Source organism: Poecile atricapillus, chromosome 3 (assembly GCF_030490865.1).
Source record: "Poecile atricapillus isolate bPoeAtr1 chromosome 3, bPoeAtr1.hap1, whole genome shotgun sequence".
Lineage (NCBI taxonomy): Eukaryota > Metazoa > Chordata > Aves > Passeriformes > Paridae > Poecile > Poecile atricapillus.
Genome location: NC_081251.1, coordinates 105818992 through 105959529, shown reverse-complemented (window position 1 = coordinate 105959529; position 140538 = coordinate 105818992). Strand labels below are relative to the sequence as shown.

Here is a 140538-nt window from a genome sequence, read left to right as displayed (position 1 = left end):
AGAAAGTAGCTTTGTTCGTGTTGGGCATCCCCTGATGCAAGTAAGATCCCTTGGTGGTAATGTCATGCCAGCCCTGATCAGTAAATGCCTGGCTATTGATGGCAAGAGGTGATTGCCCCGAATTAGCAGCAGTTGGTGTTTTAAAGATCCTTCTCTGCCCAGCCCCAGTTGGCCCCTGGCACATGTGGAATCAGGGGAATGCGAGGCTCAAGGCTCAGTGCCTGCTCTATTTTTCCTGATCTCCATTTTATTTTTTTTTCTCTCTTTTTCTCACATCTGCCCAGTGCATTTTAAATCACATCTCAGGGCAGCTGCAGCATCCTGCCTTATTGCAGTGGCATGTCTGTGTATTGTCCACACTTGCTCTCTTCACAGCTGAAGAAGCTTTTCAAAATAAAAAATCCCTCACTTGCGAGCACCACGCAGATGAAATATGTTTTCCTTAGTAAAATATTAAATCTCTTCCACGCAGGCACAGCCCATGGAAATGTCTTTAAAACACACAGGGAGGCATGGATGCAATATTTACAATCTTGAGCAAGGCAATTTATAATCTGCCTGAGCTCCCTGATGCTATTTGAGCGGCTTTTTTTTCAGGAGTGTATCAGAACAAATTAATCAACATTTTCCTAACTATATGCATATGGGTTTCTAAAATATTTTGGCTGTAGGTTGCAGCACTGATTGCTCACAGGGCTTATCCAAGCATCTTGCATTTGATCAGCAGGAGAACGCACCAGCCACTCCAGTGAATTTCTAATGCAAACTGACCAGCCCATTTTCCCTTCTGCAATTATTAAAGGTCAGCTCAAAATGAACCAAGGAAGGGGAGGGATCTTGCTGCTTTTTGCTTCGATACTGGGCTCATTTCTCTTCCTTGGACTGGGGGTGGGGGAGAAATGGAAGCAAAGCTCCCTTCTCCCGTTGTGCTCCCATGTCCTCGTTCTGGGCACAGAGCTGGCCAGAGACCTGTCCAGGGGGTCTTGCAAAGGGTCCCTTACACCACTTGCTTTGGCTTTCTGCTCATTTTCCCATCCATGAATCTTCCCCTTAAAGGAAGTGTATTAAAGACACCACCCCACTGCTCTTCCAAGCCCTTCAAAGTCTGTGAACTCAGCTATCACATGCTGAACCATTTCTCATGTGGCAAAACACAGCTCCAGGCACCTGCCAAAAGACTGACCTTCATTATTGCTGTTTAAAAAATTAATTAATTAATTTAAAAAGGTAATAAAAACTGTTTCCCCCAAAAAATTTTATTGCCAGGCTTTGCCAGAGCTTGAGAGATCCCAATGCTGACCCCTTGGGTATTTCCCCTGCAAGCACTGGTGCTGAAACTGCAGGGGCACAGCAGGAACTGGAGCAAGGTGGAGCCTTTTTCTGGTGAGGTGCTTTGGAAAGGCTCTCTCCCATCCCCTGCCACTGCTTGGATGTGCATGGCTTGCAAGGGATTTCCTGCACGTGTTTCCTGCTGAGGCTGAGCAACACTTCTACTGCCTCAATGAGGCAAGTAAATTTTCTTGCACTTTTCTGTGTGACAGCTGCAGCTGGGAGAAATACAGGAGGAGAGGACTGAGGAGAGGAGCAGAAAGCTCCCTGAGGAAGCCAAAAGCATTTCTGTGTGTTGGTGGTCTGAAAATGCTCTAGCCAGCCCCAGCCAAGCACTACTGGGGATGGGCTGAAGTGGTTGAGCATTGGGAAATGACTGCTCACTGCAACCATGTTGCAGGAAAACCAAAACTGTTTTCCACTTTTCAGGATCCATGTTTTAGGAATCTGCTTGCTAAATTTTAAGACATGCTGTCTATCCATGAATACTGGCTTGCTCTAACATCTCACGTGGAGACCCAGAAGCACAGAGCTATGAGGAGGCAGCTCTCTCACAAACATGGTCTGACACCAGAGCAGACCTCAATCATATCACATCAGATCAGGACATCTGCAGGCAGAGAGGGGCTGAGATTGCTCTGGAGCAGGTGACACTGCCTGCACACCCCTCTGGGACCAGGTTTTGCAGAAGTCCTGGTGAATCTGTAAAGCTTTCAGCACAAATCAAACTGCTTTGCAGAGGTTCAGAGCCTGCTGATTGCCCAGGAGAGAATCCACTCCAGCATCTTCCAGCAGGAGCTGCCAAGCCTTTTGTACCAAATACTTGGAGCTGATTTTCTGTTTGCCACCATAAATAAAGACTTGGTGTTTCCTAAGTTTGTCCCAAGTAGCTGAGTTGTGTGTCTGGTAGCCAGAAGGAGCAGCTGACCGAGGAAGCTTTGCAGCACTGCTGACAGGGTTCCTCTCCCCCAGGGTCCTGAGGGATTCTCCCAGCAGAGCTGAGTTTCTCTGGTGGTGCACTGGGGCAGGCTGACCAGCCTAAGTCTAAAACCTCAAAACAGGTTTGCAAAACAGAGTTGCAGCCAAAGCTGAGCCGCTGCTCTGGCCATGCCGTCATTGCAAGAGGTCAGTGCTGCGGCAGAGTCCCTGCTGAGGGAACGGCAACACCCAGCAAACATGAGCCCCCAAGGTGGAGCCTTTCCAGCCATGGCATCAGGGTTCTGGGGGTTTCACAGCTCTGCTTTTGGCCACTTGTAGGGCCTGTTGGGTAGCCCAGCCCTGAGCATTCATCCCCAGAGATGACCCAGTCCCGTGGCAGGAGAGCTGTGGGCAGCTCAGCACTGAGAGGATATTGCTGAGACCAAGTGGAAGCAGATGAAAGTCTCTTGCATGAAAGTGTTTCACAGTGTGGCTTGTGGAGCAGCTGAGAATCGATGTCTGGTCCCTGAAGAAGCCTGGCAGAAAAGTTACAGGTGGGAAGTCCCTGCTCCACAGCCCCTCCTATGCCTGTCATGCTCTTACCATCCAGCTACCAATCCAAATTTGTCAGCATTTCTTGCAGATAAAGCTTCTGGGTGCTCCAGCAAATGATCCTGCAATATTTGAACTAGGCAAGGATGTCCTGCAGACCTCAATGCTTTTTCTGGAAAGTGGAGGGTCAGCAGAGAGCTGCTGACCAAGGTTTGGCAGGTCCCTTCTGCTCTAATGCAGCTGTCCTGTACTTACACGGAAGGGACAGGAGGAATAAATGTGGAGTGGGGTGCAGCCAGCTTGTAGCCTCACAAGAGTGTGGGGAAGGCTTCCTGAAATTGTTACATCCTTGGTTTCATTGCCTTTCCTAGAGCAGACACTGGCATCATTGTCCTTTTTCCCCTCAACTAAAGTGGCACTTCTAAAGGTGCTGCCGAGGGCTGTGACATGCAGTGTCCAGTGCTTGTGCCAAACAGCCCTGTGGGGTGACAAAAGCCAGTCCTCCCTATTCAGTGATGGCAGCAGAGGCTGGAGCTTCTTTTTGCCTGACCACCAGAGTTTCAACACAAGCTTCAGGAGGACCAGGATTTCTCAGGCCACCCTGGGAGCATAAAGATGGGACAGGAGGAGGTCCTGGGCACTTCGCCCATGGTGCTGCTGGCACTCTTGCAGCACACTGGGAACAGCAGGGATGGGTGTCCAGCACCCACTGCACGAGCAGAGTCAACAGAGATATGGCTGTGGGGCTGCTGAGACTCCAGTGAGCCCCTGAGAAGTTTTGGGAGACAGAAGGCTTTGATATACCTTTATAAAGCCAGCTGGGCAGTCACAGCTGTTGTCAGAGCGACTCCAGAAGTGCTGAGTAATGTATCACCATGCTACTACCCCCCAAAACCACCTCCCTGCACTTGGCACTTCCAGGATCCCTGTGCCAGGCACCCAAGCTCCGTGATGGCTGGGAGAACCAAGAGGACGAGCCATTTGGTGAATAATTTATCCATTATTCATTTACTCAATATGCGTATAATGCCACGCACTGAGTGAGCAGGCGCAAAATTAAAAACCAAAATGATGGATGCTGCCTTATCAAGCTCTCTTCATCCCACTCTTGAGACTCATTCAGCTTTAAATATTGATGGCGGACGGCCTGTTGGCAAACAGAGATTGTGTAAATCCATCCATCTCCGCTCGCTGCCACGGTTCGCGGGCAGAGACTTTGTGCAGCTGCAGCCGTGGCCGAGACGTGTGGCCTGTGCTGCCTGGCATGGAGAGGGGGCTCAGAGCCCCTTTCATTACCTCCTGAAGGTGGCAATTAATCTGTGCCTGGGCACTCATCTGCGTGGGAATACAGCACCAGTGAGCTGCAGCGTTTAATAATCGGATCCTTAGAACATCCCTCAAAAGCCTGGGCCACCTCAGCAGGGACTGCAGCACGGCTCTGATCACAGGGCTGCCCTTCCCTCTGTGGGGCTGCTTGAATAGCTGTTGCCTTCAGCTGCTCTTCTTTTACTTCAAAACCTGCCAGGCACGCACTGAGGATTAGTTTAAAAAAAAAAAAAAAATTGAAAAAAAAAAAAATTGAAAAGCAGATCCCTGCTGAGAAGGGTGGTGTGATGCCAGAGGAGATTTGGGAGCCGCTGTGTTGAGGGACTAGTGCAGTGAGGAGCAGCTTCCCAAGTCCAGCTGGAGCTGCATTACTGCCCAGGCCAGACACAGTCTTTGCACAGACCTGCAGGACTCTGAATTTCCCTGGAGGATCCTGCCCCTGCCACCCCCCGGCCTTCCCACACCTTCAGCAGGAGCTGGACTCCCAAAACCAGCCACAAGCCAAGCAGACCAAGAGGGGCTGCCTGCACAAGGATAAATTCAGGGCTGTCCCAGGTGAATCCTGGCACCAGGGATCTGCTTTTTTCCTCTCCCACAGCCTCTTGCGGGGCCCAAGAGCTCCTCACAAGAGTCATTTCTGAGATGACACCAATGAGTGCTCAGCTCAGAAGGCAGCAGGGCCCATCACATCCACAGCAGGAGTGGGGATGCAGACACCTTTCCAGGCTGGAAATTCTCCCTGTGCTGGCAGTGTGAGAGCACGGCAGGGATCTTCTGCCAGCTTAGCCAGGGACAGGGGCTGCACACAAAGGGCTGGGATTCGCCTGCTCCTCAGCAGTCTGGAGGCACCCTTGGGACCCAGGTCGCAGATGGATGGCCTGGGGGAGGTGCCAGCAGAAAGCACGCTGGAAACATCTCCGCTGGCTCTCCTGAGCTGGAGGCATGTGGCGAGGTGCCTCTCTGGGGATGCTGTCCTTGCGTGACTCTGGGGCTGAATTTGCCATGTGCTGCAGTGTGACTCCCATGTGGTGTGCTCCTGCCTGTTCCTGCCTGCTCCTGACTGCTCCTGCCTCCTCCTGCCTGCTCCTGCCTCCTCCTGCCTGTTCCTGCCTGCTCCTGCCTGCTTCTTCCTGCTCCTGCCTGCTCCTTCCTGCTCCTGCCTGCTCCTTCCTGCTCCTGCCTGCTCTGGCAGCACTGTTCCAGCAGCTCAGTGCATCACAGGGCTTCCAGGACAGCGATAAAAAGCAGGTTTTCATGCTGGCGCCATTTCAAGGGACAAAGCAGTGTGACTTTGGGGTAAAGGCCTAGAGGATGTGCAAGCTGAAGAAACAAATGCCATCAACCCCTCTCATCCTTGCTCTCTGGAAGAAGGGAGTGATATTCTTTGCACATTTGAAAAGCCCAAGACAAGTATCTTAAACATGGAGCATGGCCAGTCCAATTACTTCTCTTGGTCTCGTGCCCAGGGTTTATTCCGTGAAACATCTCAGTGACAAATGTTCCCACTGCAAGAAACTTTCTAGTACTTCTTTTTTTTTTCCATTTCTTGACACTGTAAACTTATGCCAGAGGCTGCTTAGAACCAAGGTGTAATTTGGATCCATCCAGACTTTTGTAAAGTGCAGCTGGAAAATATCTCAGGAAGGAGATAATCGCTACAGCCTTGAGAAAGAGCTTTGTGTAAATGAACCCAGAGATTTCTTTTGTGGGAATAAACTTCTCTTGGAGATATGTCCTTTCTCTCCTTTAATCTTTCCACTGGGATTTCCATATCAGCAACCTAAGACCCAACCAGATTTTATTGCTCATTTTCAGTGTGTTTTAAGCACAGATTAATTGCAGATATCCAGCTGTCCTGCTCTAACTAGCCATCTCATACCATTAAACCAAACAACTGCCAACCCATCTGAAAGTATGGATGAATAACGCTTCTAATTGCCTTTCTTCATCTACTGAAAAGAAAAAAGTCCTGGTGGGAATTCAGGTTCAGACCTTTGCCTTGGAAAAAATCAGCGCCTCTCGGTTGAGCACACTTGGCCACCCTGTGCTGGCAGAGAGCTGCTGTGTGTGTTGCTGCTTGAATGCATATTGTTTACATAAATGTTGCAAGAGGATGGGAGAGTGATGGGAGCTGCCATCTCCAGAGGTTAAACTCTGGTCTGCGCTTCCAGGCTGGATCACAGCTTCTAAATGGGAAAGAAACTGGGAGGCAGCAGCGGTGAATTTTGGAGGGGCAAGCAGTGTGTTAGACCCACAGGCATGGAGGGCAGTGCCAGGCCGAGAGGAGCAGGTCACTGCTCCATCCTAGCCCTGAAATGTGTCTCAACATCAGGGTTCTTTATTCAGTGCAGGACTCTGTGCAAATGTGTTGCCAGCTCTGGCTGCTTATCCAAATTAATAGCGCCAAGCAGGAACAAGATGTACTGGCGAGTTTCCCTGGGACCAGGTGGATCCTGGCTGTCCCCAGGAGCCCCAGCATCCCTTAAGCTCCACTTAAGGGTCATGTAGATTGGTCCTGTTGGGAGTTAGGGAGAAGCAGGTTGCAGAGATGTGCACCTTCTCCATTCCCCCATCACCAGCTCTGGGTGGCACAATCCCTCCAGACCATGGCTGTCCCTTTCACGTGGCTCACCCCCATCAATGCCTTCCAGATATTTCCAAGCACTCATGGCATAGCAAGCACCAAAGTCCCTTTTCTTTTTTTCCATCATTCTTGCAGAAATCCAGCACAAACCCCCAGTCTGCAGCCAGTGGCTCAACCACAAAATGCTTCCCTTTGGAAAGCACAGGGACAAATGGACTCTGGGGCCTGGGGAGCACTGTGTGCAGAAAATCAGCATTGCCTGGGACAGAGCAGTCACTTGCAGCTCACAGAGCAGCTGCTGTGTGATGATGTTTCAGACCAGCAGGCTGTTTGTCACTGCCTTCCCTTTTATCTCCCCAGTGAAACCTCAGTGCTGTGCGCACGGTTTTTCCTGATGGAGCTGCTGGAGCTTCACAAAGCCATCCCTCCCCATGCGTCTCTTGAGATCTCAGTAGAAATTCTGGAGTCTTGGCCATCAAAAGGTGCAGACAAAATGGGAATTTCCATTTTGAAGCAGCCTGAAAGCCCCAGGGTTTGCACACAGACAAGGGCTCCCTGGCTCCTGTGCTGGCAGGTACCAAACCATGTTCGGGGATTTTTTACAAGCCATGGATGTACATTTCCTTCTTTGCTTGCTGGAGGGAATGCTGCCTATGATTCTGGTCCCCAGCATTTCACAAAGGCTTAATTCACAGTTCAGTTTGGGGTCAAACAAAGCTTCAGGTTTGTGGGAGACTGCTGGGACCTCTGGTTGGTTATTAAAATATTCCTGGAACAACTACTACCAGAACATCTACTACCCTCACCCTAGCAAAAGATGCTGGGGAATGTGAACAGTATCTTCTATAGCCTGCAGAGGAATGGAAACCTCTTCAAACCAAACTCAGTGAGTGAAATTCAAAGCATGGCATTGAATTTTTTTTTAACAAAATGCTGTCATTATCCTAAATATAAAAATGTTTGATTCCAAACCATTTTTTCATAGTCATATTAGACAAAAGCAGCTTGTTCTAAACATGTCACTTTTGACAAAACCAGCATCTTTGTGGCTGAAAATAAATACTCTGCGAATAAATCTCTATGCCAGTACTAGTGATAAGTCTTTCATTTCATGCTCTAATTGAACATTGGCTTTACAACTTAAAAGCAATCATCCTAAATTGCCTTCTGCTAATATTAATGCTTCAGACAAAGGGTAACAGCCAGATTATAGGTTCGTATATTATTCAGGCAAATCTGGGCTCTTCATACATCACTTTTAAAAAGAAAATTAATTTTTCCATGTGTCAAGAATGAAAATAGTAATAATGGATGATGCACTTACATCACCCTGTATTGCTGAGATTGGCAAGAACACTGCCTCTGAACAAAGTGAGCGTAGATAGCATGCGTGCCTTCATGCCAACCCAAGCAGGCGGCTGGGCAACCTCAAAAGCGCCACTGCCTGTGACTTAAACCTGCACTTCTCCAAGTGACAAACTAGATCTCACGTGCTGCACTGATAAGCAACACCCCCTCCCCCTGTTTAATGCACATAATCTATTTAAATCCCTCACCTGGCAGGTGGCTATGTGAATTGGCAAGGACTCGCCCCCTCAGACCGAGCTGAGAGCAGAGCTGCAGAGGGGGTGTTGTGTCACACAGCAGTGGTGCCATGGGGCTGCTTTTGGGGAGGTTGGTGCACTGCTCCAAGCCACCAGCGGGGTCCGGGCAGTGTCCATGACACCGAGCCTGGACAGATTCCAGCCATGGTAGCAAAAGTTTGGCAACAGACTGCATCTTCCAATGGGAAATAAAGAAAAACTCAAACCTCAGCCGTCACCTGAGGCTGTGGTGTCAGGGCTAGACCTGTCTTTGAAACATCTGGAATGTCCACTGGATGGGAATCACTAATCATTTGCACATTTTCCTCCTGCTTTACCCATTTCCCAGCCCAGCTCCCTCACAGGGTTGGTGGTGGGTTTGCACAGCAGCCCTAGTGCCGCTGTGCCACCCTGCCTGCCCTCTGCTTTTTTGGCTGTGCCATGGGAAACCCGCTCTTTCCCAGGCATATGTTGGGAGTGGGGTATTTTTAGATCTTGGTGCTGGGGCCAGGTGTCTGCAGGGCAGAGGAATCCATGGATCCCTGGGAACCGGCTGTTCCGCTGCTGCTGCTGCCCTCCACTTGTGGGCACAAGCACCACCATCACCTCCTCACTCAGCAGCTTCATCCACTCACACCTTGTTTCCTCTTGCAGGAAAAGTCTTCCCTTTGTCAGCTTTAGAGAGCCCCTTGTAGTCACCCTGCAGTTTGAGATCCTGTCTGCCTTCTCACTCACCCCTGATAAGATGACCCTCTGATCCAGCTTAGCATGTTCAGGGATTCACTGGCACCAAAATTATTGGAGGATGTCTTTTGCATCAGCTGGAGCAAGTCTGTGCTTGTTCTGAGCTTGGATGATGAGGTGGGAACACACCTGGATCCAGCCATGACATCAGCAGTGCCAGATCACCCCTTTGCCCTCCTCAGGTGCTCTGGAACTCATGCAGGAGGTTTGTGACCCTGGTAATGATGATGGGAACTGAAGGTCCCCCAAGCTGGAATGGAGGTAGCAGCTGATGAAGGGAAAGTGCCACATCCAAGCTGCCCTTCCCTTCCCTTCCCTTCCCTTCCCTTCCCTTCCCTTCCCTTCCCTTCCCTTCCCTTCCCTTCCCTTCCCTTCCCTTCCCTTCCCTTCCCTTCCCTTCCCTTCCCTTCCCTTCCCTTCCCTTCCCTTCCCTTCCCTTCCCTTCCCTTCCCTTCCCTTCCCTTCCCTTCCCTTCCCTTCCCTTCCCTTCCCTTCCCTTCCCTTCCCTTCCCTTCCCTTCCCTTCCCTTCCCTTCCCTTCCCTTCCCTTCCCTTCCCTTCCCTTCCCTTCCCTTCCCTTCCCTTCCCTTCCCTTCCCTTCCCTTCCCTTCCCTTCCCTTCCCTTCCCTGAAACATCTGTCCAGTGGATTGATGGCTCCTTGGGCAGAGACAGAGCAGAAGGTTGTGTGACCTGCAGAGGCATCACCCAGTAAAAACAGTACCCCAGTAAGAAACAAATGGCTTTGTCTGGGAGCTGTGGCTGGCCCTGAGGAGCATGGCCCCAAGAGGGGACACATTCCTGCGGGCAGAGGCTGGAATGTCATGAGCAGACTCTTGCAGGAAGAAGCAGTCCTTGTCCTTGTTGGAGCGAAGGGCACTCGCAGCTCTGCTGCTCTTTCCTTGTGGGAGCTGAGGCTCCAAGGAGAGCTGGGAGGGAATGTGTCACAGCACAGGGCTTTCTTCTTGAGATCAAGATGCTGGGACAAACAGAGGGTGAGGAGCAGCTGCAGCCCTGGGGAGTGCACCGTGCCTGGCAAAGGATTTCTCTTGTGCTGACTGAGGAACATCTGATACCAGTGGGGCTGAAGCAGTCACACAAGAAATCCAGAGCTTGTTTAGGCTCAGGAGGCCAAATCCCAACCCGTCATGCTGCCATCCACGTCCCATACACCACCTAAAGATGCCATCAATGCCAGTCTGATGTAGCTCAGCAACTTGCAGCGACATCCAGAGTGTCATGGAGCAGCTGCAGGTTAGAGGTCCCCAGGTGCTCACAAAGCCTGGCTGGTGTCGCGCTGTCACAGAGGTGGGGGACACAGTCACGGAGAGGCTGGCACAGAGGTGATGTGTGCTGCAGCAGACCACAGGGTTGCCCAGCACGTGGCTGGCAGGCTGAGCAGTGCCCTGGGCTGTGAGCAGCACCTCGTGCTGACAGAGAAGCACTTGGGGCTTATCTGCTGGCTGGTGTTTACTCCACAGTTGTCAGTCTCCTGTTCCGAGCGGTGCAGCACGAAAATGCCTCTTGTTAATAGCTTGTTATCAGCACTGGTGCAGCTATGTACAAGCATTATCTCCTTGATCCCATCTGTCTCAGGAAATGTGGCTGAGGGGAGAGCGAGGGTGGAGCTCAGTGGCTGCAGGAGTCCAGGAGAGAGACCTGGGCACCCCACGGCTACATCATGGCCATCTCTAATTCATCCCTGCTCAGTGGAGCACTTGGAAATGTCACTGGGGAGCTGCAGTGGCCATGATTGATCATGCCTCTGCTGCATGCTGACGGAGGAGAGCGACTTCAGCATGAGGAGACCTTGGCTCCTGAGCCTCCCCTTGAAGTGCAGGAATGAATTATGCAAACTAATCCATCCCTTGGCTCCTCCGACAGCTGCTGCCTTCCCAACACCTCCTGCCTTCACATCTTTCTTTAACTCTGAGCAGTTTTAGAGCCATTGAGGCTGCATATTTTTTTAGTCTGTTGTCCATGTGTGTCCCAGGATGCCTGCAGAGATGGGGGCAGCTCATCACCTCTTGTAGGATGGTGTCCCATACACAAAGATAAATTGCTAAACCAGCCTTGACCAGAGCCTCTGGGCTCCCAGGTTCATGAGGAAATCATAAACCATATTAAAATATAACCAGTTTCTTCTGGCAGCCTTCTTTTGGCTCAGCTAATAGATGCATAAGGCTCCTGTGCTGGGGACACACGCACAGGGATGGGTTGTTCGGTTCCCTGCGTGGACTGATGCTGTCTCCAATGGATGGGAAGAGGGGAAAGCGTGGAGAGAGAAGTGGGCTAGCAGAGAAGGGCACCTGCACAGAAGTGTTCAGTCAGGTTTTTGTGTCCATGCCTCGTTGCAGAGGAGATTTGGCCCTCACTTGTCCAAGCAGGTGTCCCCTCCTGCCCATGACTGCTGCTGCACTCATTGCCCTGGCTGCTTGCTGGGATTTTGGTCCCTGAGAGAGCTGGAAGCTGAGGCAGGCAGAGAGGAGGACAGGGAGGAACCAAATGGGGGCAGGATGGACATGTTGAAGAAGGTGGACACAGGGCCCTCACCAAACCCATATCTCAGCCACCTCTTTGCCACATCCTGCTGTGCCTCTCACCTCAGTGTGATATGCCCAAGTCACAGGCTGCCAGCACAGCACAGGAGCCAGGGGAGCTGCCATTTCCCCAGCTGTCCTCCTACCCTGCTGAAAGCCACATTTCATGTAGAAGTGAACTGGCAAATAGCCTGTCTCATTTTGATTCAAAAAGCTCCCAGACTGGAGAGCTGCAGTGAAAGTGGCTGTTTTAATCTGTCACTTGTTGGCAGGTGGGGGAATGGACTGACCTGGAGACAGGGAGGTCATCAGCTTTTGGGGGAATTAAAATAAGAAACCTTTATTTTTTGTTCCAGGTATTGGGGAAAACACAACCTAAACATCTAAAATCTTACAGAGACAGCGCCTCTTGCTGCCTGTAAGGCAGAAGGAGTATTTCCTTTCCCCTGCTCCTTGTCCATGCAGAACAGGGGCAGGCAGAGCTCAGCTTTTCTGCCAATATTGTCAGCCAGATAATGTGATTCAGTTATGGTTGAAAGTGATGCTGAGCTGGGAATGCTCCCACTGATGGCAGCTCAGTGTGGAAACAGTCTAAAAGGACTTTACCCCTCCTGCCCTCCCAGGAGTGCTCGTGCTGGCCCTGCTGTGTGCTCAGAGAGGTTTGGACAGGCATCACCATCACACCTGACTGCTGGAGGTGTAGCATGGGGACACTGAACATCAGATTTATGGTGAATTTTTACAGAATTAAGGTTGTAGGGACAAGATTTGCTTTTCTGCCCGTGGGCACAGGCAGCTCTCAACACACTCCACGCAGTGCAGCGACTGCCAAGGCACCGAGAATACTCTGTGAAATTATCAGGGCACTTGCTTGAGGCAAGACAGCTCTTGAGAAGGCCATGGGGGCAATGCTGTGTCTGCATGGTCACACTGCCCTGCTGCTGGGCAATCAAAGCATTAAATTCCCACAAGCCACTCACATCTGGAATCTCTCAGCAAGAGGATGCTAACAGGTTAACCCTGCTGAAATGGGTTGAGGTTGTCATTCTTCCAACCAGCTCTTGTACAGTTTGCATTTTTGAGATACAGAATTTTAATTTCTGCAATTGCTTTCAGCAGTCTGGAGCAGCAAGTCTTCAGCACATGAGATAATGAAAGCCAAAATTATTAGCTTTTGTGGTTTGCCACTGTTTGCAGAAGAAAATAATAACTAGCTTAAATACCTATTAGTCACCCACAGCTCTGCATGTCTGCATTGTGAGTTTAGAAAGCAGATGCAATTTAGAAGGTCAGGGGATTTGGGGTTTTTTTTAAATTTTCTTTATGAAGAATCTCTTAAAAGTACACTTGTGAAAAATCAGCTTTTAAGTATGGAAAACTTGATATGGCTTGGCAGCTCTCACAGATTAAAAAGCCAGTGCTCAAACCCATTTCCAAAGGGTTGCCAGTAGGAAACAGAAATGATTCCTGCCAGAGTTTAGAGCCCAGCTTAACTCTGAGCTGAGATTCAGGAAACAGATGCAAAATGCTGTGTGTGCTTTTGTGGTTGTTGTCTAAGGCTGGTTTTCTGTCATTGGCCTGGGCAGGGAAGTTAAAATTTTTCCATGTATCTTTTCCCTTCTTAGTATTGTTTCATTTCACTTTACAGATGAAAGCATCTTCCTCTGAGCTAGGGAGCCCCAGAGCTCTTCCCTGTGGCTGTGGGATTTCTGGCCAGTTTCCTCTCAAAAGCTTCAGAGAGAGGGCATGAAATAACCACAGGCAGCTGGGAAGCCTCCTTCCTGGCTTTGCCTAGGAAAAAATCCCAGCAAGATGGGCCATGCATCCATCAGGGAAGCCCTGACCCAAAAGTCTGAACCTGCTGTCCAGGCATAAGGGGGAAGGCACAGGTTGGTGGGGAGGATGAACCCAGAAAAGAGAGAAGATCATTTTTATTTGGCATTGTCTCATTTCACTCGGTTAAGCTGCTTTCCCCACCATTCTGCAAGTGCCTCACAGAGATTTCAAAGTGCTGTTCCCCAGCCCTTGCAGAGGGAAGGCTGGGGGGATGTCTTTTTTAGGTTTGTGCTTGCACTGTAGACAGAAAAACAGGAAAGCAGCATTTGAGAGTGGATTGGAGGTGTCAGCAAGGGCCTGTCCAGGGCTCATGGGTTTCCTTGCGTAGCCCACATCACCAAGGCAGGACTCAGAGGGGCCCAGGCTCAGCCATGGAAGGTGCAGAGGGCTCAGGGAGAGAGCTCCAGCTGCCATGGGCTGAACCAGCCCTGCTGCCTGTGCCTGGGGAGCATCCTCCGTGGATATCCATGCTGGATATCCTTGCAGGGCTCACAGCAGTGTTTGCCACCAGGACTTCTCACTCCTCTGTAGCCACAGAGCAGGGAAAGGCTTCTTCTGGTGCAAACCAGGGCATTCAACCCCTGACATGCTGCAAGCATGCTGCAGTGCCTGCATCAGCCTGGAAATATCCCAGGGAGGTGACAGACCCTGCTCACTCGGCCCTTTCCTGCAGGGAGAGATGGTGCAGGTCTCTCCACTGCTGATAAAATTCCACTCAAGGAGGGAGAAGGGAGCTGAGCAGATATTTCCATTGCAGGAGCTGAAAGCCCCCCTTGCAGCTTTTTCCACTGGTGGGGGGAGCATGGCAGAGAGGGACGAGCATCTCTTCGTGCTCCTTGTCCTCACCAGGAGCACCAGTGCTGCAGGCAGGGCTCAGGGGATGAGCTGTGTTGAAAACTGGGGTGAATCTGATTTCAGATTGCTGATCCAATCTAGCACTCGTCTGGGGAGGAAAAGATGCCCTTGCTACTCAAATCTAGGAAAAGTTGCAACTAATGGGTATTGATCAGAGGAGAAAGCAGATCTGTGGGCACAAATTTATGTGCAAGCTTGAAAGAAGTATGTTCCCTAAAAGAGGAGCAGTGTGAATAATCAGGCTTTGAGACAAATGCTAATCAGCATTGCATCTTGCCTCTGAATCTCCAAACACAGTGTTTAATCTCTGAAATTAAAAAATTCCCTGGCGAGAAGTTAGACAACTTCAAGAGGCTCGTGTTTGAAAAATTCAGCTTGGTGTGTGTTGGCTTCAGGTCTTTCTGATTGTGTGGAGTTCAGACTGTCCAGAAGCTGGCCCAGCCCCTGGGTCTCTGAGCAAAGCAAAAACATCCATTTCTTCCCTGCATTATTGAGAGACCAGCAGAGAAACATGTATTAATCAAAGGCTACCCAGGACAGCTTTCAGTCAGCTCTAAAGGCACAGAGTTCTTCATTGTGAGAGCCATGCCACAAACATTTTCCCATTGGGAAATATTTTATCAAAGATTTAAGCTCAGGTGTTTGTTATGTGGAGAAATATCTCCTGCAAGTGGCATCTTGGTTTTGGTAGTCCATGGGACTCTCTTGCATTGGATAGAGGAGCTTAGCTGTAGGAGAAGAATGCTTTTGCAGGGACTTGAGTTGGACATTTGACAGCTGTAGGTCCAAGCAGTGGATTAATCAATAACTGACATCCACCCCAGCTTTTTGCTGCACTGGTGCTTTCTAGTTTAAAGCAGTCTCAGATGGATTCACCTTTTATTCTGTGCTCTGAGAGCCTGGAAAGTGTGCAAGTCCATGCACCTATACAAAAACCCATGTGAGCACCCTGCCCTTGCTTGGGGGTGGGCTTTGCTTTGACCAAACACCTCTTGAGGTCCCTGCCCACCTGTGAGCCCTTCTACAATTCTGTATTTCTGTCCAGGCTTCAGCAGAGGGTGTCTGTGCTTCCCTGAGTGCTGCGTGTCCATATATGCATATATGTGATGCTCACTACAGCTGAACAAGCTGAATGAAGTCACAAAGAAGCAAGAATAAAAACTGTGCCTTGCTAATAAAAAATGAATTATTTTTAAAAAAAGAAACACCAGCAACAACAATATATAATGCAGAGTTTGTTTGTTCCTCTTAGGAATAAGTGTTCTGGTATTACAGTACTTATTTTGGAAATTTCATGACAGTGATTTCATTCTTTGTAGCCACGTGTGGCTCAGTACATTTTTACCATGGTTGCCAAGTAACAATCACTAAGCATTTGTGTCTAGATCAGTAGAGGCGAGTGGAGGGAATGGATGAAATCTATTTTCAGAGGCATAATCATCGGTGGCTCTTAGTAGGTTAATGGTTAAGTTCACTCAGCAGGGACAGTGCTTTGAAGGCCTTGGGATTTACAAACAGGAAAATAAAAAGCAAAGAGACTAAAGAGGGGTTTGGTTTTTTTATCATTATTATATTCTTTCAGAGCAGAATGGCTTATGAGTGATTAAGAAGGCATTAACTATGTTGGACGTCAAGTCCCGCGTGCAACAGGAGCTCTGTAATCCCCTCCTTGGGGCTGCTCTGCGACCTGCTTCTTTCCTCCCATGTTTACTGTGCCCAAACCTCCAGCAGCACAGACCCCACTCTGGCCTTGTCCTGCTCCTGGGGCAGCTCACAGCTGCTGCAGGTGGAGGAAAGGTTTTCCTCAGTGAAAAAAAAAAATAATAATAACGTTGGAGCAACGGGGGGGAAACAGGGAGGGAATATCTGGCTAGCAGATGGAATATCTGGCTAACAGAATATCTGGCTAACTGTGGCACAGCAGAGGCACTGCTCTCTGCTTGGCCAGCCTGGGCCAGCTCCAGGCATTTCCCCAGGCTCAGCTGTGTATGACAGCACCTTCACTGCGCTGGCAGGACTGATGCTATCACACAACTCCCCTTTTCTCCCAAGAACGAAAAGTCAACCCTGGAAAAAGGGCCAGGTGTTAATTACATTTCATTGTTCTTTCTCTGGAGAGCCAGCATGTGGGATGTACCTGGAGAGAGGGTATGGCTTCTGTAATTCCATTTCCATCAGGTGTGCACTCAGAGGAAATAAGCGAGAGGAGCACCTGGGCACATTTCCAGGAACCCTCAGTGACCGGCCTGGGATTGTCTTGGCAGATGAAGACTCGGGGATGAGCCAAGGAGGCAGCACTCACTGCTGACTCCGGAATAATTCAGCATCCCCTCCTGGGAGAGGGGTCAGGGCTGCCCTGATGAGGGAGGGCAGGAGAAATGCCAGGGAGCAGGGGTGACCTCAGCTCGGGGTGCTCGGTGCTGAACACGCTGGGGAAAGGGAGTACAGAGAGGGGCTCCCCCTCCCCTATCGTTCCTGCCTCCCATGGAATGATACCTGGCAAGTGGCGCTGCTCTGCCATGGACTGCAGGGATAACAAGCCAGGATTTACTCAAGGGGCTGAGCGCTCTGTGAGATAACTGATCCTGCTCACTCAGGGGAAATCATGCCTGGTTCTGTCAAGGTCTGAGACACCCACGGGTGCTGCCTGCTGCCCACAGTGCACCAGCAGCCTCTGCCTGCCCGCTTTTGACGTGGAATGAAGAGCCAAATGGCATGGGAGCGTTTGGCAGGATCAGGCTGTGAGGAAGGACTTGGAAGCACTGCCACACCTGGCACTGGCAGCACATTTCCCTCCGGTTTCACAGGGGCGTGAAAATCCTGCCTGGTGTCCCCAAACTTCCCGCACACAATTCCCACCTGAAAGCCAGGTTGTCAGCAGACAGGAGCCGGGGAGGAAAAGGGATTTGTTAAGTGTTCCTGCAGGTCTTTGCCCTGCAAGCCTGAAGGGGATCCATCTCACACACGTTCTCCCCATGGCAGGAAGGAGTGGCTCCTGTTCAGTTGTGGGATGCAGGATCACTGTTCCACACCGCTGAACAGGCTGGAAACCAAGAAGGGCCAGACCAAAATGTGCCAGAGCAGAACTGCTGGCACTCTCCCACCCAGCCCTCCCCCTGGTGAAACAGCAGTATTTTTAGAGGATTGGTCACATCACGGAGTTCCTGTCTGTTGGCTGGGATTGCGGAGTCCATCTGTGATTAGTAAGTGATGTAAGAGGGGTGGAGCTGGAAACCACCAGGATGAGTGGTGCAACACGAATGGGAGTCCCAGAGTTTGCCTTGGATGTGAGGAAAGCCATCAGAATTCTGTTCCTTGGGCCAGAGGGCCAAGCAGATTTTGTGATGTGCTGGTCTGTTGGACTGCTGTGTGGTTTAATGAGGATATAAGGACAGCTGGATTCAGCACTAGGAGGTTGCTTTCGTGCAAGTGAGAGTTTCAGTCATTTTGAGGATCTTGTGAGTGTGTTCATAGGAATGTTGTGGCCCCTATGTGATTAGAAACATGGAAAGTAAGATTGTAAATGAATCAACTAAATACATAAGCATTTAGCTTATGCAATACCAATATTGCATAAGCTCAATATTAATGCAAATGCAATATAAATATTGCATTCAGCTTATGCAATACCAATAGCACAAGGTACATTAAATGGATCCTAAGACATAGGGAAATGCGTCATTTTTAATAAAAGAGGAATTTTTGTATTTTGGGTCATAAATACTGTATTTGAGAAAATGAGTCTCCAGTGATCTCCCATCCTTCAGCAGCATTTGCCTCCAGGGCAAGAAGGTTTTCAGGATGGGAGGGATAACAGAGCCAGTTCAGCCTTTAGTGTCAGTGAGGGCATTGTCACTTTTACTGCCAAACCCCCCCAGAGCAGGGGGCAGCTGAACCAGAGTTGTGCTCCTCTGTGTGCAGCCCACTGGTGGCCACAGTCCTGAGCAAGATGAGACCAGATGTGTCCATGGGTGAGGTGTGGGCTGTGTGTTACTGCTGCTTGGGGAGTCACAGTGAGCAGCTGCAAAGTGAGGTGCAGAAAAGGCTTAGTGCTCAGATCTGCACAACAGGGCCCCATCTGTTCTGCAGGAAGTACATACTCGTAATAAATGAACATCTTATACCTTCTGACAAAAAAATAATTAAAAATAAAAAACCTCACCAGCCCTGCTGAATTCAAGTGGAAGAAACTTTCTCCTTCTACTTATAAAATTCAGTAGCTAGAGCAGCTCCCAATCCAGCAGGAATTTAAGTTCACATTGAAGAGTTTCAGGGTTGGGTTGAGCATGGTTTTTTTCAAGTAGATTTTGACATCTAGATCCAAACTTAATTGTCCTCTTCTGATGGACTAAGATTTGGGAAAAAAGAGAGGCAGATGACTAGTAATTGCCTATGCTTTTAAAAACCCTGCCTTCCTCTGAGAATCACAAGTGGGGGGAAAAAACACATGGCCTCTTTTTCACATCTTCATCTGACTGCATTTCATGGAGAAGGAGAGATAAGGAGCCCTGCAGGACCTTTGCTTTTTAATCATAGGGCTCAGTGCTGGATTTCACACCTCGCTATCAGAGAGTTTCTGCCTGTGCAGTGCCTTACCTATTTGGGAAGAGGTACACGGCATTCCTGCCTGGTGTGCCAGCACTCAGCCCTGGAGGTGTTGAAAGGCAGCTGGAGCTGGAGCTGTTTGGCCTGGACCCAGCCAGACATTGCTTTTCCAGCATGTTCCAGGCAGATATGGACATCTTGATGAGCCAGCAGCCCTCCCCATGCCACCAGCTGGCTGGGACATTTCACTTGGCACCTGCCAAGGCTGCTTGGTCAAATGCAGGGTGTCCATGCCATTCCTGCCACTTCAGCCACATTGGGTCTCCTGTCTGCTGAGGTGTTCTGGTGCTTGAGCCCAAACAGCTGCTGCTTGCAGAGGTGTGCTTTGTCACTTTTTCAGCAAAAGGAGCCTGAGAGGCAGTGCAGTGGCAGTTTGTTGGATCAGCACAGCACCCGAGGCTCGGAGGAGCCGCCGCCTGCGTGTCCGGGTGGTTTTTCTGGGAAGCATCCCACTGAGCCTGGCAGCATCACTGCTCCAAGGCAGCTCCTGGGGAACCACTCCACCAACGCCTGGAGACACCCACCTGATGGTGTGGATGGGAACACAGCCCAAATTGGGCATGAGGTGGCCAGAGATGGCAGGTCAGCACCATGGGGACATGGGGATGAGGAGCAGAGACAGGAAAGCTCGTGTCAAACCCTGTCTGAGTCAGATCGGGCTGAGAGCGTTCACAGGCAGACGCTGGAGCCCGGCACGTGGTCAGACTGTTTTTGGAAGCTAAAAATAGCAGCAGAGTGGAGTCAGTCCTTGGTTAATCTGGGCTTGTTAAGGCCAGACATCCTGATCCAGTTCAATACTTTCGTTAAAAAGGCTGCATTTGCAGCGCTGCCGGACTGGCCCGTTGCCCACTAGGGTGACACTGGCCACTGGGCACTGGGCCAGCTCAACTGGGTGACTTCAGCATCCTCCTCCAAAGGCTGCGACGAAATGTTGGCCTGACTCATTCTCCTGAGACCTCGGTCACAAGCAGGGCTGGGATTTCTCTGCTGGATGTCTCGGCCCCAGGCTCACGAACATCCACTTCTGTCCCCAGAATTCTGCTGGCAGGCCGGAGCTTTCTAATGTCTAATAGGAGCACTATGCCAAAATGCATTTTTGGACGTGGTTACAAAGTCCAGGCCATCGTGGACGTCCCAAGGAGAAGGAAGGGAGGGAGGCAAGGCAGGAAAACGAGTGTGCATTGGTGATCCACTGTGTTTGGCTTTATAACAGCCTGAATGTTGTTCCCTGGACATTCTGAACTGTCCAGTGATGGAGGAGGTTACTGAGAGCAAATCCATCGGTTCTGGAAGCACTGGGGTGAGTCCTGTGCCTCTTTTCCTAGAAGAAATTATCACTGCAATGGAGAGGGAACCAGAGGAGAGTGTTTGGGCAGAGCAGCGTGTCCTGGTGTCTTCAGGCTGGCTTGGCTTGCCTGGGAAAAGCCCAGGCCATCCAAGTGGCAATTTATGTCATTTCTGATGCTGGGACAGAAGGTCACTGGCTCAAAACCGAGAGAGAGATTATTTTGTTTGCCCACAGTCAGCTGATTAAAACCGTATTTTCTGCACATTTGAGTAGTGATTAGTGATGAAATGCAAATTTCATGCAAATTGGTGCAAATGGCTGGTGTGCACAGCCAGCTCCAGTCAGTCATTTTCCTTTCCTCTGAGCCATTTGGGCACTTTTAATGTTCACATGGAGGATCTGGACAAACCCACTTGTGATCCAAGCATGCAGATGAAGCAAACAGCATGGAGAGAGTGGGAAATCAACTGGCACCTGAATGCGCTCACCAAATTTGGGTGGCACCTAGTCTAGGTGCATCAAAACAAGGATCCTGTGCAAAGATCTTTATTAAAAAAAAAAAAGCTACAAACAGCTCAAACAGGCCTTGCACATCCCTCACTTCCCAGCCTTATTTCTCTTGTTTGCCAGGGCCTTCCTGCAGTTCTGTCAAAAGCAAAAAAAAAAAAAATTCCCAAACCCTTGCCACAAAGAATAATCGCAAATATATATGCACAAAAATATGTGCATATTTTTAGCTTGACTTCTGTTTTCCTTTGGCTTGCAGACCCAGAGCATTGCTTCAGTCTGAAACGCAGTGAGGCCAAGTTCCCTCACTTCCAGGCAGCTTTGTGGGGACAGCAGGGCCAAGAGAAATAAATAAATAATGGCTCAGAGAGTGAAATGTTGTATTTAGTAAGGCTGATGGGTCCTCCTGAAACCCGGTTGTGAAAACTTTAAGAAGTGTCTGTTTCCTGCAGCTATCAACATGCTAGAAAAGGGGAAGCCCTACGGGCTTGTCAAATTTTTCCCAAAGGCTGCAGCTTTCACAGCTGGTCCTGATTTGCCTGGATATTGCTCATTTTTCTAGAGCTCGTAACAACCCTGGAATGGGAATCCTGGCTCCTCTGGCACCCAGTGTATCTCCGTGGTGTGCTGGCGGGTGAAGGGTGCCAGCCCCAAAATTATTCATCCTGATTAGCTCTTGGCTTTCCCTGCAGTTTGAGAAAACGAGGCTGGAATCATGAATAATAGAGTGGCTGGAGGAGGCCTAATAAAGGACAGAATTCATGGAGTGTATGAGTCCCATGGCGTCAGCAAACAGGTTTGTGCTGCTGGTGGCACCGCCTGTCTCCACACACCGTGTCCACAGGGCGTGAGAGGGCTGGAAAGCAAACCCTTACCTGTGCCTGGCTGGTGGACATGGATGGCAGAAGGGAAACGGGGGTGCTCAGGGCTAAAAAAGGCAAAAGCAGCCCAAGCCAGCCAGGAGGCTGCAAGTGCTGGGGCTGAGTGCCCCCAGGCTGTGCCTGTGTGTGCCTGTGCCCATTAAATATACATGGCCCTGCTATTTGTGGGACACAAACAGGGTGTACACCAGGGAGGTGACTGTGTGACTGTGACTGGCTCAGCCTGTTGGCAAACAGAGAAATCGGTGCCTGCACCCAGATCTTCCACAAATCAGACATAAATCTCGCCATCTTCAGCTTCCAAACCAGCCTCCCTCTGATGTTTTTCATGGCACAGCTGCTTCAGGTGGGAAGCAATGGCATTCTCTGCCTCCCTGGAAAAGCTGTGGTGTCCCCCTTGGCCAAGGAGGTGGTGCAGGGTTCTCTGCTGAAGAGCTGGGAATCATTTTTGTTCTCTGCTTTTCTGGCAGGCTCCGCTGCATGGCAGATCCTTGTCCACTTGGAATATACCTTGGGCATTTTTATCTGGGTTTCTGGGAGCTGGGAAACATGTTTTTCTGCCTATTTCTAGGATTTTGACGTGCAGCTGTTTATTTGAGATGTAGAAATGGAAATCTCATCTTCACTAGTCACTCTGGAATTTTCCTCCAAAGATCAGTGAAAGCAATCATTAATATGGGGCATCATTTATAGCTCTGTGCAGAATAATCCTCCAGGCTCTCTGGCAGCTGTGAATTGGAAAACAATAAAGACCATTGGTAGAGGGTTCTATTTTTAAAAAACAAATAAACAAAAACAAAAACAAAAACCCCACCCAAATATGTTCCTTGATACATTGTCTAGCTCTCAGAAAAGGAGACAGCAAATTGAAAATCCCTCTCAGAAAATGCGTGCAGCACCATTCCAAATTCTTAAGGTTTTGGGGTTTGTTTTTTTTCCATGCCCTGACATCTTCCCTGAGTAAAATTAATATAAAATTAGATAAAATTAGAGATAAAATTAGAGACTTTTGAGAAGGTTCCTGTGGGGTTACGGCAGCCGTGAAGAAATGTTCACTTCCAGGGAGGGCTCCAAGGCTGCTGCAGCTGCCCCTGGGCTCTGGTGAGCACATGAGCCCTGAGGCTTGCCCTGGCCCTCCCAGTGCTGCCACACCTGGAGCTCTTCTGGAGCTTCATCCCCTGCTTGCTGCTGAGATCTTCCCCATTCACTTTGGAAGTGAACACGCTGCAGATCACAGCAGGGGGAAAATTGACTGGATGGTGTGGGCTCACAGCCCCTCTCTTCAGCTTTGGTGGGGATCCCCACTCATTTTGCTGCACATGATGGTACCATATGAGTTTTTGGGTGCTCTTGCAGCTGCTGGCCCATCACACTCTGCTTGAGCCCTGCTGAGGTCAGGGTTTCATTTCACCTAAATAACTTTAAAATGTGAACACTGGTGAGAAAATAAAACTTAACTGTGTGTGGCTACTAGAGGATCCCTACCTGAGTGTAGTAAATAAATGTGCTCAGGGTCAGTCTGACATCCTGATATTCAGTGGGAAACTGGATATCATGATGAGATGATGTGGATTATTGGTGTGATGAACGGCAGCAGGGGGGCTGCATTGCAGAGCCTTTGGAAGGGCGCCTCAGCCTGTCTCTGAATGGAGTCTCCAGCTGAGATTTCATTCTCCTTCTTGAAAGCATTAATAGCCCCACAACAGCACTTGTCCATGCTTGAAGGAAAAGCAAATGAGTGTCAGAGAGGAAGAGGGGCAAGACACAAAAGGCAGTTTCTATTTCCTGGCTGCTTGTTTTGGTCAATTTGATTTCCTCTTACTACACTTCACTACGGTTTCCTTGAATCCTGAGAGTGTCTTTAGAACACTTCCTAAAAGCTGCTTTTATAATACTGCAGTTGCCATCTTTCTGGAGCCAAAGGCAACTCTTGCTGGCCTTGCTTTTATCTCTCTCCCCCTCCCCAGCTTTGCGCTGGGAGGACCCACTGGGAAACCATTTTTCCCTTGGCCTCCCTCCTGCCTTCCTTCCATCCCAGGAATTCCCACCAGGCCCACACTAGGGAGAAACTCCTGAGCACGATACTGAGATGCTTTTCCACTTATTCGTGCTTTAAATGCTTCTAAGTCTTCTGGTATTAAATTGCCTTTCCCAGGAGCAGCAGGGTGTTTTTTTGTGGTATCACTCCACCTGCAGCCGGAGAACACAGCACAAGGAGCCAAGCACTTTGGACAGAGTTAAACTCTAGCTTTCCCCAGCAGCCCTGGCTCTCAAAGTCAAGCTCAGGATGGACAGAAAAGGAGAAACATCCCCTACAAATCCCAGGCTGAGTATGAGGGGGAAAGTGTCTGTGTCCCAGCAAGCTTCATCATTTACCTACACAAGCTGGTAAGGAGGGCTACCAAAAATACTGCAGGGAGCCTGCCATCCTTGCAGCAGGGAGGCAAGGTCTGTGATGCAGAGTGCCTGGAGACACTCATAGCTCAGAGGCCAGGAGTAAAGGAGGAGGAGGAGGAGGGGAGGCATGGCTGTGGAATTTCTCAGGCCCCGTGGCTGCCCTTGCCATGGGTACCCAGTCCAGCCAGCTTTCCTCTTGCTGCCAGAGCTCCCAGCTCCCCAGCAGCTCCCAGGCACAGGAAAAGCCCTGCTGAGGGCACAGCCTGTGCAAAAGCAGGTTTGGCACTGGGAAAGAATGGAGCCCTTCCAGAGCAGATTAAATCTTTCAAGACTTTGAGCTGCCAGTTTGAAGAAGCCTACGCATTTTGCAAGTTTTTAGAGTCCTAGGACTTGGTCTAATTTAAGCAAATTGGCACATCCTGAGCACTAGAGAGAGATCCTTCTGCTAAGTTTCGTCCTCTGCAGCAAAGCATAAGGAAGAGAGAATTACTCAATATAGTGTTTGGGAAAAAAATGTTTGCATGGGCAGAGCAGCATTTTTTTTTCCCCCAGAGCTGAGGCGGTGGGGCTTTTCATTACTCTCTCAGCAGTGGCCACTCTACATGGAAAGTTTCATTCTGAATGGCTAAAGTCTGGCAAAGCACCAAGCAGTTGAGACAGACTCTAAAATAGTGGAAAGTCGTGGGCAAGCTTAACAACAGGCACTGCCTTTAACTCACAGCCCTGACTGCATCAGGCATCCGGATGAGCATGTGTAAGATATGAGGATCTGCTGGAGAAACAGCATCTGGGAAGTTTTCCCTTTCCTTGTCTTAACTAAGGAGTGTAGAGGGATGGAAAGCAGCTTATGGGCTCTGGGGTTTGAGTGGGAATTGCCACTTCCATGTAACATCTGCAGCTCCCAGCACAAGAGAAATGTGCAGCTGGACCTGAGGCAGCCCTGGCGTGAGGTGGGGCTGGAGAAAGCCCTGTCTTTGTGTGCAGTCTGGTGGTGCTTGTCTTCTGACCTTTAATGGTGGATCTTGATGATCTTAGATGTCTTTTCCAACCTAAATGATTCTGTGATCCTGTGACTGTCACAGGAACAAATCCAGTACGCTTGTATCCACGGGGCTCTGCATTTAGGATTTCTAAACTATTCTGTGTTTCTGCCAGACCTCTGATCTTACAGACAGACACTGGAGCTACTGAGCTGGCCACAAAGGGTGTAATTTTTAGCCCCACACACAGCTGGATTTAGTTGGCTCCCACAGGGAAATCTCCTCTGAGAACCTGAGCACACAGGTCCTGGCTGAGCCCATCGAGTTCTGTGTCCTGCTGCCACAATTGTCATTAATGGGGCTGGCACGTGGCTCAAACCTCTGTGAGCAGGGCAATACAGGTCTCTGTATTGTCATTTTTAAAAGCTCTTGGCCATTTTCACACAGGTACATGCAGACCAAAATATGGACATTTTCCCCTGGGAAGAGGGGAAGAGCTGCTGGCCAAGGCTGAGCCCATCACAGGCACCCTGCCCAGCAAAGCCATCACAAAGCATTCAAGTTGCTCTTCCACTCTCACATTTCTCTTGGCCACTTGGTTCCTCTTATTTTAGCTTTGTTTGAACAATCTCCTTGGTAACTGGAGACAGAAGCAGGATTTTTTCATGCTCCTCTTCGGATTGGTTTCCTGCCTATCTCGGTACTGGGAGGGATCCTTGGCAAACCTGTGCTTGCTTTTTTGCTCCCACCACAGGCTTTAACCCCATAGATCACTGGGGACTTCAGGATACCTGGTGTCTCTTTCAAAGGGTTTTTGTGCACAGTTTCAGCTGAGAGGGGAGTATTTCACAACTTACTGGCAGTAAACAGGCGGTGTGTCAGTGTGAATTGTGTCTCTTGAGGTTGTCTGTGTGCTCCTGACCTCCAGAGTGTCCAGCAACAGGGAAACCCCACTGGAATGGCCTTTGTCAGGATGCTGCAGCCACCAGAGTGGCAAAACCCTTCAGCAGGGGCAGGGAATGGCTCCTTGCTGTGGCAGCACCCTCCACCCAGGCCCCACAGCCCTGCACACCCTCTAGCACCTGCCTGAGGACATTGGGGTGCTCCAGTCTTTTCAGTGCAGTTTCTGTGGAGTGTCTGTGGCAATTCCTAAAGACCTGGGGGTGTTTGAAAAGACTGGGTGAAAACCCCATCTCAATTGACACCCTTTTCTCATCTGCCCTCTGGAGATGGAAGTCACTGAAAAGGAAGAGGGGGGAAAAAAACAACAAAGCAAACAACTACCAAGCTGTCTGAATGAAGGTTTGCTGGGCTGGAGACAAAGAACCCCACTGCTGGCACTCAACCCTAGCACATGCTTCCCCTTGGCCAGAGCCATCCCCAAAGAATGAAAATAGCAGTGTGAATGCATAAAGCAGCACCTTTAGTGCAGACTTGAGATTTTGGGGTCATCTGTTGATGGTTCAAAGAGTGTCCCTGCTTAAGGCAGCATTGTCCCAGCAGCAGCCCCTCTCTGGGGGTGGCTGAACACTTCATGGGGCATTGTCTGAGCTTGCTGCCCTTATCCCTGGGTAGAAAGGATGCAGGATCTGCATCACCTCCCTCACAGGGCTTGCCTTGTGGCATAATGGCAGCATGGCAAGGCACTGGGGTGTAGCTCTCAGCTTGGGTGATGGATGCCAGAAATGAGCATCCCTGATGTTTCAAGCCTATATAATGACAGCATTTCATGTGCTGGTACCCAGGCACTTCAGGTCTTTTATGCCATCAGGTAACCTCTGATACTGTCCCAGCATGGGGAACTTGCCAAAGGGAGTCTTGGACCAGGGGTGAACTCTGCATCTAGTCACTTAAATTGCTTTTAAAAATTAATTTAAAATTAATTAAAATTAATTAAAATTACTAAAAATGAAATTGCTATTCCATTTGAGCCTCCCTAGAACCCTGACAGAAGATAACTTACAACTCTTTCTGATAAAAGTTCAGTGTGAGTCTACTGTCCAAGTCTTGAAATCACTCCCTCACATCCTTCACTGGGCAGGGGATGATAAATGTAGTGATGGCCAAGTGTTTATTCCTGCCACACCATCAGGAGGTTTTGATCCTGCTGCTGGGTCACCACACCAAGAATTCCAGAGGAGTGTCTGGAAAAGCAGGGCCTGATCCTTGGGGCCAGCCATCAAATAAGAGGAGTCAGACACATGCCTGGCTGAGCATGGAGCTAAAATGACAGTGGGTGCTGCTCTTGAAAGCAGGCCTGCCCATTGTCTATTGATGTTTGCCCTTTGAATTTTTGTAGCATGCCCTCTGCTGTCACTGAGCATTCCTCCTCTTCTCCTTCTTTTCCCATGTACAGCTGCTTTTCCAGCAGCAGAGCTGGCTGTCAGCAGCCCTGACAGAATGGCAGGGCACAATCAAGACTCCTTGTCAAGCGTCTCCCCAAAAAAGAAGGGAAGTTCTCCCTCACCCTGAAACCCAGGCAAGCAGGAATTGAAATGTGCCTTCCCTGGGAGAGAAACACTGCCAGGATTGATACAAAGTCTTGCTGTCCTGGTGGTGCTGGAGCAGTTCATGCACAGCACATGTATTTTGGTCTTCCCTGAATTCTGATTCCTGATGCTGAAGCCATGCTGTTAGACATGAACCTATTCTTTCCAGTGGTCCCCACTGTTTTGTTTAGTCAGGTTTAACTCAGCAAAATGTGTTAAATGATTTACAGAACTGCAGATATGCTCTTTCTTGGCTGGCAGTTGCTTGTTGAAATTCATTTTGTGGAGGCCAAAAGCCATTTAAATAAGAGTGATGTCTTCTGTTTGAGGAGCATTGTCATGGCAACTATCCAGGTGCACACAGGAAAGAGCAACTCCTATTTATTTGAAAGGTGAGAGCAGTTATTGTCATGAGGGGGAACCTGGCTGCAAAGGAAAGCTGAATGTGTGTTTGGGTGCAAGAAGCAGCCGTGTGCCAAGTTTCTGCCCCCTTATTTACCTGCCTGCACTACCCACAGGCCTGACTGCCCAGCCAGGTCAGTCAAGAGAAAATCCCAGAAAGGCAGACTTGGGGGGGAAATGCCAGATTTCGGCTCTTAACTCTGTAGGCTTAGAAGAGAGATTTGCAGGTTTTATACTGAGCAAGGATGTTGGGCTGACTGAGCCTGGGGCAGTCAATCCTTTGCTTGCAGCACAGGCTGGATTTTTTCAGGACTAATGCAGTTTTCAGCTGGCATGGGCAAGGCTGTGCACAGCCAGGGGAGAAGTTATTTCTACCCTGTCAGCTTTCCTAGGCACCTTAAGTAATTGCTGCTGGGGGTGTTTTTGATCAAATTCACATCAAATGTGTTTTCCCTCCTAGTCATCAGTGGTATTGCACTCTTTGTGCAAGCTGTCCTTGGAGCTGCAGATGCTGATCTTGGTGGGTCTCTCCTGTTTGATCCCCCAGGGATCCTGCCTCCAGCAGGCACTCTGGGAACTTTAAGGACTGTGGACCATAATCACTAGACATGCAATGAGATTGGGAAAAAGCAGGAAAACAGTTTTGTCCTGGTGTCACTACATCCAGAGCCATGGAAGAGGAGGCCATAGCTGGGGGCTGTGGAAACATTTAAGCATGACCAAAGACTCGGGGCAGATCAAGAGAGTGCCATTCATCTTGGCCCAGCTGGTCCCTTGCAAGATGTGCCACTGGCAGATGGATGAAGAAGTGCATTAGTCATAGCACAGAATTCACAGTCACATCAGAGCAAACATTGAGGATTCGCCAGAAAAACATTTCTGATCTGACAAATCCTTCTCAATATGGTCTTCCTAGGAGGAGAGTCAAGCAGCATTCAGTCTGGCATGTGAAATCATCTTACCTGGCAATCGTTGCTCCTAAAAAGTATTTTCTGAGACACTGAGCATCAGCTGTGCCTGTCATCTCCCAGCTATTCAAGCAGCAACAGCCCTCAGCCTTCCTGTCTCTGCAGACCACCTCTCATGCCTTGTGTTTCTGCAAGGCCAAAGAAGGGCAGGCTGGATCTTTTTCCAGGATTTTCCTGTTAGTGATGCTCTGGAGCAGGATGGTGTTATGTATTTGAGCCGTATGTTGTCATTTAAACTCAGCACATCCCCAGGCCAGGGGAGCAGTTGGTTTGTGCAGACATGGAAATGACAACACAGCCCTGCGGTCTGATTGATTCAGGAGGCCTTGGGGAAAGAGGTGGAGGGCATACAAGAAACTGAGAGCAGCCAGATGAATTTTGGCTCCAGAGGTGGGGGGAAGGTATAGAGGGGCCATTTCCACTTCCCCCTCCCCTTGTTTGCGGTGTCCAGGCTGGTGTGCTCAATCATTTTTGGGAAGCATTGGACTGTGAAGCCCCATGCAAACCTGGGCTGCTGGACCAGCAAACCAAGCTGCCACATCAGATCAGCTCACATCCATACTTCCCAAAGCATGTGTCATGCTTCGTTTCAGGCAGGTTTTCCTTTTCCCTCCCTGTCATATTTGCAGTGCGCTGCAGGCAAAATTTTCATTAAGTACAGACATTTCATGTCAGCAAGGCTTGGTTTGGCAAAGGATCCTGCATGGGTGACTCATGGGACATCTTACACAGATGGGAACCCATCAGCAGGGACAGAAACCCTGATGAACCCTCTCCTCGGTCAAAGACCACAGTTGAGCAGCTAAAAGCACGTGTGGTACAAGGTCTTTCGCATGATCTGGCCCATTTTTGCCCCTCTTCTGTCCCTCAGGAAAGTTTGTCCCTGCACTGGCTGAGCAGGTGTCACACTGCCCTCACCTGTGTCCCCCACCACACACACCCCCCCTGTGGCTGGGACAAACACCTCCACCCCAGACCTGGGTGTCTCTCTGTACATGAGCCTGCCACCTCCTCACCATAAGGTGCAATTTGGCTGTCAGCTGGTGGAAGAAAAGCCCCATCACCTCCTTCTACTTCCCAGCAACAAACAACCTCCTTCCTCGAGTATCTGTCAGGACTTTGAGCAGGAAAGCTCTACTTGGTGGTTGGTTCCAGCCATGCCCAGAGGTCTGGTCCAGACTCCTCGCTGTGACTGAGGCCCATTTTTGTGGCCCTGCCCTGTGGCTCAGATGGTGCCCAGCTGTGATAATGATGGTGGTGGTGGTGATGATGATGGTGATGATGATGATGATGATTTGGGAGTTTTCTTCTCCCTCCCGGAGCCCCTCTGAGCAGGCAGGCACTGCCCAGTGACCACAGGAGCTGTGCAAGGCTGGGAGCTTCCCAAGCCACGTGCCCACCTCTCATGGCAAGCTCTGACTTCAGCTAATTAAGTGACTGGCTGACAGGCAGACGTATGAGAAATCAATGTGGCAGGGTTCTGTGGCAGTCTGGGAGCGCTGGGACAGGCAGCACCGATGGATGTGGCTTTGCAATGTCACCTCCAGAACGTGTGTCCCTCGTGGCTATTCCCTTGCTGTCATTGATGGCCCTCTGGGTGGGAAGTGCTGGTCTGTTGGGACACCAGGGCTGGCAGCACAAGCCACTCCTGGCTGCCCAGCCTGGATGTTGTAGCTGTGAACCTGCAGCTGAACACCCTCCAAGCTACTCCTGTGCTCTGCTGGGCAATCAGTGGAAGCTGGAAGGGTGACAAGCTGTAGAAGTGCATCATTCCCTCTATTGATTCAGGAGGAAGTGTCTGTGCAGACAGCAGCAACATGCCATGTTCTCATGGGCATGCTTGTTCTGGGCTGCTCCAGCAGCTGGTTGTGTGTTTAGAGGTTATTGTTTTCCTGGCCCACTGGAGACACTATGACTGACTGTGTGCAGAACTTCTTGGCTATTCCAGCTCTGGCATGACTGGTTCTGAAAGAGAGATGAGGAGGTGAGCCCTGGGCTTGTGACATCTCTGCTCATGGAGATCTGGCCCTGCCAAGAAGTGCCCTGGATGATGTCTCCTGTCCTCCAGTGTGTCCTGCCTGAATCTTTCCAGAGCTGGCTGCTCATGTCCTCCAGGCTGCTGTGGTTCTTGCAATGCTGGTTGGTTGTCTGAGCCAGGAGAGAGGTTTCTGCCATTTCATGGATCTAAGCAATGCAGTGTAGATTGAGAATGGCAGGATTTTTGGAAATATACTCAGGATTTCCATATTTCCAGTTTCCACATTTCCAGTTGTGCCATGACTGTGCAGATATTTGGGTTCAAAACTAATTGAAAGGTCTCTGGAGGTCCTCACCAATCATTTCTGATGCCATTTGATCTCTTGAGGGAAAAGGCCAGTGCAGACAGGAGAGCTGAGAGCCCCAGATCCGTATATCTTTGCCCTGTGCTGCACTCATCTCTCTTGTGGGAAAAAAAATACTCATAGAGAAATATTTCACTGTTGATCTCTGTCCTGCTCCTGTCACCCTGTGCCAGACTGTTCTAGCTTGTTACATTTGTACCTGTCCCTGCACACCCATGGGATTGCTCTCAGGGTGCCTGCCCCAGCTGGCATTTTGCTCTAAGCTTTGCTTCTCTTCTCATCCTGTTCTACCATTGCACATTGGTGTAGCAGCTCCACCCTAGAGCATCAGCAGCCAAGAGGACTTTTCCATGGGCTGTTGTAACTAAGGGTCATGTGTGGGAATGCTGTGTAAAAGACCTCTTCAGTTTGAATGAAACAGTGTGGTTTGAAGTGAAAAGTAAGTCTTGGTGGAGAGCATTGGACTTGGAGCAAGGGCAGAGCTTTGCATGATGCGTTCACAAAGTCACCATCCCTCTCCTGTTGCTGCTGGGTGTCTGCAAGAGGAGAAGAGCTGGAGCTGAAATTCTGCAAGACATGTTTAGTCTTTGATTTCCATGACACAGAAATGAGATGAAATTCATTCCCTCAGCAATTGCTTTGACCTCAGACTCAGGGAAGTGCAATTTCTGGTACAGAAGTGTGGATGGTTGGAGGGATCATGGATGCCCTCAGTCTTCATTCCAGAGCAGATCTCCTTAGCTCAGGTGAGATGGACCCAACACCAGTGCAAGGAAAACCCAGCAGCATCAGCCCTGGTTTGCTCCTAACTTTCCCCACGGTATCACTGGAGGAAGGAACAGGGAGGTGTGGCAAGACTGGTGGTTTATACCAACACAGGGCCTCTATCCCCATGATTCTTCAGAAATTGTTCTTTCCCACCTGCAGCATGACTGAGGGTGAAAAGAGGAAAAAAATAATCCAGGTATTCCAAGGGCCGTGATGTTGTGTGCTCATGGGATCTTGAGTGGTTGGGTTAAATACCCAGCTCCTGTGGACATTAAGTTATGGCAAAAACACCACTGTCAGCCCCAAATCAAAGCTGATTCTTGGCCTCTGTCTAGAAGGAAATACTTGGAAATATCTTGGAAATACCCTCTATATTGACCCCAGATTCCCATGAGGTGAAGAAAATGTGTAATGGTTTAGAGGTTGGTTGATCTTCTGCTTTAATGCTTTGGTTTTCCCCCTGTTTTGTGGATTTGGGACTCCTGGATCCTGACCCTGCAGTGAGGCAGTGTGAGGGGTTTCAGGGTGCTAATAAGCGTCCCTTTGGTTTTCTCTCATGCACTGTCACAGCTTGTTCGGAAGGAGCTCCTGAGCCACAGGAGAGACAGAGGTCTTAAATGCAAATTTCAGATGGTGCTTGTGCTGTGGGGACTTTGGTGTCCCCATCCCGCTGTGTCCAGCTGGGAAAGCCCGGGGGCAGGGAGCTCAGATGCTGCAGGCAGTGCTGTGTGAGCCTCAGGCAGCTCGTCCTGGCTCTGCCCACGCTGCTCCTCATTCCCACCACCTCCTGCAATGCAAGGAAAGCCCGTGGGGGCCCGATGCTGCACACATCCTCACAGCCACAGCACATCTCTGCCTGGAGAGGAGTGAGAAGCAGGGACCGCATCAAAGGGTCCAGCAGGAGCAGGGACAGGACATCAGTGCCTGTCCTAGGTTGCTGCAGACAGCAGTCCTTGCTCTAAGGCAGGATAAATGGTGCCTGGCTCTCCTCCTTTGCACTGACCAAGCCCTGCCAGGTGTGTGCAGGACCCTGGGAAGGGGCTCTGTAGCAGGCAGAAGGCTGTGATGGAGATCAGGCACGCTCCAGGAATAGCCTGTGTTATTTCCACATCCTTGCTGTTTCTCAAACACCATCAGGAGGTAATCCTTTCCTCCAGGATTGCAGTCTCATCCCAGGGACAAATTTGCCTCAGCAATTTTTGCTGATTGGAAATTCACCCAGAGAGCAGACTTGCCATTTGTTCTGCCTACCCATTTTCCCAGCAGCCTTGTGCAGCAGAAGCAGCAGCAGAAGCAGCGCACAAGTCTGCCCAGCACAGGGCACTTGCTCACTTGGAAAACTGCATAACACCACCACCTCCTGGCAGTGGCACTTAAAGCCCCGTTATTCTGCTTGATTCAGTGAAGTCCTCTTGGTGTCGTATCTAAGCATCGGAAATTTATTTTTTTTTTTAAATCGGCACACGGATTTCTTTTTGCGAGGGAGAATTATTCTGTGGGGCTTTGAGGAGTGCCACAAAGGGCAAGCCAGAGTACACCCACAGGAACTTTATGTCTTGATGTCTCTGCTGCCCTCAGAATTTAAGAAGGACCTCTCTTAATTAACTTTCCTGAGGGGATTTTTCCTACGTGAGGCCAGGATGCACTGTACATTTTAATGGGACCTGTCAGGAAAATTATTGATTTTGTTAGTAATGTTTCTGAAATTGTGCCATTCTGGTAATTCTATCAGGATCTCTTTGAAAGCTTAACTGAGAGCATTTTTATATCCTTCATTAGTTTTTTAATACATGATAATTTTCCCTAACTCATCAACGCAAAGCAAGATCAGCTGCCTGCTTGGAAACCATTTTTCCTATGTACAAACCTATTGCAGCAATAATTACAAACTGAACAAATTATTACAGATATTCATTATAAAATACAATTACCCTGAGCTGCATTGTTACACTTTTCACAGCCATCGCTTGCTCTTGAGTAAATGGTTTCATTAAAAGCATGAAGGGCAAACTTAATACACTTTTGACTCACAGCAAACAGCACAAGAAATCACCCTGGCTGTTCCTCCGAGTGCTGGAGGTGTTTACCCTAAATGAGTAGAAAATGTTGACTCTGCTGCCAAATACTTGTCAGCTTAACGGAGGGGCTCTGGGTGGCCAGTGCAGATGTGCAAGGAGAGCAGAAAGCCAGAAATCACGGCAGTGTGGCCTCAATTTCACTCCCCTAGAGCGTGGCTTTTGTCCATGTTTATGGGTTTTCAGTGCTGGGACCTGCCAGGAGCAGCAGAACCTCCTCCATCATCTCTTGGAGCAGCCTTGGGGCTGCTTCAGCTTGTGCTGGGTGCTCGTGGAAAGTGCAGAGGAGCCAGGGGTGGGATGTGAAGCATTTCTTTGAAGGACAGGGCATTCAGGCCTGGGCAGGGAGGGAGCAGTGGGAAAGCTGGTTTGAGTAAAAGCATTCACAGGAGGGCAGTGGGGGGAAAGCAAACCCAGCCAGAAGGCTGGCAGCAAGCACAGGACTACAATCACTGCCTTGGCTTTTCATTTTGTGCTGTAACTCCCTCTTATTTCTTGTCTGGATCAAGATGAGAGCCAGGAGGAGGTCCTGTCCCCACAGCAGTGCCATGACAGTGAGCTGAGCCTCCAGGGAGGAGCAGAGCCCGCTGGATTTCTGTCTCTGCTGTCTTTGCAATGACTTTGCACTGTAGGAAGGACCACAGTAGCACAGGTCCAGCACCCCATGTTTGTACCCCGCGTTTGGTCACCTTCTGGTGAGCAGCTTCCAGCCAGGTGTTTATGTGAGTCCCTGAAAAGAGCTGAAAAACTTCTGTGCTAACATTTCTCCCCTGGAAGAGCAATTTTCACTTTATTGGGTGGCTCAAGGAACAAATCTCTCTCCTGGTAGCCACAGCCTCCTGTGAGGCTTTCATCTTCTGCGGCATGTGCTTGTGGCTGTGCTCTGGGTGGTGACTCTGCCTTTGGACCTGTCCTGATGATGTTCCAGGGGCAAATTCAGCAATCCCTGGGTCATGTTCTCTAATGGGAGAGAACTAAACCTTGAAGGCTTGGGAAAGGATGTGCTGCTTGTAAAGTAAAATTTAAGAAGAATCTCACCATCAGTGAAGCTTTCCACATGCTTGCCCTAACCAGAAAGGCCATTTTTCCTTTGCATTCCCTTAATGGATAAAGTCCTAACTCCAACATCCCTTTCAGGCTTGTAAATTAGAGCCTCCAAAGCCCAAACTGAGCTGCTGATCATGATATTGTTCATGAATCTGCCGAGCCTGGGGAGACAGAGCCTCTTCCATGCCCGAGCTTGAGCAGTGCATCATGCTTCCTGGGGCTTGCTCTGTGCTGGTTCCCAGTGCTTGTGCCCGTGCAATGTGTGCAAGCTGTCAAGGGGCTGTTCCCTACCACAGGTTTTTGGAAAGGGACATGTCTTGCCAAGACACCTCTGGGGGAGGCTGGCCCAGGCTGTCATGCCCAGCCATGGTCTCTGGCCATGCCAGGGAGGATGGCACCTGCAGGCTGCTGGCACTGTGTGGTCCGTGCCCATCCTGAGGCAAGCTTGGCCCTTTGGCTCCTGCCCTTTGCTTTTTACTGTGCTGTCCCTCCAGCCTGGGCCACCAAAACCACTGTTTTCTGTCCACAGCCCCCTCTCCTTGCTCTTTCCACCCTCCTCCTCTACCTTCTTCTCCTTCTCCTGTTCTGCTCCCTGTTTCTCCTCCTCCTTTTTCCCCCCTTACTCTTGAATCTCTATTTCTTCTTCTCTGTTCCAGCAAAACGATATCAATCAAGGTGATAGATGATGAGGAGTATGAGAAAAACAAGACCTTCTACCTAGAGATCGGGGAGCCCCGGCTGGTGGAGATGAGTGAGAAGAAAGGTGGGGGATGTGCTCCGGGGCTGAGCCCAGCCTGTGTGTCCCTGTCTGGCTCACTCATGTCTGGCACCTGCAACACCGAGCTCACATCCCCGGCGCCTATGGAAAAGGGCAGGAGCAAGGCCACTCCCCGTCCCCCCTGAGCACAGCCTCTCCCCAGACCACCTGGGCCAGGTGGTGAGGATGCTCCTGCCCTTCCCCATAGGCCCCAGGGGGATGTGCAGCCCCTTTCCCCCACCCAACCATCTCTGTCACCACAGCACCCGGGCGGACGTGACCTGCATGTGTGTGCGATGCCAATCATGTGTTTGCCTTTGTCTTGTGTTCCCACAGGAAATTCATTACCCTTAGAGTACTTGACCGTGAGGAGTATGAGAAAGAGTGCAGTTTCTTCCTTGTGCTTGGGGATCCGGTGTGGCTACGACGAGGAGTGAAAGGTGTGAGAGTAAAACCAGACCAGCTCTCGAGACGCTGCCGCTTTCTCTGTGTCTCCCTACTCTCACACTCCTTTCTCCTCGCACTTTGGCTCCTGGCCGTTTTGCCCTCCCTCCTTTGAAGCTTGGCCGCTGCACCTTTTTTGCTCTGTTTCCTTTCCTCTTTGGTTTGGAGAGGACTCCACCCCACTCAGGGAGCGAGGATGCTCCTGGGACTACCCCGGGCAGGGGACGGGGAGCGTCACCAGCCCCCAGAGACATTTTGGGAGTGCTGCCCTGCTGCTGCACCTTCATTTAATCAAAGAGAACGTCCAGCCTCGACAAGTGAAAAGGGCAATGCTGCATCATTTTTATCCGAAGATAAAACTGCTTTCACTTGAAATAAAATGCATGGCCAGAGCAGTAATTTTAGCCTTTTTATACTGGCACTAGGATCTGAAAATAGACAAAAATCACGGCCCGAGTAGATAATACCATGAGATGCAATCAGTTTAGGTAAATCAGGTTATGCTCAAATGAAGTTTCATGGCTCTGCATTGGATAATAGCTTCTCACAGGAACAATAAAAACAATTTCCTCTTTCATCACATTTCTAAACCAAATGCCAAACTTCCCAAAAAGACAGAGCACACCTATTTTCCCATGCATTTTTTATTTTTTTTCTGCTAGAAAATTAAGTGAGGATTAATGGCAGCGGCTGGTTCTGAGCACTACTGGTGGCTTTAGAGTTATTTAAGAGATGGACCATTATTAAAGCCTTTGCAGAAGACTTGGTCTATCTGCCTTGGAGCTGCTTTCTAGTTTCTGGGACATCAGCTCTCCCTCCAGCAGGCATTAGGCTGTAATATTTATTTGATCAGAGCAGAGAGGGCTCTCAGTGGTCCCCACACTGAGTGGGGACACGCCACATTCCTCTTCAGCTCCGGTGCTGTTGTCCCCTCCATCAGCTTCCCTGCTGGTTTATGTCACTACCTAACAAAAGCTGGGCTTAAAAATCAGACACTGGCATGACTCAGGCACTGCAGGTGGGCTCTGTGTCATTAAATGGTGCTGGTGGCATCTGTGGAGCATGGACAGTGCTGCCAGGATAAAGTTACACATGGATGACTCAACTCAGAAGCTCCATCCCTGCCCACAGGAGCCAGTGTGGGCTCAGCCTTGCAAGTCCAGCAGCAGCAAACATGCTTTCCAGATCCAAGGTTTAAAAATTGTGGTCCCAGCTCTGGAGATCCCAGCTGAATTTTTTATCTAAAAATAAATGGAAAAGGAAAAAAAGAAAATAAATCTCATCTTCCTGGTCACAAAGATAACTAGGGGAACCTGAGAGAAGCTCAGGCTTGCCAGCTCACTAGGTGGAAGGCAAGACAAAATTTTAAGAGACTATTTAAATCAGCTATTTGCTGCTTTGGCCATGCAGTTTTTAATAATATTTTCTTTTAAACTTGTTTCTTTGTACTTGGTCTGGTACAAGAAGCAGCGAGGCAAGAGGAGCAGTGTGCTCAGAGAGACGAGGGCATCTCTGAAATGTCACCCCTGGGCTGTGGTGGGGCCCAAGATCCACCAGGGCACTAAGGGAGAGGCTTTTTCTTTCATTTTGGAGATCTAAAATGTTGAGCAACAAGACCCTTGAGCCAAGCCTTGCCACTGACTTTTCTTCTCTCATTGTCTATGCCAAAAGTGCAGCTGCCTCTGGAGCCATTGCCCCATCAGGCAGCTGGAGGAGGTCAGAGCCAGTAGCTGCTGCACATGGGACATCTTGTGTCGCCCCCGGGGCAGAACTGCCTCTGAGACCAATGGAAGATCTTGCACATACAATTCAAAGGGGAAAAATGAATTTTTTGGAGTGTGTCTTTTAATCCCATATCCACCCCATGTTTGCAATGGTTTTTATTTTAAATCCACAATCCCATGAAACATTTCTGTTTAGTGTCTTTCTCTTAACACTAATGGTATCCTACAGCTTTACAGATCTGAAATCTCTGCCCTGGGATCTGGTGTCTTTCTGTGGATATCCCTTTTGATTTCATTATTCATTTACTTTTCTTCTTCTGTGTTTGTCTCTGTCTCCTTCACAGCCCTGTTGTTGAATGAGCTTGGTAAGCGCGCATTCATTTTTCCTTTCCATGTTTCTGGTTTGCGTATTTTTGGAAGACAATCGATTTCTTTGCTTGATGTTTTTCTTTGCTCACAGCATTCTCTTATAGGGTGGTCAGCACTGTCTAAGTAAGCTCAGGTACCTAATGCCCCATCTTTCCTTAGAGTAGAGCCCCAAAGTCACCAATATTAAGAGGTGGTGCAAGGAGCAGTTTTGGGGGGTGGTGTTGTTACAGCCAGAGTGAACCTGCCAGCACCCTGATATACAAACCTGTGCCACACAAATTAACCCATCACCTCTAAACTGGCGTGGCAGAAACAGCATTTCCTGACTTAGGGATGCTTGTGGCTGGACAGGAAGGTTGGCCAACCCTTTTTGAAGAGACAGTACAAACTTTGCCTCCTGTCTCAGGGAGACTTAAAGCCCAAGCAGCCTTTGAGTTTCCTTGCTGGCCACCTCCAGGACAGGGCAGCTGGGGAGGGAAGCAAAGCCACCCTTGTTCCCCAAAGCACCTGCAGCCCCAGGGCACACTTTACCCCTTCCACAGCTTATATTGGACACCAAGGGGTGGCAGCTTGCAGATGTGGGTTGAAAAGCCTGTGTTCAGGTCTCCCCACACTATCCCTGGGGTGTGTGTCGGGGAGCAGGCCCCATGTCCACAGTGGGGCAGGGAAGGACCATCGTGTTTGTGTTGATGTGCAAATGCTAATCCTCATTTATTCTCTCTCTCTCTCTCTCTCTCCCTTTTTCTCATTTTTGGTTTCATCTAGGCGGCTTCACCATCACAGGTATGGATTTCTACTCTTCCCCTGTCCCCCTGTTCCTTTCTGTTAATGGCCATATGCTCACCCTGCTCTTTCCTCTTGGTTTCCTCTTTGCTTTTGTTCTGTCCTGGAGGGAAACTCTGGAATGGTAAGAAGGCGCCGAGCCGCGGCCTCCCCGCCCCGGCCGGTCCCACTAACACCGTGTGCCCTCACAGAGTGCTCTGCCTGCCACACACGCTTAACCCCACCTCGGGGAGGGTGACCTGTCACCCCCAAAGCGACAACCAACCCCACTCTGTGTCTTGGAGCAGGATGGGCTTCTCCATTTGACGTGGTTGTCCCCTCCCTGCGCACAGGGCTCTCCCCTCCCTCCCTCCCTCCCCGGGCCTGAGCCGGGTGCCCGAGCACTGTGGGGGACGCAGGACCCCACGGCTCCTTCAGATGTGCAGCCCCTTCCCTTCCCACCAGCAAGACCCAGCAGCAGGGCTGGCTCATCTGTCATGAGATGCCAAGCCTCCCTCGTTCAGCTGGACAGCACAGGATGAGAACGTCCTGGGTCCCACACGTTGCAGAGCCGCCCCTCGGGAGCCCTGGAAACATAATTCAGATTTAGAAGGCTCTGGCTCCAAGGTGGATCTCTTTGGCCTGCAGGAGGAAAAGGGCTTTCCCTCAACTCAGTGCCACCTGAGCAGACAAGGGGCAGCCAGCAAGGGAGCAGCACTAACCCCGTGTGACATAAGAATGGAGTTCACTAACTGCACGGGGACAGCTTGTACAGTGCGTGCAGTCCCCCCTGCTGATCTCCTGCTGATCACTTTAATAGGCAAACCTGTCTTCAGGAAGGTCCAGGCTAGAGATCATCCTCTTCCTTGCACCGTGGTCTCCATCCAAGGTACCTGTGGTGTGGCACCATGTCAGCCTCACGTGGACTGACGGGGGTGTTTGCCTACTGACAGATAACTCCAGTCCTTTTTAGCCCTGATGTTTTCTGCCCACCCATCCCTCAGGTGGACTGGAAGGGAGCTCAGTGGGCTCTGCACAAGGGACAGTGACAAAGGGCGTGCTGCCTGCAGTGCCCGTGCCCCAGAGGTTGCACAGATGACAGTGGGGGTGCAGACCTGCTTCACTGATCTCATAGTCCCTCTGCTGCCTCCTCTTTTAGGGTTTGGAGCCAGGCATTGGCCTGTGGATGGCTTCTTACATCTGTGCTATTTCCTCCAGCCCTGCCATCACAGCAGGTGTTGGCTGCCAGCCCCCTCTCCAAGGCAAAGCCCTGCTCAGAAGGAGGCAGAGCCAGGATTCCATATGTGTCTCAGCCCTGAGGCTGCTGGCAGTGCTCTCTTGCTGTAACAGGCTGGTGGAACTGCCCTGACCGTACCTCAGAGCAGACCTGGAGTGCTGGGGAATGGAGCAGCCCCAGTGCTGATCCTTCCCCTTCCCAGCATCCCTGTGGGAGAGGCAGAAATTACCAAGCAATAAGCTATTCCCAGCCCCAGGATGAGCAGGTCTCCTCCTGTGGCTGGATGAGTTCCAGACCTTTTGGTAGCATTTCATGAAACTATCCTGTCTGTTGCTCCATGAACTCTTTCTCCACTGTTCTGTCACTCACGCTCCCACCTGGAGGCCTCCTGACCTCCTCCTCTGACAGGAAGCCAGACCCAGGGTGAGCAGCTGGGCCTGGTTCACCCACGGGCTCTTTGCCTTGCAGAGGAGAATGAAGAAAAGCAGCCACTGACCAGCAAGGAGGAAGAAGAGCGTCGGATCGCAGAGATGGGGCGCCCAGTCCTGGGGGAGCACACCAAACTCGAGATCATCATTGAGGAATCCTATGAGTTCAAGGTACTGTTCACATCCTGCATCCATGTTCTTCTTCCCCCCTGCCTGGGGACCCTCCTTTTGGGTTTGCACAGCACTGGGAGCACAAGTTGATGGTATGACAGTGCATGGAATCACACACAAAAGAGGACCTGGGATCCCAAATGCCGCAGGTTGCTTTAGAAACATGACCCTGTTCTCACAGTGAGTTCTACACGCTGGTCCTACTTACAGGGAGCCTTGAGTGAGCCCCAAGCCTGGCACTCCCAGTGCAAAGGGCTGATAACCCCAAATGCAAGTAATGGTCGTGCAGCTCAGCTGCCGTGCATGCATGTGCCAGGCCAAGAGCTGAAAACTGGTCGTTTCATAATCTTTTCCATTTCTCTGTAGTATGAACATAACAGGCCACCCTTACTGTGGCTCTGAGATGGCTCAAACTCCCATCCATGAGCAGGTTTCCAGAGGACTTTTTTTAGCAGCAGCAAAGGGACTTGCAAGTACTTCCATTTGGGTTTGCTGCTGGGGCTCTTGAGCTTAAAATCTGCTGAGCTTGTTCCATAAACACATCGCCACAAGCACTGGCACTGGTGGGCTTCAGCCCACTCTCCCCAGCCCCTAATTCTCTGCTCTGCATCTCCATCCACAGAACACGGTGGACAAGCTCATTAAGAAGACGAACCTGGCCCTGGTGGTTGGCACCAACAGCTGGAGGGAGCAGTTTATTGAGGCCATTACTGTCAGCGCGGGTGAGTTCGGGCCACAGCTCCAGGTGAATTACGACCGCCCTCGCTCTCGGCTCGGCTTGGCTGTATCAGTAACACAGACTGTAGTGGAGCAGCAGGAGGCAAAACAGGTGGCAGAGTTATTTACAGTGTCTGCATAAATAAGGCAGCTGATTAAACCCTTTTGTGAGGGCACCTTGTCTCATGTGTGGGAAACCTTCTGTGTGAAGTGTGTCTGTAGCACCAGGCAGAGCAACACCTTGGCTGGTAGCAGACGGCAGAAGGGGGGAAAAGTCAGTTCAGTGGGAGAGATCTGGGAGGTGAGCACAGTGTGGAAATTCAGAGTGGCATAAATGATGCTGGTGTGAAGCAATAGTGATCCCCTTCCCTGGTTCTCCCTGTACCTCTGCCGTGAGGACAGCACAGCAGTGAGGGTGCAAACCCTGAAGGCAGTCACTCTCTGTGAGCCAAAATTTGCCCTTGTCACGCCCTGCTTTCTGGAACCCCTGCTGCCCCAGCCAGCTGTGCCTGGAGGATTATGGCTCAGCAGCCCAATAGCTGCAGCAGCACATGGTATCTGTGGTTGAACCAGATCCTGTGTGATCTTATCTTCCCTCCCTTGGAGAACTGCCTTTCCCTCAAATGCCCTGTTGTACCATTCTCACAGGTGCCAGTGCCACGTTTACCAGCATGCCCAGTACAGGATATATTATTGTTCCAATACATCTGGAAGAAGAAAGAAAGAAGGTCTCCTCCAGATGTTGTTTTAACAGCTGGAAACACTATTACTTATTGGCTGGATGTTACAACCTCACAGCCCAGCCTGGGCTGTGTGTGCACACATCAGGGCAAAATCAACCAGCTTAAATTAAATCCCTGGGGAAGGCAATTACCTCTCATCTGGCTAATTGTGCACTGAAATGCATGGGGGAGCGCTCAGCTTCCTACCTCTAACTCTGCTCTACAAGGTAACCTCTGCCCAGCACCAGGTAATTAAAAATGATGGCAGTACCATTTACCCTCTGCCTCTGGGAAACAAGGGCAGGATGCTGTGCAGCAGCTTCCTCCTCGGATTGTGATCCCTCCTCTTGTAGCACAGCTCTTCCCTCCAGGCAAGAGCCTCCCATTATTCTGGATTCAGCATGAACTTATCGTGCAAGACAATCCTTGCTGCAGGTTTTGTAGCTAATATGGCTAAGCTAATCTATGCCAGAACTAATTATGTAATTGCATCCCATGTTAAAGCAAAGACAGTCACTGATTGTTGGATCCCTTTTCTGTGACGCATGTAAAGACTGCAGTTACGTGGAAACCCTGTTGCCCCCCTGTCTTGAATATACAGCCATGATCAGAGCTAACAGATGATTAATAAGTATTTAATAAATAGGATGTATTTTGGTGGACATACTGTCCCTTGCAGTTGTGGATCAGTAGTTTGTCTCTGCACTCTGGTGGTACCCAGGTTTTAGCTCCTCAAGCTTTGTGCCAGTTAAGTTAAAGTGCCTTTAACATTGGAGGATGGGTTTGAGTTTTTCCCCCACAGCTCACCCTGGATAGCAGGTGAAACTCACCTGTCACCACTTCAAAATGTGACATCCCAGCTGAGAAAAGAAGCATCAAACCCCCATTTCCCACCCAATGATCAGCTCAGGGCTGTGTTTGCAGGGGGGTGGAGCAATGTCTGTGGAAGGGCAGTGTAGGTGCAGACAGGGCTGTGCCACATTGTGCTGTGACATTCTGGGCTGTCCAGAGCCTGTCACTCAGCTCCTTTAGTCTGCACCCAAAAGACGTAAAGTTTCTTCCACAGCAAAAGCATTCTGGAGCTTGCTGGCCTATTTCTGAATGCCCCCCTGGGTCACCATCCAATGCCACTCTGTGTTTCAAGTCACCTCCACAAGATCTGGCCAGCTCTTCAGAAGAGAGACACCATGGCTGCCTAGCAAAATGATAGAGCTGGATGAGTGTTACGACAGTGGCATTCATGTTCATTTTTCAGTCTGTTTCATCATCTCCATAAAGATTCAGGTCCATAGCACTCCTGATGCCACCCCAAGCTTGGCAGAGAACTGAAATACCTGAAATGCAGAATTGCAGCATGAGCACAGCATGGTGTATCCTGCCATTAGCAGCCTTTGCACGCTGAGGAAAAACACAGGCCAACACAGGCTTTCCAGGCTGGAAAATTGTTCCTTATCTTCACAACAATGCACAGGAATAAGTATTTATATCTGCCAAAATAATAACGCTGATTAGCTACTGTTTCTGCCATAGTGAGTTTGAAGCTCCTCTTCTTGTCTCTTCCTGTTGCTAAGGAGCTTCTTCCAACAGCCATGCAGGGAGACCTGGTGGTCCACATCCTTGGTGGGGGAAAAAAAGGCATCAAAGACCTGGAAAATCACCTGATAAAAGGCAAGGGATGTCTTTTACACGACTTACAGTGGCCTTGGAATCCCGAACCTTCATGACTTAGAAACTCATCCTTGTTTCTTAAGGGCAGCAGGAAAGCTCCCACTGACTTAGTTGGAAAAGTGTCACCTCCCCTTCAAGTCTGGGAGTGGTTCCAGTGTGAGCAGGAGGAGTTTTTGACTGTGCCACAGCAGTGACCTTGTGCACTGCGACAGGGTGGGGAAGCCCCACATTTGCCATGCAGCCTGCCCGGGGCACAGGCTGGCCAGCAGGCTCTCCAGACAGCTCCTCAGAGCTGCAGGAATCAGCAAGGGGTCTCCAGCCCCAGTGGGCTCCCTGGTGGGGTCAGCCCCACACCGTGGGGACTCCCTGTAGGCTGGATGCCAAGTGGTTTTGCAGAGACAGGTGAGGTGCCAATGCCTGGAGCAGGAAGGGGAGTTCCTGCTGACCTAGGAGAGACCAGACATCAAGGAACAGGCAACCAGAGCTTATAGGGAAGCATGTGAAGGGGCAGGGAAATGCAGCAGGGAAGGACAGCCAGCAGTGATTTGAGCAGGGAGGCTTTAGGGCAGGCAAAAATCCATTACTTGATCCCAGTTTGCAGGAAAGGTAAGGTGAATTGCCAGAGCAGCTCAGCAACCATCACAGCCAGCTGCCTTTCCAGAGAGCTGGAAGCAACTGCGGGCACTTGTGGAAAGCAGCTCAGAGCAGCTCAAAAGGGGCTTCCCTGTGGGAGTCTCCCCAAGGCAGGAGTTGCTCTCGGTGGGTTTGCCTGCCCCAGTCAGCTCCAGCCAGCACAAGGTTGTTTATTTCCCAAATCTTCTGTGGGAAGGCCTCCTGGGCAGGGGCTGAGTCCCAGGAAGCATCTGATGGTTAAACTCAGGCAGAGGTGCTGGCACGAGGCTCTGCATTTTCTGAAGTGCAGGTGGTTTTTTTAAACCATTGCCTTTGGGGTGTCTCTCTGTGCTGTGGAAAGGGGCAAGGAAAGGCCATCGAGCCACACTGATGATTGCTCAAAAAATAAGATATTTGGAAGTCAAGGCCTTCCAGGGCCCAAATCATGAGACACAGCATTCTGGGGACTGTGGTTTGCACGGGAGCTTTGCCCAAGATGAGCAAATCTAATCAGGCACTGCTGGTTTTCTCCAGGGGAAGATGACGATGACGATGAATGTGGGGAGGAGAAGCTCCCCTCCTGCTTTGACTACGTGATGCACTTTCTGACCGTCTTCTGGAAGGTCCTTTTTGCCTTCGTGCCCCCGACAGACTACTGGAATGGCTGGGCTTGCTTCGTTGTCTCCATCCTCATGATCGGCCTCCTGACAGCTTTCATTGGTGACCTGGCATCCCACTTTGGCTGCACCATTGGCCTGAAGGACTCGGTCACTGCCGTCGTGTTTGTCGCCCTGGGGACATCGGTGCCAGGTAAGCAGAACCATTTTTGGGGGTTTGTTGTGAAGGTCCATCTCCACCCAGGCTGGGGGTGGGGTTGGGGTTGGGTCTGGGGTTGGGCTAGGGGAGAGCTGTGCTCTGCAAGATCCCGAGGCACAGGTTTGAGATATATGTGGAAACAGGTTTTCAGTCTCAGATGGGCTGGAAGGATAGAACCAGGATGTGGATTCAGTCCCATGGGAATTATTTCAAGGACCATCCCACTGCAAAGACTGTGAAGTATCTATTTCTGTGGGCAGCCTCCGTGGTATCCACTTTCAGAGTCAAAATTGGTCTTCAGTTAAAATGCTGCCTGCGCTGGCAGTCCTGCACTTTAAAGATCTGCTGCTTTAACCTTGCTCCTGGGTGAATTAAGTGTGAGTCCATGCTCAGGGCACACTTTCCAGCACATGCACCTTTGTGTGAGCCCAGGTTCAGATGGATCAAGGTGAGGTTGCTGAGCTGGGGGAGCTGCTTGAAACACAACTTGTGAAGCTCTGGGGATTCCCATGTCAGCTTGTGTAAGAGCCTGTGCCGCTCACTCACCTTCTGCCACGGGCTCTGCTGGGCAGGAAAAGCCTGATTTCTGGACAAGAGGCTCTGGCCCACCCCAACCATCCCTTGCATCGGTCACACCTTCCCTCACCACCCTCAAACTTCCAGTTATCAGCACCCAGATGCTCAAAGATCCTGAAATTGTCCTAATGCTATCAAAGGCAAAGAGAAGAAGCAGCGGAACCGAAAAAAAGAGCAGATCTGGGACAAGGAACAGAAGAAGGAGCATTTTTTTAGACCTCTGTAAAGGCTTTAGCAGAAGGTTTGCAGGGCTTCTTCACATGTTTGACAGTGAAAATCTTCCCTCCTGCTCCTGGTGACATAAGGTGGCATTTAAGAAGTTCTTTTTTAGAATACATTGGGCTACTTTTGTTTCGGTTGGCTCCCAGGCCGTGCTGCATTAGCCGGGTGCTGGTTGAACTCCTCCACGCCTGCTTTCCAGGAGATGGGCGGGCACCAGAGGAGAGCAAAGAGAAATCAACACTGACAGGGACCTTCCCTGCATTGAAAGCACTGCTTCAGCTTGCAGAAGTGCATGTGGTTGTTTCTACACTCCTCCCTTCTCCCCCAGTGGCAGCTGCATGGATGCATCAGCACTGTCCCATAACTCTTTTATTGCGCCGTGATTGAGGCCTTTTCCTTCCCTTAGCATTTCCATGGCAGCTGTTTTTTTTTAAAATAAAGCAGACTTTTGACTTCTTTGCTGCAAATGGACCCTCTCTCTGTGCTGATATGTGCCCATCCCCTCCCGTTCCATGAAACTGGATCTTTGTGCGAGGCTGCACTTTGCCATCTCACCTTGGAGCCCGCTGGGGAGAAGTGGAAAGGAAATCCTCTAGAATTAAAAAACATGAAATACGACCTCGTTGTTTTCTTTTCCTGAGCTACACTGGGCTGCCTGTACCCAAGGTGATCTAGGAGCACAGATATGTTCAGGACTCATCTTTTCACTGTTAGCTGAGAATGCTCATCTGAACAAACCCACAGGTTAATCCCTCCTGCTCCTCCTTCTCCCTGCAGATCCAGAGTGGGTTTGGATGTAAATCAGCACTTCCCTGTGCTGCGGAGCGCTGTCATGCAGGTCTACCTGACACAAGGTTTTCCATTAAAATGGCCAGCCAAGTTTTATCACTGGTTTTAAAGCTGGCAGAGCACCTGGGCAAGCATGCACCCACCCAGATGGTTTTTCTTCCCAAGGGATGGAGGACGACCTGGTTTACCAAGGTGCCAGGGCCTGCACAAGGCACTGGACTTCTGGGAGGCAAAAGGTGCTGGAGGCTGTACTGGGGTAGCCCTGTATTTCTGACCATTGAGATTTCCCCCCATGCATTTCCAGACCCTGATGGTCCCAGATGGTCCCCTGATTCTTTGGAATTTCCATCAGAAGGGCTGTACCCTATCCCCTTACCCATTATTTTCTTTCCCCAGGTGTTGCCACTGACATTTGCTCCCCAGACACCCTCTTTTCCTGGGTGTTTCCTGAGGGTTTCTCCCCATCTTTCCCTTGCAGACACATTTGCCAGCAAAGTAGCAGCAACGCAGGACCAGTACGCGGACGCCTCCATCGGGAACGTCACCGGGAGCAACGCTGTGAACGTTTTCCTGGGCATTGGGGTGGCCTGGTCCATCGCAGCCATCTACCACGCGGCGCACGGACAAGCCTTCCAAGTCTCCCCCGGCACACTGGCCTTCTCCGTCACCCTCTTCACCATTTTTGCTTTTATCAGTGTGGGAGTGCTGCTCTACCGGCGGAGACCCGAGATCGGAGGTGAGCTGGGCGGGCCGCGGACTTCCAAGCTGCTCACATCCTCACTCTTTATCCTCCTCTGGCTCTTGTACATATTCTTCTCATCTCTGGAAGCCTACTGCCACATAAAGGGCTTCTAAAGGGACAAACAGAGATAGTAAATATGTGTATATCTATATATATCTATATAGAGTGATATATAGGTATAGATATAGATATAAAGCTGTGTATAATGAACAGAGAAAGAATAAAAGAGATTTGCCATGTTCACACACCTGCTGATGGAAAGCGGCTTTGGAGCATCCTTTGAACTAGGCAGGACCCCAAAGCCAGCAGGACCCCTCCCCAGGCAGCAGCCCCAGCCAGGAGCCAGGGGCAGGGCCCTTTCTGCAACTCGACCAACAGGAGCGGCCGATGGCCACCGAGCCCCTTCCCATCGCTGACTCCCACCCGCTGGCCCCCGGGAAGACGGATGTGAAGGCGACCGGGGTGCGTCGGTGTGAGGAAGGCCAGAGTAGCTGGTGAGAAACAGAGCAGTGGGCAAGGGAAGCAGAGGAAAGCAAGGGTTCTGATGTCCCACCGCCATCCAGCTGCCTTCACCACTCGGGAACAGGCCCTCTGGCCCTGTTGGAGAGGAGCAAGAGACCGAACTGAAGACAAGGGGAAACTGGGAGCTTTCTAAGGATAGAACACAAACCGTTTTCGTCATTGATTTGGGGTTGGTTTTTTTGTTTCGTTTTGGCGTGTGTACAACTAGCATTTCCCACCCACATGCCCCTCACCTTTCCCTGTCCATGCTTTGGGGGTGCACAGCCGCAGCCTCGTGTCCAGTGTCCCAAGCCGAGGCTGCGCGGAGCGGCGGGAGCCTTCCTCCCACTCCTCCGCCTCCTCGGGCATGCTGTCGTGGTACTTGTAACATTTGCATGAATGAAATGAAATCTATCTGTATATAGCATCCTATAGCGATAGTCCTTCCAACCATGTGGGTTGAGCATTGCAGATTACAAGCGGTTTTTTTTCCACTGGGTTTTATTTATTTTTAGTTAGTTCGGTTTTGCCATAGGGTTTTTGCTCGTTTGTTTGTTTGTTTCCTCTCAGCGGGGGTGGAAAGGATGGAAAGCTGTCCCCACTTACTGCTCGTGGCATGGGTCCATGAGAAGCAATAACAGCCATGCAGTTGTAGGTTTTCAGGGGAGGAAAAGCCACACCCCAGAGGCTTCAGGCTCTGTCCAGCTGCGTGGATGGGGTCCTCTGATGTGCTGAAGGCCTCCTCTGCCCACAGGAGGTTTTACACAAGGTGTCCCAGGGAGTGGGGCGAGCAGTCTGAGGGGAACAAGCGTGGCTGACTCCCAGCAACTCACATGCTTCTTCTGCCTTCTGAGTCGGTGGCTGCCTCAAAGCCCTTGGCCCCCTGCTACTCCCTGTATCCCCAGAGGTGTAGTGACAGCCCCTGTTTCTGAGTGTTAAGCCATCAGGACCAGTCCCCAAAGCTGGTCCTTTCCCACAGCCATTTGGAGGCAGAATAATCCAACGTAAGGGCTGAAGGGCTGGACAAGATCTCCCACTCCACTGAGGGTAGCCAGGAGGCATCCCCCCAGGAGCAGGTCATGTTTTGCACTCTCCAAATCTGAAATCACTGGACAGGATGAGACAGGGAGGTGTAACTCAGCATCACCCCCCTGATGCCAGGAGTGCAGGCTGGGGTGGAGAGTCGAGCCAGGGAAATGTGGGTGTAGAGCTCCCCAGGACACAGCACAGGGGAGACACTGGGCACTGGTGCTGGGAGATGTCTTCTGACCCGATGCCCTTTGCCAGGCTTCCTGACATTCCAGCCAGGCAAACTCCCAGCCTGCCTGTCCGTGGTGAGCTCTTCCCACTCAGCTGAAAACCACGTCTGATGCTTGTACCATAACCAGCTGGCTGGGGGTATTTGTACTCATCTTGAACTATCTGTGGAAATTTTAATTAACCTGCTGTAAGGTTTTCTCTAGGAATATGAAGTTGTGGGTTTGGTTGTTGTTTTTTTTTTTTCTTCTCGAGCCTTTTTTCACTTTTGATTTGTTTTGGGGTTTTACTTTTTTGTTTCTCATTGTTTTGGGGGAAAAATCAAACACAGGTGCAGGTTGTTCAGGTTTATGATTACCTTTATGTACAATGATTTCATTTTCATCTGTTTGGCTTCATTTTTTTCTTTGTGTGTATTGCCCACCACTATAGGCAGTGAGTCCACTAATTGTGATGATCCTTATCAATGGTACACAATGCACAGAGAAATAAAGTTTGTAATGATTCCTGATGGATCCAGTACTGCTCCTGCATATTCTCTATGGAAAACCCTTCTCTCCCCCTCCAGCTGTTTCCCCTCTGTACCCATCTCTCCTTGACTCATTGGTTTGCCTCCACCGTGTTTCTGCCACTGGCAGGGGCAGCGGTGCCTTGGCACGGCCGCCCCTGCCCCATCTCATGTCCTTCCTCCCTCTCCATCTCCATGGTGCCTCAGGCTCGGTGTGTGCTGCTGTGCAGCCGGGGCTCACAGCCCGCCCCACTCTCAGGGGGATGCAGGAAACCACCCAGAGACAAAGCTGCAGGGCATCCCACCCTCCTGGGGCCAGGGGCTGCTCCAGTGCCGCCTCCCTGGCCAGTGCTGGCTTGCCCTAGGCTTGGGGAGAGCCGTGGGTGTGCCCCCAAGGTACCAAGCAGCTCTTTCTTCTTGTGTCCTCTACAGAACTGCTCCTGCTCTCGCTACAGCTTAACCCCGTGCTGGGTTAAGCCACGAGCTAACTCTGAGGGAGAATGCAAGGGAGGCATTACCAGGGCAGGGTCTGTGGGTGCCAAAGCAGATCTGAGACACCCCACGAGGCTGGGCTGCTCTCAAGGGGTGCCTGCCTGTGCCCCAGTCCCGGTGCCATGGGCTGTTTCAGACCCATGTGCCTCGACACAGCTCAGCCAGCACTGAGGAGGAGAAAAGTCTCCCCATGCCCAGGGATGTTGCTCCTCCTTGTGTTTCATCCAGCATCTGTTGAGCTGTCCCCAGATAAACCCTCCCTGCAATGCCTGGGAGGTCCTGCTCTGACAGCTGGACTCAAACACCAGCCCTGGAGATGGGCCCCAGGCAAGCACTGCCTTCAACACTGCCCAGCAGAGAGCACGGCCGCGATGTCCACGTGCTGTGATGTCCATGTGCTTTTCCCAGGCAGTGGATTGTGAAAGCAAAGCAGCTCTTCTGACCCAGTAATTGCATCTGCTGAAAGGTGATGTTGTTGTTTTCCCCTCATCATTTGCTTCTTCGGAATGAATTGCCTTCGCGGAAGTAATTAACAAGTCAAATGGGGCTTGTGTAGCCACTCAGGTTAGACAGTAAATAACTCTTCTGCTCACAGAGCTTTCCAGAGGGAATGATGGAGCAGTGCTTGCTTAGGACAAGGCCTAAACCACAGGTTAAACACCAGCCCAGTTCTCTGCCAGCTGTGTGCTTTTGGGCATGTCTAACACGGCTGTGCTCACCGTGGCTGTGCCGTGGCTCGTGGAGGGGTCACGGGGAGCAGCGAGGGAAAGCAGTGTTCCTGAGGGTGCCAGGCCTGCTCTTCTGCACAGTCTGCTCCTTAAACCACACTCTCCAAAAGCAGAGGAGAACTGCCCTCCCTGAGAAGACCCCAGCACTGGCTGGCAGGAGGAAGCACATCGCCAGCACAGTCACGCCTTGTCACAGCTCAGCTCCGTGGATCCCGTCTCATGCCAGAACTCTCCCATCTCTTCCTCGTCCAGCCTCCCCACCCACGGGGAGAGCATTGAGAACATCTCTGACAAAGGCCTGGGTTTATGGATGTTGCCAGAAGCAGCATTTAAACCCTTGGCCTCCATCCATCTGCCCCCCCATTTGCTCTCGCCCCCTCTCATCCATCACCCCCCAGCCAAAGGCAAACCTTTCCATGGAGAAGGATGCAGCACATGCCCAAAGGACATTCAGAGACAGACACCCAAATAACTCCACAGGCCACTGCCAAGCACGTGGGGACGAGCAGAAGGAACACACTAGAGACAGCCCTAACCATCTTGGGCAAGCCATACTGCCAGCTCTCCAGGGCTCAGCAGGCGCGGAGGCAAATCCCAGTCACAGCCTGAACACTCGGAAAAGGCTCAAAAAAAGGACAAGAGCCGCAGATCTGCAGTGCCTCATGGCTGAGCCCACCCCACCTGTGCCAGGGCAGCACAGGAATTGCTCAGTCCCAAGGTGTGAACCCCTCATCTCCAGCCAAACAAGGCTCCTGCCCCTGTGTCACCGCGTGCCGGCAGCCTGTGATCGCAAGACTCATTTGTGCATCCTCGTCCCTGCCCCCTGAAAGGACAGAGGGGAGGAGGGAGGCCTTGAGCCCAGCGTGGTCACCAGCCTGGCTGTGAACTCACTGCACTCTTCCTGCTGCGGGCAGGGACCAGGGAACCAGAGCCCCCGTGTTATTGTTACAGCTATTTTTAAATTCTTGGGTAAGAATCGTCGGCATTGGTGGCCACACACATAACTCAGGAGGAAGTTCAACTACATTCCTGGAGGGGCAGAGCTGAGCTTAGCCAGAAAGCGACAGAAAACTTAATGCTGGATGCTGTAATTCCAGGATAAAGCCTTCCATTATTTTCTGTAGGCTTTGGCACCCAAGCCCACCTGGAGAAACGTGTTTTCAGAGCACCAGGAGCCTCTCTGGCCTCTCTGAGCACACAGTGACCAACTCCTGACGCCTATACACGTGCTCAGCACAGCTGTGGAAAAGCCTGTTTATCTTGTAAAAAATTGACTTGCACAAGAAAGAGTCCAGAGGCGTCCGTATTCTTGCAAAAAGCACCCAGGGACAATAAATACAGTGAGATTCCTCACCTTTTAAGGACTTGAGCCTTTTCTGCTGTTGGAACTGGAGGTGCCAAGAACCTCTTGCTAGGCAGCAGCACCCCTCACACAGAGGGAAGGGACACTGCAAGGGAAAGGGGCCTGCCTGGCCAAGTAGGAGCTGTTATCAGCAAAGATAGGCAGGAGCTTGCTGCTACCAGCAGGATTTTCTGCCTGTGGGATGCCCCTGAGAGCATCCAAGGAGTCTCCACAGGGTCTTGCTCTCTCTCTGGAGCATCTCAAGAGGGGCCAGTCCTGCCCCTGAGACCCAGTGCCCCCAGCGTGGTTCACCACCCTCTCCTGCAGGCTCTGCACCCTCCCTTGGCTCCGTCCCCGTTCCCAAAGGGAATGCCAGCTTGGGGCTGCCCTCACTACAAGTGTGCAAGAGGGCACTGGGGCACCCAAAAGCAAACATGTGGAGCACTGCTGGAGCTGGGTGTTCCAGCAGGATGTCCAGCCTCGGAGGGCACGGGGAAGGGACAAGTGCCAAGGGGTCCCACTCAGATCTGGAAACCTTGTTCAAGCACTGCCACAGCATGTCCCCTGCCCTGGCTGCCATGGGCACGGGCATGCACCAACCTCGATTGCTGCACAGACACAGCACAGCCTCCCGCTCCTCTGGCTGCCCACGGGCACCAGCCCCAGACAGTATTTTTATCTCTTTGATTCAAAACAGCCCTTGGCCTGTTGTGTTGCACCAGGAAAGCTTTCTGCCCCTCCCAGTATGCAGCTCCATCCCAGTTCAGGTGGCACTGGGAAGGACCATAGTGACCCACCATTATGACCCCAGCTCCTCCACATTCTGCCTCGAGCCATCTCAAGGTCCCAAAATCACTGTCTGTGCTCTGTGCCCATCCAGCCTGCGGCTTGCTCTGTGCTTGCCTCCCCTGTGAAGCCTCTTCACCTTCCATCTTCTCCCAAGCTCCATGCAGAGGAGCATTCCCTGTCCCTCCCTACTGCCCCACAGCTGAGGGTTTCCTGTGTGGGGTAGATTTCCTTTCTCACTGCACTGAAAGACGACACTTGTTAGCTCAGCCTTACTGTCCGTGCCTCAAGGCAAAGATGAACCACCCCATATCGTGGACCTGAGCCCCTACAAGCCAAGGAGCAGCCAAACTTCCACACAAACCCCAGCACGCTGAGCCCCTCCTGCTCATCACCCAGGCACAGTCACAGCCACTACCCACAGGCAGTTTTTAATGTGCCACTAGCCTTCACTCAGTAGTCTGTGGAAGATTTTTTGCTGAACTCCCACCATTGTCAAGTCCCACAGATGCTCCACACACCCCCCCCAGCCCAAATGTGCCTCTATGTTTTCAAATCAAACTAATTTTCTTTAGCTGGGGGTTCAAGGCTTTCCTGCCTTAGCTTGAAATGGGCAGTTTAAGTTGAGCAACTTTCAATGGCTTGGGATGCTTATCCACACTTAGAGCTCCTAAACCCTTGCAGCACGTGGGAGATTGCCACAGGGTTCTCTGCACCTCCCAACCTCTTTGTTGAGCTGGGATTTATTCTTCCTCCATTGCTTCCAGCTCAGAGGGGTCTCTACAGATGGGAGGATGAGACCTGCATGGAACACAGCCTTGCTCTGCTTTCCTGATGGAAATTGCCGTGTCCATGGCACCGCCATCCCCAGGAGTGTGTGTCCCTCTCTCCCAGCCCACAGCCCCTGGCAGGCTCCTTGCTCACAGAGGTGTGAGATCCTGGCAGATCAGCTGCTTTGCAGAGATACTTAGAAACACTCAGAATTTCTAAGTCTCTGTGAGATTGCTGTGCTGGCATGGGCGAGGTTGGATCCTGGTGGTGCAGACGTGTCCCAGAGCTTATTTGGGAACACGAATGAAAGGTTTTGCGAGATTTGTGAATCCCAGGGATGCAGGGAGGTGCACAAGTGGATTTCTCCTTGTTTCCTGTAATGCTGAGATGCCTCCCTTGCCTTCAGCTCCAGCCCTGTGCCCTGCCCCAGCCTTTCCTTGCAGTAGGAGCTGTGATGAGCTGCCCCTTGGCTGAACTCCCCCTGTTCAAATGAGGACGAACTGATGCCTGTTTGTGTCTTCATTGGCTTGCCCCACGCTGCCTCCTTCATCTTGCGAGCTCTTGAGAAAAATGTGCCCATGCAGGGAGCCTTGCAGGAGCCCTGCTTGTCTTGCTCTTAATCAGGAAACATACACTACTTTCTGCAGCTCAAGAGAGCAAAAGATGGCAATAATACCTCTTACATTACAGGCACTGTGTTAGCAAGGAAGAAAATGTTATTTATTTTTTCCCTGACAATACCTGTCCTACTTCTTTTTTCCATAATGCATTAAGCATTAGGAGGCACAGCTCTGCACACAGTCCAGCTCTCAAGACTACCTGTTGAGGACATTGCTCAGCAATCCAGCAGATTTATTTGTGGATGAAGGGCAGAAGGTGGTGAATTCTCCTACGATTCCTAGCTCCTGCTGGAAGACACACAGCCGTGCTGGCAAAACCCACAAAGTGCAGGGTTGTGTAAAACGCAGCCCTTTGTATCCTGGGTCTCTGTGCCAAGAAGACCTGGCATGAGGTTGTAAAATCCAAATCATGAACCTCCTGAAGACCACTCAGCAGCGATGGGCATCTTTATCCCTCCTGCTGTCTCCAGGCTGTCCAGAGAGGTCTCTGGCACACCTGGTGTTCCCCAAGTGAGAACGTCAGCGCTAATCAAGCGACGAGAGGACACGGAGTAGACAAACCACCTTTGCCCACAGGATATTCCCAGCAAGAGGCAGTCAGACTGCCAGGCAGTCCTTGGGAAGCCTCACCCACCGCAAAGGCAGCAGGTTTCCCATGGCTTCCCGCTGCTCCCCACATCACTGCCGTGAGGGACGGGCTGCTCGCAGCTCAGCATCCTGCAGGCACAGCCAAAGGAGACACCTGCGCTCCCCAGGCTTGCTCACGGGAGCATCAGGCAGAGAGGCCTGCAAAGAGTGGCCATAATATTTCAAAGGAGAGATAAATGAGATGGGAATTAGTTAAAAAAAACAAAACCTACAGTAGCGGTAATTAAGATTCATCACTTATTTTCCACTGTAATGAAGTGGCCCAATTATCTTGATGCTTGAGTGACCACTCCAGTTCTCAAAAGTCATTTCCTCACACTTGAACAACTGCTCCTCCTTCTAGAGTAACCATCTCAGAAAGAAACACATCTTTCCTGGCAGAGATGTAATTCATGTCAGCAGCTCCTCCCAATGTCCCTCTCAGGAGCAGAGGGACACTCTGGCAGGGAGCTGCCTGCACAGCCCATCCCAGGGCTGCTGGACACTCCCCACAGCAAGGCTCCCCTGGAACAGTGGGATGCAGGAGGGAAAGAGCTCAGAGTGGCTCTCTGGGCCTGATAAGTGAGGGGGACAGCTGGTGGCTGGATGCAGCCCATGAGGGGAGGCAGGCAGCAAGCGTGTGTTGAGTCTCCTCACCGGCAGCCCATGCCAGGCTGGTGGCTGGGGACAGCACTGCCAAGGCAAGCTGTCCTCTGGGATTTTGGATGTGCTGCAGAAAGAATGGCTCTCACTTTCCTGCTCTCCTCTGACAGCCACCAGTCTCTGACAGCCACCAGAGTGCCCCTGCTCAGTGGCCCGAGGGGAGCTCCCCGTGACCCCCGGAGCAGCACGGGGCGGGCAGGAGGCTGTGACCACCCTTCCTGACGCACCCAAAGCCACCTGCCACCGTCATCCTGTCACCCATCACCCTGTGTGTGTCCCCCCTCACGACCACAAGGCACTCTAGGGCAGACAGACATCTTGTGCAAACCTTGACAGAGAGAGAGAGAGAGAGAGAGAGAGAGAGAGATCTCTGACAGCCCAACCAGCCCCCTGCTCCCTCCACCAGGGACAGGGCAGGCAGACCCCAGCTGGACAGATCCAAATTATTCCAAAGCTGGGCTGAGAGTTTGCAGGAGAACTGGTTTGCCTGGAGACAGAAACCAGAGCTCGGGTCATAAATTCAACTCCACCTTCCCTCTGCCACAAGCTGGCACTGCCCCGGCTTGTGCCCCAAGCTGAGGGTCACCCCCGGGCTCAGCAGCTGGAGCCCCCCAGTCTCTCTGTCTCTGTCACAGTTCCTCACAAATTCAATGGCACAATGCAGCTACACTATTTGAAAAGCCATAATATTTGTTGGTACGACTCTTTTATTACTGTCGATTTATATATATATTTGTTGATAAAAGAGGTCATCTTGGGAGACACTTCCAGTCTACTGGGAAATAATTGTCTGATGCTGTATATTCTGTACATGCTGTATAAACAAAGCAAAATATGTAAATCTAAATGTTTGGTGGACTCGGTGGCAGGTGCTGCAGGGGGAGATTGGGACCAGGCGAGGCCCTCCTTGGGCCACCACGGCTCAGGCTCGGGGTCCCAGCAGAGTCACCGTCCTGCTGGGCTCTGTGTACGCTCTGGGGCAGGATCTGGGGCGGTGCAGGGGCGAAGCCTGTGGCTCCCTCGGTGCTTTTCCCCGCACGAAGATGAAAGGGGGCGGCTTTGGGAGCTCTCTTGACCTCCCTCCTGGGGCACAGCGCAGGGCCGGGCACGGCCGGATCCATCGGGAACGCTCAGCACGCCTGGGGTCACCCACCTGCTCCCCAGCCCTCCTGCCCGGGAAGGACAGCCCTCAGCCACCACCCAGCACGACATCTCTAAGCCTTAGAGGTCCCAGAGAGACGATTCCCCGTGGGAAGACGGCCGGTGACGGCAGAGACTGGCTCCGAGCATCCGGCTTCTCCAGCTCCTTCCCACGCCGATCCCAGCCGCCCTCCCTGGTGTGTTTTACAGCAGCCACGAGCTGTGACCTTCTAACCCGACACACGCTCTTAGAAAACCTTGTTTCATATTTTCCGTGGTATCAGTCTACAACTTTTGAAATTACTGGACACAGTCGTGGTAGCCTAAAAGTTGTGCTGAGCTCATATATTTTTATATTTGTGGTGTTTTCCTATCAATAGAGAGTAGTGAACCCTATAGCTGAAAGTGAACTATTCAAAATAAATATATGACTGCAGAAAATATTTGTAAAAATAATTTATTTGAAATATTCTGCCAAAGATAGCTCTCTAATGATCTGTAAGATGTTGTTTCTCTCTTTTTGCTCTGAATGTCATTGTGAAAGGACCTTTTTCCCCGTATCTTTTGAATTTTTTTTTTTTTTTTTTTTTTTTTTTGTATCTTTAAGGGCAAAGAAATATTCCAATGTTTTTTTTTACTAGAGCAGTAAATAGAGTAGTAGAGAGGCACAAGACAACTCTGCAAAGGTGATAAACAGGATCTGGTAACAATCACTCTGAAAATCCGGTTTCTCCCGTACTTCTGGCTGACAGATGGGGTTTGAAGCCTGGGACAGCTGTCCAGCAGGAAGAGCTTGGCTGCTTGATGCTGCTGTGGCTGCTGTGTAGCTTACCCAAAGGAGAGAAATCTCCCGAGAATCCCATCCCCAGGCTTGGGGCATTCGGATCCCCTTGCATCCAGTCTTAGCCTCTTCATTATTTATGGCCATGATTTATTTATTAGCCCCTAATAGGCCCTGTGGCACACGGGGAACCCTCACCCAGAGCTTTGTGAGGCTTCAGTCCAATTTCCTCCATGCACCTGCCAGCAGCCCTGAACCAGTGGCACAGGGAATCCTGCTGGCATCCAGGCCTGTCCCTTTCCTCACATGGGGACAGGCCAGGGGACACCCAGCCACCAGGGGACACGATACTTTAGCAAGAGGAGCCATCCCTGCAGGTATCCAGTTAAAACAGGGGGAGGTACATTTTACCATGGAGAAGCTGCCTAGATTAGTCGTTTAGAAATTACTAATTTTTTAATTTTTTTTTTGTAGAGAAAAATCTTCTTTCCCTGCTTCATTTCTCCCTTTTGAAAGAACTTTTCAATAGTAGGGAAAGCCTTCATTATCTTCTGTGATCCCCAGGTCTGCTGCGGTGGAAATAAATCCTCAGCCACGTCTGTTAGGCTCCACCACTTCAAAGAGATTTTTGGCTCAGATTTTTTTTCCCCTCTGAGCAGATTCACGGTTTCTTAAATGTCTTGGTCATAAAGGTCTGAAGGAATTAATTGGTAAAAAAAAAAAGAAATAAAAGCCCCATTCCAGTGAATGTGTTTCCACAAGCAATTCAACTTTTGACTCCCCCGAGGTCAGGCACGTGTGTAAGTGTTTTATTGGGAACGGAGGTGGGAAAAGCAGTTTCCAAGCCATAGGGTGAGATGGGTGTGATGGGAGAGCTGCTGTCCATGGGGCGTGGGTGGCACACTCTGCAGCCAGGGGAACCAGGTGCCAGGGAATCTCTGTTCCTCTGTGCAATGGGCTCTCTGAATCCGGAGCTGCTGCGTCACAGGGAAACGCAAGCGAGCCAGGGAAGACAATGGTGAGAAGAATTGGGTTTCTGATCACTGTGCATTTTGTTAATTAGTGAATTCAAATAGTTTTATTTTTACCAAAAACAGATAATCTTTATTCCAGTAAAGACAACTGTTGACTTGAGATATATATAAATATATATATATATATTATTTGAATGGTTTATATCCTGTTGCTCTAACTACATAAAATGGAAACATGTTGCAAGTTGTGTCATTTCAATATACAAAATAAATGACTTTTCCCTGCATGCTGCCTGGGTATGTTGTGATTTGAATTAAGAGTTATATTTGAATTGCCTTATTCAAGAGGTTGTATGTTACCTAACTGGGGAATGACCTGGCACTGTTCATCACATTACATGTGTACTTGATGCTGTGTTATGTCAAATTCAGATGAGTTGTCTGTCATCTATGTATTTTGTGGGAGATCTTTTATCTTGTTAAACTGTGATATGTAAACCTTCATTGCCTGAAATAGTCACAGTTGTATAAATCAGTGTCTTCAGCTGTTTTCCTAATTTTAACACAATTCCTAACACAAAATATAGATGTTTGTAAATTCTTCATTCATTTGGTCTATTTTTATGTATGAGGCTTTTTTAATCTGGCAAAGCAGTAAGATAAGGCAGTTTCCCCGGAATTTTTCAATCGAGGCTCAGCTACATTTCCATCCCTCGGCAAGAGGCAACAACCAATTTTCAGCAGGGACAATTGGCATTCGGGATGTCTGTTTATTGCTGTTATCTCTCCTGGCTCGGCTGGGCCATTATCCCGGCAGAAGGCGATGATTAATGACGAGCCAGACCGGTGACAGCGCTCCGGGGACCCCAGGCACTTCCCAGCGCCTTCCTCGGGCCCCGCACCTCTGCCGGGCTGGGTGGGAGGGAGGGAGGGGTGGGGGTCCCTGCCGACATCTGGCAGCAGCACTGCGGCCAGGAAACAGCTCGTTTTGGGGAACAGACCGCCAGAAGCCCATCGCCAGCTGGCAGACGACCGGAGCATTTCTGGACATTTCCGCCCCCGTGCCTAAAGCCCCAAGCAAAACCCCAAGGCTGGGATCATTAAAACGCTCTTGCCAGAGTCAGACACGGTCCCTGCTCAGCTCATCACCCCGAGCACAAGCAGCACAGACGGCTCGGGCACACGAACCACGCCGAGGTGTGAGAGCTCCCCCCGCTCTTCCAGGCTGGAGCGCAGCTGCACGGGAAACGCTGCTCGCTTTTTGTGCCTGGTAACCATAAGAAACACATGGCCAGAGGGGAAAAAATCTCCTGGAGCGGGACAAGCTGTGGTCCTGGCTTATTGAATCTATCCAGGGCTTCGAGTGCTAAAACAACTCCCATCCACAAACGTACCCGTCTTTCTTTTTCTTTTTCTTCCTTTAGTTTTGGCATGCTTCGGGTTTGAAGGCTGTCGGAAGGGGAAAATGCACGGGGAAGGGCTGGGGGAGGAGGCTGCCAGAGGCAGCGCGGTGCGGCACCCCGCAAACGACCCCGAGGACTGGGGGAAACAGGCTCGCTAGAGACAAGTGTGCTGTAGAAATTCTAATATCTGCTTCAGCCCCGGGGACTCTCGGTGTGACCACAGCAGTGTCGCCGCCCCAAAGCCACCGCGCCGCCATCCGCGCCCGCGCAACTCTGCGCGGGTAACGCGGGGGGGCGTGGCTTATGGGCACGCCCCCCGCTTTCCCATTGGCTGCGGGAGGGCTCGCCCCTGCCGCCATTGGCTGGTGCGCGGGCGGGTTTCCCGCGCGCGCGGATGGGCGCGATGGCGGCGGAGCGGGGCTTGGAACTGGTGCGGGAGCTGCACCGCGCCGCGGACGGGCACCTCCCGCCCTTCCGGGTGAGCAACACCGGCAACACCGGGGTGGGCCCCGCCGCCGGCCCGCTCCCACTGACTGTGCCCGCTGTTGCAGACGGAGGAGATGCGGCAGGCGCTGGAGGAGATGCGGGCGCTGTACGAGCGGAACCAGGCCGATGTGTGAGTTGGGCGTCCCGCACAGCACGGGCGGTGCTCCCCGGCCCGCAGCTCTCCTCCTACTCCTCTTTCCCCTTCCCCTCATCCCCCAGGTCCGAAGCGAAGTCGGGACGGACGGACCTGATTTTCCTCATCCGGTTCCGGCACTGCTGCCTGCTCCGGAACCAGCGCTGTCTCCTGGCGTACCTGTGAGTGCGGGGAGCGCCGCCCCTGGGCTCTGCCCTGCCGGCACACGGGCCCCAGGGACAGCGTGCTGGGACTCTCGGCCCGGGCAGGTGGCTTTTCCGCAGGCAGCTGTGGAGCTGGTTCTCCTTGTGTTCATTGCTGATATCACCACAAAGAGAAGGCTCTGCTCCCTCCTGCTCTTTAGAAATTTAGATTGCTGCATATGGCTGTTGCCTGGGGATGTGGCCAGCGTTCACCTCAGCAGAGGCGGTGGGTTTGCCCCATTTCTTCCCCTAGGTATGACCGGTTGCTACGGATCCGAGCTCTGAGGTGGGAGTACGGCAGCGTTCTGCCCAACACCATCCAGTTCCACATGTCAGCTGAGGAAGTGAGTCAGCCCCGTTTCAAACTCTTCTCCTCTTTCCACATATTCTGATATGGAATCTCCTGCTGGATTATTTAGTACAATCAATATAGGGTAGTCTTCCCCTCCTATAGGCATGACATTCAACATATCTTAATGTAAATAGTTGTGTGTATTCACTGTCTGTGGGTGCAGCCGTGTTAATGCCCACAGGTGGAGTGGTTCAACCAGTACAAAAAGTCTCTGGCTACCTACATGAGGTCAGTAGGAGGAGAGGAGGGCCTGGACCTCACACAGGACATCAAACCTCCTAAAAGCCTGTATATTGAAGTAAGTGCAAGATTCTGGTTTCTGCCATGAATAAACATTTTCCTGACTATCTCTTTCCAAGCATTTCATCCCCATCCCGAGTCAGTTCATCAAGAAAAACCTTTCAGAGTTGCAAAGCTTTCACAGGTTTCTGTGTTTTACTCTGCCTGCCAGCATTTTACTCCTACTGAGAGCACAAAGTATGTTGAGAAATGGCATTTCTAGTTTGTGGTGGGGTGAGTTACCCAGTAAGAGGTTTCTGCAGCTTTTTGCAGAAACTTAACTAACTACAGCAATCAGAAACCATGTTCCCATGCTAAGGACTGTTACCTGCAGGGGGTGGTTGTGTTTTTTCATTGGACTCTTCCAGAGCTGTGTTTCCACTTGGCAGGTGCGGTGTTTAAGAGACCATGGGGAATTTGAGATCGAAGATGGCACTACCATCCTGTTGAAGAAGAACAGCCAGGTACCCGTGGCAGGGGTGTGGTCTGTTCTCTTCCTTCCCTTTCACTCCCATGACATCCCCCTGCTCATGCTGGCCTTGCAGCATGTCCCAGTCCCTGCACACACAGCTCCTTGCTGTCTGCATGGTCCAGAGTGCAGCTCTGCCTGATCTGGTACCACGAGGCGCTGGATGTGCAGCACAACAAACAGAGCTGGTTGTGGGCAGCAGCAAATCCAGCCAGTTCAAGGAGGGTTTTTCTGTGTTTGTGTGCAGCACTTTTTACCCCGCTGGAAATGCGAGCAGTTGATCAGGCAAGGAATCCTGGAGCATGTCCTGTCCTAAGGGTGCAGGACAGGAGGGACAGCTCTTGCTTGGAGGCCTGCCCACGATGGGGACTGAGCTCTGGTGCGTGCAGGACTTCAGACACCTCAGTATTTCTGCAGTGGCATCCTGCCACTCCTCATAACAGCCTTTGAAGCCTTAAAACCACAGCTCTTCATGAGCAAAGGGTGCATGCTGGTAATGTAGCAATCCAGGATAGCAGGGGGGCACTATCCAAGCCCACAGGTACACCCAAGGTTTGTGAATGCATTTTTGTTTAAGAGTAGTTCTTTGTTCACACAGTGTATGTGGAAGTAAGACACCGACTGGCTGGGCTCTGGAAGCCAGGAAAACTCCATAGTTGCAAAATAAAGAACTCCTTCAGCCTCTATCTCTTGAGTTTTTAAGAATTAATGTGATGTTCATTCAGCACTCTGATCTGCCTCTCCAGCCAAACCCATCCTGACCCTGCAGTGTGATGGTTACTTAAGTATCTCAGTGGAATTGCTCCTCCAAGTGCCAGATAAGGCTGCACAAGGTTCTTTCCAGGATTAGACATGAAACTTAGTCCTCATCAGAGTCCCATAAATGATTCTTGATGTGCTGTGTGAATGATCATTGGAGTCTGGGTCATGGGCCTGGGTTTTTCCCAGTGTGCTTGGTCTGTGCCTCTGTTCCTCTGAAGAATCTTTTATCCCAGAGCACTGGTCTGGCAGGGCCTATGGGCTGTTTGGAGTTGGGGTGGGAAAGGGAGCAGAGGGTTTTAAGGATTCTGGTTAGCACAAAACCAGAACAAGGCTGAAGAGCTGCTTTCTCTGGTTCTGCTAATGGAGCTACTCAGCTCTTGCACTTTGCCTGGGAAAACACTCACAAAAACATTAGCCCTGGGTAAGACTAGAGGTTTGCTTAGCCCCCATCTCAGACTGGAGCCGAAAAAGCAAACAGCTGGGGAAGAAGGCAGGAACAGGATAAATGCCTGGGGCATTACAGCATTGCTCTGTCTTGCCCACTGCAGAGGCAACAATCTGGTTGGTTTTGGATCCTAGGCTCAGGCTTTAGGAGGAGCTGTTGGGAATAAATGTTCAGCAGCAGTTGGGGAAGGTTACTGAAATACAGAGCAGACTGGGGATGGCAGGAGGTGCTGTAACATTACAAACATTACCAACATTTTAATGCCACAATTCAGCTCTCCTGCTTGGAGTGAGCCAGGCACAGGGGCCTGCAAGCCCTTCTGCCCTGGCTTTCAAGATGTAACTGTGGCTCCAACACCAGCCTTCTGCAGAGAGCAAGCACCTGCATCACCAGCAAACACTGCCAAAGAAAATCCTGTGAGATGGCTGCCCTGAGACAAGACATGACAAAACAGCACACTGCCACAGAAAGGCACCAAGGCTGCTGCTTTCAGTTGGAAAATTCAGCTATCCACAGGACAAATTTCCTCAAAAAGGACTCTAGGCTCCCCATTTGCTATTTTCTGCACAGGAAAATCCTGGCAAGACCAGAGAGGACAAGGCTGATTTCCCAACCCATACCTCACATTCTGCACCTGACCAGCCCCAGCCAGGACCACTGCACATGTCCCATCACCCACTCAGAGATGCTGGTGTGATTTTTCCAATAAGCTGCTTCAGTGCTGAGGCTTGTTCCTCCAACAGCTGGTTCTTCTCCTCCATGCTCTTCTGCTTCAGCTCAGCAGCCTGCAGGGCCATTGCAAACCTCCTGTTCTCTCCACGGAGCTCTTCAATCAATAGTTTGTTCCTGGAGATTTGGGCCTAAAGCAGGGACAGGAGGCTTCAGGTTCAGCATCCCATGCAGGGGTACCAGATGGGCAGGGAGACACAACACCAGCCCCTCTTGCACTCACCTGGGCATCTCTGAGCTGAGCTGCCCTCTCTGCCAGCACAGCTTCAGCATTCCTCAGACTCTGTTCCAGCCCCTCTGCCTGCTCCACAGCTGCCTGCAGCAGCTGCTCGTGTTCCTCCTGCAGTGGGAAAGAAAGCCTGTCTTTAGGGTTTCCCAGCACTCTCCTGGCTTCTGGCAACCCTGGACTGTACATTTCCCCAAGGCCCTTTTTCATGGACTCTCACACTCCTTGAGGCAGAGCAAGGGGGACTCATCAGAGGTGCAGATACAAAGAGCAGTGGGACAGATGTCTAGAGCAGTACAACCTTTTCTAGGTCTGCACCCAATCAGTTTTAAGACAAGGCACAGAATTTCCAGCAATGTTTTCTATAAAAGTAAGCCATCGGCCTCCCCTCTCCCAGCTGTGTCCAGGAAAGCTCAGGGAGAGACAAAGTCTCCTGGGATTCAGTCCTTGTGCCTGCTCATTATAATTCTTTAGGTTATAATTTTCCCAGTCTTTGCCCAGAAGACAAACTCACAAAAACTCAAGACCTGGTTGCTCAGTGCCCTAGAGATAAATCCACCTCTTTGAGTGCAGGGTGGTGACTGGAGGATTCATGAAGAATTAAAAGTTGCAGCTGAATTTGAAGGTAGGTGCAATTTCCATGTGGGTTCTTTATATCTAGCATCTTCTACCCAAACCTCTGGTGGCTTCAATCACAGCTGCCTTCCAGGCTGCCAGGCCAGCAGTGTCCCCTTCACAGTACCCTTGACAGAGCTCCTGCAATTCCCTGCTTACCTGGGTCCTGACCAGCTGCCTGCATGTTTGCTCAGCCTGCTGCTGGAGGCTTTCCTGGAGCTGCTGAGTCTTGCACTGTTCCTCTCTCAAGGTGTTTTGCAGCTGCTCAAACTGCTTCTTCGGCACCATGTTGTTTATCTGGGCCTTGGCCTGCTGCAACTGCAGAGCGTGCTGGGCCTGGGCCAGGCTCAGGCTTGCTTTGGCTTCCAAAAGCTGTAACAGAAAGGTTGGCAGCTGGTTACAGCTTTGAGCCAACAACGGGGCAGACCCAGGCTGTGTTTTGGGGGAGAGGAGAGGTTAGATACCTCTCAGCTCTCCCCCCAGCATAGGCACAGCAGAGCTGCAGGACCATGGGAGTGGTGCTCACTGGGCAGCCTGCAAAGCAAGGAATTGAGAGCTGCAGGAGGAGAAACAGAGCCCCTTTGCTGAGAGATGCTCCCCTTGCTCAGTAGTGAGGAGCAGGAGTTGCTGGAGGATTCTCTGGCTGGAAATCCCAGCACCAAGGGCCACGAGAGCAAGAGACAGAGGAGGCTGCTCACCTGGGTTCTTGGATACATCCCAGGCTAGCTGTGATGTACTAAATGTCCTGTACTACATGTCCTCTGCTTCCTGTCTCCAGCAAAGGGCAAACATGGTACTGGGAAGCAGGTCTGGCCCAACTTTGCACTAGGGAATGGCTGGCATGGGTAAGCTGTACTTTGGAAAGCCAGTCCCCAGGGTAGAATGCAGGAGAGGGATATTAACACATTGGAAGATTTCTCACATTGGCTTTCCTCTCTCTGTCCTAGTGATCCAAGTTACTCTGCTCTCACCACCTCATTTCCCATCCCTCAACAAGCCTTGTCTGGCTGCTGCCATCCCAACCCCTTATCCAATTCTACCATTCTTCCAGCTCCTGTCAGCTGAGCCATGGGGAACCACAGCTCCTGACACCCCTGTGTGAGCCACCTCCACTCAGCCTCCACCCCCTCTGCCCAGCCAGCCTGCACAGGACAAGGACAGAGGGAATAGTCCAGGGGCAGCTGCAAGCAAGGACCTGTTCCCATCTGCACCTGAACTGGCTTCAGCCATATCTGAGCAGGAGGGAGAATCCTTTCTCCCCACAAAGAGGAAGAGGACAACTTTTTTCTGACTGGAGAGGGTGTCCAGGCAGGACAATACCAACATCAGAGACCACTCAGCAGCCTGCCACCGAATGAAGGACACTCACCTTTTCCTGTGAGGCCTGGAGCTGCTGTTGGAGCAGCTCCATCTCCATCCAACATGCTGCATGCCTCTGGTGGTGCTCCAGCCTTGCAGCAATCTCTGCTCCTCGAAGCCACTCAGCCTCCAGAAGCCTCTGGCTCTGCAGTTGGGCAGTGCCAGGGCCATCACTGTGACCAGCCTTGTGCTCAGGGGGGTCACAGCCCAGCTGATGCCTCTTGACATTGGGGTGAGAGAGCTCCTCCTTGCCTTTCTCACTCTGGAAAAGGTTGAGGGGGGAAAAAAAAAACAACAAATCATGCACAAGTAGCTTGGAGTGGGAACACATGCAACAAAGACTGACTGGGCCATGTGGGTTTGAGACTGGGAGTGAGAGAAATCTCAGGGAGAAAGAGTGAAAGTAGTCAAAGTCATTAAAGACTTTCCCCTTCTGTAAGACTCTCAGTGGCTTTTGTCACGCAAGTTCTCACTGCTTTACAAGTTATAAGATGAAGCTGGTTCCTCAAAGCAAGACTGGGTTTGAATGCTCAAAACTAACATTTTTGTTCTCCTCTCTGAACATGTGCAGTTTTTGTCTTTCTAAATCCTTGAGCCAAGAGCCTGGCAGTTGGGGTTAGTGGCTTCTTACCAATGCTGTTAACTCTGCTATTTCAGCCAGCTGCTCCACCTTCTCTCTACCCAACTCACTCCTGTTTTTCCTGCTGGGAAGAGGGATAGTATCAGCTTCAAGACAAGAGCAGCAAAGCACAGCCCCACAGAGGAGAGCCCTGTTTTGGGTAGTCCCACATCTGGTTTTGGCCCTCAACAGGAAGCAAAGCCAAGCCAAAACAGATATGGCCCTGAATTGATTCAGGAGTGAGTCAGGTGTCTGCCCCAGCAGGTGACTCAGCCCAGCCCAGGGCAGACAGCCTGGGGACATCTAAAGTCCTACAATGCTGTCAGAGGCCTAAAAATCAAGGGATGAAGAACAATGGGAGGGACATCTTAGCAGATCGGGATCATCCACACCAGAAACCTGTCTCTCCCCAGATTTATGGCTCAGTGGGTGACTCCAGCACCTACCTAAAGCTTCCTAAGGAAGAAATCCATCCCATGTTAACTCTTCAGCAAGCTGTTCTCCAGCAGCCAGCACAGGGAGACAGCAGAGTGAGAAAACCATGCACATGCCCTGTTTACTCTGGCATTCTGAGCTGGCTCCCTGACCTTTTCCAATCCGGTTTCCAAAGAGAGCAAGGACTAAAAACTGAGAAAAAACCTTTCCCCATGACTCAGGCAAAACGTGTGGGGACAATCAAGAGACAACACTAGAAAAGGAGCAGGTCTTCAAGGGAAGGAAAATAAAGGGGAATAAGGACAAAGAGCATCAGACTGAATTTATGTGGCTTCCAGGTGGCTAAAATTATTTTGCAGTCCTGTGGATACAAAGTGATTTGATTCATCAAAACACACCAAGACTTCATTACAGGCTAACAGGTGGTGAGGCCAACCCCTCAACTGCAATAAAGCCAGATCTGGAAAAACCAGCTTGTTTGTGAGACCTCTGTGATTTTACAGTGCTGGACACAACAGCTGTGACCCCAAATCTGAGGGGGCCTCATTATCCTTCCACTTCTCTTGGTACTGCCAGTCTCCCAGGAGGCCATGAACACTGGCACTTGTGGGAATGAAGCTTAGTCCTGTGTTAGACAGTCCTATCCTATAACTGCTGCTAAACACCAGAGCCTTATAGGACCCAAATTACTCAAAGGAAGGTGCAGGATAGCAGACCATCCATCCTGGCAGGGAGGACAGCATTGCAGTTTGTGTGCCTGTGGCACACAGAGGAACTGTGTGAAGAAGTTCTTGCTCTCTTATTGAAGCACAAGGACAATCCATGGGCTATGTGGTGTTTGCTCACCTCAGTGCAGCTGCTTTCCAGGTTTTACATTGGAATTCACATGCTGTGCTTCCTGTGGCATCTCCAAGGTCCATGTACAAAGCAGAGGAGATGAGTCAGCCACAACCACAGGAGCACATCCCAGCTCCCTGACCATGCTCCCACAGTCAATAAATACACAACATAGCTTTTGCATTTATCTACATGTGCTCAGTAATATTTATTAATTTGAAGTATCCTAGTTCATTGCCCATTTCATGTGAGCAGCAGAACAAAGCTGCTGTTAGAACATCCAAGAGAACGTAGCTGCTGTTACAGCATTCAGCAGACACAAGGCATCTTTCTTTGCAGCAGCATGTTAGTTCTTCCAACTACCTTTGCACTCAAACCTGACACTCTTGAGCTCTCGGTTCATTTCCAACTACTGCATGACATCTTTAAGCTGCATCAGCTCCTGTGTCAACTTGTTCCTCTTCAGCTCTGTTTTGACAGCCTGAATGTCAGGTTTCCCCCTATGCTGTTACACCACTGTCTCCCAGAGCTTTTTGCCTTCTCTTCTTGCCCTGCAGGTCAGGTCTGTGTCCTGAGATGTCTGCTCTTTGGAGGCATGTAACTGTGCTGTCTCTGCCTCCTTCCCAAGAACATCCCCTTGTCTATCAAGATTCCATTTCTCCCTGAAATGCTTTCCTTTTGGCTCCAGCTTGTAGATTGACAGGCCATTTGTTACATCTGCACTGCCTGCACTGGTGTGTCCTTCCTTCAGTGTTGAAGCGGCAACAGAAGATTTTGGTCCACCTGCTCATCTGAGTCTTAGGGGATCAGCTCCTTTTCCCCCAGAGGACAGCTCTCCAGACACCTTGTCCCTTTTAACACCAGAGCCCCTATCTTCACTGTCTCTGCATTACTCCCATTTCACCCTGCTGCCTTTTTAATCTTTTTATACCAAACAGCCAGCATTTCACACATCTTGGCTTATTCATTTAACCTTTTCTTACAACTTGAGCTGCCTCTGCTTCCACAGAGACTTGTCTTTTTTCTTCTGTTTCCACTACTGCTTCTCATGGGTGCCCTCCTCTTGTAGGCCTCACCTTGGAGCCTTTATTGCTGGGAAATCACCTCCTCTCACACCAATGTTCCTCCAATAAAGCCTTACAGCTGTCCTCATGCTGGTAGTCATTCCATGACAGCTCTTGGTTATGCTCAACCTCCGCATCTTTCCTAAAGATAAAACAATTTTCCTGACCTGGGTTTGATATCACAGCTTGAAAAGCTCAGCCAGCCTCTGAATGTATATTTGCTGGAGATGCAATACAAAGGGGTTTTTATGTTGCAAAGTCAAGGCAATTTGTTAAACTTCACAGAAAGTTCCCACACCTTTTGCTTTCTCAGACTCACACCCATCACATCTTTTCCAGCACCTCTGAAAGCTCCCCACTGCAGTCAGTCCATCTACCATTCACCAGAGATAAAATAGTTTAAATGTCTTGTATTCCTGTTATTTAGGTTTGTTTCCTTGGTCTACCACAGACTTCAGCCAAATCACTTTCTTTCTCCTTCACCTACCCCATATCTCAGCCCTAAAACAAGGATAATGACCTAGCAAAATCCTCTGCTTGCATATTGCCAAGGGGAACACTGCTCCTGAGGGAGACACAGCAGGGCACAGGCAGGAGGAAGAGAGGATAAACAGTTTTTCAGTGACAACCTCTCTCTTTCACAAGCCAGTCTCTTTTACCTATATGAAGAACTTTAAGACATTTTTTACTGCTTTCAAGATAGCAAGCAGAGTTATTTAGCAAGTAGAGAGGCAGGTTTGCTGAAGGACCAAGAAAGAGGTAATAAGAAAACACTAACAAAGGCCCTTTTATATCTCTCATTATTTTAAGGTACAGTCTTTGGTGAGCACTGCCGCTAACACAACCTTGTAGAACGTTCAGAGAAACTTAGAGTCTTGAAATAAAAGCACTCACTTAAGGGGAGTTTAGATGTTTCACTTCAAACAACTGCAGCCCTGCAATTCTGCCCAGATTTTCTTCCAGATTAAAACAGCTCTCCAGCCCTGTGAAAAATCAACCCAGACTATGCTGGTATGAGCAGGAGACACACCCCTAATCTCATCCTTACCCCAGAAAGAGAACAGTGCCAGACCTCAGGCTCAGTTTGTCCCTGTGCTGCCTGTTTATTTCTTCTCTGTCCTGGTCCAGCTGCTACCCTGCATTTGCAACTGTTTCTTCAAGATCTCCGTTCTGGTCTTCCATCTTGCACATCTCAGCCTTGGAGTTTTCCTCACTGTCCTTCCTTTCCCTCTCAAAGTTTTTCCACATTAACTCTATTTCTTCCTCATTAATAGTTTATCTGTTGGAAGGAGATGGGATTGGGATATTAGCACCACACTCCTGAGAGCTTTCCTCTCCTCCAATAGCTCCAGTTGAGATTGATCCATTGGTCCCACTCAACAGGGGACTCTCTTCAGGCATTCTGGTCCCTGCTGAACTAAGGGCAACAGTCAGTCTCGTGCAGCAGTCTCTAACAAGCAGAAACCAGTGGGTCCCATTTCTTACCAGCAAGCAGCACAGTTCTCCCCATTCTTGTTTGCAAGGAACCCCAGAGAGGAGAAGGGAGAGGCCACTGCTCCTCATATCCCTTCCTCTACTGCAGGGTGGTTCCTTGTCAGGATGTGGTGGTGAGAAGCTGCTGCTCCCCACAACTCCCCTGTGAACAGAAACTCCAGGATCTGATGTGCACAAAGGCAGGCAGAAGAGCTGTAGGCAGTTTTGTGCTCCTTGAACTGTTCTGTCACCAGTGTGGCAATTTAGGATTTTCTCTTGCAGTGCTGCAACACAAAACCCAGCAAGCATCACTGACCTCTCAGTTCAGCAGCAAAAGGAGTAAATGTGGAAACTGAGGCCTCTCCCATGAGCATTCACGGCTGTCTGAAGAGGAGGACAGTGGGCTCACACTTCACCTCAGAGCAAACAGGTTAGAAGTGTGCAGCAAGCCAAGGGTGACAGGGCTCTGATACAGCCCCTACCATCAGGAGACACCTGGCTGCTTCTCCTCTTGGTCCTGTCCCTGCTTTTACTGTGACAGCAATGCTGAGTGATCTCTGGTTCCTCACAAGACCCACACAAACAATTCAGAAGGTGACAGTGATTTTCACAGAGCCTTTGGCCAGCCAGTGAGGCAAAGGCTCCAAACCCTCCTACCAGCTAAGACAGGCTGGAGAAGCACATGAAATAACCCCACGTGAGTGATGAGGTACCATGCTGCTCCCCAGCCTGAGCTCTCTCTCCAGCAACCCTGCTGGAGCAGATGTCTCATCAGTCACACTGTAGCAGTTGTGCTTACCAAGCAGTCAGGACATCTCCCCCCATGCTACTCACCTCGGCTTCCAGCTGCACCTTCAGGTCCTGCAGCTGTTCTTGGAGCTGCTCCACTGGGAGTGACATTTCTGTAAACACAGAAGTAGGAACAAGAAGGCTTGGAGAGGGGTGTGATGGCAGAGAGGAGCCCTGTGAGGGTAGGCCAACAAGACAGGACTGATCAGGATGGCTGCAGCTTCATGCAGTCCATACAACCCCAAAAGATGGACATTCCCCATCTATCTGGCAACTAGTCCCAGGGCTGCATCAGCCCTCTTGGCCAGAAGCTTTTATCTAATACTTAACTTGAATTTTCCAACCCACAGTTTGGGGCTACTTCCTCCTTACTGCATTGTTTCCTCAACATCTTCAGCACTGAAAATCTGCCAGTTCACCCATAACTGCCTAGTTCATAGGTTCCATCACCAGCTCTCAAGTTGGAAAACCCTCCTCTCCTTCATCTCCCTCCTTCTCACCACCCATCTTCTCCTTCTTCCCTCCCATGGCTGCCCAGTACCAGAACTGGCAGCAGTAGTTCAGGCACAACAAGCCTCCCCACACCCCCATGCAAACTTGGATCCAAAGGGAGCTTTGTTCTTGCTGAGGGGACAGGCACTGAGCCCTTCTGCACATTACCTGCTGCTGGCAGCCCTCCCTCAGCCCTGCTCTCCTGCAGCTGGAGGCGCAGCCTTTGCAGCTCCCTTCTCAGCACTCCATTCTGGTCATACAGCACCTGAAACAAACACTGCTCAGGACACAGAACAAAGCTCCTGCAGCACCAAGAGCAGGAACGGCCTCCCCCTGCCCCAGCACAGCTTTCCCAAACAAAGGCAGACATGAGAGAATTTGGAGGAGCCAAAGAAGAAATACAACCCCAGATTTCCAAGACCATCATTGCACACTGTAAAGCACAAAGCAACAGCCCCTGAATGCAAAAGCACACAAAACCAGGGGGTCTGCAGACACCTCAGGGGGCTGGGCCTCCTGAGACCCTCCTGACCTAAATAACCATTGGTAGAATCCAACACAGAGGAAATATCATGATCTCAGCATGAGCCCAGAGGTTTGTGCTTACATCCTCAAGACTCTCTTGTGGGCACATGGACTGGCCAACAAGCACCACTCTATGCACACAAGGCAACCAGCAGGATTCACAGTGAAGCAAGGCCCATGGGCCTCTGGGAGGGAACATTCCCAGGTTGCAGAAGGAATAGAACAAGGTAAGAAGGTGCTGATCCCATGGGAAGCACAGCACGAGGCAGGTCCTGCTGGTCTCCTGGTGCCAGAGACACCACAAGGCCAGCACAGGAGTTTATCCCATCTCCATCAATAAGGAGTCCCAGAGCTGAACACCAAGCAATGAGCCACCACACCAGTGCAAAGAGCCACTTCCATGGACGTGTCTGGAGATGGGCAGCTGCGTGCTTCACTTCACATCCTCCATCCTGTACTGGCAGCAACAGCATACAAGGCCTCCTGCCTTCTGGACTGCCCACTATGAGCAGACATCCAATTACATCCCATATCCTGCCACCCAGAAAACTGATGTGCTGCAAGAGACTATGAACTAGGACACTTCCAATTAACAATTACTGAGCAGATGTAGACAAATGCAAACCCAGTTTGTTTCATCTCCATTCTAAACAGGAAAGAGGAGCTGAGAGCATTCAACAAGGGCAAAGGATAAACCCAACTGGGTGCCTTCACAGGGGCAGGTGAAATCTGAAGGTCAAACCTTCCCACTCATCAGCATTCTCATAGACAGCTCTGGGGCTGCTCAATTGAGGAAAAATTGCAGCACCTAGCATATTCAACCCTCTGGTGCCACCTGGAGCAATGCTGCACTGGATAGTGCTTCAGAATGTTTGCCTTTAATTACAGCTTGGAGAGCTGCTTCCTGATGCATCCACAGGATGGCTTTGCTGAAAGTCTGCATTTCAGCCCTTGCTGAGGGGCTGTGACTGTCACTGTCCCTGCTCAGGGGTGCTCCCCAGCCACAGACAGCATCTGGGAACAAATGGGCAATGTGGCAAGCACAGGACTCAAAGAACAGAGCACCCATCACAAGTTAAAGATATACAAGTTAAAAACAGGAGAAGTGAAACAGAGGTTGTGCTCATGCCCCAGGGAGCCCCAAGCTCTGGGAAGGAGCACAGCACCCTGCAGGAAATACAATACACACAGCACCAATTCTTGGACCACACACACACACCAGATATCTGGACTGGCTTACCTTGACTCTCTAGCAGAGTTCAACAGCAACAAGTTTTTTAGGGTTTTTTTAAAGTGGGAGCAAGGAAAAGGAAGGGAAAAACAAAAAGATAGAAGACTTTAGCTGTTAATATGGTTTCCAAATTAGGAGAACAGCTTTCTCCTTGTGCTCAAGAAGAAATCCAGCAGAGCCCAGGGTGGTCTGACCTTAACAACAGAGGTACATGGCTCCCTAACAAAACAGTCCATGGCTACAGGCAGGAAGGAATTTATGATCCACCCCTACTCTCTCTCCTGCCAAAATCCTAGCAAGGCAAACAACCCATGGAGGGTTTCAGGAGTGAAGGAGACAGGACTGTGAGAAAGTTAGGAGGGACCCCTCTGTCCTGTGATCAGGTCTGCCTACTTCCACTCCCTCAAGCCAAAGTGCCCAACATGTGCAGCAGAGAGCAGCACAGTCACACCAGCAGCGCCACCCGCACGTACCTGGCACTGCCGCTCGTACTCCAGCACAATCTCCGCAAAACGCTCGCTCTGCTTCAGGAACTCTGGGCTGTGAGGCTCCCCCTGCTCCAGCTGCACAAGGAAACACTTCTCATCAAGAAAATCACCTCCAAATGGAGAGTCAAAAGCTCTATTAAATCACAGGGGTCATGGTGCTACACCCATACATTTATCCCTAAGGGGCCCATCACCTAAGGGATGGGTCAGAAAGAGGAGGAAAAACATTTTTCTCCACATGTAAGACACCAAACTACAGGCACGCTTTCCTGGCTAACAAGATCACAGACTCACCTCCTTCCCCAGATTCGTTTTAGGAGTGGAAGATATTAAAACAAAGCCTTTACTTCAATACTAGTGAAAAATAAAACTTTTCTGGAAACCGAACTCTATATAAAGTTTTCCCTTGAAGACTGCAGATTTGTAGAATTCTCTACAACTGGAAACTTTCCTCACGCTTTTTTTTTTTTTCACCTCCCAACTTCCAGGTTGTCATTAATGTGCAGGAGAGCTCACAAAGGGGGAGACCATAGTGACTGATACAAAATATGCAAGATCAATTTTGTTATGAATTCCTGAAAAGTTCTTATTTGACTGCAACAGAGAGAGGTTACCTTATCCTTCACAATGTGGTTGAGTTCTTTTTGCAGCTCCAACACCAGTTCTTCAGAGGCTGCCAGTTTCTCAGCCATCTCTGTGACCTTGTTTTGTAGCTGTGTGTTCTCCTGCAGAGAAAATGGAGATTTCCCTGATGCAGTGGGGCCTGTCATGGCAGGATGGGTTTATCAGCCACAGGTCCTCAGCAGGGAGCTGTAACACAACTGGCATATCAGCACACCAAAAAGAGCACAGCTCCCAGGAGACCCCGGGCATGGCCTGGTTTTGGCCAGGACAGGGTTGATTTTTGCAGTAACCAGGAGGAGATGTGGCTAAGGCCCAGATGTTATTCTGTACCACCTCAGTCATTGCTGGGGACAGAGGGAAGGCACTCTCTCAATTCCAGGGAGAAGGACATGCCTTCCAGAGAAAATGTGGCTGCTCTGCAATGAGCATTTTGCATGTAAATCACCCTCTCATTTGTACACTCTTGTTTATATTGTTGCTGTCACTGGTTGTTTCTTATCTCACTGCTGTTTGCAGTAAATTGCTCTTATCTCAACCCATGGTCTTTGTCTTTTGTGCTTCCAATTCTCTCCAGCCACTAAAAATCAGGGAGAGGGAGTGAGCAAGTGTGATTTGGAGAGTCTTGGTAGGAGAACTAAATTGGGAAGCACCATTCCTAAACTACAACAGGACAGCACATTGCCGATACCACATGGGCTCATCTCTCCAAAGGACAGGAGACCTTTGCACTAATTTTGCACAATAAGAGCTAGACACAGCCCCACAGGACCATCACTACCTTTGCTCCCTACAATTGTGGTTTCCCTCACAGCTAACAAAGGCAGCAAGTCCTGAGCTATCTCCATCTGTACTCCTACACTGAACAGAACTGGGGTAATCCCAGGCATGCAGACACCATCATCTCTGCTTTTGACATGGTCCCTGGCACAATTTTAGCTTTGGTCATTGTGTTTTCAGGTGTTATCAAGGGCCAAACCACTGCCAACAGACAACACAGCAGGTTAGTAATGGCATGGCAAGGTAACAAGCTCTGTGTTCAATGTATATAACAACTGTATGGATGTGGCTGATGATTCTTCTGCATAAAACTCCTTCCCAACAAGAGCAAAATGAACCATCTATATTTGTCACCACCTCTGCTTTGCCACCTCTGAAAGAGCGAAGATGTTTCATCCAAGGCAATTTTACTTACGTTCATCACATGGTTCAATCTCCCTTGCAGGTTGGCCTCTTTGCCCTGGAGGAGCCGTGTATCAGCCTCCAGCTTCGCCTGGTGACTCACTGCTTGCTGCAAAAGCAGCTCTTTTGCCTCTATTTCTGCCTGAAAATTCCTGGGGGAAAAAAGCAGCACAGTTGGGACAGACAGAGAATGATCCTGGATGGCCACAAGGTACAGACACCTCCCTCCCACCATGCACAAAGCAGGAGATGAGAGCTTGGTATGAAGGGTGCTGAGACCATAGGGAGTGGAGAGGGGTCTTCAAGGACTTTCCTGCCACTGACACATTGGCAAAACAAGTGGGAGTTTCAAAAGGGACACCGGGATGTGTAAACACATTTTCTCCACCCCACCAAAAGAACCCCTCCTACCTGAGCTTGCTCTGGGTGTGCTCAAGGGTGATGTACTGCTCATCCAGCTCCCTGCCCAGCTGCAGGCACTGTCTCTCTGCCTTCTCCAAACTGAGCCTCGCCTTGTCCCTCTCCCTGGCGATCTGCCTCACCTGGGTCCTGCAGACACAGCGAGCAGGGCATGAAGAGACCCCTCAGGCAGCCCACAGAAGGTCCCCCCTCACAGGGAGCAGTGCCCTTACCAGAGGCACTGCAGTTTGTATCTGTAGGAGGTGCCAGCTGCATGCTGGAGGCCACTCCTGGGGACCATGAGTGTGCTGTCCAAAGCTGCAGGCAGCCCTGCCAGGCTCACCTCCTCCTCCGTGCTGCTGCTCCACCTCTGCAGAAACAGCACAGATTGAGATCACTTCCTCCCTCTTCTAACAGTTCCAACAGGATTTCTGTTGTTACAACATCTGACCACCCTCCAGCCTTTCAGGGATACCACCCCCATCTCACAGATAAGCCTAGATCACACCCACCCCTGCATTCCACCAGCCTTGGGGTGACCAAACCCATCCTGAACTTGGCTGCAAGCACTTCTCCCACCCCAGGCAGTTGCTCACTTCACCCACCACCACCGATCCAGGCAGAACCAGGGACCCTGAGGATCTCCTCTAAGCTCTTCCAGGGCTCAGGTGGCAATGACAAGTTGAGGCTTGGCAAATCCAGTGCCTTTGCTGATGCTAGAGAAGTGATGAGGGCCTGGGTAGCTTGGCCAGAAGGACAGGCTGCTTCCCCGAGCTTTCCCCTCTGGTGCTGAGGAAAAAAACAGCAAGAATAAGTCAGTGGGGCCAAACTGGCAGACGAAAACTGATGGTTTTCAATACCAAAGAGAAACTTCAGAGATCAAATCAATACTGAAGAACATTTTAGAAACAACCCCAGGCTGCCAGGAGGGAGATGTCCTGAGCTGCCCTCCTGGCAGCTACAAGAGCAGGTTTGCAGGCACAGACCATCCAGTTTGGTCTCCCTGCTGACCCATCAACACCCAGTATCCACAGAAAGAGCAGCACTGAAACTTATATTGCTTGCAGGGTCTTGTGAAAACTGTCAGATGGGGACTGACAGCCAGCAATTTGTTTGACCGAAGAGCAGAACCCAGAAAGCTGATACAGAACTCACAGCATTTGCAGAAGCACCAATTTTGTACCAGGTTTGGAAGAAGCCTGTCTTCAGAGAGCTGTTACCTTAAAGTCTTAGGCCAAAAGAACCTGAAACAATTCTGTTTTCTTTTTTTATTGCTCAAGATCCTGGATTGAGCTGTCCTGGCTGTCAGGGTGAGAAGAGATTCACTTCCACCCTAGCACATTAACGTGGTGTTACTTCAAAAGCAAATGCCTTGCCAGTCCTTGGAACTGACAGCATTAAGAAGAAGTATTTTACATCAGACAAAGAAAACATGGATGAAGCTTGTTCATGCACTAAAAAAAGGACAATCTGTGTCACATGTGAGGTGCAGAGATATCAGCACTTGTGAGGTCAATATTAGAATTGGGGTGATGTTTTTCCTCTGCTAGGATGTGCATCCCTCTCCCTCCCATAAAAAGAGGAGGATCAACAGCCCGTTTTTGCTCTATACTACAATCCCACACCACCTAGGCAGAGATTGCTCCTGCTCAGGCAGTTCCCAAGGGAGCCTTTCAGTCACCATACAGCGGCTGCAGTACAGACCGTATCTAAAAACTGTCTTGCAAGTAAAGAACTGTGCACCCTCAGGTGCCTGACTGATGTCTATGGAATCACCTACTTGTGAAAAGAAGTACCTTGGCCTGAGTTGTTCTCAGTAAATCCTGTTCTTTAGCCTCTTTTTTTCTTTTTTTTGGGTTGGGGGTTGGCACGGAAAAATGTATGGAGAAACCTTTCTAAGTGTGCTGTGCCTGGACTCGTGTCTGGATTCCCTACAGGATCGTTTTAAAACATCAAACGCAAACGAACTGTCCTGTGTAAGGGACTGGCAATGACTTCATTGTTCCTTACCCAAGGTTAGTGGAAATCACCTCACGGAGCTGCAGATCGAGGCCATCAACCAGGATCCTTTTTACAAACCTCATCCCACGGAGCTGAGGAGTCTTGGCTGCTTAAGAGACACTGACATACCGTGGAAAACGGGGTTATGCATCCGCGGGGATGCAGAGCCTGCAGCACCGGCCCGGCCGGCACGGTTCGGTCCCGCTCGGCTCGGTTCGGCCCCGCTCGGCTCGGTTCGGCCCCGCTCGGCTCGGTTCGGGCTCACTCGGCTCAGTTCGGCTCCCCTCGGCTCAGTTCGGCCCCGCCTCCCCCGGCCCTGAGGCTCCGCGCATGCGCAAACCGCGCGCACATCCCTGTCCAGTTCCCTGGATGCATTTCCTGAGGTGAATTGGGGAGAGCAGCGGCAGGAGGCGGAGGGAGCCGATCCGGCCTTTTTACTCAGCTGTTTCTGGAGTGCTGTGCCCAGTTCTGGGCTCCTGAGGGCAAGAAAGACAAGGAGCTCCTGAAGACGGTCCAGCGGAGGGCTGATGGTGGGACTGGAGCACCTCTCTCGAGGAAAGGTTGAGGGGCTGGGCCTGTTTAGCCTGGAGAAGACCGAGGGGATCTCATCAGTACATACAAAATATCCCAAAGGCAGGTGCCAAGAGGACAGGGCCAGGCTCTTTCCAGTGGCGCCCAGCGACAGGACGAGGAGCAATGTCCCTAAATTAACCACAAAGTTCCACCTCAGCACGAGGAACAACTTGGTTGCACTGAGCGCGGCAGGGAACTGGGACGGGCTGCCCAGGGACGGGAGGCCATGGATTCTCGCTCTCCGGAGACATTCCAGACCCAGCTGGGCCGGCTGATCTCCAGAGGGCCCTTCCAAGCCCCGGCCGGCCCGTGGTTCTGCGCGCGCGCCCCGGGGCCTCACCCGCGCAGGCGCGCGCCGCTCCCGCCCGCCCCCCGCGCAGGCGCAGTGGCGGCGCAGGACGCGCGCGGCGGGCGTTGTGCGGCGGCGGCGGCGGCGGCGCGGCCATGGCGGGGTCCGCGGGGTCGGCGGGCGGCTCGGCGCGGAAGCGCCTCATGAAGGAGGAGGACATGACCAAGGTGGAGTTCGAGACGAGCGAGGAGGTGGACGTGACGCCCACCTTCGACACCATGGGCCTGCGGGAGGACCTGCTGCGCGGCATCTACGCCTACGGTGGGCTGCGGGGACGGCGGGGGAAGGGCCGGGGGGAAGGGGCGCGGGCCGGGGGGAGAAGCTGAGGGCAAGGAGCGGCTCGTGGGCCTCGGCACCGCCCGGATGTGCGCCCTGCCGCGCCTGCGCCCTGCGGCCGCCGCCGGCTGGTGGCGGGGCCTGCCCTGACGGTGTCCCTTGGCCCCCGCAGGGTTCGAGAAGCCGTCGGCCATCCAGCAGCGAGCCATCAAGCAGATCATCAAGGGCAGGGACGTGATCGCACAGTGAGTGCGGGCGGGGCGGGAGATGTCGGTCACATTCACTGCCTTGAGGCCGGGAGCGGGATCGGCCACCCGTGGGCCTGGGCAGGGTGTGGGGAATGACCTGAAATTGGTGGGACACCGGGACAGGTTGGCCAGAGTAGCTGTGGATATCCCATCCCTGGAAGTGCTCATGGCCAGGGGGGATGGAGCTGGATGTTTTTCAATTCCCTTCCAATCCAAACTATTCAAACTATTCTGAGTTCAAGCAAAACAGTGAAATCACCCAACTTGTTGTGATCCTAACAGTGGTTAATGACAAAGTTCATTAGGTTTAGTCACTGTAAAAAAAAAACACGTCTTAGAGACAAAGAAGGATATTCATCCCACTGAAAAAATCCTTTCTTGGTCACTAGTGCCAATTACTAACCTTGCAAATTACACTGGCTTATCTGTCATTTACTTGAAACAAAGTGTATGTGTGGGAGATGGCAGAGGGCTAAAATGCTGGTCTTATAAGGAGTAAACGTGCCAGAGCTGGGGATCCTGGAGTGTTCTGCCCCTGATATTTTAGTTCTCAAAGCTGCTTGACAGCAGATCACGCTCTGATCATCGCAAGCCTTTGTTGGCACTGTTGAGTTCTTTGCAAAGGAGGGGTGGGAGAGAGCAGAGGGGAGGAATGTGTTGAAATTGCCTGTGCTTTTTGTCCAGACATCAGAGTATTCACCAAACATCTGTTTCTCAGGTCACAGTCGGGAACAGGGAAGACAGCAACATTCTCCATATCTGTCCTGCAATGCCTGGATATACAGGTAATCTCATAGCAGCAGATGCTAAAAATAATTTTTACTAAATCACTGGTCTTCATCATAAGGGTGAATAAATGAAGCTTTACATTGAAATCTTTTAATTACGGGCAGTGACCCTCAGACAGAATTCTGACTGAGAACATCACCAGACTCTGTAACAATTCCACCGTTAAAAGCCAGTCTTGCAAAGTAAGTTCAGGTGATGTCTTGTAATCTTAAAGTAGTCTTTAACAGCTGACTTCTCTCACCTGTTAGGGCTAAGTTAATCTCTCAGCAAGCAGAATTGTCTTCAGATCGTCTTAGTAACATCATCAGCCTATCTGAACACATTCAGACATGCACAGAACCAAACCTAGATTTTTGACTGACAGCTGTTTGCTCTTGTTCTGCTCAGGGGCATCGTGTCCATCCAATAGGTTTGGGGTATAACTTGGATGTGTAGATGCAGTTGAAGAAAAGGGTGGTTTTCAGTGGGCTGGGTTTGTTACTCATCTGTCACTGTTTGGGGATATAAAAATAAAGGTTGCACGTTCTAAGTGGAAAGGACAGCTTTTGCTTTATTTCTGTAAAGTGCTCATGATACTTTTCGAGCTGACACTTCAAAACTTTGTCTCGGAGTCCTTGAGCAATGCAAGGTGTTTATCTGAACCAAACACACAGAACTGAACTTGAAATCTGGTTCTGTTTTGCAAGAAACATACACACTTTTTTTTCGTTAGCACAAAATTCTGTGGTAAATCCTGCAGCTGTGACATTTCACAGCTTTGATTCTGTCAGATCCATCATCTCTTGCATGCTTGGCTTTCTGGCCTGTGATTAACTTGGAAGTGATTCCGTGTTTTAACCAGGTTCGCGAGACCCAGGCCTTGATCCTGGCACCAACTCGGGAGCTGGCTGTGCAGATTCAGAAGGTAGGAGCATTTCAATCCCTGTCAGGAAAGCACTGGCAAGGCCTGGGACCAGCGCTCGGGTCTTTCTCTAGCAGAGCTCAAAGCATAGCTTCCACTTTTTCTTTCTGTTCCTGCGAGCAATAACAAAGTGTCCTCTGATACCTGGTGGCTTGCTGCTCAGCATTGTGTTCATTACTTTGGCAGTCTGAGGTTTTGCACAGCCCTAACTGAATTTGTAAGGGCAACCCTTCTAAAGCAGTCGTGATCCCTGAGGAACTGAGTTCCCAGTGTTTTAAAGCCTGCTCTTGTGGCGGTTTGGGTAACAGATGTTAAAAATGTCCCTCTAACTGCTCATGCTGATGTCTCTAAAAAACCCTCAGCATCAGACCAGCATCTCCACAAATGCAGCCTGAGGAGAGCTGGGATAATTAATCCATTTCTTTGTATCCACACAGGGGCTTCTCGCCCTGGGAGACTACATGAACGTGCAGTGCCACGCCTGCATCGGGGGCACCAACGTGGGGGAGGATATCCGCAAACTGGATTATGGGCAGCACGTTGTGGCTGGCACTCCAGGCCGGGTGTTTGGTAAGGAAATCGTGGCCTTTATTGTAACACTGGTAGTGTAACATTAAGGTGAAATGTAACAAGGTAACAACTGCCGTTGTGCCTGGAAAAAAATAGAGAGAAATCAACAGTGGTGGTGGTTTCATTTTCTCTGTGTATTTTTTACTTTCCATTGTTGAGGTGACTCTTTATGTGGTGGCTTCAAAAAAATGAGAAAGGATTACAGTCCCTGAATCTTTGAGGGGATAGGAGCCAGGCCTACATGAATGCCACAATTAGGCCACATTTTCTGTGTCCTGGTGGTTGCTCCATCTTTGTTAAATCAGGTGCACTTGCAGCTGGTACCTTCTGGTTTCACTGCATGAAGAGTTTAACATTTACTGTTCGTGGCAGTTTACCACAGGGATAGTGTTGGCCTTCAGGCTCACAGCTTCTGCGTCTCTGAGAAACACACAGCCCTTACACGAGCTCCTGTCACTAGGAGAACCTGAGCTGGTCCCCACGAGTGAAAAAACACAAATGAAAACCTAGAAATTAGGAGCTGCCAAACTGGGCTGATTCTCAAAAAGATTCACCTGGCATTTTGTATTTCTCACATCTGTCCCTCCTCCACCAAAATGCCCTGACAGTGGTAGGAGCAGTTTGGGCTCACTTGTTTTCAGAGCATTCTCATCTCACAAAGGCAAATCTTACAGATATGATTCGTCGCAGAAGTCTAAGAACTCGTGCCATCAAAATGCTGGTTTTGGATGAAGCAGATGAAATGCTCAATAAAGGTAAAACATTTGTCTCCCTTTTTACTTGCTTTCTCCTTGCCTCTTTAAGATTCCAAGGTGTCCCAGCTAGCAGGCCCACTTCTAAAAGTTAGTTTTTAAAAAGGTAGATAATTACAGTTAGCTATAGGCTGTATTGGGTTAAACTACACAACATGCCTTGTCTGATGTTACTGATTCTCACAAAAATGTTCCTCCCACAGTATAGACCCAGTACTGAATTCCAGATCAGACTGTGAAAAGAGGAGGATATTTGGCAGAAGGATGTGCTAACTGTTCTGTGTGGCTTGATTTGCACTGCAGGCTTCAAGGAGCAGATTTATGACGTGTACAGGTACCTGCCTCCAGCCACACAGGTGGTTCTGATCAGCGCCACTTTGCCACATGAAATCTTGGAAATGACCAACAAATTCATGACAGACCCCATCCGCATCCTGGTGAAACGGTGAGTGAGTTTCCTTGGAGAGGACAGGGGCTCTGAGTTGGGCCAGCCCTGGGCAGTTCACAGTATTCCCTGATTTAAATGTCCAGAGAGTCTCTCATGTTCCTTCTCAGCGCTCCTGAGTGTCTGCAGATGTGCTCATGTCCTGTTCTCCAGCAGGGGCTGGAATCTTATCTCCCTGACTTTAGTCTTGTCCAGTTCTGTGTGCTGCTGCTCAGCCTGGCTGTCCCCTCATTCTCCCTGTGGATAACAGTCTCTCCTCATGGAAATCTATTCTTCACACTTAACCAGTTCCTGGGCTCTCCGTGAGGATTTTTTTAGGCTTCCTGTTATGATTTCCTATTACATAGCAGACAAAAAAACCCTGTTAGTTTACATCTGGTGGTGTCACAGGTCCTTGTACACTGGAACTTGGGAAGAGTCTCCCTCTTGCCTGAGCTCTTACACTGCCCCACTTAGTACATTCGAGCTTCTTGAGACTTTCTTCAGTCTCTCTTGTCAAGATGCTGGAATATAAAAATGATGAGAACAGAAACGTTCCCCTTTGGAGCTGTCTGGCTGGAGCCAGTTCCAGTCTCTGCTCAACAGGTCACATTCAGGCCCTTTCTTAAAGCTGAGTTTTCCTCTCAGAACTTTCTAGAACAACTCAGACTCCATCTGGACCCAGCAACCCACAGCACATGGGGCAGAGGGGTGGTCTCTGGTGAGGCACACCCAGCCCTTGTAACTGCTGCTCACCTGCTTGTGGTGTTCTTCCCTACAGTGATGAGTTGACCCTCGAAGGAATCAAGCAGTTTTTCGTGGCTGTGGAGAGGGAAGAGTGGAAGTTTGACACCTTGTGTGATCTCTACGACACGCTGACCATCACCCAGGCTGTCATCTTTTGTAACACCAAGAGAAAGGTACGGGGCCATCAGGGGCATCCTGAGGGTGCCTCAAACAATGCTGGGTTAGTTAAGCGGTCTGATTGCTCCCCCACTTGGAAGTAGTTCAGTAGGACCATGGGTTAAACCTCTGGGAAGTGCCTAACTTAAAACAACGGAGACAAACCTGACAGGAATTGCCTTTTTAGAGAAGTAGGTAAGAATGTGCTCAATCTAATTGCTTATAATTCCTGGAGCAAAACCACAGTTCCTGAATAAATGCTCTTAATTCCTTTCAGTACTTGAGGAGCCCTGTATCATAGAGCTGATGCTTTGTAAGGACTATTTACTTCCCTTAGTCTCAGAATGCTCGTGGAAGTGTCTCCCAGTCTATACCAGCTCATCTTGGCAGACATTCTGGAGCACAACCACTGTGTTTGGCTGTCTGAGCAAAGAGCTGACCCAGGCTGTGTTCACAGGTGGACTGGCTCACAGAGAAGATGAGGGAAGCCAACTTCACAGTTTCATCCATGCATGGAGACATGCCCCAAAAGGAGAGAGAGTCCATCATGAAAGAGTTCAGATCTGGCGCCAGGTAAATGTCCCAGATAGCGTTGCTTACGTCAGTGCTGTCTCAGGCCAGGGAAACCCATAACAACTCTCTCTCAAGGCTTTGTTCAGCTCAGACTAAGGAGAACTCTTATCTCCTGTGGTGTTGGAGGGTTGAGAGATTGCCACTTTCCAAGGAGGGATGCTCATACCCCTGGGTGTAGAATTAGTCTGTTCTGTTTTGCTGAAGACATTGGGAGTTGCCTCTAAATATTTTAAATATTATTAATAAATGTAAATATTGTTAAATATAGTAGATTAAATATTATAAAATATAAATAAAATAATATTTATTTACAATAAAAATTGCCTTTAAAATACATCATGGAAAAAATGTCTGTGCTCCATCCTCAGTATTTTAAACACATGGGAGCATTATTCCTTCTGAAAGGTCCAAGCTGTGTTGATCCTGTCTTGACTGAAGTTGGTGATAGTGCAAGAGACAGCTTTCCATGCAGCAAAAGTGTGTTGTGGGCGGGGAATAGCAGGGGATGCTCTGTGCTGGAGCCTGGGGGTTCCCAGAGAAGTTCTAACTGTGCCCTTCTCTTTGCAGCCGAGTTCTTATTTCCACAGACGTTTGGGCTCGGGGCCTGGATGTGCCTCAGGTGTCGCTGATCATTAACTACGACCTGCCCAACAACAGAGAACTCTACATACACAGGTAGGCTGGGGCTTCCCACAGGGCACTGCCGCTGGGGGAACTCTTCCCGCAGTGGCTCCATTCCCTCTTCCCTCCGCAGAATCGGCCGCTCGGGCAGGTACGGCCGGAAAGGCGTCGCCATCAACTTTGTGAAGAACGACGACATCCGCATCCTGCGGGATATCGAGCAGTACTACTCCACCCAGATCGACGAGATGCCCATGAACGGTGAGTGCTGCCTGACCCACCTTCGGGAAGAGCCCGGCAGCAGCGGTGCTGGGCTGTGGCTCTCTGCACAGCCAGTTCATATGTTAATTCTTTCATTGTCTCTCATTTCAGTTGCTGATCTTATCTGAAGGCCCATGTACCATTTGGTACCCTCCAGAATTCTGTTTTGGACCCACCATCCTTTTATCATATTTTTGGTCATGTGTTCTTGAGTTGCGCTGCACTTGGGAACTTGTGTAAATATTGTCTGTACTCCCACCCACGTTTTTCAATAAAAAAAGGAAGTTTGACCATAATCTGTGCTTAATTACTTAATTAGTAACAGGCAGGGAGTTTTGAGATACTGCCATACTTGGCTAGCATAATGAGACAAAACATTGGACACTCCTGTATCTGGGTTCCTAAAATACAGGGCTTCCTGTTCTCTACCCTTTCATTATTGTTGTGCCACGCCACCTGATGTACTTTTAGTTTCCTTAACTTAACCTTTAAAGATCAGACATCTACAGGAAAAATCTGTGGCCTGGCCCTAGCATGCTGTTGGAAAACTCAGTTATGAGATAGCCAGAAATTTCCTGCTGGTTACGTCTTTCTGGAGCCAGGAATCACCACACTTATTGCTCCACATGAGGATTTCCCACCCCAAGGAACTTGGGCACAGACTTCCTGAACAGAAGGAGTGAGTATCCTGTCTTATCACCTTCTCCACCTCTTTCTGCTGCTGTACCTCATTCCATCTTCGACTCACCTCTGCTCCTGTGTCTCTGGCACGATGCTGTACTTTGCCAGCTGCAGGATCTTCCATGAATCTTTCCTACCTCACTCTGCAGTGTCCCTTTGTGAGGCAGGAGTTGGCCAGAGGTCAGTTACAATCTGCTCTGTGCTTTTCCTGCTGCATTCAGCTTTCTGCATGCTCAGGGAGGCCAGGGGAAGCAAGGCTTGAGCACACCACAGTTTGTACAGAATTGGATCAGCTCTCAGAACTCCTTTCTGAGTAGCAGTGGAGTAGCCCAGGGTAGAGAAAGCTGCTGTCACCTCCTTTAAAGCCCTGTGAAACTCCTCAGTCCCCTGAACCTGATGTTCTTAACACTACACAGACAGAAGTTGGGAAATACTAAGCTTGTTCTACTGGGAATACTAATTGCAAGGGGCTGGCCATGGAGGCACTACAGCCTCGTGCCTCTGTGTGCCTCCAGCAGCAAGGCTGAGGCAACATTCCCACTGGGCACACACATGGAATGTGCTCACACCGTCCATCCAGCTCAGTGTTCAGCACTGGCACAACAGCACCCTCACCCTGCCCCTCCACCTGCTCCCCATGCAGGGCTGTTGGGGGCAGTACACACACAGCCTCTGGATCTCTCCAGGAACGGGGCAAGGAGGCTCAGCTGATCCAGAATCCAGCCTCGGGATCAGCGGTCTGCCCCAGTAACGTTACAGCAGATGGACATGGCCCACCCCTGCACATCCCCACTGTGCCTGCCCCCTGTAGCTGGCCTTGAGACACAAGTCTGCCCTTACCTGGCCCTTGCAGGGTCACACACGAAAATGGAACCCCACAGCCTCCCAATCAGCCCAGACCTTGTCCCTCCAGTTGCCTCATGTAAATGTGTCCAGCCCAGACCTAGGTCTGCTCCCACACCTGGCCCCCAGGCCCCTTACCTGGCCTGCTGGCTAAATCCAGCTCGCTGTTCAAGTGACACAACCTCACTCCAGGCTGCTGCCACTCCAAACATGCAGCCCCTGAGCCCCCAGGTCCCGCTCCAGTCCCTGGCACTTTGGCCTCTGTGCCCACAGAACGGAGTCCCCTCTTCCAGGAAAGGGTGAGATGGGGTTAACAGCCAACACGGCTGAGCAAGGACAGCACCAGCAACCTGCTGCCCTGTGACCACTCCCTTTTATCCCCTAAAACATCAGGTTCCCACACTGGGTTGAAAGTTACCTTGACCCCTCCCTTTCCTTACCTTCCATCCCTCCCACAAGCTCGAGGGCATTTTGCATTCATGGTGCAACTTGGTGGCACAGTGTTCAGGAGCTCTCCCCCCACAAAGCCTGAAGAAGAATCCAGGTAAAGCCTTGCAACTCCTTGTCCACATGCTGGGAAGAGTTGTGCACAGCCTCCAATCTGACTCACACCTTCCTGGGGACCACGAGCAGCAAGGGCAGGCCTGGCCCTGCGAGCCCCCGTGTGACTCATTTGATCAGCAAGAGATTAATCACCAAAGCATTGGCTTGTTTGAATAACAGTATTTAATCTGTACAGGTTGAGAGATCATAAAATGCGACATTCCTACCTCATCTTTAGCATCATTCCCCTGGAGCTGAGCCCTCGCCTGCAGAGGGCAGGTAACCACCACTCCCCAGCAGTTCTTTGCCGTGCAAAAGTCACAGTGCAATTACTTTAGTCCTAGACAGATGATTTCCCTCACTCGAGAGAGGGGAGATGTTAAAGCTCAAATGTTGATGAAAATTGTTACCATTTAGGAATGCAAAAAACCCAGCTATTGCACACAGCCATTTCCAGCTGAAACTACAGCAGTTAATTATTTAGCTGCCTTAACACTCCACACAGTTGATACTGATTTAGCCAAGAATGAAAGTAAAGCCAGTAACAAGATTTCAGAGTGATACAATTGTTGGAGGGCAGAATCTGACAAGCAACTCCACAAGTCAAAAGCGTGCTTAAGAACAGCAGGAGGTTTTCCTATACAGGGAGGGGGTATGAGCTGGACAGAGGTCACCTTCCAGAGACAAGCATGACAGGAACATCGGCTTCAATAGAAAGCTATGAAGTACAATAGAACAAATCTGTTCATATAATTGTGAGGATAAGTATTTGACATAGTTTATGTAGTAGAATACAATACTTGAACATCTTTTAAAAATAAGCACGGATTTCATTTCATATATACACAACTGATTTTAATCATGTACTGAAAATAAATTACAGGAAATAACTTTAAAATGCAACAGAAGACAAGAGTTTCACAACAAACATTCCCATTGATTTTCCCAAGGGGGTGAGAGATTGCAGTGCTCAAGGCAGGTAAATATCACAAATATATCAAAAAACTTCAAATTGTTGATGCATTCACACATTTACATGAGCCACAAACATTCCTTTACAGGAACTGCACTTAGCTACCACAGAACCAGGTTTTGCCATAAACTACAAAACTTTGATACAAAATCGTATTTATATATTTATATTTCATATACATGCCCTATCTGTGATTTCTTAAAAAATAAAAACTAAACACACTGTACAGACAATCCTAACTCATTGCTTGGTAGCTGTAGGCAACATTTTTGGATGGAATTTCTTCCCCAGTAGAATTAATGGCAATATTATATACATGAAGGCTAAACTGCAGAAAAAGACAGCTCAGTTCCGATATGCACCTCCCTCGGGACCAGGTCTGCGAGTTCAAGGCAAGACACCCTCTGTGCTGAGCCACTGCCTCCCTGACACCCCAGTTCTGCGTGAGGAACCAGCACATGCACCTGTGTAACACTGGTAAAAGGCAAGAAAGCAAGAGACGCGTTGTAATGGAGTGGCTGCTCCGATGGCTCCAGCACACACAAACACCCGCTGGAGCTGGCGAGGGTGGTGCCGAGCTGGGGACATTGGGTGAGAGCACAGCTGGTGTGGGCTGATCATGACACTTCCCTGAAGTCAGCTCCTGCAGGGGACAGGTTCCCCCCGTAAGCCAGAGCCTGCACGGACTCACAACGCTGGGGAAGCTCCCCCTCCCTCCCCCGAACACCAGGGGGCACCAGGACTGTGTAAAACTGAGCCACTCCCTCCCACCCCAGCGGGCTCCATGGCACCAGTTTGTCTGAGAAGCTGAGCACTGACAAACTTAACTCTTCCCCGGTGATGGCAGCAATCTGTGAAGCCAATCACACTAAACTACTTCTACAGTTGATTGTAAACTTTGGTTTATTTTTATTTATTTTTTTTTTTATTATTGAGTTCTCATGGTACAGCAAGCATGTCTAGGATGAGAGGGCAGAGTTGAAGAGGAGACGAACTGTCAGTCTGTCTTTAGTCTGGCATGGTGAGCCACCTGCTCGGTCAGGCCTGCTTTGATAGAGTTTTTTACAGACTGCCTCATATGATCCTCCATCAAATTATCACTCATGGGCTTCAACACCTGTGGAATGAGAAATGTGCAAAAGAAACAAGAAAATGAGGTAACCAAGGAAAATAAGATATAAAATCATATAAAGAGATGAGACTTGAAATCATGAAAAAACTTAGAATGATGAAGTCTGACACAAAGTGGCATGAACTGAAAGAGAAATGAATTTTGCTGCTAGAGTAATGAGGTTAAAGCAGTCACATGCTATGGACACAAGTGATACCCCTCCTACACAGCAGTATTTCACTGAATTCAAACCACTTTACAGTTCCTAGAAGATGGATGTGCAATTCCATACCCCATATGCAGCATCAGTCTGGTATGGTTACAGCATTTATGCAGACCGGCCCAGACGGTCCAGCTTATTGTCCTATATGTGTAAGTGTGAACACTTCAGATACAGAAAGAAAGTTAAAAATACTGGCTAGTTTTTCTTCTTGTTATTGTTGGATGAGAGTCGCTGTCGCGGCACTGATGTAAGAGCACGACGAACCGTTCGGCGTCTAAGGACTTCAAAGAGTTTGGAAAACACCTAAAACACGAATTCAGCTGTTAGGAAAAACGGCTCTCACAACACAGCAGAAACTCAATCAAGTTCAGAAAAAAAAAAAAAAAACCCAAAACCTGATTGCCAGTAACTTCTCACCTTCCTGGGATTCCTCTGAAGCAAGGAGGGAAGAGAAAGGCAGAGATTCAGAAAAATCAACAGCAAGAATGAGCATTAAATCAGAGTGACTCAGACAGGATCTGCAGTGCTTTGCATATTACTGGTGATGTGCAGCTCTAACAGCAACACTGCTGAGGTCTTTTGGAGACCACCCTCCTCCAGCCCACAAATGGCAAGCTCCTGCCAGCGTAAGCCAAGTTCTCCCTCTTCCAGGGAAGGGAGCAGCCAAACCAAGCCTTGTATGTTTGGGGTATCCTGCAGCAGCAGCTCCAGCAGTACTGGAGAGCTTCAATTTTAATCAGTAGTGAGTATGCCAACTCAAGATTTAGTTACCAATTTATTTACTGATGCTCATTTCCCTGTTTTTAAAAGAACACTTTTTCTGCTCCAGTTTAACTCAAAGCCTGGGACCCTCAGCAGGTTGCTCAGATAGGTCTGGTGTACCAGTGCCTAGGATGAGCCTTGAACACAGGAATTTTCCAGCTGTGGAAGGAAGCATCTATGCAGAAGGCTCCAGTTAGTTATCTGCTCATGCCTCACAAGACAGACTTTCATGTCACCCCAGATAAGCGCAGTGCATCCTTTATTTCCAGTAACAACAGCAGGAAAGTCTTTCCCTTCTGCTGGAACTAGACAGAGTACTCCAAAACCTACTGGTCAGGAATTCTCTACATGGCCTTACTGGCACAGCTGCGTTAACTGAGTTCAGGCAGCAAAATCTCTATGCAGAAAGTTCTCTCCTCTGATGTCCTTACACTCACATCTTCTCTTTCAGGAATTTGTTGAGTATTCCATGCAAACAGCAGTTGCACCCACTGAAGCTGTCACAGACAGCACAAGTGTCCCTGATGGAAGAAACCTGCTGTGCACCCTCTGCTAACAGCTGCTGAAAGCCATGACCCAGCCAGTTCTCTCCAAGGACCAGCCAATTCCTTGCTTTGAATAAGGAAGAAGAGTTTTGAAGTCCCTCCACTCTTCATTATCAAAGCACTTACTAAGTAACCTTCTGCACCTTAAGTAGCACTTCTTTGATAATATCCTAAGCTTTTTTAACATTCCTTGTGTGCAGCATCTGCTCCTGAAGAGAGCAGTCACACTACTGAGCAGATTTTCCCTTTGGCAGCACTAGCACCCTCTATTAGGTCTAGACCAGCTTTTCCCTCTCAGCACTGAACAGAAATTCTTTGATATGTCTGCTCAAGACAGCAAGGTTTTGCAATAAAAACAGATACCAACCTGTTCCCATATAGCTTCAGCGATCTGATCAATGGCTGTTCCAACTTCTCTGAATTCCCCAGAGTACTTAACGTATGCCCAAGTACAAAACGATATAAGAGCCATCCCCAGCACGAGATTACACAGGGCAGCTATGGAGTTCATGCCAAGGAACCCAGTCAGTCCTGAGATTATGTACATGGCAAACATGACTGCAAATAGAGTGGCGGGGGTACGAGCAGCATAAAAGATGTTTTTGCCGTCGTTGTGCTTCACAAAGTTTGCATAGATCTCATCGATTTCCACTTCGAGTTGCTCCTGGTAGCGCCGGCAGAACTCCTCCCCTCCCATCTTCTTCACGGAGCGGAACTGCCGGATGGCGCTCTCTCGGAAATCCTGGTGCTTCTGCTCCAGGTCCGACGGGGCAATGTAAGGCTTATCTCCCCCACACACCTGTGGGAGCAACCAGACAGTGGGGAATCACACCCTGAGCATCTGCTCAGCCCCTCGCTGCCCTCCTCCCGCTGCCGCTCCCTCGGCTCTGTGAGCCCCAGCACCACCCAGTGAAGCAGCCAAAGGTATTTTGGATCATGGCAGGGCAGGAGCCTCACCTGTCCAACCCCACACAGACCCACAGGACTGAGCTCATACTTCCACTGTGCTCTTCAGGAAAGCCCAGAAGGACAGGACAACAGCCATGTGCGCATCCCCACTTTTTCCCAGAGTGAAATCCTCCACATCCACCAAAACTCCCTGGAAAATGTCTGCCAGTCTCATCCTTCAGAAGTTTTTTCACATCACCCAGAGCATGTTAAGCACCAGAAGCTACTGAGGGATCAAGAGGCCACCACACGAATAACTGCCACTGTTTTCTTATGCTCTGTGACACTGCACCTGTTGTTCCTTACATTTCAGGTCATTAGGGGGACAGTATTTTGATTATGCACACTCAGCAAAGGAGGGCTTTGGTTCATGAGGACAACTCAGAAGCTGCAGCAAGAACTACCTTTACATAATCAAGTTTTAAATCCAAAGAGTTCCCACTTTTGTTCTCAAAAATAGAAGTTTCAGAGCTGTGTCAGATCAAGAACATCATATGAGACATCTGGATAAAAAAACTATTTCATAATTTGTGCCTATCTCTACAGTGATATAAAAATATACAGTACTAGGGAACATTACTATGGAAACAAAGTCTGTTTAAAAGAACATCTGTTTCTGTTTATTCCCTGCTCCAAGTTAGAAACCTTACAGCTAAAGTATCTCAACAACCACTGAAGATTCAAGTTTGGAAGCCAGACTTGGCACTTATTATAAACAACACATTTACTATTTCAAGACATTTTCCAAAATGGAAATAGAGGAGTTCCCTTAAACCAGCAGAACATTCTCCGAACAGCCTGCTAACAAATGGAACTGGCTTGTCTGCCACTAGCAGTAGGCCTTACTTTAATTTCAAAACAAAGAGCAAGCTACTTCAGCAATTAAGACCACAATTAGTCCCAATTAATGGGGAGCTATGTTTGTAGCATGCTCTCACACCTACTGATCTTTCTGGTTGTACAGTTTCACAATAAGCACAGTCTTGCTAAGCTTTATGAGACATGTAATGATTTTCAGCATTTCCTGTGATAAAACCTTGCATACCACTACATTAAAGTATGAAATCCATCCAGCATTCAGCTTAGAATCATGCAAGATCACTATCTTCAAGTGAAGAAGCAAGTGGGAAATTACATAGGTGTCTCAAAGCAATTCTTGTTCCAAGGGGTTTTGTTAATTTTTATAATCACTTCAATCCTGCATTTTACAGCTAATGAATGGCCACAATTCAGAAGCATGAGACTACAGAACTAGAATTCCACCACTGTGCAACCCTAACACAACAAATGTCTGCTCACCTGTTTGTGCATTTCATGTCACAGGATTTTGAGATGTCTGTCAAGAGGGAACTAACAGGTGGGAATCCTGCAAACACATCCATTTTCATACCTCCCAAGCTCAGAGCAGAGTGCAGAAAACACACAAGTCCTGGCCCTGAGTTACCTTCTCCCACTAAAGTGCTCACACACAGAGGACAACACGGAAGCTGAAAGCCTGCAGTTGCATGCAGGTGTTTAGGAAAGGTTGTGCCATCATACCTGCTCCATGCCTTTGCTGTATAAGTCTTTTGCTCCTGCCACAGCAGCAAGATTGTTCGCCTCAGCTGTTGCCTAGAAAACATGGAGCATCCTGTGTCATTCACAGCATTCCCGGGTTTTACGCAGCATTACACTCCAAACATACCTCAAAAACCTCCAGAGTTCCTGATGGCCAGGAAAAGGCCACACAAAAATAAGTGAAGTTTAGCTATATACATTAAAACATTTCTGCCTTTCTTCAGCTTTCTAGCACAGCTGCAAACAAACCTCAGCTCGCTTGTACAGGCTTTTCATCATGAGCAATCTCTTCTGAATGCTCTACTGCTAGTAAGCACATAAGGGCCACTAAACTATGATATTTGAATCCTGGTACTGGGTTACTTCCACTACCTGAGAGGAAAGAAAGAAGCTGGCATTATTTCTGCATTACAGATGTACAGTTTCGCTGTTAATTGTAATTCTCAAGTTTGTTAAGAATTTAAGACTTAATTTCTACCTGTGTCATGTCAGGGACAATTACTGTAGTTAAAGCTGCAAGATGTCATTTTCTGGTTCTCCCAGCCAAACAGCAAGTTACAGGAAACCAATGCTTAGAGAGAAAAGCAGCTAAAAAACCCAACCAACCAGACAGAACGCTGCTCCATTTGGTTGATTTAATTTCATTTGGTTGGTGAAACTGAGGGAAAAGTACCCAACCGTCACAGTTCAGATGGCTTTCAAAGTACACAGATCCTTCAAGAAATACAGCTGGGTCAGGGGGGAGCTTTAGGCCCACAGCAGTCATGATTCTTCAGCTGCAAAGAACTTATATAAAGTACACATCTAATCAGATTATACGAAAGAAAATAAAATACCTGCAGCATAGATTTCGGATGAGGTAGCTCCTCTCCTTGATAGATTTTAATGTAAGCCTAAATGTGAGGAAAAAATTTACAAGGTTTATTTTTCTAAACATTTATTTTAAGAAGAATAAGAAATGAGGGATGACACATAGACAGACCTCAGATTATTTCTTTGTAATAGTGCTGAATACTAAATTATGCAATTCTCTTCATAGAAGTCTGACATTTTTTTCCCCTTCACCTTCCTATGCCTTAGACCGGGGCCCAGCAGGGCAGCAGAGCACCCTGAGGAAACATTAGCACTGTTTCAAGAAGTGACAAGTTTGACAGCAGGTTTCTACTCCCTCAAATGCCTAAGGTCTTTGCTAAACAGGGAATATTCACCCATAACAAAAGAGTGGAGATGGCTATCCCAGCCTTTCTGGCAAGAGGTCTGCCCAAACTTACCCCAGTGCTGGGAGAACCAATATTTCCCCAAATGCCTTGATCTACTGAAGTGTAGGACAAAAAAAACCCAGACCAAGGCACTTAAGGCAGACAGAGCTGAGCAGACAAAACACTTGCAGAAGCTATGCAGGTAGCCTATCCCTCTGTGCCTCACCCCACTTATCTATCCTCAGGTGTCCTTTCTTTCCCCACAGTTTCAGAGGGCTGGAGGAGAACACAGACTTCATTTCTGGCCCATGGCACAGCTGCTGGGGACAGGTAAATGGGGCACAGCAGGCAGCAGCAATTCCAGTGCTTTGGACAAGCTGTGCAAGTTACACCAGCAAGGCCACTCTCAGCCCCCACAGGGGTGGGGTCTATCTTCACACCCCTGCTGCCTTCCTGCCCTGTCTGCAAGCCTTGGGCCTGAAGAATTTTTGCTCCAGGGGAGCACAAGGGGAGAACAAGGTTATCAGGGTCCCCATGTACTCAATAATCTACGTTGCAGAACAACCTACAAAAACATATAGAGTTATACAGGACTCCGTTCCCTTGACACCCGCCTTGCTTCTGTAGCTATTTCCTCCACGTAAAAGCCCTACAGTTTCCAACTCAGGCCTCACAATCTCAGCTTGAGATGCACAGTCCCAAGGGAGCAGTCCTCTTTAGTTACATAAGCATGGCATTTCTACAGCACCCCCCAGCACTGCTCCCCAACTGGATACAGGATGTCAATCAGCTTTCCAGTAGAGGTTTAACACTTGGGTTTTTAGGATGCAGTCCTTTCTAAACTGCTGCATTGTACCTGAGTGGGTCCTCCTAGAGAAAAACTGGAGCAAAAAGCAGCGTGCAACCATGTAAACAGAGAGACTGAACATCTGAGCTCCCGTTCTGATCTTATGCCATCACTTTCTGCATCCCATACCATGTCTTTCCTTTAAAAAAGTTATTTTATTCAACAAGTGAAGTTAAATGAGCTCTGGCCTCAAACTCCTTCGTTGCACAGTTTGTTTCTTAACGTAAGTCTAACTTTCTACCCCAAAAGCAGAAATGCAAAATTCCTGTCTTTAGGAGACTGTGGCATCATTCTTACCAAACCAATTGTCTAAGTCATTCCAATGGAAAAAAAAAAAAAAAAAAAAAAAAAAAGCCACACACACCAGACCAATCCCTGGTGAAGTAGAGATTATGTTATCACATTTCTGCTGGTAGCACCATGATACCAAAAAAGCTCAAGAGTAACAGCTGTGAGTATCATACATAAATATTTCAGAGCATAGTGGTACTATGCATACAAGTGTTTAGAAAGCACCTTCGCTGCATGTTAAAAATCCAGAGGGGAGTGTCTGAAATGTTCATTGCATACCTAGCAGTTTAAGAGCTGTTTCTTTCTGTCTGTAAAAACTACATTAGACCTACTTTAATTAAAAATAAGCAAAACAAACAAAAAAAAAAACAAACCACAAACAAAAAAACCCAACTGGGATTTCAAAGTAGAAAAAAAAAATCTAATAAAGCTTGAGCTATTTCAGCCTATTCACAGGGAGGAAAATAAAAGCCACCAATCCACAAATTTTGCTAACAGTAGCTTGCAAAGAGCTGCACTGTTAGGAAGTAGTGTGCCAGTTCTGGAAAGTCAGAGTAATGAAATGAAAATGTAAGTGAGCTGATCAGTGAGCATCAGCCTAGATATCGTATCTTCTCTGGGAACAACATGGCCTAAAATTAGAATACTGTCTTTTAAGCTATTAACAGAAATAATTAGCATGAGTTTGCTTACCTTGAAGTATTCTACAAGATCTCTACAGGTCACCTTGGATCCACTAATCTCTTTTTCTACCAAGTTTTCAGGGGCAAGCAGTAACGGCACCAAATTCCGCAGTTCATTCTTAAAATCCTCATCTATATCTAGCAAAATTCAATGAATTCCAGGAAAAAAGTGGTTAGTTTTTAATCTTGTATCTTCTAAAGGAACACATAGCCCACAATGCTAAATCCACAGCGTCACAACTCTCAACTGCGTTTTTAAGGTATTTAAATGCTTACATACATAATATAGCTTTAGTAAATTGTACCTACTCTTAATCTACCAATCCTAACTTCAGACTGGGAGAACAAGGTTTCGCTGTCCTTTCAATATTTTAAGTGCATTTCCTCAATTACACCAATGCACAATGACCCCACAGGTGTGTGCCCTCAGCACAGGAGGGGCTGGCATCCCACCACTGCAACTCACTTTTACAGCCTTGGCCATTCTGGTGCATTCCCTCTGTTGGGGGACACGTGAGGAATCCTGACTGCCTCTCATTCTGCACCTATGGCTTTTATTTCTGCCATTTCAAAGCTGACCTGTGGTTCAGCAAGTTCTTAGAGAAAAGCCCTTCCAGAAAGTAAAGTCTTTAATCTTGGGAATTCTGCCCTCTGGAGCCCTTAGTTATCTTTGGAATCTCTATTTAATGACCTTTAAGCATGTCTCAAGTTATCAGATTACAATGAACAGCTAGACACAAAGATATCCTCTACTTTTAAACCACTAAAAAGAGCACACGATGCACATTTCTAAATTCTGCAGCTTCACCTTTTAGCCTTATATTTTCCAGTCAGGCATTTCAATAGCTAACCATTACAGTGCTTAACTGCCATAATGTAAGAAAACAAACTCAGTGATCTAAATCAAGAACACAAAACAAAAAGCTTCCTACCATTCAATCTCCCATCAAAATTTGGATTTGTTGCAACTTTAAGACCAGGGTGGGGCAACAGGAAACACCCAAGATTACTGAAACAGGAGTGAATATGCTTCCTTACATTCTGTAGCTCTTCATGTTGGTTTTGCTTTACCTGAAGGAAAAAAAAAAAGGCAGTAAGAACTGCTACCAGTTTTACAGCACTGTAATCAAGATTAACCATCATCTTAAAAGCAGTAGGAGCAAAAAAGTGTTTAAAGCTTTTATTCCTGAACCTAATAATGTCGATTCTGACTATGAGTGGAAACACCACAAATGTATTTAATTAGCACAAGAGCCAGCTCATGATGCATCATTGCCTTGACAGCAAGGTGTCTCTTAGAAGATCAGGACTACTGCAGATAACTTACCTGCAGTCTTTTCTCTAGGAACTTTTTTCCTCCTTCCAAGCCATATGCATGTTCATAAGGATAACTCCAATCTCTAATTAAGAACATTAATGTCTGTAACAGGAAGAACAGCAGCAGTAAATGGTTTGCATCCTTTCTAAAGTCAAAAATTCTATTACATATGTGATTATTTTAAGTATTTGGCTGCTCTAAAACTAAATATATTACAGATTATATGCACGGATACTATGTAAGTTTTTTGGTATATTTGGCTGCTCTAAACAAAGCAGCCTTGTAGTTCTGTGGTGCAAGTGTCTGCTTGTTTAAAAAACCAACTAAACAAAAAACCCACCACCAAACAGGACCTTTTCTCAGAACCATCTACCACCACATCTCAGAGTAATAAATAGGAAGGCAGCACAAAATTTTTCTCCTTAACACCAGCACATAACTTGACATTTGATTCCTTTTATGCCTTATACCTCAAGCACAAAGCTATACTTGCCCAAAATGTGAACTCCTCCAGCATTTTTCCACTGGCTTTTTGCAAAGCAATGTGGCAAAAGTGAAGGAAAATTAGTCTTGCAAAGAACTGGTTACCTTCAACCCAACTAATTTATCTTCAGAAACTATCTTGAGCTCATTTTCTACACATTCAACTGCTTAAATCCATTTAACACATGGTTACCTGAAACGGCTTTTGGTAAATTTCTTCCATAGCTAGTCTTCCATATTCTGTAAACAACTGAGAGAAAGAGCAGTATAAGGGTGTGCCACATAGAAAACACATCTTTCTGCTGTGAAATATACTATTATGTCACTAAAAAATAAGAGCACTCTATCTTATATCTTACTATAGGTTGAGAATGGCAAACAAACCTCAATAATGAGTTTACCAACCCTCAATAAGATACAGGTAGGAGACATGATTCCCACAGGCTTCACTGTGCCATTCCTGAACTGTCAACACACTACAGTTTTAAGTGGGTGGCTTGTGGGCTATTCTCAGAGAAAAGCTGGCTGCATTTCTCACCAAGCCAGCTTCCAACACTTGCTTCCTAGGCTGAGGAGGTAAGCCTGTCTAACATTTGCCCCCTACTTCCCACAAAAGGTTTATTCCTGGAAATCCCAGGGAACTTGGCTCTAGCCAATATATCAGACATTTAAATACAAGCCAAGTTCAGCAGCTTCTCAGATCTCTGCTTCAGCCAGTGACCTTAACTAATAATTGTTCCTTCCCTCCAGTATAAAGGCAAGTATCAGCTGTCTTCCTCTCATTGCTTTCACCATCTTTAATTCCAGCAGCATTCCTGCTGGCCTGAGCAGGCCAAATCACCCACAGAAACAGGAATTGGGGACTGTGCTGGCTGGTTCAGCAGAGGTCAATCCATGCCAGCCTCCTCACAGATATTGGAGGTCAAGATGATGGAAGCGCACCAGAATTCTCCAGTACCAGGCAATCTGCATTAAACTAACTCCTGGAGCATCTCAGGTAAATTATGGCTCAAAGGATAGTTCCAGTGTTGATCACAAGAGCACCTGAGAACTTAAAAGACTAATTTAATACAGCTTAACTTCCAAGCCCATGTCACCCTGAGCAAAAGCAGCTGTGAAGTGGCCAAGCACTCACAAGAGTCTGGTTTCTTTGACCAAAACTCTTCCTCATTCATTTCCCAGCTAAATGCAAAAGGCAGAGACTAGCAGTATTTCACAATTACATAAATTCCTGTTAAAACAAAAATTTGTAATTTCCTTCCCTCAGACCATGATTCCCTGCTGCTGCCTTAAATGCATGGATGTCCCCTACCCAGTGCTTGTATTTATCATCCTTCCACTCCTTCCCTCAAATTTCACCCTAGAACAGAAATAGATTGTTTGATTCAGATTACACCAAGGCTGTTAATGGACCAAAGTCTCAAGGGAAGCCTGGCTTTCAAATAATTACCTACAGATTTTTTTGTTTGTTTTCAGTGCTTGGTTGTGTGTTTTTTAGGGGGTGGGGGTGTTGGCCCAGTGATACAACAACCCTGTTAATCGAGAACAGCTTCATAAGACTGTTTAGTTAGTGCTCTTCTCCTTCCAGCATTGGCAGCCAGTCAGAAGACACACAGAACAGTTTTAAACTGTGACAAGGTCATGGCCTTAGCATTTGGTAATACACAGGCTATTCTCTAAAGCTACAGGTTTAAAGTTAAGGAGATAAGGTTCTTGTACCATTCACATGAAGCCAGAATTCAGTGGCCTTTGACCACAATGTTCCATTAGAGGATAAATACCCCACATGGTGAAGAGAAGACAACATTCTCCTGCTCTTATTTCTAAGCAGAAATAAAACTCTGCAGAAGTTTCTCAGCTGAAAAACCAGGGACTTGCAATGCAGAGAACAGACTTTAAAAGAATCAGCCAGATTAGAAGCCCAAACAATTTTACCTCTACACTGGCACAGTAGAAGCATCATGGAGTTGATGCGAACACAGTTTTTACAGACTGTACCAGTTTTAGTATCAGGTCAAATTCAGGTTTTCTACAAAGCATCAAACAGCTCCCAAGTCAGTTACATGAACAATAACTTCTAGAACATTGTCAAGCCTATCAGTTCAGAAGCAGTTTAACATAAATTCACCATATCCTACCTGCAAATGTTGAAGGTCATCTTCCTGAATATTCTGAGACAAGTTATATACCTGCAAGAGACAGACAGAGAATTAGTGTTGCATGAAACCATTGTCTTACATTCATATAGTCTCTTTCGTACACTGAATATTTTTGCTTCCTCCAGAAAGTGTAATTACCCAAAAGTCAGCAAGTAGAAAGGTGTCACAGAACACATCTCAAACAGAAGTCACCTCCTTACTCGAAAAAGATCCACCAGGGCTAACTCCAAAGGACAGAAGTAATGTTCTACATACTCCTGCTCCTTTTAGGTTGTGGCATGTCTGAAGTCACTTGTCACCCCTCAAAAACCTGCTTGCTTTTGGCACTTCTAAGGCACAAGCTTAGAAGTAGTTTTGAGCATAGCACAATTGTGAGGAGTTTAACTGACACTTCAACAGACACAGCAATTTTAAGTTTGGCTGATCACAGCATAATGTCACTCCAAACTGTATCTACAGCCTTAAAAAAGATTCTGTAACATCTGTAAAGAAGCAGTTGCTAATTTGACATCTTGGGGGGGAAAGGGATTTCCCAGTTCTGTCAGCAATTTAACTCAGCCTGGCCTTGCATAATCTTGATTCCACCAAGCAACTTGGGTAGTTTGTCTTATTTCCAGTGTAGTACATAAAGTATGGAATTTTAAATCAACACTGGAGGAAGATATGCAGGTGAACTTTCCAAGCGTGGCTCAAGAGATATTCCTTGCCTGTTCAGGATAGGGTTCTGCCATTATTTGCCAGCATGGATATTCTCACCTGGACAGAGCTCGTCATGGTGCTCAGGGCAAAAACCGTTGCACAGTCTTTGATAGTGGATTGGCTATCAAAGGCACCTTGGGTATCCATGAGTAGTACAGCAACCTGCAGAGTTTGAAAGAACAGCAGCAGTTAACCAGACCATGGACACTTTCACACTCCAGGCCACTGGGGTAAGCTCTATTTCAAGCAGAGCAAGTCTCTGTCCATGTACCTGCTGATGAAACCTCAGCCAGCTCCCTGCACACACCCACAGCTGAGTAAGCAGCAGCCAGAGGGCCCTGGCAGCAGCCTCAAGTCCTTGGCCTTGCCTGGCTACCTTCTCCCACAGAAACAGCCCTCCTTGGCCCAGTGGGGATGTTCTGCAGAGTAACTGACAGCTCTCCTTCAATGGAAGAACATCAGCCTCACCTGCAGATCTAGCACAGTTCATTAGAACTAAGAGTAAGATGGTTACTTACACATATATATAAATATATATACCTTAAAATAATTATTTTCAGCAGAAAATAAGATATTGATACTGTCTGCTGGAATGACAAGGAAGTGATACTAATGAGAAAAAATTATCAGTCCAACTCCCATGGTTGGGATCTACTACACTTCCCTTCTCTTTCCCACTGATAAGCAAGAGCAAGTGTGTGATTTGGTACCAAAGCATAAGCAGATTCACACAACATAACTGATTTTTAATCAGAGAAGTGTTTGGTTAGCTGTGAAATTTGTTGAACATCACTAAGCCAACTATTTTTAAAATCCATGTCCCACAGATTGGGCATCAGATGCTTCCTTTGCAAATGCAAAGGGTATGAAATTTAAATAACTTAAAACTGATGGTTCAGAACACAAATAGTTCAAGATCACCACCACTATTGTGGAGTAAATATTTATTAATGACATTAACACTTTGTTTCAGCATAAACACCTCCAAGCAAACTTTGCCATTAAACTGATTTAAGAGTCAAAATAGAATCAAGTTAGTGCTTTTTTTCCCCACTGTTAGACTTCGGCCTTTTTTATAGACTGCCTGTTAAAATTACATGGAAGGACCAGCTTCCCGGCACTGAAGTACTTACAGCCATGCACTACATTTCACTAGAACACAGCTAGAAGCTAGAACATATTCTCACCCTTCAAAGAACAGTGTGTGTTACAAAGCTTTTCACCTCAGCATTTGTCTGTAGATGGTATTTATAGCCATTACAGTTTTGCAACATTCCCAGGATAACCCACCCATCAGCCTGGAAGGGGTAGACTTTGCCAAAACAAAGTACTCTCAGAATGAGACTATTGTTGAATTTTTCTGCTGGGTTGGAGGAATCAATCTCCATCCTTATATTGATATACAGTTTCCAGATACGCTACACAGCTACTCAATGCAAAGGAAAGCAACCAGTGTTCAAACAGCCACCAGCAGTGCCATGACATTAAAAGTGCACACAGAGACCAAAGTCCTATTTAAGTTTTAGAATGACAAGAACAGTTTAGGCTGAAAGGGACTGCTAAAGATCATCTTCCAACCCCTCTGCCAAAGGCAGGGACAACTTCCACTAGACCAGGTTCCTTGAAGCCCCACTGAACCTGAGCAGGAACACCTCCCAGGATGGGGCATCTGCAGCTTCTATTTAAAAAAAAACAAAACAAACCAACCAAAAAAAAAAACCAACCAAAAAAAATAATAAATAAATAAACCCACCAAACAACCAAATCAGAAAGCCTACAACTCCTCCAAGGGAGACCTTGAGCAAACCAAGGACTCACCTTTGTTCCATTAGGTTTATCAATTACAAACACTTCACTCCAAACTTGAATGCCAGTAGTTTCCCGTTCACATCCACCTCTCCATGTAAACCCGGTCAATGGCTCCGTGTTTCCACCTATCCAGCAAGGAGAAGTCTACAAAACAAAAGGAAAAACTTCTGTAAAACCAAGGGGGAGATTTCTATGGGTTTTTTTAACATGCTATCTTTTAGCAGACTTCCACACTGTTATTGCATTTTCCTCAGAGCCAGCTGACAACCCTACACAAAATACTAAAACACAATGCTACTCTGCTGTGTTTCAACATCATCCACAAAGCAACACTGTGGCATTTCAGTGCACAACTTTTCAGTCACTGAAGAGTAAATGTGTACAGTTTTTGAGTCTCAAGCACTCAGAGGTATTGAGAACAGCACAGATTTGTCCATCACTTTCACTCTCACAGCTGAGAAAACTCTGCTAAAACACAACAGCAGATATTTCAACTCAGGAACAGCTATACCTCTGCAAGGGACAAAATGCCTAATCTTAACTTAATCCTCTCCCCTCCTCCTAACTAACAGCTGGCTAAGCATTTGAGTCCCTGCACTAACAGCAGCCACTACAAGATTCCCAATGCCATCTTGCAGAAGCCACAGAGAATAGACAACCACCAGAAGATCTGCAATCTATACTTGCCAGTTACAGAGAAAAAATCAGGTTAAGAGTTTGATATATGTCAATCATACATTAAAGTCACCCATATTAAAGTTGAGAAGCTATCCGAGAGGCAAGTACAGTTGGCAGATAACATTCCTGGCTGATGGAATTGAATGAGGTCTTCAAAGGTCTTCAACACAGAGCAGCAGCTCACCCACAAGAATCCAGCCATTATATGAGCATATCTAACCCAGGAATGTAGTCCATGCACTAGCAAGTAAGGAGGATGAGCAGGCACCCCAAGGAAGTTTCACTTTGATAGGTTTTTCTGTAGCCCCCTCATCAGTTAAGCTGCTGTCTGCCTGCCACTTCTTTCATGTAGGATTTCTGTGTATATAAACCTTTCTTTCACAGGCTAAAACACAGCAAGCTGGCATAGGAGACATTTAATGAATTTGTGTTGAACTACTCAGAGTAGATTACCAGCTAGGAAAGAGTCCACTGAGAAGGTCAAAGTGGAGATTCCTCAATTCACTTCTGGGCTCTACCTTGCTGACTCCACACTGGCAGTTTTCAGATAACAGTTCAAGACATTTCTTCACATTTCAGAACACAGCAGGAATACCCAGGGACTGTACAGAATAAAAAAACTTCAAACAACTAAGTGAAACTGCTTATTTCTAAAGGGGGATGGGAAAAAAGCCTGAACACTTTCCTCATGCCTAGCAACACACAGGCAATCCAGCAGTTCTGCACCAGCATTCTCCCAAATGCTAACAGTGCACCACTCAACTCTGCTACTTGGATCAGCAATAGGTGAGATAAGCTGATAAAAATTCAGAAAAGGAACACAGGTATGCAAGTAAAGAGTCCTACAGCTCTTTACAGGTAAGTTGTTTTGGTTTGGTGGTTTGGGGTTTTTTTTTTTCCCCTTTCATTTGTTTATTTTGATAGCCACATACACCTCTACCAGAGACACTAAGTGAAACATGAACAGCTTTTCCCAGTATTTTTTTTTATCCCAGAAGATTCTTATGCCTCCACAGACCACTCTATAAATGAAAGTTCCAAGACTGCCTTGTGCTGCAGTACACTCCAGGATACAGTTTGGCAATGCTGTATGATATTCCACATGTACATGTATGTCAATGGACTGCAGCTTTTTACTTTTCAAAAAGAATCGGTTAATCAGTATGTTCCATTTTTCTTTTAGGTACAAGAATGCTTTACCCCATTTTGGTCCAGACATTATTCCTATTTGTAACAAATCAGATCAAAACTACACAAACAGCTTGACAAGTCCCTCAATGAACACTAGGTATGACCTCATTTGATTTCACACGTGATCCATATGACAGGAGTTTTTTAACAGACACAATTTCACCTGAAGCTGCTTCATCTTATGGATGATGTACTTAAGCCTGCCTCTGACTGATTCTGCATCACTTTGAAATACTTCTAGCTTGTTACCTACATCTTTCCTTAGCTAAAGCTCCGTGTTCTAAGTCTCCATCCATCAAGTTGGTTTGAAAGATATCCAGGAGATGGGAGGAGGAAAAAAAAAGGCTCTGGCCTGAAATCAAGCTAGAAGTTGCTCTATAATTTTAACTCAGTTACCTAAAAGGTAATTGCCCTAAATTTACTCCACACTAAGGAAAAGCCCAATGCAGCTTTATTTTCCTAGTGCATTAATACACAGCACACCTTGAAGATTAATTCAAAATGAGGAGGTGACACTCCTGTAAAAAAATAAACTTTTACATCTAAACTTGGGTGTTGCTGTACCCAACTCTTACTAACAGGATCCTTGCAGCAGCTTGCTGAGTACACAACTGCTGCTTTCCCATTTCAAATGAGCTACCATAACACTAAGGATCAGTGCTTGAAACGAGATGTCCACCTCCCTGAAGGCACTGATCAACCTCTGCCATGCCCAAATCCTATCTGTGACTTCAGCTGGCACCAGTAAGATTTCTACAATGGCAACTTTTCACATGCCTTCTGGCCCTCAGTTTAAGACAAGAAAATGGGATTCTGAAGGGGGTTTTTGGCAAGCTTTTCATTATGCATGTGGACATATTAACGTCCACATAAAAGGACAATCCAAAAATTGCTTGACTGGGACATGAACTGAATACAGTCACTTTAGTTTTCTGTACAATATTTAGTTCACAGAAAATACAGACTTGCAATTGAGCCTGACTAAAGATGGAGGGCTCAGACTAAGTACTATAAAACTACACCAAGATCTCTCCTCCTGTACTAAATTTGGATAAGCAAAGGGTATCATTTGACTTCACACAACTCAAGAGTGCTCCAAAGAGGAGGCGTTGCATTCATCCTCCATCACCCCCAGTTCCCATCAATCAGTTTGCAGCAGTTCTGATGCTTGTCAAACTCCTTCCCTAAGCCAATTTACGTCACTGAGCTGGCAGAAAAACAATTCAGCAAAGTGCAGTGTCTTCTGATGCATCAGTGAGTTGGATCTGCTCAACTAAGGGTCTGCAAGCACTACAGCTTCAGAATGGAAATGCCTGGCATGAAGCAGCACATGGAGAGCAAGACCTCTCTGTTCTTGGTAAGAAATAGTTGTTAGAGTAGATGGCCAACCTTGCTTTCATCTTCAGTTTAAGAGAAACAAATGCTATTTTGAAGGACATTTATAGAAAAGTGACTGCACAATAAAGGAAACAGAGAGGCCTGATACACAAGATCGAAACAGCATTTTAATCTGTTTTGCTATATTAACATTTGTTTCATTTCACAATCTGAAAATGAAGAGTATTTGTTTAAAATCCAGCCTTTCTGTTTTCAAAACTAACTCACACTACCTCTACCCAGCTCAGCATCTTGTTCAGATTGTTGTACGTAGGAGTTTGTGTTTTTCTTTGTTTGCAGTGATTGGTGGGGGTTTTATTGTTTGGTTAACTTTGAGCCGTATCAAATGAAACTTTTTTCCTCCCTAGGTTAAAAGGGTATCAAGAAGTTAGGAGTTCCAGCTTGCTACTCTGTATTCCTCCCACCCTATCCTCAGGGTCTTTCTTCCACAGCTCTTGGTAAATGAGTGAGAGGAACTCAATAGCAGGCACTACTGGGATTGAGAGAAGGAAGTCTTTATTTGCCGTATTTCCTGTAACTGCAGGGTTCATCTTGACCTTCCCTCAAGCCAGCTAGCACAAATTCGCTGCAAAGAACAGTGACCAAAAAAGGAATCAGTTCTGTGCTTCTAAGAGCTTCAAAAAGCAAAAAAACACTGACCTGTAAATATCCACAATGCAGACTAAAAGAAACACTCCACAACCTGTGACAGGCAGATGTGTATGGTTCACAGAAAAACCTACTCTACCTTCTCCATATAAGCCAAGGGTTCAAAGCGTAATAGTCACAAGACAACACTAGCTGAAAGCTACAAACTAAAAGAAGAAATTAAATTTTGGATCAGGCATCAATCAAGTCAATAACTTAAAAGGATTTTAAGAGTTCCTGGACTGCATTCAGAAATGCATTCCAAGCAGCAAACAGGAAACTTTCTCCTTGCAAAAATGAGCGAGTTCTATAATATGATCTCAGGAGATAAAGTCAAAGCAAGTCACCAGCTGGAAAAGCCCTTCCCCAAAGTTCAACTAGAAGGCCATCACACTGCATCATTCAAACTCTTCTTGTGTCCACTTACAATACCACTTACACCAATAAATTCCCTTGGTAACTCCAAGATAAGGTACTTAAATACCCTTCTTCACAGTGTAGAAGCAGAGTAGCTGACTTCCCCTCCATCAATATATCAGTAAATTTTGACCTGCTATATTTATGCTCAAGTTAACAGACACAAAGAGAAATTACTAAAATACCAAAGTACTTTTCTCCTGCAGGAAAAATCCAAATTACTCACCCTGTTATACATGTATCTAAGCATGAAGTCCAGCAGAAAAGATTTTCCTTTGCGGAAAGCTCCTGCTACAGACACGACTACTATGTTAAGATCTTTAATATGTTCCTGAAGCAAGATTTTTTCCAATGCTGATTCATCTAATTCAAAGTTATGGTCATCTTCATGAGCAAGGACAATCTGTATGGGGCGTGGCTTATCCAGTTCCACCTCGTCATCTGAGTCTGGCAGGGCATCTGAGTCCGGCAGGGCATCGTCCTCTTCTTCTTCATAAAGCTTACCTGCAAAATGACAGGTGAGAACACATTATAGTAAGTCACAGCTTAGGGCAAGAAACACTTTTTTTTATTGTGAAGCCTTGAACTGGGTTTACATTTCCAGCAGCAAGGGTGATGTTCTTGGGAATGTAAAGAGGTCAATGGTAGCTTTTGACAGCTCCCTGTCCATTTCCATCAGCTTTGTGTCTAGCCTGTATTCCAGATCCTCTCTCTTTCAGATATTCTCTATGTATTAAGGAATCACAAAAAAACACCCAACCCTGATTTTCAGCTTCAAAACCCCTTTTAATGGGATCTAAAGTCAAGAGCTTTTTATTTGGCAAAAATTAATAGTTTCAAAAAACCTCCAAAGAGGAGCAAAAAAGGGCATTTTATATCACCACTTTCTTGTACAGTTGTAAGGGTGTCGGGGAAAATGAATGTTTTCTGTCAACAGGTTTGCTTGCCAACAGGTACAAGCAAGATTATGGACTGAGTACAGAAGCACAGGATAACAAACACCAGATGAACAAGCTCTGCTCTAATTCCAACACTGTTTCGAGTCTCAATACACCACAGACCTTAGAACACCTATTCCCTGTTTGCAAGACAATAAACTACTGAACATGTGCATGCCCCTAACACTTCTAGGCTAAGAAAACAAGCAAAACTCCACCATTGAAGAAGTAGTTTCTGGTTTCATATTCTTCCTACAATGCACTACTTAAGCAAGATTTAGTAACAGTATCAACTCTTTGAAAACAGCTAAGAGACTATTTTATACACAACTTAATTAATAGTCTTTCAGGATAAAACAGTAGCTTAAAAAACTAACTCAGATTAAAATTACTAATGAATGACAAGGCCTTCAGAGACACACTATACCAGTACCAATATCCTATTTTCCTGAATTTCTAGAATTCAAGAGTTAATTGGAATAGGCCTCAAAGAAAACCAAACTAACCTACCCAAGGTGAAGTCTCCTCTCTTGTTCAGGCACCACAACACTGAAGTTTGTCCCACAGCAGAAATCAACTCTACCATTCCTGACTCTACTTTTCCCAGCAAGCATCTGGAAAACGTCTTTGTGCTTACAGAATTGCCTCCCACTCCCAATTTACATTTTGCCGTGTCCTATTGGAAGCCCATGTGCACAAACCCAATCAAGGCACCTTCCTACCAGTTACTTATCTGGGATTATCACATATGATTTGCAGTACACTGTCCCTGTAGTCATGTTTCCATTTCCAAGACAAGGCAGCAGCCACCCCCAATCCCTTGATGTCTTGCTCACAGAGACATTTCCTGTGGAAGCAGCCCACAAGTGCTCTCCTGCAGGATGCAACCATGAGGCAACATGGAACACACAGTTTCATTCACTCATGGCAGAGAACCTGCCAATGCTCACTGGACCTGCCAAGTCATTCTTGACAGACTTTGCATGTGAGATACCATTCTCAGCAAAAGACTTATGAACTCCAGATCTGTGGATCTAATGAGACACTGCAGTTATTACCATGAATTTGAAAAGCTGGTAACATGGAGACCCTGAAGTTTCTCCAGCAACTGTCTCCCTAACCAGCTCTGACAATGCTGCATTTAATTGCAAAATGACAGAGGATGTTTCCACTTCCAAGCATCAAACCTTGTGCTGTCCCAAAGCCCAATAGCATTTAATCTTGAAAAAATTTGATTTGAATATATTAAGCTTGCATGGAACTTGGTTTGAACAGGAAGTATACTTGAGCGTTTAAATCCTCAGCAGCTAGAACTAAACTCCAACATTATCCAAGTGGGTGTGCAAAACAGTCCCCAGCATCACCCTAACTCAAAATTATTAACACAGCCGGCCAAAAAATGGATTATACTAGCAGGCCTGACAACTGGAAGGAGTAATTTTTAAAAGCAAATCTGCCAACAGGACACTAAATTATACAAACTACATTGACACTGACTAGTCACCACTTCAGAAGAAAGCCTCTCACCTTTGGCCTAAAGCTTTTGTATTCCCAAATATTAAACAAACCCTCTCCTCTTTTTTTAAAAGAGTTTCTAAACAGGCATTGCCTCACATAGGCAGGATCCTTTGGAGGCCAGAAAACTTGGGAGGATAGCCTAGCTACAGAGGGATGAAGATTTTGACAGTCAGAAAGAAAGCTTCCAGCATCACAGCCTAGAAACATAAAGGGAATATTCTATTGATAAAAGTATTGAAGTCAGATAGATCAAGAGGTGCTTGTGTTTTAGCAAACACACTCACACAATGTTTCAAAGCCTCTGCTTCAAGGTATGCCCCTGGTAACGAGTGTAACTTGGTTACTTGAAACAGCCTCCTGTTCTTTTATTTAAATATACACTTCACTTCAGCTGCAGTAAGGGACTGGGTCTGTAAACTAGGGCAGACTGAAAAATGGTTTGAAGCCACACTTGCAGCTTCTCTTCAGTCACTTGGAGCCTGACATTAACCATCCTGTCCTACCTGGAAGTCATCAAAACTTGTCAGACCTCAAAGACCTCAAGCTGCAGCAGTATCCTTGTGCCAGTGCAGAGCACAGCCACACAAAGATTCCTGAATATACAAGTAGAATGGTCCTCTATCTTTAGTTATTTATAAACAAGCAGATTCTCCCTATCATAAGGAGATAGTACTATCAAGAGCTTACACACAATATGCCCATTAAAAGCTCACATCTTGTTAACAGCACTCTGTACCACTGAAGCTCATTAGCTCAGAGGGAACAGGAGAAAAGATTCATCCTAGACCGTACTCAACTCCTATTAGATTTGACTTACCAGCAGAAACTGCAGGTCAAGTCCAGAGCACCAAGTTGGGTTTGGTTGGTTGGTTTGGGTCAAGTTGGTTTGCTGGCTTTTTTTTTTTTTTTCTTTGACTAACCAGCCTAATATATCTGAAAGTTCCCAGCCTACCTACAGAAAAGACCATCATGGCCATCAGTCAAGCATTTTGGAGGGTGGAGAACTGCAGTGCTGACAGCTGTGAAAGCAACTTGATCCATCCAGAAGAGCTGGTTTGATAACTTCATGCCTGAGTGGCAGAGAACACCCCTCCTTTCAAGATTTTGAACCAGTTGGCAATTACCAGGACAGACATTGCACAGGTCAAGCATGTTAACTATAGAACAAGTGCTGCTTGTCCCAGCAACATAATCAGCATATGCCACCCTGTCAGGTGTCCTAAGCAGATGTCACACCCTTTTGATTCTTTATCCTACCTTCTGACTGCTCACCCTGTCACTCTGACTAGTCACTGTCTCAGGCAGCACTTAGGAAGCCTTTCTAGAAGGCTTCAGCATCATGGGCAGAAAGCTCACATTACACTTCCAAGAATTACTTTCAGTGCAGTCTCTGGAAACAAAGGTCAGGACAAGAAGCACCCCCCTTCACAGTCCAGTTCTCTGCAAAAGCACTGCAAAAGTCCTCAAAGTAGTTCATAAAATAAACATGCTGACAGCACTGTCAGGTCAACTCAGGCCAGAAGTTTATGCAATTCAGAACTCAAAGCCCTGTCCCTTGGCTGTCCCCCACTCCTCACCTGCCCCAGCACAGTCGCAGTGTACTGCTTAAAACTCAGAATTTAAGCTGATTTGTTCTAAATTCCACAGACTGCTCTAGGTTCTTGCAACAGTCTAGTCCCAGCAAATCAAGTATAAAAGACACGAGTACTAACTTTACAAGAGGTGGTATTCACAGAATGGCCACTTCTACACTGAAGTCTTCCTAAGCCACTGGACAATACTTTGGACATCTCTGTACAGGTCTCCATGACAATACATTTCAGTACTGCTACAGAGGCAACCAAAACAACAGACTTTCATTGGTTTGGGGGTTTTATTCGTTTTTTGTAGCACATTTTAACACTTTGCTAAACCCAGCTCCATCCCAGTAATGGAGTTACCAATCCAATTTCACATTCACACAAGGAGTGGCTGTTTCAGAGGAATGTTCCATGTTCTGCACACACAACAGAGAGGCAACGCTGCCTCCTGCCACAGGATTAAAGACAGGCTGGTAGATTCACCCAACTCACTCATGGAGTTGATCACTATGCTGTTGGAAATTCCCATGTACACAGAAGATCTGAACCTTGGGCTTTTAGTACATACATAAGTGTTCTCATCTGTCAAGCCATATGGCACTAGAACTTGTAGCACAGTGCTCTAGGCCCGGAAAGTCACAGCTATATTTTTCTTTTTTCAAGATGTTCACCTGACCTTTGAAGTTTCTGTAGTACTGAACTAAGAGACTCCAGACTAAGGTCACATCTGCTGCTCTGTCTGGAGCAAAAAAGACCACCTGTCTAATGCAAAAAGACCATCAACTGGACTTGCCCCTGAAGTCTGCCATCCATTCACACCTATTACTGTGGCTGTTCACCAATCAGTCCCTACATCATTTTGGCTTCCTCCAACCTGAATTATTCCCTTACAACCTGTGGGCTAATGCATGATTCTGACTGGCACGATCACTTCCTAACCCAGGTCAAACCGGCTGAGAGACACAAGAGAAGCAACATTGTGCAGCAAGACACAGAAGCAGACAGATTTGAATGGGAGCAAATATAGCCAAGGGAAGATACTACCACTCAGTTTCCTATAAACTCCTCACTCCACTCTGTAACCACTACAGCATGACTGCTATTTATTCTCACCAGCTAAGTACCCAGAACAAGCACCATTTGTTGAAAAACTAAGCCAGATTTTGAGAACAGTAGCTTCTTGTGTATGCAGGCAGTATTTCAATTGAACAAACCCCACTAAATAACCCATTTCTTAAAGCATGAGGTAAAATGAAAAGCTAATTCCTGCTTCCCCTAAGTACACAGGAGCAGCTGATGACCTACTTGCCCTGCATTGACAGAACACGAGAATGAAAACACTCAGACACCTGCACGCTATGAAAATAAGAGACAGCCTGCTTTAAATGCAATTTCTTCCCTTTAAGCACGTTAATTGACAAGAAGTACTAACACAGTTACCTTTAAGTTTCAGCTTAATACAGCCTGAAATCTCTGAACACATTAGCCACATCCTTCTATTAAAAAAAAAAAGCACACTACTTGCTAAACTCACTTGGTTTTAGATACAGTACAGTGTTTTGATCAACAAGCACTGAATCACAATTAGTAACTGCTTCTGTGGACAGTGAGTTGAACACAATTGCCCACAAATGCAGCAGAACATTAAAATACATTTAAATCCCACTTGCTTTTTAGTTTTAAGTCACTTTCATTAGTGTAACTATCCCTCGTCAGTACTTCCATTTGCTCTATCACAAGGAGTTTAAAGAGTATAAAAGCTGTAAATCTTCTAGCCGGTAGTCTTAATATCTGGTTTGCACAGAAACCTGCACTTTGCTAGAAGTCAACTTCAAATCAAGACTCCCAGCACCCCTTCAGCTTTCAGTATCCCTGAACTCTTTTTTCCTGACACCATACATTTGCCTCCACACAACAGCAGCTCAAATCCCCTGCTCACATTTCAATACGGATGCTTGACAGGGTCCCCCACCACCACCTGAAGGGTGAAAAGCAAACTGAAGTGAGCTGCACTAAGCTCAAGCCATCTTGCTTGAAATTTTGTTCAACCTCCACACCCAGGGGGAGTTCACGGCTTGAATCAAAAGCTTAAAATAATTTATCATGAGGAAACTGCTGCACTGCATTTCAATGTAAGGCATTCTCTCAGTGCTTCACGTAGAAAATTTTCCTTGGAGAGAAAGGAGACAAACTGCTTAAACATTTCTTGTTTTGGTGTAGCGAATGAAGGAAAGTGTAGGCATGTGTGAACTGAGCTCCAGAGGATAGAAAGAAAATATGTTAACCTTCAAACCTTATTTGGACACATCTTCTGTTAAAAAAAAAATAAAAATAATTACTAGATTTAAGCCACAAAATTGTCCTCCCCTTCTTCCAGCAGTCCTACTCCATGCAATAAACTCACAGGAAGCTATGGGGCTCACACAGACCTTAATGCATCGCTGCTTTCTTACTGCTGACTAGTAAATAGTGCCAAGTAGCTCATTTTAAGGCCAGAAATAATTAAATGTTTCAAATATTTCAGCTATAAATAGGGCTGAGCTAAGTTCCAAAGACTTGTTTGGATATCCAATAAGACTAATAGAGGAGTAGGGGCAGGGTACAGGAGGAAAAGACACATTTAACTCCCCGTGTTCCTTCAGGGCAATGGGATGTTAAAGGGACATATCTAGAACTGTTACATAAACCGTGAGCTGAGAAGCACCTGAAGCTACAATTCTGCAAGGGAAGGGGAAAAAGAAGATATTCTGATGACCTAGATACCTCTGAAGCACCACAACTAATCAAACAATAGACCTGTCTACTCCTAAGTGCCTTAAATTGCTTCTCTGCTGAACGGTCGGCATGCATGCAGGAGCAGACAGCTCTCCCCTACACAAAATACTGAGAAGCTGGCATTTTGTGATCTCCATTTACTGGGACAAAAAAAAAAAACCAAAAAAACACAGGTGAGAGGGAAACTTCATATAATGAAAGTGTGTAGCAAAAAAAGTCAACCCTCAAATTCAGCTCTTCTCAATCAATTCAAGTAAGAGAATGCCAATAAGCAGAGACTAAGACAAAAGCAGTACAAACCCCATAAGTAAAAAATAAAATTATATAAAAGGATTGCTTTTTAGAAAGCACATTATGAACTTGGTAAGAAAGATGTTTCTCCACAGCTACAAAAAAAATTGTGCAGGGTAAGGATAGTGGCAAAGCATGCTTCTCTTCCTTCTTCCCCTCTGCCCAAAAATCACGGCTATTAATAGCACACTCACTGAAGGACCTAACAGGATCTCTACCCACAGTAAGATTCACCAGTACTTTTCCAGCACCCTCAAAGAAAGCTGTATTAAAACAGTAAGGGCAGATGAAAGCATTAAAAGGCCTCTTGCCCACCTTTTCTTTGCTTTCTTACCCATCATGAAGGTTCTTGAGGATGGAAATAAGAGTACTCCAGATCTGACAATGTCCTAGTTCACCATGAACTCTGGAAATGGCAAGTGACAGCTCCTCATGAACACCGAAAGCTAACTGGATCCTTGCAGGCCACACACATTTAAACCAAACACACTTCTGCTTGTATTTCAGAGTGATTTTATTTAAGGTTGTTGCTCACTCAAGAAGTTGGTATTTTTTAATTGGTTTAGGCCAAAACCATGTTTTATGTACCTTGCACATATCCTCATGTCAACAGCCAGTAATTTAAACAATGAGCAGCTAACCTAAATTGGTGTTTTGAGCAAGAATAAGGAGAAAAAAATAAAGTGAGAGATGCCAACTGCAATTACCCTATGTTTGGTCTTTAGCTTGCCAGTCAGAGGTGGTTTAGTTACAGAGATGCATCACACCACGGCCACAGAGGAGCTCAGCAGAAAGCAAAGCGAGTGCTTCCTTTGGCTGTACAGGAAGGTATGCCAAAGGGTCAGGTTTCCTACTCACTTCCAGGATAAACAAGTTGTCAGTCACGAACACCAATGTAAGGAAACACAGTAAGCCAAAGAGGCTCAAACTTTTCTTTTTTGCTTTTAGCAAGCTGAATGGCAGCCACAGTGTGGCCAGCAGGATGACGGTGGTGATCAACCTCCTGTACTCAGCACTGGTAAGGCCACACCTCAAATATTGAGTTCAGCTTTGAGCCCCTCACTGCAAGAAAGACCCTGAGGTGCTGGTGAAGGGTCTGCAGCACAACTCTTATCAGGAGCAGCTGAGGGAGATGGGGGAGTTTAGCCTGGAGAAAAGGAGGCTCAGGGTGACCTTAGCACACTCTGCAACTCCCTGAAAGGAGGCTGTAGTGGGGTGAGAGGTGGTCACTTCTCCCAGGTAACAAGTGACAAGATGAGAAGAAATGGCATCAAATGGTGCCAGGGAAGGTTTACGCTTGATATTAAGAAACATTTCTTCAAAGGAAGGGTGGTCAGGTATTGGAACAGGCTGACCGAGGATGTGGTGGAATCACAGGTCATCATAACCATAAATCAAGTGGATGTAGCACTTGGGGACATGCTGTTAATGGAGAACACAGCAGCACCAGGATAACAGCTGGACTCTGATCTTAGAGGTATTTTCCAACCTTAACAATTCAATGAAGCTTCCAACCAAAAGTGATCTTTCAGCCCAACCTCAGTTCACACTCAACTTCCAAACTCTTTCAGTTCCTGCAGCTAACAGAGCCTTCCAGCCAGTTTTTCCAGCACTGAACTCCAGAATTCTACATCTCATTTCAAAGAATAAAGGGCAGTACAGAGACAGTGTAGCTTTCTTTATAAAGCTGTCTTCTCTAGATCACAGTTTGCAAAACTGATCCAGTAACTACCTGCAGACAGCTCCATGGAACATTTTCGTTTCTTCTCCTTCTCCCTTCTTGACTGTTTTTAACCTGGTAGGGTCACTGATACGCACCAGATGAAAGGGAAGTGTTACAGGGGAAACACAACATACATCAACACAATTAACACCAAGATCAACAATGCGAATCAAAACAGGAAAAAAAGTCCTACACAAGGCACAGTCAAAGAAAAATTTTTTTAAAAAAAATCACATTTTGCATGTCTTCACTTTATCTCCACTTGAGGAAGAGATTTTTTCTCACACTGCTACAAGAAAAACAGTTTCTATCAGGGTCCCTGCTGCTAAGCACGTAGAGAAACAGGCCTGGGCTGCCATATCCCTTTCCTGCAATTAAACCATAATAACTGATACAATACCTAAGTCCATGCACTTAAAGCCCCACACCTACTGCCACAACTCCTGAGTCTCTGCCAGGCATCATTGCTGCTGCTACACACAAATCCCTTGTTAAGGCAACAGCTCAAAGTACATTAATTCTGCCAACAGGACAGTGCCAGTAACTGCCTCCTCCCCTCTCCCCGTTGCCTCTTCAAGCCTGTTTCAATAGCACAGCTGAGTCTTAACCACCCACTCACAGGGGCTCTCCCACTCTTTCCCATTTCCAGCACTTCGCAGCACCACACTGCCTTTCCTGCTAATTCTGCCACATATCCAGTGCTGCTTAGAGTTAAGTCAGCTACAGAAGCCAAACCAGCAGAAAGCAATCCAATACAAGCAGTTTCCTACAAACTGTATCAGTCTAATAGGAATCCAACGAGCACCAGAACTGAAGACAAACAGCAGAGCCATACAGCCTCCTCTGCAGGGCACAGTTCAGCTGTACTGTTGAACAGCCCAGGGCTGCTGCCCTCTGTGCTGGCACTGCTGTCTCAGGTCCAGCACCAACTTATCTTGGACACTAATGATGTGATGTGCTCTGCACTCTGCAGCCTCTGAAACAGCCACACAGCATGGCTGAGGGGGAGGCACAAACTGCTTCACTGGGCACTGGTGCCAAAAGAAAAGTTCAGCTCTGTAACTACAACCCAGTTCAGCTGGAAGATTTCTCCAGACTCCCGAAACTCACAAGTACAGTTAAGAAGCATATTCATGTAGGAACTGACTTGGTGATATGTGATAACACTGCAAAGATGGGTAGACAACTGGGCTGTAACTGGATCTGACTGTGTGTTGCCAAAGATTTGTCTCTATCTGAAAGTCCAGATTTAGGCTGGGGTAGCAAACACATTTGTTAACCTTCACTTAAGAACAAGGTTTCCTTCCTTTACAAATGGAGGTTGCCACAGGTTTCAGTCTGTCAGTATTACAGGCCAGGACATGTGACTGGTGGGAAGACCTCGAGCTCGGCATACTCCTTCCTGCACTGGAGCAGTATTCCCTAGAACACACCGATGGAATACACTGCACCCACTAAGAGCTGTGCCTAGGGCAGAGAAGACTGGAAAAACATTGATTTCAAAATCACTAGGTAAGCTGTCCCAAGGACACTATAACACACACACTTCAGCAGCTCAGCTCCATACAAGCACCTTCCTATGTTCAAAAGGCTCAAGGCCCACCTACTTACCAAAGGATTTTTAACATCATTCACAACTCTAGTTACCACAGAAACATCAGCCACCGCTACAAAACAAGTCTCAACAACTGGAGCATTTTTCAGTTTTAAACACATTTTCCTGGGACAGAAAATGCCATTATCATGTGTACATTGATGGCTGCTGGCCAGTCAAGCCTAGAGGTACAGAACTGAAAGAAGTCAGCAATCTCAGGCGTAAGGCAAGCCACGCTTATCATCCCAATAAGAAAAAACACAGAGTGGGGGGCTGCTTACTACTTCTCTTTACATCAAGTTCTCAAACTTGTCTAAATACACTTGGACAATCAAACTGCTTTTCTGCAGGACTAACCATATGTTGAGACCACAATGGTTTAATATACATCTTTCACTTGGATGAAGAAGAAAGAGGCAAATACAGCTCTACAAAGTCTGTATGCTATAGTACTCCTGTCCAACCAACAGTGCTGTCTCTGTAGATCATACTTATGTCCTCATTTGATGGATCCATGAAATCTTTCCTTACAGTATAGAGAGTAAACTCTGGGGAGAAAAGGCTAGGACTGTAAGATGAACTGAAACAGAGAAAGCAGTGTGCTCCTCTTCAAAGCTCACAAAAGCTTAATCTAGTCCTAATGCACCACAGAAATAAATCAACAAGAGATTAGACTAAAGAACAGCTCAGTTTGATATCTGATTAATGACACAGTGATATGTCTGCAACTCAAAGTACTCAGAACAAGACTAAGAATAATATTCAATCTTTCACAAGCCAACTTCCAACCTCTTCAAAAGCATCAAATTGCATTTCGAGGGTCTTCTCAAATAAGCAGGATTTCACATAGCATCTGAAGGTTCTACAAGCATTTAATCACAATTGCTATCTAAATGTTCAAGTAGATAGCATTTTCATTTTTCCATTGAAAAAAATTAAGTTTAAAAGCACAAGTTGCATTTCTTAATGTATGTACTAGCAGTATTTTATTCTGAAAGGTTTTTGCCTTTTAAATCTCAGCACGTAACATGTAAGTCTTCAGCAGCTATTAGCTTTAGAAAATACTTCAGTTCTATGTCCTAACCCTCAAAATCATTATTTACTGTACTTTTTCAAACTATTTATTAGCAACAAGCCTGACGTACCAGCAGTTAGAAAGATTTCCTTTTAAGAATTTTGAACTGCATTCCCTTCCTATCCTAATGACAAGCTTAAGACTTTGTTCTCTGAAAGATACGTGTTAACTGCTTTGAGGGCAGCTTCAAGGCAATGTTTAAAATCTTGACAAACATAGTTCCTAAGTTCAGGATTACAAAGTATTTAAGAAACTTAATTCTCTTAAAGACAAGATGACTTTTTGCTTTAAGAAAGTGATTTGATTATATCAACAGCCTTAACCTAATTTTCTATAGCAGTCATTTTCACCATTATGTTATGTCTAAGCAATACATTAAAGGAGGCCAAGCTTCTGTCTCCACGCCTAGGAGTTCACTTACTTCCAGTGACTGTTCCTCCCCTGAAATCTGGGCTGTGATGATTCCCATATTAGGCAAAGCATTGACAGATTGAACCTTTTATTTCCCAAAGGTTTACAGTTCCCTGAGTAGATCACACCACATGGACCAAGGCAAACAAACACTGAAAAGCAAAAGTCAGAAGAACCTTTCTTTCACACAGAAGAGGTTGAGGAGGGGAACAAGACAGCAAGTTTGCAGGTAGTAATATCACAGGATTGGGTTTAAAGAGACAGATAAAATAACTGCACTTATTCTTCCACTCAGCAGTACCACCCTGCTGGAGGAGATAAGAGGTGAGAACAACTTTCCCAAGTATGCACAACATAGGGAAAGCAGTCCTAACACGTCAGTACAAGCAGTTGACACATGTTCTCCAACAAGTTTCTGTAACTTTCAATCCAAGTGAAAAAAAAAGCCACCTTGTTATCCAGGAGCCATTATCCAATACATTGCTCAAAAAGACATTCAAAATATTTTACTGAGACCAGTAAGAACTTGTAAATTCAACATGCTTATCTCTGAAGTGACAGTGGGAAAATAAATGCATTATAATTTGACACTAACTACAGACTGGAACCTGATTCTGATGTCACTGGAACAACAACTGCGTAAGAGCAAATTAAGTTCTACTCTCAAACATCAATTCACTGGAAATTGCATTCTACATTCCATGTCTACAACCTGTACAACACCTTATCAGTTCAAGTCTTCAACATTTTGGCTTCTACTCCACTCCTTTAAGAGAAAACTGCCAGGACCTGCAGAAGCAAATCCCACCTTGCCATGCAAAAATCACCAATGTATAGGGCTGAAAATGCAGTCTTCATTTGCTTACCATCTGCACTGAAAATACATTTGGGGGCGGGGGGGGGGGGGGAAGCCCAATAAACTACCTGAGACATCTCCCCTCCTAGTAAAGCATATCAGAACTTCCCTCATACAGACTGTAAATAGAGGTCAAGTAACCAAGCTGTGAACAAAAAATCCTTCCCCCAAAGACACTTTATGCAGTCCTAGGCTTTTGCTAATCCTCTCACCTATTCCTCCAGGACAGACAAGAGCAAGGCCACTCTTAAAGTAAGCTGTTTCTTTTTAAAGTAATTTCTGCAAAGGCCCAAATGGACTTCTCTTTCAGCTTATACTTGATTTCCTATTAGTCCTACTTGTAAGTTCATCAAGGGAGCATCAAACAGATAAAAATTCCAATATCCAGCTTACTGCATTTACTCAAGTAACTTCTGGACTGCCTTGGATGTAGTGCCATCTTAGGTGGCAAGCATTCCACTTTAAGTTCTTCCAACCTTAAAGAGAAGCCACTTACTAACCTTTTCCTTTTTTTTTTCTGTTTAGTTAATTGTTGGTGATTTAACTTTAGTTAAAAGCATACCTTTTCTTTTTCTTCTTGTTTAGTTAATTGAAGGAAATACTTACAAAGCTTCAAAGATCAAAGCACAAAGATCTACTATTCTCACACTAAAATGAGATATAAACCAGTCTTGTTACTTCAAGGAGTAACATCCCCATGGAGCAGCCAAAATTCCCAGTGACAGATTCCAGACAAACTGAATAGACAGCTTTAGAAGGATGTTCACATGCTTACACATCCTGTAGAGATAATTATGGCCCGAGAACAGGGATGTGGGCTCCCTCCCTAACACAAAAGAGGACAGTGAGCTCCTTGCTTTGCTGCAGAACAAGAACTCCAGTTAAACACCAACTTGGGGAGTTGAAGGAAGGAACTTCAAAAGTTCTTCCAACTTTTATATTCAAAGTGTTTAAAAAAACTTGGTAAGCACATGAAATCTTGTCTTCCTGGAAATGAACACTACACAGAATATGTTATTTCAGAAATAAACAGAAGCTAAAGGTCAGGCAAGTTAGTTACCAATGCTCTCAGAACACAAGTTCTTATTATGTATTACTTTGCTCCTAGAAATGCCTTGACTATAATCCTTATCCTAGAAGACATCACTTATCTTCTCAGTCATTTTTTTGCAGCTAACTGAAACAGCAGATATTAATATGAGCCATGTTTTCAAGTATATCTAAAACTTGCTCATTTGCTTGTTCTGGTCTTTCAGACACAAATCCCAACCCCAGAAATGTATTCACATAAATCAACTCCCTACACAGCACCATGACCTTAAAATGAGCTACAGGATGAGATAGTGATTCTTTGTATCATATCAAGAACAACCTTCCAAAACAAAGGAAAGCTACTTCTGTCTTTCCTCCAGATATATCAGGAAATTCAGGTTGCTGAAAATGTTTTAAAAAAAGAAATCCAGTCATACTTCAGCAAGAGTAAAGTCTAAACTACCACCATAATTTTTGTTGACCAATGGCAAATACATCTGCCTATGCAATAACTTAGAAAATATTTTCTTATGCCTTGTTCACCTTAGATAGTTGAGGTTAAAGACATAACCTAAAATACTAACAACTAGTAAAGTAAGTTTAAGAAATAAATGCAGCCTTTAGCAAAAAGTTGAAAAAATGCTCAGGCAGCTTGCAAGTCACACTGTAGGCACAGCATGCAGCAACAGTAGAAAAAGAAATTAAGTAAATTAAAAAACAAGGCAAGAACTCAGCCTGATTTTAAAGTTTAAAACTTCCCATTCAAAGACTGCCATGAATATCAAAAATCATCCCAGGGATGGGGTCTGTTCATAATCATAACACAAGAACAAAAGCAAATTCAAACTTAACTTATGAAAGGTGACATTTCAGTGAAATCTGGCAGTTTTTGTTATGAATGTCCTTGAAACTTCCACAGACTGTGATAAGATGTACAACAGTCTAGTAACAACAGGCACAAAGTTAAAAGTATTTTTATTACAGTGCTGAAGTGAAGCCTGCGATCGTGCTGGCACTGGAGACCAACACTACTGTGGTTCACTACCAAACCAACAAGGACACAGAATCTGCACCTGCATTTCCATCTGCCTATTTCATCTGGTTTGGAAGTTGGGACACTCAAAGCTGGGGACGATGTGATGTGACCACCAGGAGATAAGTACTCTTCTATTACACTGGAGGAAAATCCCCAGCCCTTCTCCCCCCAACAGACCTGCTCCTGTCCAGGCTGGCCAGCATGAGGTAGTATCCCTTTTATTATTAGGGCAGGAAGAAAAAACAATTCCTCATCTATCACAGCACCTCACTCCAGTCAGTGCTACTGTATTAGTACGGTCAGTAAGCAAATATTAACCACTGATATTTAAGCAAACCACAGAGACTGCAGTTGACACAGGTACTTAAGAAGTATCAGGACTCTTGTAAGATGTGGCTCAAGCATTCCTGTATATCCAACACAAACAAGAGCTGCCTGGCCTCCTAAACTAGGACAGACTGTCATGTTTAAAACAATGCTTTTGCAACAATTCATGTGAAACTGTTCTGTGCTAGAACTATTTCTCTGCTAGGTTTTGTTTTAAGATGCAGGCAAGTGAACATAAAAAGAAAACAGCCTTCCTCAACTCCACTCCCTGCTTTCAAAATATTTCCAGCTGAAAAAACAAAAAGTTAGTACTACTATTTGAGAAGGTGCTGTAACATGATTATCGATTTTAGGGTAAGCTAGGACGTAACAGTTGTTAAGCAACACTCAGTAATGGTACAGGAGGAGTTAAAAGCTTCTCCTGCTGTTACACTGCTGCTCCTGTAACTACTCCAACCTATCCCTCTGCTTTACTTCACTGTCCAGAAAGCCCTTCTGCAGGCAGGCACACACCATCCACAGCTGTACACACAGACCCTATCACCTAAGTTGTTCCATGATTAAAGTTCAGAAGCAACTAAGAGTGACACATGCATGTTTCCACTGCTAATGATGACACAGCTAATTAAAGGCCATTTATTACAGGTGTGCTGGCACTTTTATAACCTTGAGAAAACGATGCACTAGTCTAATACTTTGAGATTATTAAAGGACACAGTGGCAAAAACACAGAAAACTGAAATCAAAGGAAACTGAGCAGTGCTGGGAGGGTGAGAGACCATTCCTTGAGTAGTAAAGCAGTATCACATCCTCAATTTCAATCTCTGGGCTCTTTTAAATTATTCAAATTGCAATACTGCAAAACACAATCAAACTTTTCCTGATGCTCAGAAGCACTGCCTTTTCCTCCCTGTAAATCAAGCCAGGTGTGTTGTCACTCCGTATCTCCCAGTCTGTAGGGCAGTTAGATTTCCCTATCTCTAGTTAGCTTGCAAATCAAGCAGTTAAAACCAATCGTGGCACATGGATCTGCTAGGTTTTGTTTAATTGTGCCCAGTCCAATCGTTCCGCTTCCAAATTAAGTGAGAGTTACACAACAAAGATGTTAAAATAGTTCAGTGTTCCAGTGCAGTGCTAAAAACCTCACATGATCCAACTCAGCGTTCGAGTCAGTACAGCCCTCACTAGTCCCAGGTGCCCCCTCGCCAAGCGTACGGCAGGGAGACTGCTACGAGCTCTCGGCTTTTAAGCCGTTCTTGAGAAATAACCATACTTTAAGAAACACACTGCGCAGACTCCAGCACACCCGAGGCTAAACACCCAGCCAAAGCCATGTCCCATCCCCACCAGGGGATAGATTACAGGCAAGAGCAGCGCTGACAGCGGAGCGCACCAGCTCCATGTGGGGGACGGGCCGACAGGGCTCAGTCACCTCCTTCCCCGAGCCGCCCGGGGCTGCTCCCTCCGCAAGCGGACGCGGGCCCGGGAAAGTCGGCGCCCTCCGGGCTACCTGGCTCCGGTCCCGGCACTGTGCAACGCTAGCGCCCCGCGGCCCCCGGGCCCCTCCGGGCCGCAGCCCCCGCTCCTCACGGGGGTGAGGCAAACACGGCGAGGCCCGGCCGCACCGCAGCGGGGAATAAGGTCACCGACAGTGGCCCCCGGGCCGCCCCCGCTCCGGCACGGGCCGCCGACCGCAGCGGGGGAGGCCCCGGCCGCAGAGCGGGGAAAGCGGGGTGACCCCGCCGGGGAGCGACGGCAGGCCGGGCGGAGGGGCCGTTGCCGTGGTTTCCCCGCCGCCCCTCGGGGGCGGGCAGCCGCCCACGCCATTTTGAGGAGGGGGGAGACACGGGGGCCTTTCCCCCGGCGCCGCGCGGCGCCGCCGGGACGCCCAGCCCCGTGCTCCGGGACGACCCCGCGGGCACGGCCCCGCCGCCGCCCCCGGTGCCGCCGCCTCCGCGGTTCCCGGGCCGCGTTACCTGCCGGGGCGGGCCGGTGGCGGGCCGGGCCCGCGCGCCGCGCCGCGTCCCTCGCCGCCATCTTGTCCGGGTTTAAAATTAACTCCCCGTGACGTCAGAGCTCCGCCGCGAGACCTTTATCGCCCGCCGGCGGCGCGCGGGGCGGGGCCGCGCGCGGGGAGGGGCGGGGCCGGAGCCCGCGGGGGCTGCGGCGGGAACGGGGGAGGCGCTGAGGGGCCGGGAGGCGTGAGGGCAGCACGGGGCCGGGGGGAGAGAGAGGGGGACGGACAGACAGACAGACAGAGACACACATACACAGAGATGCACACAGGCCCAGCTCCCGGGCTGAAGTGTGGGGCGAGAGCCTCCCTCACGGCACCCCGCGTGCCGGTGACATGCGGCAGCGCGGCTCCAGCGGGGCACGCAGAGCAGCAGGATGTGAGGAGGTCCCCAGGCCACACCAAACACCTCGGGCCGCCCATCCCCGGGGGTCCCTCACGCCCTCAGCCGCAGCTCGCTCGTGTAGAGCACACAGCGGGACTGTCACCTGTATGCTCTGTCCACCTCCACCCTCAGCCTGCTGGGCCCTCACGTCCCATTCCCACCTCTCCTGGGGACAGCCAGGAGAGCGACCGGACCGCTCTGCATTTCCAGCCGTAACTCCAGCTCCTCGCTCCTCACTGTAGCACTGGTGCTGCGCTGGGGCTGGAAATACGCGGGAGGACAGCTCTCAATCAGAACAAGCCACACAAGTTTCCAAGGGATCAAACGTTCCTGCTGTCTCGGGTCTGCAAGAGCGTCGTGCCTCTCAATCCGAACTGACCTTGCTTCATCCTTTTAAAAGGCCAGCTGTGAAAGCGAGCTGCCCTTACTGCACGAAGTTTTCAAGTCTGTGAGGTTTCCTATTGCTAAAGGTTGTGTAAACCTTCACAGGCAAACTGGTCAGTATGACCTTGTCACTTGTTAGAAGAACACAATGTCCAATAAATCATCATGTGAAGTGAGCAACAGGCCTGCAAAGCCCCACTTCACCGTGGCAATGCTCTCTGTAGAAACCATTTTCTCAGTTTTTAGCTATGCTAACTTACTTAGTCCTGGAGAGGCAGCTTGTGAGTGACAGCAATCTTAAAAGCAAACAGACTGGTTCTGCCAAAACAGAGGTGGAGGGAAAGCTCAGAAGATATTTTCAAAGTAAAGACTGACTAACAATCACAGAAGCACCTAAAACTGCTTTCCAAATCTTGCTTTCCTTTACTATCAAAGTAGCATATAAGGGGTTTATGACACCTCCTGCTGTGCTTACACTGGCAGCCCTTGTGCCAGAAAGTTTAGTATCTACAACACATGAAAAAAAATTTAAAATGTCTAAAAGATGCTGCAATCACAGCAAGTGAGAACTGCAGAAGGATACAAAGATCAAACTATTATCATATATTCAATTCTAGTTATGACACTTGGATTAATAAAATATTCAGTTCTGTAAAAGAACTTTATTATTCTAGATTTACATCAGTATAAATGGAGGCAGGATTCAAACCCTTTGCTCAAAAGTGTTCATATGAATGCTGTAAAAAAACCCCAAAATGTTGCCATTGGCCTTTTGCAGTTTAATATCCTCTATTGGTGAAAATGAGCATGCCATTGCTTGTCCTTCTAACCTAATACCAAGTGAAGAAAAACTTTTCCATTGGAAAGAAGGCAGAGCACACTGTACACAGAAGTATTTCAGAGATATTCAGGCAATCGGGCAAAGGGAAACAGCTTGAAGTAAAACACATTGAAAGCTAGAAACACTGTTAGCTGGCAAATTTAAGCTTCAGCAGCTCAATATGCAAACTAAGAAAACCAGGGGGGAAAACACCACAACACTAAAGAAGTTTCCTAATTCTGCTGTTAGTAAACAGCCTTGTTCCTGATCAAGTCTGGAACAGTTTACACAGAGAAGAGTTTGAAAGAGTGTGTGTTCAGACAGATAGATTTCTGCTTCATGCAACAGGATTTGCTGCTGCTGTAACGTGAGAGCAGAAGTCAGGAACTTGGAGGTCAGAAAGCTCAGCCTTAATTCTGTCCCCTTATGTTTGCAGGAAGGAAGGAGACATTTTCCGAGCTGAGGATTTTGCTATCAACATGTCTTCTCCTGGTTGCAAAGGTCCCCATCTCCACTGCACTCCCAGCTACATTCCTCTGAGACAGGCTAGGGAAGGAGCTAGGACTGAAACTACTTAATCTGGCTGTGGATTTGGCCTGCAAACCACAGGCAGGCTGTGGTGGGAAGGGATTGCTGGAGCAGAAGGACACCTGACCCACAAGTGCCAGCTGGGCCAGTAGTCCCTTCGGCCACCAAAGTCACAGTTTTGAACTACAGGCAGCATCTCCTCCTGGATTTGGCCATGCTGCTCTGAAAACTCTGCTGTCCTAAGCTTGTCCCAAACCCACTTTGGGTCAGCCAACACCACCAGTGTCACTCACGCAGTGAGACAAAGGCTGCTCAGCCACGCTGCTTGGAGAGCTGTCCCTTCCCATGGCTGGAAGGGAAACAGAGCCACCACAACATCTCCTGGCCTTCAGGCATCACAGCATGGCAGGGGTCTGGCCAGTTCCCAACCCTTGCGGGCAGAGGCACACACTGGACAGTAGGAGAGGCTGAATCAGACTTGGGTCCTTAATGCCTTTCCATATAAAGTGTTTCTCAGTCCTATCAGCTAACCTGTGCAATGTGGTTGGATTTGTTTAAAGAAATCTGTACGATGACAAATCCTTAAGCCAAACACCTACCTGAAGCATGCTGAGAACCACTCCTGAGCTGGAGGACAGAGCCATATCCCACTTTGGAGGGCTGAGGGTCCTGGGATGAGCTGGAGACGTCTCCATTGGTGCTTCTGCGCTTACCAACCTCTCTCCTCATTTGCTTCAGGCTGTTGAGTTCAAACTAGTGACCAGGTGATTCCCACTCCTCCTTCCAGACTGTGAAGTGCTGCAGGCAGTCAGGAGCTGAGGACAGACAGCTGTGAGAGAAAGGTGGATCTTCTGAAACCCACCCTGTCCACAGCAATAAGGCACCTCCAACCCTCTGGCTGCAGTTGCTATGACCACACAGAGCTTCCCAAAGAATAAAACTGAGGAGGCAAGAGGAGGTCAGCTCTGCAGTGGTGAGCTGGTGCTAGCACTGGGAACAGCCAGGGCAGGCAGTGGTCAGCTGCCCTCCCACCAGACACCAAGGGAGCTGTGTCACTAAGGCAAGTCTGAGATGTCCTAACAGACTCCCATGGGAAATGCGTCTGGATCTCAGGCTTGTTCCCAGAGGCAGATACGTGCCCTACCAGAGCTTGGAAATGCCCTACAAGGCACCTCGTCTTGTTTTTCTCTGAAAAGCACACAGGCTACCGTAGCACAGCCCTACTACTCATGAACTTCATCTACTCACAGCTTCCCACCTCTTCCAGCTGGAGCGCTCCTCCCTCTGCTCAGTGCCAGCAGGCGCTGGAGGATGTGCTGCGCCCCGAGCCCCTGCCCACTCTGCAGCTGGATCCTCCCGTTTTCTCCCTCTTCCCAGCACGCATTCCTGTGCCCTGCCCACATGCAGGAACACGCTGCTCGGTCCTGCCCAGGCTGGTCGATGTTTGCCTTTCCACCTTGGCAAAGATCTCAGCCCCGTAAACAGGCAATCTTGGTTTCCTGTTTAATTTTTCTTTTTCTGGTGCTCGCCATTTCCCAAGGGCATCTCTCTCAGATTCAGGGCTGCCTTCCTTTGTCACACAGGTGATCTAAAAGTTGCTGCGCGTCATTAGAGAGTGCTCAGCACAGCCCCGAGCTTGTAGCTACCTGTCTGTGTTCGCATATCCTGGGGTTACCCCAGCAAAGCCAAGGTGAGATACGGCATAAATCCAAGCCTGGTTCTTCTGCAGAGAAATCCAAGAAAGCAGAGGTATTTGGGAGCAGAAAACAATTTGGGAAGGAGGGGGGAAAGCATTTTACTTAATCGCCTGAACCTATCCCACATGCTGAGAGGAGACGCCTTTTTAGCTGGCTGCAGGACACTTGCTCCAGAGAGAGAAAGCAACCCCTCCCATACCACTAATTTTTAGCAAGCTGAGTGGGAAACGTCTCATTCTTCCCTGATGCTGACCCAGGAGCTGCTCCTCTGGGGAAGAGGGTGGAAACAGCATTGAATTTTAGCTGTGAGAGCAGCTCAGAGCAAGTTGCTAGGCACCAGCTGCAAGAATTGCCTGCAGGTGCTCTTGCAGGAGAGGTTGGGCCGGTTGACGGGGCTCTCCCGGTGCAGCCAGAGTGCCAAATACCTTTGAAACGGGCATAATCCGTTCTCAGCCTGAAGGAGCTATTGCACAACCTTCCCAGGATTAAGGGTTTAAATCGAGGGAGTGTGTCACAGCCGGGGAAAGGGCAGTGGGCAGGCTCAGGAGCCACGCTGGCCTGTGTGACTCTCTGGGGTGGTGGGACGCAGCCTGCCTGAGGAGGTGACAATCTTGCAGGGGCACATGAAAGCCATCTCCCTTGTCCTGCCCTGTCTGCATCTTATCAGGGTGATTGAAGTCTTCAAAGGATTAAATGGCTAAGTGGTTTTCTTCTGCTCCTGGAAGCGAAGCTCCATAGCCAGCTGAAGCTTTCATTGCAAGCATTTGCTCAAGCGGAGTCCTATAATTTCAGTCGGTATAAACACAGTGAGATTTCCATCTCACTCTTATGCAACAGCACAAGACGAGGTTGTTTTTAAAGTCTGGCTTAGATACTGACTCCTGTGAAGGCTGCAGTGCTGCCTGGAGTGTCAGTATGCCTGCAAACCCCAGGGCTGTCCCACTGCAGAGATGCCCCTGTCTACAGCCAGCACGCTGCTTCCAGCCTCACCTGGAGGCCAGCTCTGCTTACCCACCTGACACCTGCTCTGCATCTCTAAAAATGAGAAGCACCTCTCAGGTTTGGATCCTGTCATTTCCCAATGACCCTTTAGGCCATCAAGACCACCACAGAGAAAGAGCTTTCCCACTCTCATCTTAGAAAAAGAACTGCTCCAGCAATTCACTGTCACTGTGACACCCATCAAATGTCATGCCAAGACAATCACACCAGCCCCTGAAGTTACACAGCCTCCTTCCAAGAGCTGTGTCAGTTTTTTGGTATGAGCAGCAAGGCTCAAGGGAAGACTCATCCCCATATGATCAGGACTGGCTTCAGCCCATACTACCAGTGCTTTGTCTGAATAATGCAAAAATCAGGATACCAGGGACAATTTGTCTTGGAATGTACTCCACCATCACAGAGGCCTTAGTGGCAGTTCAGAGTCTCACCAGGAAAAATGCTGCGCAGACATTCCATTCTTTAATGTAATAAAATCAGACTGATTTAGCTTATTAGCTGATTATTAGCTGATTTAGCTGCAGTATCTACCAGCAAACACTCCTATCAGCACTGGCTGTGGGTTTTAGAAGAGGATGTTTGTCCTTGCAGCATAACTGATCTCTCATATCACAAGCCAGCTCCTCCCATATGGGGCAAAGCATCACGATGTGATCCTGATTTGAGGGAAGGGGCACAGCTTTACACCTGGGCATGGTGTTTGGAATTGAGCACCATGCAGGCAGAATTGGCTCCTGGTTGCATGTGGGGGTTAGGAATGACTGCCCTGGCATACAAAGGGTGCTAATTACACAGCAGAGTTTATTTGCAGCTACATGACTGGCCTGCTGGGTGAGACTTACAGGTCCTGGTTTACTCCCAGGATTTCACATGCTTGTTTTCCATGCAAGTCCAGACTGGCTGCATGGAGATGAGTTGTGCTTAAGAGAGTTCTGCTGAATTCCCACAGCAGAATCTGACCTGCAGGTCTCATTGTCCTTTTCTGGAAGGCAAATCCCTCTGGCACAGGGTCACACACACACCCTTAGATGAGGCTCTGTCAGGATAGGATGGATTTGGATGTAATTAAGCCACATGGCCACAGCTCACTGTACCCAGCTCAGAGAAGTTTTGGACTAGCACAGGCTGCCTTGGCAAGGACTTGGATACCTCAAAGACAACAGGAGCTGGCATCAGTGATGGCAGAACCCAGGAAAGCCAGGTGGAGTCAGGACCTGAGCTTCCCCCACCAGCACCATGAGCTTAAGGGATGGTACCTGGGGCAGCAGCACCCTTCAGGGCTGGGATCACTCCTGTGCTCCCAATCAGGCCTGTTAAAGCTGTGATCCTCAGCACACCAATGAAACTGTCTGGATCTAGTCTCAGGTACTGAAGCAAAATCTGGGTGTGAGTCTAGACATGAAGGGCAAGACCAGTTCTGTGGTCTGTGTTTGTAGGCTCAGTCTGGCCCCTGGGCCAAGCTAAGGACACAAAGTAGAATGTGCCATTTAATCTGGTTGGATTAATGTGTGCATTTAATTAGATCTCATCTCTTCTCAATAAAATCTAGAACGTGTTGTTGAAAAGTTGTATTTCATCTTCCTCCAAGACTTTTTGCATACATTTGAGCAAGGAACTTGCAGCACAGGGCAATTGCAATGAAATGAGAAACCAAGTTTTAGCAAAACCAGAGGGTGGGGCTGAAATCAGCATGCCGTCATCTTTGGATTTGTGAATCTGCTTCAGAGGCTGTCCTGCCCCCTCTCCTCCAGGAAGACTCTACAATGGATTTATGTGCTGTCCTGTATGATCACTCCATGGCAGCTGTCTCTGCGCCCAGTCAGCCACAAAAAGCACAATATTGCTTTGAGACTGGCTATGATCACATTTAGGTATTTTGACAAAAAAGGCTCCAGGGACTCATCACAAGGAAAGACATAAAACTGTTTGGAAATATTAATCAGGGGGAAAACACCAGTTTTGTTCTTCTCAAGTAGTGTTAACTTGCAAGAAATAGAGAAATAATGAGAGAAGGAAAAGGGGACAGCAAGCCTGGCTGTAGCAGAGGGCTGGAAACCAAAAAGCAAATTCATTTGAGATCCAGGGATTAAGATCCAATCATTTGACCTCAGATTAAAAAGTGGATGAGCACAACAAAGAATAGCTTAAAACATTTGGGAAAGTGTAAAGGAAAATCAAGCGGGATTAAATAACAAAACAGCTGCATTAAGCCAGAATGCCTCCCTGATCACAGGCAGCAAATCCAACTAAGGGATGCCTCAAGCTTCCTCAGTGCCATCCAGTCATCCCCCAGCATTTCTATTTCACAGCCACCCTCTGAGTTAATTCAAAAGGAACTCGCCCTGCCCCACACCAGTTTGTTGCTTGTATTGAGCTGCTCTCCCTCACCCTCAGGGGAGCACAGCTACCTGCCAAAACCCCTTATTAGGAAGAAATTACCCAGCAGAAGTAGGCTAGCTAGCTGTAAATGCATGCTTGAGAACAGGAATCCCAGGACAGTGATGCTCGGGCTCTGAGTGCAGTGTGGCTGCTTCCCAGCTTTGCTTTGTGAGCTTCCCCCACCAGCATGGTTTCTTTTCCTGGACTTGGACTGTATCTCCTAGGGAAAATCATCCAGCTCCCTTGCAGCCAACACAGGTCATCAGTAGCCATTCCCACAGGTTCCCTGGTGTCCTCCAGGTGTCCAGTATGGCTACTGTCTTCTGCAGCACCATTGAAATCATTAGCACAACGCTATTAAATGGGTGTCAGTCCCAGGTGAGCAGCACAGCCTGGCACTGTGGCACTGGCCCAACCCCTTCGTGCTGGTCAGCAGCTCATGGCAGGCCATGCTCTGCCCCAGCCTTGTCTCCACTGCAGGTTTAGGAAATTCAGAGAGCAGTCATGGGCTGGGGGACACAGAGCTGTGATAGATGGATGCTGGGTGTCCACCTTGCCCAGATTCAGAGCCAGTGTCACTGTGACAGTCACAGTTCCCTGCTGGCACACTTCAAGCCACAGCATCCCACAAACACCAGCCTTTCGTCACCGTGGCCAAAGCCACCTCCCCACTGCCACCATCCTTCAAACACTCTGTCACTGAAAAGCACCTTGCAATGAGGAACCCCGAGACTGGGAAGGGTCTGAGCATGGGAATGCCCAGAAGTGTGTTACTGCTTTTCCTTCAGTGATCCTGTTTTTCCAGCAGCCCCACTGCCAGCTGCAGTGGCCTGGCAGGCGCAGTGACCCCGAGTGATTATTTAACAGCAGATTGTATAACAGATCAGAGCAGACATTACATTTCTGTCTCTGACCTCAGCCCTGAGACATCTCCCACCCATAAAACTTCTAGTCTAATCTTTCAGGCCTCAGAGGAGCAGCCTTAGGCATGTGACACCATCCTCCAGAGAGGAACCAGTGGGGACCAGGTAGCTCTGGGCAGGAATGGGCTGCCCAGCACATCTCAGTCCCACAGAAGGGAAGAGGGAGCCTAATGATCCACAAAGGCTCAGGTTTGGAGCCCAGATCCTGCTGAAGTGCCCAAGATGACCCTGCAAAGTCCCCCTTGCTCCCTGCTATCCATCTAAATAAGCACTACACTCGCCTCTCCATTCATAGACAGCTGTTTCAGCAAGGTGAAGATGGATGAGGGATGAGCTGTCCTTGAGCAGGGTGAGCCAGTTCCAACAGCTCCCCTGGGTTCCAGCCACAGTGCCTCTGAAATCTGGGAGCAGCTGAACCCGTTGGACCTACTCCAGAAGGGGTGGACAGTGCCCAAGAGCCAGTGGAGAGGTGTCTGCTGTTCTGAATAGTCCAGAACTCAGGACATACCAGCCTTGTGCTGGTGATGTCCCTAAACTGTGTTGCTCTTCCATAGGGCTGAAGAGACAGTTCAATGCAGTAGCCCTCAGTGATCAGGAGGATGCTGCAGGATCCTTGCTGTTGCAAGGAGGAGGGCACAGGCAGGCCTTGCTTATCAGTGCTGGGCACATGCCAGGTGGCTCAGACCCACCTCATTCAGAAATCCTTCAAAACCAGCTTCTCCTGAAGCCTTACTGGAGCAGACAATACAAGAAGCTTATTTCTGAGCTTGACTTCGTCATGTCCTGGCTCTGAGCATTCCCTTTCAGCAGGACTTGGTGGGTGTGAACTGCCCCTCCAGGATGAGCATGGATCTGCTGGAAGCTGGAGAGGACTAGCAGGGCCACCAGGCTGGTTGAGATGAGGGAACATTGCTTACAGGGAGAGGTGGAGAGAGCTGCCTTGGTTAGTTGGGAAGAAGAGTTTGGAGTGATTTAGCAGAAGTCTACAGTGACCTGGCAGCTAGAAGGGAAGATGAAGTCTTTCCAGGAGGTAAGCCAGCCTGGCTGGTTCAGGGCATTAGGAAAAGCTCCTTTCCCAGAAGGGTGGTGCAGCCCTGGGACACGGACCCAGAACGGAGGAGTTTCCATCCTTCCAAATTTTCCAGCCTTAGCTGCTCTGACCCAGCTTTGGCAACAATCCTGCTCCAATGGCTGGCTGAATCTGAGACCACCACAGGCCCCTTCTCACCACTGCTTTCTTTGAGAGGCAATTCTACACCAAACTGAATCAAAATCAGCCCCCTGCCTTGAGCCATTTGTGACAACTTCCATCAGGCACTGCTCCTGTACAACTTACCAAAATGTACCTGCTCAGGGGTGCAGCAGTCCAGAGAGGATTTCACAGCAGCCTGAGCTTAGAAGCACACAGTTTACCAACAGCCACAGCAAAAATAAGTCCAAAGGGTGAGATCAGAAAATCCAATATTTAAAATCTGTGACTCGTTCCACAGCTGGGCCAGAGAGATAGCTACTGCAATGCGGGTCTAACCATTAACCAGGGGGCTAGAGAGGTGTGATGCTCTCTGAAAAACAGGGTGCTGTGCCTGAGGTCTGTGCGTGCCAGCACTGGGAGAGGATGTGCAGCAAGGCACAGGAATGCTCCTGCAGAGCCCACACTGAGTCTGGAAACTGCTACCATGTCTGATCCCTCTGCACCCCTCAGCAGCAACCAATTCTCAAAGCTCACCCAAAACTATGTCTGGCCAAGTCCTCAGCAGGGAGTAAAAGAATAAGAAGGCACAATAATGTATTTTTAATATGTTACATAAACAGTTAAGTTCAAAGCTGCTTTACAAACAGGTGACACAAAATGCCAGTGCTTCCACTGAGAGGTGAGCCAGGCCTTTCATGCAGAAAATATTCTGGCTGTCTCAAAGGCAAATTGTCCTCTCCTTGGAGGAGACAAATCTCAGCTGGAAGCAGCAGCTTCCATTTGCTAGGAGCATTTTGATTTTTCAAAGCTAGTCTATTTCATTTACAGGCAATGGGGAACTGGATGGGAGCAGTTCTGTGGATCTTTAAAGCCTCCTGTGCACGCCTGGTGCCTGCAGTGCTGCTGCTGGCAGGGACAGCTCTGCCTGGCCCTCACTCCCCTGGAGTGATGCAAGAGGTGCCTTTGCACTTTGCCTTAGTAGGAAAGCAGAGCTGGCAGCAAACCCGCCCAGGAGGCAGCGCAGGAGGCCGGGGGTGAAGGACCACAGCTTGCTCACCATAAGACAGGGTGGGTGACAGCTCTGGGCAAAGGGTTTGCCCAGGGAGTTTGTCCAGGGCAAGTGCTCCCTTATCACACACTCACGGGGCTGTGTTTACCAGGCTGCTCCTCCAGCTGCCTCTCAGCTGGAGTTTCTACCCTGCTCAAAGGGCAGGGGCTCACAGTGGCTTTTGCCATCAGATCACACGGATCCAGCAGCGTTTTCGTGCCCAAGGACAGCCAGGCATGGATCAGGGGTGTCTGGGTATGGAACAGGCTGAGATCCTGGGCCCCAGGTCTCTCCCAAGCCAGCAGGACAAGTACCATAGAGTCCACTGCCTGACACAGCTGTGGGAGTGGGAATGCCAGCAGCTGCCCTGCATTTCCAGTCTGCTCCTGTCCCAGCGAGGCAGAAGGGACAGCACAGAGAGCAGCCCAGGGTCTGGAGACAGAGGGCTGCCAAAAATGCCAAACCAAGGCTGGTTCTTCTTCTCCCCTCAAGTGTTACAAAATCCATGGTTGAGTTTAAACACTGAAGAGACTGTGACCTTTGGCTCTAGGCTGACCCTTGGAAACATGTGCCACAGCCTGAAAGAGTATAAACAAAAGGAAAACCCAAAAGGAGGAAAGGAAAGTGCTTTTCCAGAAGGAGAGCATGGCAGGAACAAGCCCAGCTGAAGCCAAGAGGGGAGGGCAAAGGAACAGTTTTCCAACAGGCAGCTGCTCTACTCTTGCAACATTCCTGTTCTAAAACCCCATTTAAAGCAAATTTTTCTTACATGTAATGAGGACAGGAAGCAAAAAGAAGGTGGAAAATTCCCCAAATAACCTGCATGGTTAATGTGGTATCAAAACAACTGTTTTGCTCTGGCTAGAAGTGGACTGTCTCCAAGTTTGAAGCTGCCCCCACCCTCTCCCAGGAATGAAGATAACACTAGGGAGTCCAGAGAACAGTCAGAGCTTGACAGCACACGGCTGGCAGGACCAAGACTACTCGGCTCCTGCTTTGGCCCAAGGCAGCCTCCACCAGTGTTAGGGCTTCCCCTTCACCTATGTCTTCCTTCTGCAACTCATAATTATGGGAATATGTGCCCACAACCTCTCCCTCCCACCCCAGTCTCCCTTTTGAATCTCCCACTTGTTTTGCCAATGTATCAGTGGCAGTAAAGTCTCTGAAGGCCCCCACACACACAGATCCTATGGTCTCAGCATCCTTCCAACCCAGGTCTCATCTCCTGCTTTGTGCATGGTGAGAGGGGGTGTCTGTACATCATGACCACCTGAAATCAGGCTTCTCCTTGAAAAAAGCCACCAGAGCTCATCAGGTAGGCAGGGCTTGCTGCTCCCTGCGTGGGGGTGAACTCCAGACAGAGCCGCAGGGCTCAGGAGTGGCACCACCCAGCAGCCAGGCAGGAGCCAGGGAGACAGACACAGCCCCACCTCTGCCATTATTTCCCTGATGCCCCCACCATGAGAAGTGGGACCAGCAGAGCCCAGAGGAAAATCAGGAGGAAAGGGAATGGGACCCAGTCCTACCCTCTCCCAGGTAAACGTGCAGGCTCTCTTTTGTGAGCCCTTTGAGGCAGATGTCTCACCCCATGGGGGACCCTCCGAGCTCCACCTGTGCTGCTGTGGCACTTCTTCATGCCTTTCACTGCCTCATTGCATTTATTTAATTAGTGCTTCTCACTGCTTGCATCTTTGGCTGTTGGATCCTTTTCCATTCCAGTGGAAGCAATCACACTTGTCTTGCAAGATCTGTTCTTCTTAAGCCAGGCTGCCATTTATCCATTATTATTGACGTATCAAAGGCATTTGCACATGTTCAGAAGCACACCAGCTCCTCAAGGAGGAGGGATGAAATATCACCTCTTGCCTGAAAAATTGCTTACACAAGTGGAATCAAACCCAGGTTTCTGGATTGTCCAGTGGGGCTCTTTTGCAATGCTGCTCTTAGGAAAAGGGTTGCAGAGATGTCTTAGCTCACACCCCAGAGCTGGTAAGACTGCAGGAGAGATTCAGACATTGAGTTTTACAGCTTGGATGCTCTTGGTCACCCAGAGGAGATTCCAAAGTCAAGGATGCGTTTCTGCAGAAGCAATCTTGCATGCTGGCCTCTCCAAAGCACAGCTGTGTTCAGCCACATGTGTGCTTGCTGCCCTTGGCTGTGCCCTGCAGTCTCTCTCCTCATTCACAGCTCAGCAAATTCTGGAGTGGCCATTCTGGTGAATGAGAGCCCAAACTCATGCACTGGGAGTCCTTCTGCATGTTTTGGCAGGTCCTTAAGGGTGATCCAGTGCAGACGCTGTGGGACAGCAGGACAGCATCCATCCCATGACCTCAAACAGCCCTCGAGCACGAACCAAAAGCTGTGCCAGATCTACTTCAGAGAGTTTGTCTAAGATTTCACTGTCCCCACTTCAGCAGAAGCCAACACATGCAGTCCCCAGTGCTGAACCTGGAGCCAAGGGACCTGGATTTCTTGCTGCCACCTGCTGTCCCCTGTCAGCAGGGCAGGCCCTGCCCTTCTCCCTGCCAGCTCTGCCCCAAAGCCCCAGCCTGGATCCAGGGGAGGAAACAGCAGGACCCACTGACCCTGTTCCCCAGCCCCTCTTCCCTGTGAAGCACTAGACAGACCCAAAGCCTGGATAGGAACAGAAGCACAAAACAGTGGCGTCTGTGTCCCGATTCTCCTGGTTACAAGCTCCAAAACTACAGTTGTGCCTGATTTTCTCTCTGGAGGACACTCAGCCCTGGGGAATAGTGGCCCACCTTTGCTATTAGCCAGAACAGACCCACAGGGGACCTTCCTCCCTGGTAACTCAGCCCATCACAGGGAGGGAGGGAAGCTGACAGCTGCAGACATGGAAAAAACAACAACAACAACAATAATAATAGTAATAATAATAGAAATAAAAACAACAACAACATCATGATCATCTATGCCTGTTACTTTGAGATAGTAAGTTTCCTGCTTCAACTGACAGAAAAGTAAATTGAGTGGATGCCAGGGAGAATTTCAGATGATCAGGTGTCTGGTCCAGAGATGCAAATCAGGTAAAATGCTGCAGAAACCTGACAACAGCAGAGCTGCAACTGCTTGGTCCTAAAGGACCCTGCCCTTTCCTCCATGGCAGCCTTCTGTATTTCAGATAAACAGGGTAACCCAGGATTTTATCACCTGGGCTGTGCCTGACATAAAGGGAATTTGGGACTACATGTCATATAAGGCCATTTTTTCATTATTTTCTAAAATATTATATCATTTATTTCTAGGCGGAACTACAGGCCCTGAAAAGAACCAGGAGCAGGAGGAGAGGCAGAAGTCTGTTGTGAAAGGTCTGCAGAGAAATAGTTGATAAATGTCTTTGTGGCAATAGCTGCCTTCACTGTGCTCATCTCCTCACTCTCACCAGAATCCTGGCAGAAATTGGTACCCCCTGGCCTTACAAAGCCCTGCAGGCAAAACCCAGGCACAGGTAGTTTATTCAATGTCACCTCCACACAAGGCACAACCAGTCCAGTGACATTCCCCAGCAAAGTCTGGACCTGTGGGAGGACAAGGACAGGCACTTGGCTGTGTACCTGTGAGGACCAATGCAATCTCCAAGGTCAAGCAAGCTGCATGGGCGTGCTGCAGGGGCAAGCTGCTCCATTTCATTAGGAAACCAGGAGGAACTGGCAAGAAAACAGGGAACTCATATTCCGGGCCTCATGTATTCATCACGTGCAAGCCAGGTTCCACAGAGCTACCTTGTACCAAGCCCTAAACTGCATAAATAAAATCCATTTTGCCACAATCAATCTACCAGAGACCTGTGTATAAACTCAACCAGCCTGGCTCTGAAAGCTTTTCTGCTTTACAGGCCAACAGCACAGATATTGGTGTCTGTTCTGTGCTGTTGCCACAATCAAAAGCCAAAAGTGCACTCATGTTGCCCCTGCTCCTTTGTTCAGCTCCCCATTCACAGAGCAGATAAGAACAGTATCTCCCAGGTGAACACAGCTCAGCCTCTCCACCCACCCCTCCCCCAGATGTCAGCAGGGAAACCTGGTCTGGGCTTGGAAAGGACACAAAGCAAAATGCAGTTGTTATCAGCCTGGCCTCTGTGTTGCACAGCCCTGAGTACAAGGCTGATTCAGGGTTATTGGCAGGGTGTTTGGCTAAAGGTAAACAGACTCCTCAGCAAGCTGCAGGACAAGTGTGGACAAGCGCCTGAGCTCCCAGTGAAATCTGGAGCACTGGGAAATTTGATTTTAGGGCTCTTTTTGCCCTAAAAAGTCGGGGCAGACTCCCACCCTCCTTGGCTCAGGAGCCAACCTCACAGCTGGCAGACCTAAGCTCAAGCCACACACACAACTCAAAGCACGCACTCAAGTGAGTGACTCTGGAATTCTGATTTACAGAGGCTTTAACAGGAACCAGGCTAATGCAAGGTACAGGCAGTCACACAGTGACTGGGGAAATGGGGAATATCAGCATCTCAAGAGGACTAAAAGATAGAAGCGGCTTAAGTGCTTGCAAAATGGCTTAAGAGCAGCTTCACATGGAAAGTGACTGCTGCTTAAGCAGTTTAAAGTCGAGCCCCTCTCAAACATTGGTCAGCTATGAGCAGCTTAGTGCAGGAAGGGCTCCTGCCAAGGCTGCTGAGATGGCAGCATGCCATGGGAGAGAAACAAGTGTCCCCTTGGAGCAGGGAGCCTCACCCCACACACATTCCGCCGATGAACGTGTGCCATCCAGGTTCGGAGCCGCTCTGTCCTCCCCATGAAAGGAGGCTTGTCCTTGGCCGGATGTTCTCCAGAAAGGTCTACAAAGCAGAGTTCCTGGAAAGCCGAGTCTGCTTTCAGCAGTAAAATAAAATGGAGGCTGTGCTGGCAGTCTCAGGCCAGGAGCTACGACTCTTTTCTTCCTGCCCGTTTCAAAGAGTAAGATTAGCTTCCATTGTTCTTGCATTCTTGAATATCCCTGCCCTGTTTCTTGGGAATTTTCAAGCTGTGCAGAAGACAGAAGACCAAGCTTCATTTGGAAACTGTGGGAGATAAAAAGGAAAACCTCCATTTGTTTTCTTTTTTTCTTTTTGCAACGCCAGGGTCATCAAGGGTGGGAGCTCTGGAGGTAATGGCAGAGGCAGGCTGAAGCAGCACTCCGACATGAATGATGTGTTATTTGCCTACAGTGAAGAAAGCAAGATGAACAGGGTTGCACTCAGCTGTGAACT

General features: G+C 48.4%; 5 protein-coding genes across 16 annotated transcripts in view; 3 read left to right on the top strand and 2 right to left on the bottom strand.

Annotated features, from left to right (window-relative positions):
- Window positions 1–50042, top strand: part of SLC8A1 (solute carrier family 8 member A1) — a 122372-nt gene extending 72330 nt beyond the window's left edge. For 2 of the 5 annotated variants that reach the window (XM_058835547.1, XM_058835546.1), the window contains 9 exons: window positions 35670–35776; window positions 38283–38303; window positions 39073–39090; window positions 39200–39214; window positions 39890–39958; window positions 40775–40905; window positions 41528–41627; window positions 45159–45434; window positions 47506–50042. In XM_058835547.1, coding sequence (XP_058691530.1) covers window positions 35670–35776; window positions 38283–38303; window positions 39073–39090; window positions 39200–39214; window positions 39890–39958; window positions 40775–40905; window positions 41528–41627; window positions 45159–45434; window positions 47506–47882 — 1114 coding nt within the window. In that variant the 3' untranslated portion in view covers window positions 47883–50042. Of the gene's footprint in view, window positions 1–35669; window positions 35777–36106; window positions 36211–38282; window positions 38304–39072; window positions 39091–39199; window positions 39215–39889; window positions 39959–40774; window positions 40906–41527; window positions 41628–45158; window positions 45435–47505 lie in introns of all 5 variants that reach the window. The other 3 variants (XM_058835548.1, XM_058835549.1, XM_058835550.1) reach the window with 3 other exon arrangements.
- A 10697-nt stretch (window positions 50043–60739) lies between these two features.
- On the top strand, window positions 60740–63170 carry GINS1 (GINS complex subunit 1). Of its 3 annotated transcripts, XM_058835319.1 has the most exons (7): window positions 60740–60840; window positions 60914–60978; window positions 61068–61163; window positions 61438–61528; window positions 61718–61834; window positions 62205–62279; window positions 62532–63169. In XM_058835319.1, the coding sequence occupies exons 1-7, from the start codon at window positions 60757–60759 to the stop codon at window positions 62598–62600; spliced, it is 597 nt and encodes a 198-aa protein (XP_058691302.1). In that variant the 5' UTR covers window positions 60740–60756; the 3' UTR covers window positions 62601–63169. The 3 variants fall into 3 exon arrangements, with proteins under 3 accessions (XP_058691302.1, XP_058691304.1, XP_058691303.1); XM_058835321.1 differs by lacking the exon at window positions 61718–61834 and having other exon boundaries at window positions 62532–63170; XM_058835320.1 differs by lacking the exon at window positions 61068–61163 and having other exon boundaries at window positions 62532–62666.
- Window positions 63171–63190: 20 nt separating this feature from the next.
- On the bottom strand, window positions 63191–78804 carry LOC131577446 (ninein-like protein). Its single transcript, XM_058835317.1, has 14 exons — window positions 78586–78804; window positions 77172–77364; window positions 76809–76945; window positions 76588–76725; window positions 76190–76328; window positions 74988–75098; window positions 74359–74448; window positions 72298–72394; window positions 71683–71750; window positions 66431–66682; window positions 65221–65433; window positions 64444–64560; window positions 64171–64351; window positions 63191–63305 (listed from the first exon to the last, which is right to left on the bottom strand). The coding sequence occupies exons 3-14, from the start codon at window positions 76874–76876 to the stop codon at window positions 63271–63273; spliced, it is 1509 nt and encodes a 502-aa protein (XP_058691300.1). The 5' UTR covers window positions 76877–76945; window positions 77172–77364; window positions 78586–78804; the 3' UTR covers window positions 63191–63270.
- A 690-nt stretch (window positions 78805–79494) lies between these two features.
- On the top strand, window positions 79495–86112 carry EIF4A3 (eukaryotic translation initiation factor 4A3). Its single transcript, XM_058835318.1, has 12 exons — window positions 79495–79759; window positions 79947–80019; window positions 80741–80807; window positions 81653–81715; window positions 82150–82282; window positions 82957–83037; window positions 83338–83479; window positions 84240–84378; window positions 84819–84934; window positions 85502–85609; window positions 85689–85816; window positions 85928–86112. The coding sequence occupies exons 1-12, from the start codon at window positions 79594–79596 to the stop codon at window positions 85942–85944; spliced, it is 1233 nt and encodes a 410-aa protein (XP_058691301.1). The 5' UTR covers window positions 79495–79593; the 3' UTR covers window positions 85945–86112.
- A 1936-nt stretch (window positions 86113–88048) lies between these two features.
- On the bottom strand, window positions 88049–128483 carry ATL2 (atlastin GTPase 2). 6 transcript variants are annotated; one of them, XM_058834388.1, is made up of 14 exons: window positions 128347–128483; window positions 127688–127903; window positions 108028–108305; window positions 103500–103634; window positions 101739–101843; window positions 100962–101012; window positions 99017–99073; window positions 98350–98442; window positions 97955–98093; window positions 97033–97160; window positions 94839–94895; window positions 93985–94056; window positions 91865–92296; window positions 88049–89973 (listed from the first exon to the last, which is right to left on the bottom strand). In XM_058834388.1, exons 2-14 carry the CDS (start codon window positions 127815–127817, stop codon window positions 89854–89856), a joined length of 1797 nt encoding a protein of 598 aa, XP_058690371.1. In that variant the 5' UTR covers window positions 127818–127903; window positions 128347–128483; the 3' UTR covers window positions 88049–89853. The 6 variants fall into 6 exon arrangements, with proteins under 6 accessions (XP_058690371.1, XP_058690370.1, XP_058690372.1 ...); XM_058834387.1 differs by having other exon boundaries at window positions 127688–127917; window positions 128347–128456; XM_058834389.1 differs by having other exon boundaries at window positions 128337–128428.
- Between the last annotated feature and the right edge of the window lie 12055 nt (window positions 128484–140538).

Bases quoted from the DNA above. Each gene is read 5' to 3' on its own strand.
- GINS1 (XM_058835319.1), top strand. From the start codon at position 60,757: ATGGGCGCGATGGCGGCGGAGCGGGGCTTGGAACTGGTGCGGGAGCTG. The intron at 60,979-61,067 runs GTGAGTTGGGCG...CTCATCCCCCAG, and splicing joins GAGCGGAACCAGGCCGATGT to GTCCGAAGCGAAGTCGGGAC. The intron at 61,164-61,437 runs GTGAGTGCGGGG...TTCTTCCCCTAG, and splicing joins CGCTGTCTCCTGGCGTACCT to GTATGACCGGTTGCTACGGA.
- LOC131577446 (XM_058835317.1), bottom strand. From the start codon at position 76,876: ATGGTCCCCAGGAGTGGCCTCCAGCATGCAGCTGGCACCTCCTACAGA. The intron at 72,395-74,358 runs GTACGTGCGGGT...TGTTTGTTTCAG, and splicing joins AGTACGAGCGGCAGTGCCAG to GTGCTGTATGACCAGAATGG. The intron at 65,434-66,430 runs GTGAGTGTCCTT...TTTCTGTTACAG, and splicing joins TCCAGGCCTCACAGGAAAAG to CTTTTGGAAGCCAAAGCAAG.
- EIF4A3 (XM_058835318.1), top strand. From the start codon at position 79,594: ATGGCGGGGTCCGCGGGGTCGGCGGGCGGCTCGGCGCGGAAGCGCCTC. The intron at 84,379-84,818 runs GTACGGGGCCAT...CTGTGTTCACAG, and splicing joins TTTGTAACACCAAGAGAAAG to GTGGACTGGCTCACAGAGAA. The intron at 84,935-85,501 runs GTAAATGTCCCA...TTCTCTTTGCAG, and splicing joins GAGTTCAGATCTGGCGCCAG to CCGAGTTCTTATTTCCACAG.
- ATL2 (XM_058834388.1), bottom strand. From the start codon at position 127,817: ATGAGGAGAGAGGTTGGTAAGCGCAGAAGCACCAATGGAGACGTCTCC. The intron at 94,896-97,032 runs GTAAGCAAACTC...CCTCACATTTAG, and splicing joins ATCTTGTAGAATACTTCAAG to GCTTACATTAAAATCTATCA. The intron at 92,297-93,984 runs GTATGATGGCAC...TTGCTCCCACAG, and splicing joins ACAGCAAAGGCATGGAGCAG to GTGTGTGGGGGAGATAAGCC.